The sequence below is a fragment of the Macrobrachium rosenbergii genome, chromosome 50 (assembly GCF_040412425.1).
Source record: "Macrobrachium rosenbergii isolate ZJJX-2024 chromosome 50, ASM4041242v1, whole genome shotgun sequence".
NCBI lineage: Eukaryota > Metazoa > Arthropoda > Malacostraca > Decapoda > Palaemonidae > Macrobrachium > Macrobrachium rosenbergii.
The window spans coordinates 27,355,613-27,461,587 of NC_089790.1; the positions used below are offsets into that span (position 1 = coordinate 27,355,613).

The 105,975-nt window shown below is 37.6% G+C and overlaps 4 protein-coding genes across 7 annotated transcripts in view; 1 reads left to right on the forward strand and 3 right to left on the reverse strand.

The window, feature by feature from the left end:
- Nucleotides 1-23,655, reverse strand: part of Asap (ArfGAP domain of ASAP) — a 289,381-nt gene extending 265,726 nt beyond the window's left edge. For 3 of the 4 annotated variants that reach the window (XM_067094341.1, XM_067094338.1, XM_067094337.1), the window contains exon 1: nt 23,099-23,341. In XM_067094341.1, coding sequence (XP_066950442.1) covers nt 23,099-23,224 — 126 coding nt within the window. In that variant the 5' untranslated portion in view covers nt 23,225-23,341. Of the gene's footprint in view, nt 1-23,098 lie in introns of all 4 variants that reach the window. The other variant, XM_067094340.1, reaches the window with a different exon arrangement.
- Nucleotides 23,656-33,170: 9,515 nt separating this feature from the next.
- On the reverse strand, nt 33,171-51,102 carry MED10 (mediator complex subunit 10). Its single transcript, XM_067094342.1, has 4 exons — nt 50,865-51,102; nt 38,058-38,141; nt 37,382-37,457; nt 33,171-33,465 (listed from the first exon to the last, which is right to left on the reverse strand). The coding sequence occupies exons 1-4, from the start codon at nt 50,984-50,986 to the stop codon at nt 33,352-33,354; spliced, it is 396 nt and encodes a 131-aa protein (XP_066950443.1). The 5' UTR covers nt 50,987-51,102; the 3' UTR covers nt 33,171-33,351.
- Nucleotides 51,103-54,562: 3,460 nt separating this feature from the next.
- On the forward strand, nt 54,563-76,404 carry LOC136832790 (mitochondrial tRNA-specific 2-thiouridylase 1). The gene is made up of 8 exons (XM_067094343.1): nt 54,563-55,324; nt 59,155-59,320; nt 60,691-60,875; nt 61,953-62,051; nt 63,926-64,053; nt 64,834-65,001; nt 71,251-71,502; nt 75,740-76,404. The coding sequence occupies exons 1-8, from the start codon at nt 55,234-55,236 to the stop codon at nt 75,929-75,931; spliced, it is 1,281 nt and encodes a 426-aa protein (XP_066950444.1). The 5' UTR covers nt 54,563-55,233; the 3' UTR covers nt 75,932-76,404.
- Nucleotides 76,405-79,421: 3,017 nt separating this feature from the next.
- On the reverse strand, nt 79,422-91,837 carry LOC136832791 (modifier of protein aggregation 4). The gene is made up of 3 exons (XM_067094344.1): nt 91,699-91,837; nt 87,888-87,970; nt 79,422-80,728 (listed from the first exon to the last, which is right to left on the reverse strand). Exons 1-3 carry the CDS (start codon nt 91,703-91,705, stop codon nt 80,615-80,617), a joined length of 204 nt encoding a protein of 67 aa, XP_066950445.1. The 5' UTR covers nt 91,706-91,837; the 3' UTR covers nt 79,422-80,614.
- Nucleotides 91,838-105,975: the final 14,138 nt, after the last annotated feature.

Genomic DNA, 105,975 nt, shown 5'->3' on the forward strand with positions numbered 1-105,975 from the left:
ACTTGTTTCTTTTAGGACGGGCATCTGAAAAGCTCATCTACGCAATGTTCAATGTATATAATAAACTGGAGTTAACTCAATGACAAAACTAGAAGCAAGTGACTATGGTATTAAGGAACGTAATTCTGTAGGACAAAATTGAACTGAAGCATGACGAGAATTTATCAAACAGGACGAGAATTTACTGAGCAGGAAGAGAATTTATGAAGCACAAAGAGAATTTATCGAGTAGGAAGAAAATTTATCAAACAGGAAGAGAATTTACCAAGAGAGAAGAGAATTTACAGAGCATCAAGAAAATTTATCAAGCAGGAAGAGAATATACAAAGCAGGGAGAGAATTTATCCAGCAAGAAGAGAATTATCAAAGAGAATTTACCAAGCAGGAAGAGAATTTATCGAGCAGGAAGAGAATTTACCAAGCAAAGGATAATTTGCCAAACAGGAAGAGAATTTATCCGGCAAAAACAGAATATACCAAGCAGGTGGAGAATTTACCACATTAAAGCAGAGAAAAAATGCCACTGAACAGATAATTCGCTGAATGCTGAAGTCGTCTGCATGGCACTTGTAAGATGTCCTGGCCAGACAGAGATTAATATCTCATCTGCAAAAGCTTCAAGAACTGTAATGAGGAAATAATGTTTTATATATAAAGCATCAACGTCATAAAAGCTGACTCAACCATTGACACTTAGGTACTGTCTACCAAACAAATATGAAGTAATATAAATAGAAAGATGACTTCCATCTAGGTAGAAACTTTATTTCTTATCTTGGTCACTACACCACGACGAACAAAAAACCCGAAGAATGAATAAACTTCTTTCATAAATGTAAATATTACCTCAGTTCTCTGGACTTGAAACACTTGTCAACAACTAATAAATTGCTCCTTGTCTAAAGCAAACTTTCCTGATAAACTCCAAGAAGAAATTTCGTAAAGTTTATGCAATGAGAGAGAGAGAGAGAGAGAGAGAGAGAGAGAGAGAGAGAGAGAGAGAGAGAGAGAGAGAGAGAGAGAGCTTTAGCACTACGGAAGCAATGTATTACACCCAAATGGTGGACCTTGACCCAAAAATAATACCAAAAAAACAAGCCACTATCCCAAAACTTTCCCCCACTCTACCATCACATCAAAACCAAAGCCACCTTTCAAAATAAATAAAGAAATCGTTCCCTACTCTCCATTTTACCTAATCCTCTTCCGGGAGTAAAGAAAGTTAAAAAAAAAAAAAAAAAAGCATCCGCGAAACCATGAATAACATGTATCCAGTTCACCATATCTCGAGGCATGGCTGTTTGTCATGTCTCATACCAAAAACACGGGTACGAAAATGAAGAATCTCCAGAGCAGGAAAATTAGGATCCAAACAGGAGAAAGAAACCTAGAAAAAAAAGTAAGGGGGAGGATGGGTAAGGGGGTTGGGGGAAAGAGATGAAAGGAAGAAGGCGGGTGGGGGTACAGGGAAATGGGGAGCTGGGAAATGATGGTGGGGGGGGAGAGACTATGGATTTTTCCTTGGCATACGAGTACACAGTAAGAGCGCAGCAGCTGGCCATCCGCACACAAGGATGGAGGAAGAGCACGGTCTCTTTTTGGCTCATGAGGAGGAGGAGGAGGAGGAGGAGGAGGAGGAGGAGGAGGAGGAGGAGGAGGAGGAGGAGGAGGAGGAGGGAATAGTTCCCTTCTGGTTCATCACGAGAATGGGGAGGTTGATAATCCTTTTATGGCTCATGGGGAGGAGAATAGTCGCTCCCTTCTATATAGTATTGCGGAGGAAAATGATCATCACCATAAAGCAACAGCTGATTCTGTATTCCTGTATTCTATAGGAAGGCAAAATCATACTAGCAAAGGATAGGAAGGGAAATGGAAATAATAAAAATAATAATAATAATAATAATAATAATAATAATAATAATAATAATAATAATAATAATAATAATAATAATATCCACAGTTATGTATATGTACATATATTTAAAGATAAATATGTACATATACTTAACTGGATTTGCTTCTTCATTTTAAGACTCATGCTACTATGAGTATTTTTTAATAATAATAATAATAATAATAATAATAATAATAATAATAATAATAATAATAATAATAATAATAATACCAAACTTAGATTCAAAATTAAATCTATTAACCAAAGCCATTACATGACCAACCTCCCGTTTAATAAAATCAAAACAAACTCGGGATATTTTTCGGGGGGCAATATTACCTTTTTGTGCTTCGCGTAACCTGAGACTAGAAAAAAAAAATAAACTGAGCATCAGGACACATTCCATTATTAGAATATTTCGCACCCATTAACACAATCCACGAGCTTGAAAGTCTTTCATATGCTATAGACCACAAACGCTTTTAAAAGCTTATGTAAGCCACGAATGTAACGAAATTATCAGTACCTATAGTTAAGTTTTTGCTAATGATGTCCCTATTATTATTATTATTATTATTATTATTATTATTATTATTATTATTATTATTATTATAAAAACTTACTACACCAATCTCCGTGAGCTACTTCATTTTTCTTTACAAATCCCTTTCCCTTCCAACTCATACAGTGATGATATTTGGGACCCCTTCAAGTAAGTGCCGGTATGCGTGACTACAAATACGCGTACCTACGGAATTGCCTGTATAACAGCTACGCCCCTCTAGGGAGGGGATTACCTGGTGAGGGCGCACCCCTGGGCTGTGTGGATTCGATTAGAACTTAACCGGTCATTCAGTCACGATAACACCTCTGAATTCGAACTAAATTGATATGTGTGATGAATGCTCTCTCGCGTGCCAGTATGTATTTCGATACTAAATCTCCACCCTAAGTGATATATAGATACTGTAACCGACAATCAAATGAAATAGGCTATTTACTGTTAAGTACATGGTGACAGTAATAACAACAGCATGGTATTTAGGATCATTAGGATGTTCCTTTTCGAGGGCGCGGGATATCATAAAAATGAATCTTTTTTCCTATTTAACTGTCAATTACAATATCTATCAATCATGAGTAAAACCGATTTTATAATGAGAAACATACAATCTTGTGGGAGAATATTTAGTGCAACGGAAGCTGCCTGGAACAGACGAACTCAGTGACCTTCGTCTAGATACTAAATCTGATTCAGTAAACCTAGTTTGGAGAATTCTCGATAGCCAAGGAAGCATTTCCATCGCTTAATTCCTACCAATAATTATTATTATTATTATTATTATTATTATTATTATTATTATGTACAGGTAGATGGCTAAAAAAAAGATAGCGCTTTTGTGGGAGTCTTCTAAACAAGGGGTTAAACCACGAGTCACTGGATGAAGCATATGTGGCAATGACCACTGCTTTTTTTATCTCTCTTTCTCTGGGTCCCATCTCTCTCAGAAGTAGTTGGGTATTGTTAAAAGACATAAAGATCTGGTTCCATTACCTGTCAAGATAACGGATTAAAAATCGTTCCGTTTTTTAATGGTTAATGATTCAGATGAACTAAGCACTGCATTAGGTACCAGGTAGTTTGTCAACGGCAGTGACCGCCGGCCAGATCACACAAAGTGGAGATGGGTAAGGGGCTAGTGGTATTTTCGAGGCAATATGCAGATGCACACCCAAAAAAACGAGAAAATTCTGGAAATGTTTCTGAAGTACTGCTCATGGACGGAAACTAACGAAATTTTAAGTTATGTTTTTCGTGCATTCAGTTTAAAGGCTATCTTTCAAAATGCCCTTCATTAAGAATGTAAATCTAAATGCCGCACCAGTTTTAGTAGCGAAAGGTGGAACGTTTATTGGCGTGCCTCACTTAAATAAACACATCTGGGAGAACCCAATTTATCTAATATAATGGCACCCTTGCAAACCCTTTTATATATGCGCTCTCATCAGGGAAAGCAAACCTTCATCACGTGTTCTATCTCAGGAATCACAGTTTTCAAACTGGAGGACGCGTTCTTCATTAAGTTCCACCTTCCCCTCCTTGTGGTGACATAAAAGTTTATATCGACCATATTTTAACGATTTATTGGAACCTAGAGATATTTGATACGTCTGTTCACGAGATGATAATTTGAATTGAAAAATAAAATCTCAGAGCTATGAAAAATATTATAAGGTATCTGCTTGATTATCGCTGTCTCTCTTCTTGGATGAAAAACTCTCTTCAGTTACAGCGACTATTCCGTGGGGCTTCTACGTCATAATGCTCTGAAAGACTGCTACAGTCTATGGCGGTGGGCTCAGTCTCTGAACTCCTGGAGGTTCTACCAAACATCTGCATCTCTTTGGGCTTCTCTTCTGTGCTACAATTGCGTTTCCATACTCCTAGAAACTAGTTAAAAATATACCACAAAACCTTACATGAAAATTATTACCTGCTGGGATGAACATTACGATCCACATATTTATTCATATTTTCATCTACGTATTTATTTATTTATTAATACAATTTATAATTTTTTTCTAGTCTGGTCTCTTCTTTCTCCATTTCTTATTATCTTCTGTAACTTCTTTCAAATGAACATTATATTTTTTTTTGAAAGTTTGAATTTCAAGTCAATGGCCCCTGTAGGCTTTTTCCATATGAATATAGGTTATCTTCTGAATAACAATAATGGAACTGATTACGAGCTTTCAACTTGAAACACCAGTTTTCTAATATACTGTACGTGTCCTAAAACTGTCTGTTCCCAGTAGCTACAAAGAACGACCACGCACGCTTCAAGAGTCAAGAACTCAACCGAAACCATTTAGGCATAATTTATCCGCCATCCGCTTCTATGTAAAATCACCAGCGTTTAGTAAATACACCTGGTTCTGATAACTGGCAATTTTCTAAAATAATTTTTCTGTAATATCTCACAAAACTCCAGATACAAAACAGGACTAAAATGAATGTCTTAGCCTACGATTCTGACAATATAAAGACTATTCTCCTCTAAGTCTGACTGCCTTTTCAATCAATGTTTAGAATGATTTCCTATCAAGTAAGCTTCTTACACACCATACCAAGACTGAACCAAGTGAAATTCACCAGTCAATGACAATGCGATCAGTTTTTCCCACGTAATACTTGGCTCATTAATCTGTTCGGCGAAATGATAAATTACTTCTTATCCTTGCGATGGCTGAGTAACGCCAACCGCGAGACTTCCTCTCCGATTTCTTATGCCGATGTCAACAATTCTCGGAAGGGTCGAGGTGGGGTGGAGGGGGAGGGAAGAGAGAGATCTAACCTTTCACAACTATTAAGGAATATAGGCTATATCATTCTCTACTTACTTTCTTTGATACCTGCAACGTTCCATCTTTTGAAAGTCAGATCTAACTCTTCCTTCTAACCCTGTCTGGCACTTGATACTATGTATAAATGGTGAGCGTATAGATTTTCGCAAGCTTTTATTTTACGCATTCCATGGTGCTACAAAAAATCTACCCAAATTTGCAGTGACAATTTGCCTTGATTCTAAAGAAGTAACCATAGCCTAATTCAAATGTATTTCAGATGTTTCACACAAAACTCGAGTAGGATTTTCATGTGTTGTCCAAACGTCAAAGTGACTATAATCCTACTTGTACCATTCTCGATGCTGTTAATTAAAATTGATCAACAAGGCGTATTTCAATAAGCAGTTATACCGTCAATTCGTGCTTTCCCTTATTTTTAAAAATATCTCTTCCCTTCAAGGTCGAAATTAAATCATTATCAGCATACAGTGTATACAAGTATACCTAACATTTAGAAGTTTCAATCACATCAATACAGCCTACATCTATACATGCAACAGCAAAATCTACAGGTGAATGGAAACCTCTCAGTGTAACATACGGCACATTAGACAGCCTGAAACGGGTCTTGTCAACCTTAAAAGTACATACAACTGAACAAAGGAAAGAGTGATTTAACCTTACAAGTACATACAACTGAACAAAGGAAAGAATGATTTAAGTCAAGTAGTGTTCTGAATACAAAAATAGAAATATAATGTCCACCACATTTCAAGGAGAGTGGTCGGACTTTCTACTGTCGTGTCCAGAGGGATGCACGAGACCCAGAATCAGAGTATGAGATCGGAAGTAATACAGATATATTTATATAGAGTTTACCATAATACGAAAATTAAGAATACTTTACAAAAAAACCATAGATATACTAATAATTTAACACAAATAAAAATTGCGAGCGAATAACCCCAAACAATGAACAAGATTCCCAAATGAACTCAACGTACACCCAAACCGTGAAAGGCGGCCGCCACAGAGCGCGACGTCTTCAAAAAAGGGAACGAAGAGGCACCGTGACATGGATTCGTACGAACACTCAAAACACACTACAGGAACACCTAAATGAAACGACACGAGTAGGGCCAAAGTGACCTTCAACTCCTCCAGAGAGAGAGAGAGAGAGAGAGAGAGAGAGAGAGAGAGAGGGCTTCCCATTACCGCACCCGACGATTCCTTCCAAAGACGCAACCACTCCCTTGTTGATCCTCAGGCTCAGACGCACTTCCTCTTCGGGCCCTCGCCCTCCCTTCCTCCATCCACCCAGAAACCCCCTCCCCCTTCCACGTCCAACCCCACCCCACCCCCAAAGCGATCCCTCCCGTCGCTCACCCCATCAACCTCGTACGTATATAGACTGCACCTTTACGGTCGCCATATCAAAGCCGTGGCTTGCTTTGGTTTAGTTGGTTCTAGGATAGACAAAGACCGTCGTCCATATGAGGATAACGCAGCGTAAAAGAAATGACAAAAAAAAGGAATACCCAGTCCGTGGCGGAAGTAATGGATCATTCTCTCTCTCTCTCTCTCTCTCTCTCTCTCTCTCTCTCTCTCTTATGACCACTAAGGTCCTTCCTTTTTTTCGTAGGTGTGCGTTTCGTCTCCTTCCTGGTGTACATCCTTTCTCAATTTGTAGAACCGTTCGCTTTACATCAATTCTCAAATTGTGATTCATCCCCATTGTTTTTGTTAGACTGATCCTAGTTTTAATGGAAGGTATTATATTTTGTTACATACACTGAACTATGTTACTCACTAGCAGACACGAACATAAGACATGAACTTTATTACGCTTTATTAGGTGACGGATGTCAAAAAATGATGACATATACAGGAATTCAAATGTACATAAAGTTACAATGCCAGCACATACATTCATGCAATATTACGATGACAATCACATCGAATAATGCCACGTGCTCGAGAGAACATAGCCCTACAGAGGGAAGCCCCTAACCAATATTTTGCTAATAGTCCCATACGAACAATACCCTCTGCCAGGAGATTCAAAGGGCTTAAAAATAAATCGAGAGGTCATTGTCTAAAGCAAAGACTTAAAAGTGTCAAAGGAGATCATAAGAAATTTTTTAAAATACCGAAATACAAGGAAATTTGCAAGGAAACTATTTACAGTCGTAAAATTTTTACAAAGCATTACGAAACAAATAGAATATTTCCCTCAGCAAATAAACACAGCCATCAAACCCACTTTTCCCATTCTCCTAATAAGGCCGGCATGAGATGGCAAACTATGCCTTTATCCAGATCTCATAAGAATGAAGGGGGGAAACGAGTTGCTGATTGATAAAGCGGGCCCTGACCACAAAGATCCAATTCATCGCTTCTTAGAATCAGAAAGGGCATATGAATCGGTTTTCCCTGCTTACACAAGACTCCATTAGTTGCAAGGTGAATGAAGCAGACTTGATGTATCTGATATTCTACAAACATTAACAAAGGGATTTTTACTGTTCTTGGAAACCATACCGGCAACTCATGAAAAATCGATGAAACATCATCTGAACTTCGTTTTATTCTCATACACTCACCCCTTCAAACCCATTTACTTACGGTTAGGGCGAACAGATCAATAATAAAACATGAGCCTGAACTGAAATTCCAAAGCGGAACGTCCTCTTGCTGAGCGGTCGACAAGTTAACAGGTTCGGACTAACGCTTACAAATGTAAAGACTACCCGCTGTTGAAGAGACTGCAAGAATTACGAACATAATCTGAACGCTATGCAATCGAGGTAAAAACAAAAAAAAGGCAAATCCACGTCATAACCCCCATACATTACCAGCACATTATCTGGGTATGGGTACGGGATTACAGGGAATGGTAAGATAACCAGAACTCGAAGAGTTGAATGACCTTGGCTAGATATGAGAACACTTCAGCAATTCGAAAAATTAATGTTTCTAATCAGGATGGAAGAGAAAAGGAATATAAATTGCAATTATTGAAGCCTTATCGATAAAATAACCTTTTATAGTGGGAACTCAGAACATAAACTGACCTATTACGATAGGAAACGTTTTAATTCGAATTCAAGAGGCAGGGCCATTCTAGTGTTTAAAAAAAAGGGGCATAAGAACTGACAGGAGGCCGACAGTATGACCAATGCACAGTTCCTCCATATGGATGGCTGAAGGGTATGTAGCAGGGAAGGAAGTTTTAAAGAGAGAACCAATTTGTGATTCCTCGATTTAACAATTTGGACAAGAATCTCCAGTTAGCGAGACTCTTACCTGAGGGAGCAAATGACCCCCTACTCACTTCATTGAAACTGAGAATAAAACCTTAATTGACGCCCAACTGGGAACGTCAAAGGTTACTGAAAACCGTGTTAAGGGTACACCTGGCTGCAAGTATTAAATATCCCTCTCAACACCTATAAGCAAAATAAATAGATACATAAATAAAAATAAAAAAAACTAAATGGAATTGTTAAAACATTTGGAACGCATTCAAAACTAAGTAACGACCATGACTCAAATACCAATTATCCACTTCAAAATAATCATTATTCTAAGAAAAATGCCACAAATAAACATTTGGGTCAAGTCTTCGCCTAACGTAACCTTTCATATTCAAAGGGGAGATTCTGTTGTTGTTCCATTAAGCTAGTGTGAGCGGCCTCTTGCTCGGTGAACCACGAACCCAAAAGGGAAATGGACAAAATACTGATTTTACTACAAAAACAACACTTCCAGACAAAACACTTTTAACAATTCCCTTTCAATAATCTTTCTTGTTTTAATAAAATATATTACATACTGGTAAGGTTAATTTCATTTACAAAACCAAACGTGGCAAGTGTGAATGGAAATACTGGTGCAATAGACGATGGAAAGAAAACACTGATCAGTATCAATTAGTGGAACATGAAAAAGGAAAACCCACTAATTTTTTTCACTGGCAAGACCAATTTTCTAAATTGCCAGAGATGTTCTCTGAGTTTTTACTGTTGTTACTTAATCATTATTAAGTGGTTATTCTCTTTTCCTCTCAAATACAAGGGTGACAGGAGATGCGAATGATATTTTGAAGCATACATTAAATTTTATTCTAGAAAATTTAGATTCATTTATCATCTTCAAACTAGCTAGAACGTACGATAATACAACCTCAATATAGAAATGTTGTTTCTTCTCTATCCTGAATTACAATCTAAATATAAAAATGTTATTTCGTCTCTATCCTGAATTACAACAACCTCTGTATATTAACGTTACTGCTTCTCTACCCTAAATAGTAGGCATTCAACTGAATGTATAGCATATAGGTTAACACTGGAAGTGTTAAAATATAAACATTTAAGCGGAAAATAAAAGTATATTTCTAAGCCACTCCCTTATTGGAAGAATTATTATTTCTCGTAAACTGTTTTAGCTTCCAGCCTCATCAGCATTAAGTATCCAAGGTTAACCTCAGTCTCACTGTCATAAAAATCTACCATAGTTCAACCTCAGCAACACCATACGTGCTAAGGACCAACCTTAGCCTCATTAAAAACTACCAAGGATAAACCTCAACCTCTCTAGCGCCGGTCGACCTCAGTGGTAATTATTCAGCAGTAAAAGCGAAGAGACACACGAGGAATTAAAAAAAAAGTGTCACCTCAATCTTTAATCACAGAACTTTACGTAAAAAGATACGCTCATTAATTAGGCATGACAGCTAATCTTATCTTCAATACTCCAGCACCACGGAAGTTTTTGGCGCTGACATTCTGACTTAACGTGACAAACTGTAATTTTTTTTTACTCGACTTACGAGTACCATAAGGAATTTTGATTACAATTCGGTAACAGTCTGTTAAGTACCTAACAAAATTACACCCTTCACCGCCTGAGATCCAATACGCAACATGATACCGAGAGGTTATAGAGGTTTTGCCACCACCAATACTACTCGTAAATTTCAACGTGAAAACAAGGAAAGTGCCATTTCCACGGTATTACAAAATTAACTTACATGCACAAACGCAAGCAAAAATAGTCATATATATAGTGGATTTCATAGGTACCTGAAGAACTCAAATACCAATCATTAGGCTATGTGAAATTCATTAATCAATAAACCATCCGTGGAAAATTAAAGGTATTTCAACACAATGAGGCTGGAAGATTCCGTCGCTGTTGCAGTCCTTCCACAAATAGCCTAATACCCTTGGAAGAGACGAAAAACTTAAGGTCGTAATGGGGCGTCAGAATTCACGAGTCAATCCCCGACACAAGCAGACGCCGCCTATAAACAATAGCCCGTTCCTATTTCACGAGCTCAACTTTCACCACAAGGAACCGAAAAGCAGCTACAAATGATACTTTTACAATAGTGAACCGCATAATTCACTATATATGGGCTCCTTAAGAGGCTTCCAGAATGTTTCATAAAAACAATGAAAATATGTGAAATGTACCTGGCAATTGTTTCTGGCGAACTGGGTCACAAAGGCCCTCCCCAATGTGGATTCAGTTACACCGGACAGACCACTGAAATTCCTACACCTCACGATTCTACTTAGGATCTGGTTATGATGTTCAAAATTGAGTTGGTATCACTGCAGAAATGACAACTAATGTTACTCTGCGATTCATCACGGAAAAATAGTTACGCGTTTCATACTAAGGTAGAAAATATCGCTTCACACCAGAGTTCCAATCGCCTGATTGCGGGATTACCACGTGGAGACTCTCCATAATTGGAATTAATCTCTATTTCAAGTTGTCAATGAAAGTTACGATGTTATATATAACACTGGAACTAGATATTACGTGCCCGACAGCATTGATTGCCTTCCTGTTTTAGGATCAAAGACCGACCAGCAGCATTATTAAAAATGTGTACTGGCTGAATTGAGGACACTTCATCTGGTTATGATGGTTTAAATGAGAGGGGAGATCTCTAACGCCAGGCCTAGGACTGTAGTGGAACTGAGAGAGAGAGAGAGAGAGAGAGAGAGAGATTACTCCGTCTAAAAAGTATTTGAGCTAAAATTAAACAAGTTGAATATTGAAAGTCATGGCTTTTGCTTTTCGGTGACGCAGATTGACCAAAAACGAGAGAGAGAGAGAGAGAGAGAGAGAGAGAGAGAGAGAGAGAGAGAGAGAGAGAGAGAGAGAGAGCAGCCCCAACGTAGGGAGACAAAAACGAGAGAGAGAGTAAAAAAATTTTTCTTTAGCTAAAATTTAAAAGTTGATACTGAAAGTCGTGTCTACTTTTAAGTTAAGCAGACTGGCCAGACCCAAAATAAGAAGAATGAACCACAGAACAAGAGAGAGAGAGAGAGAGAGAGAGAGAGAGAGAGAGAGAGAGAGAGAGAGAGAGAGAGAGAGAGATATCACTCCGTCTAAAAAGTATTTGAGCTAAAATTAAAAAAGTTAAACATTGAAAGTTATGGCGCTTGCTCTTGAGTGAAGCAGACTGACAAGTCCCAATATGGACAAACTCCAGGAACCTATGTCATTCAGGAGAATATTTCTAGAGAATTCTGATAATAAAAAAACCGGTGTATAGCCTACATCTGATAGGGCAGTTTCAAAAGAAACCTTGTGCTTTCACTCTATGGCAAGCAAACAGTTTCAAAAGAAACCCAGCCTTTTCACTTCATCCCCAATGCACTGACAAATCTAATAATAGTTATGCGAGTGTTAACGGTAATGGAATGACGTCACCTCCACACCGATTAACCCTACGGTCTATACATAAAGGACAGAACTTTGATCCGCCTACGAACGCTTAACAGAGGACACACGGGAATAAAATCTGCTTGGTCACTTTCGCTTATAATTTACATGACAAATCACATTCGTTCATCCATCCCAACAGATTCAAGATGTGGCATTTCCAATATTTTCTTTGCCACGAGCGTTTTTGTGTATACGTGTATGTATGTAAGTGTATATACATACATACATATCAATACACACATACATACATATGTATATGTATTATATACACTTACATACATACACGTATACACAAAAACGCTCGTGGAAAAGAAAATACATACATATCAATACACACACACATACATATGTACATGTATGTATGTATGTAATTACAGAACTCCCCTTTTTTTCAATATCGTAAAATCTGGACAAATTAATTCTGCCTTTCGAAGCCCTAAGTGCTTCTTTCTCTTTTCAGTTTTCAATTAGAAACACTTTCTTTCCACCAGTACAACTTCGAGATCTTGAAGTTCTCACCCATTTCATCTTTTACTGTTAAGAATGGACTGAAAATGTCTCATTATATTTAAAATATGAAATAACAGCAAAGGACAAAGATAATATCCAGTATAAATCTATGTTAACGGACAAAAGAAAAACAGGTGTAGACTATATGCAAAGTAAATCTCTTGGAAAGATCCAGAATGAGAACCGATGATCAAAAGGATGAGAGAGAGAGAGAGAGAGAGAGAGAGAGAGAGAGAGAGAGAGAGAGAGAGAGAGAGAGAGAGAGAGAGAGAGAGAGCTCTGTATAGAGAACATCGACTATTGTGTTTTAATTTGCAACACAAAAATATTTCCAAATAGGCTATTTCATATCTTACAACTTTAGCTCTGATACACAATATCTGCTCCGCTGGAGTCTCTCTTTCTGCAATATACTACTTAGGCTGTAATCGGTGGTGATCATTAATGACAATGTACGAGCTGCTCTGATACAATGTTGTGGTCATCCACCCCTTTGACGCATGTGTATTGATTTAGCATTTAGTTATTTTTGGGTCAGTTCGACATCAGGAGGGCTTCACAACTTCCTCGAATCATAGTGAATTTTTTTTTTTAAATTACTTTCTCACACATGCATGGTTAAACGAGCTCCTCATCAATTCAGATGGCTACTGAACAACGACGAAGATTATAACGTATGGGGCAAAACAACGATGTATAACAAAGTAATTAAATGGGAAAATAAAGTATGTATGTATATTGTTATATACAGGAAGCTTTCGCCAACTTGAAAAGTTGGCCTCTTCAAGGCTGAAGAGGCCAACTAATCAAATTGGCGAAAGCTTCCTGTATTTCGCAATATAGGCTACACACGTACCGGTACTACTGAGGACTGTACTTTTCTATTTAAGATCACGAGAAAGTGGTGATATCAAAGTTATTAATCACGTTCCTCAAAGGAAATTTTGCTTAACAAAAGAATGACAGTAATTTATCTCGTCCAAGGAAAATTTTTGTGTAACAAAGGATGAACAGTAATTAATCTTAATCCTCAGTCTACGAAAATATACATTTTAAAAAATGGCAGTAATCTCCTAAACTACAGTTGCTAAATGTCGTACATGCTCCTTCAGTGCTAATCAGCTATCACAGAAATTTCATGCAAACCAAGAAATAACTATCAGCCAATTTAGCAATTCTACCAAGGAACATCATCCAAACTCGATTTTTCACAAGTGTCCAACTGGAAAGCCAAGAGATGACATCCATAATTTAATGACAAAACCAAATAGTGGCCGAATCCTTCTGGGGGAACACAGACAAAGCAATACTCTCCAATACACCCAGAACTATTCCTCTCTCTCTCTCTCTCTCTGGCCTTGAGGCGTAATTCTCAGCGTGTTCAGCTCACGACCGATTGACCAGCGTTCGAACAGTCCAGTAAGCCCCACCGACTCAATTAGTTATATATTTAACTAGTTGTCAGTCAAGTGCTACGTGTCACAGCTGGGGTAAAATGAGACACAGGATAAGTAACCTGACCGGTGTCAAAATAAATATCATCTTTCTGTACTTCACAGATAATAATTTTTCTCGTAAACGCACATCCGGCACCCCATCGTAGCCTTGAGGAACATCAACACTCGGGTATCAGGTAGCTAGGCTGAAAATTAGAAGTAACGTAATAACACAAGAAAATTACGCAGCGCCCAATATAGATATAAACATAAGCATGCAAACGTTATACATAATTGACCCACATTACCAACACACACACACAATTATATATATATATATATATATATATATATATATATATATATATATATATATATATATATATGATGCTAACCTTCAATTTCTCAGTATTTCTGATCTCCAACCACATAACGTTCCACTGCAGTCAACTCGCTACCAAATACCATATTCACTGCTAGGGTCAACAGAGACTCAGTGGGTTTTAACTGAACACGCCCATTTCGCCCTACCCACGCTGGGGGGCAAAAAATAACTTTTAAGCACACTCGGCATATCTGAATGCAGGTAAAAAAAAAAAAAAAACTTAATGCATCTCGACAGAATTCCTCGACGAGAGCCTCTTCGGTAACCTGCAGGGCTCGTGGAGACATTACTAGTTGTCTACTTCCGCTTCATGCATTTGCCTACAAGATGCCCACTTACTGTTTAACAAGCTTTCTGTAGAGCCTGAACGAGTGCTGTCAGTAAGCTTGTTGGTATGCTGTTAATACACTATACGGTCTTCAGTTGCCTTTCTTTACCCCTAAGAAAATTTGATCCGGCGTTATTCAGTCTCATGAGCACTACATTGATTATGAACTAGACGAAATCATCATTAACGCAACATAACTTACTATTTTCATGTTCTTAACATCATCTTTGTAAAGAAACACCTCCAACTAAACTGCAATTACATGTTCCATGTAGCCTACAAGAGAAAAAGAAAGCAAACTCCCCATTCACCTCAAAAAAACAAACCCATCAAAACACCATAAGTAAATCACACGCCTCATTTCCTCGCAAGAGGACGGAAAGGAAAGGAAAGGGACTCTCTCTCTCTCTCTCTCTCTCTCTCTCTCTCTCTCTCTCTCTCTCTCTCTCTCTCTCTCTCTCTCCACCAATTCTGAAAAGCAACGTTGAGATATTTCCCCTCGGATGCCATCGCTTTTAGAGTATGGGCCTCTACGTCAACCCTCCCTTCACAGTCATCCCTCTCAAGGATCGATATTTGATTTGTTCTATTAAATGAAAGAGGAGACGAAGTCGGGGAGGAAAGGGGGAAAAGAGGATATCAAATGACACGAAATGTTACAACTTTGTCTACTGCAGAATAAAAAGATGATTCCAAGGCCTTACAAGGGAACTCCCAAATCAATGAAAATGATCCTTGAAAACCATGGATGGAGAGAGAGAGAGAGAGAGAGAGAGAGAGAGAGAGAGAGAGAGAGAGAGAGAGAGAGAGAGAGAGAGAGAGATTTAAAAACCAAGTTTCCTAACTCTAAGAAATTTGAATTGTGCGTTGTTGTGGCAGGAAGCAGACTAAACACGCACACACAAAGACCCAGATTATCAGCAGGAAAAGAGAGAGAATAATCCCTAAGCCTGGAAATTGTATCATACCTGAGCCAAAAGACAATTTACACCCAAGAAACAGCAACTTCAATAGGCGGAATAGCATTTACAGCCAGGGTATCCTTCAGTACCCTAAAAGGAACATATCTAAAGAACGTTATGAAAACTAATTTCTACACGAAATATTGGAATATACTAATAAAATCATTCTAATCGAGAATACAAGAATGCACGTAGCCTACATCTTAGGCTAACTGTTTTAAATCTAGGAAAATATACATTGCCCTGAAGAACCCAATTTCCCATTAAGCTTCCCTGATTACAAACAAAAAAAGGCATCATATGACAGTACGGTTTGATCTGGGATTCTCGTTCACATTCCGATCCACTCGGTTTTTTTTTTTTTCTGAAAATGTTTTCACTCAATAAGTCACAAAAATTCTAAGAGACTGATAAAGATTCCCTTTTACAACCAACAGTGCTTGCTTTAAATTCTTTTATTCTTCAGAAAATGTATTCACGCCGCAAGATAAATAACAAGCATACCTTGGGACATTAATCTTAAGTCCTACGACGAGAATGGCTTCATTAACGTGTTGGTACAAAGCTGGACTCTCTATTATTCTTTCCATAGCTGGCGCAATGAATGAAGAAAGATTTCCCACGCTAAATATTCTGCATTTGAAAAGGAATAAACAAAATATGAGCGATTTACCTAAAATCGGATATCAAATTTAAGTTTCTTAAGAAAATAAAAAAGAACTACTTACTGTTCATCGATAAGAGAGCTCACGTCTCTGGCGCACAAGTCTGTGTCTCGCCTAATCAACGTCATCAATCATTTATTGATAGTTTTTCTTAAAGCTCTCAGCGCCAATGGTGACAACCAACGCGTCTGCTTTAATCTGTCTGTAGCAGCTGACCATGTTCATACGTCGGGGATGACAGCTTCCATGTCTTTGATTTACGAATTCATTGTAAAGACGTTTTTACCCAGTTTAATATATATTTACATATATATTTAATATATATAGGCCTACATATACACGTATGTGTATATATACATGTGTATATACACATGTGTAAGTGCAATAAAAAGAAGAGAAAGACATATGAAAGCTAAGAAGGGTAATCATTTATTCGTTAAGGTCATATTGGTGATGGGAATTTAATAAACCGTTAAGGAAAGATTCGAAAACAAGTATGTAATGGTCTGACAATAATCAAGTATATAGGCTATGCTAAGAAATATTGCTTACACTGTAATGGTAGTTCCTGAAAACTAAAATGACGAATATCTGTGAAAAGGCTCCAGATCGCATGGGTGAGGGACTGTCTCGTCAAGAGGATTAGGACATTACTTGAACTGGTCTTTGAAAAAAGCGGTTCAAGTTTTTACTTTGGAACTAGATATGATAAGAAAGAACTCGCTTATCTCATTGTTGGAGGCTTTAAAGTTTTAGATCCAAGTTAAATAACAGACTGGGACCTTCAACTACGCATTAAAATGCTGTCGTTAGCAGGTGACTTCAAAAGGTCTACATACGTACACCTTATGTACAATCATGAAGAACGCAACGTAAATCACCAAAGGAACCCCCATTGCGAGCATAGTCCCCAGTACAGCAGATACGCTATAGCCGTTGTCACATGCGGGGAATCGCATCTACCTTTCCCACGCAGCGGTGTAGCATTACACAGACGCAACGGCCGGAACAGAGCAAGATGACAGCACACAGTAAAGACGGCTCGAGGAGGAGGAGGAGGTGGAGGAAAGGGAAGCGAATAGGAGGAGGAGGAGGAGGAGGAGGGCGTCGGTTATAAGTTGTTCCCTTACCTCATTACCTCAACCCTTAGACCATGACAACCCCCGGCGAATAACAATTTGTTCCCATTCCTATTCATGGTTGGTCTATTGCTGCCAAACAACACCCGAGCACCATCTTTCGTCACCTGAATCTTTTCCCGAATGCTCTCTCAAACATAATAACGGTCGGTGAATCTCTCTCTCTCTCGCTCTCTCTCTCTCAAATTCACATACAACACTGACACGTTTGTTATGCCGTTGGTCATTCGATAAGTCAAGTAACGTGGGGCCTAGTCAGTGGTTGGATGAATGACCTGACCTGACATCTGTGGCTCAAGGCACAGGCCAATAACCTCATCCCAAAGAAACCCGCTGGAAACCTGAAGGGTAAAACTTGGTGCCACCCACTTTAGGGGAAACAGGTCATATAGCTAGCACGAGGTAACCGGGTGGAGAGTTGAATCATATGTAACTTAAAAGTCCTACAATCCGCATAAATTCACAGAAGTTCATTTTCTAGGCCCCACCTCCAGTAACAGCAGAGATGAGCCCATGTCAATAGGTGTTTTCGAAAGTCACCTTAAGCTAAGGTACCCTAGTTCGCGAAACTGAGAAGCCATGCCAGTACCAAAGTCCTCTGTCACTGAGGTCTGCTTAGGCGTCAATCTTAAGTAACTACTTTTCGGAGAAATTTTTACCCAACCTACAACTCGAATTAATCAACAGAAATCGTAACATTTCTGAGTTCCACGTGAATTAGAAATCAAATTATTAATCATCGAATCTCTAACAGCATTCATTGCGAAAGAAGCCAGTTACCAAGAGGTATGTAAGGATACACTTTTATCGGACTGAGATTAATTCCATGAAGTAATTTATGCTTTACATAATTACTGCTGGACACCATCTTTATAAAAAGACACAAGATACTTCCGACGACATATGCCAAGAAAATTCGCGGACCATGAGACAGAATGATTGGGGTTAAAGATTAGGTGCAAGGTGGGGGAAATTTGTAAAAAAGAAAAAAAAATACAAAAGGACAAACACGAGACGAAATACTATTGACGAAATACTATTAAGTCTAAATCAAATTGCATTCGATTGGTTTCCTTTTGGTCATTTAAGAAATTCGGTTTAGTTCGTAAGAATTTCCTCGTTACAAATCACTAAATAAAGCTGGTGGTTAAACTACCGCGTAACAGGTGACCCTTTTCAAAATATATTTATTGTTTGGAAATTCAAGTCTGCTGTAACTTTGCTCACACGCTGTGTGCGTCATGTCAATTGCCGAATGTAAGATTATGAACATGCAGTGATTATATATAATATATAGTGTATAATAACTGTATTTGTGTGTGTGTGTGTGTGTGTGTTATGTGCACAAGGCTAGATTAACCTCAAAATACCTTCATTCGTGGGTACAGAAATGAAGAGAAAATCTTAGCATCACACAACTGCCACCAAATCACCACGACCACAACTTGGAAAGAGTCAAGCAAACTTTACGATTTCAACTACCCATGGCTACCACACGACAGTTGGGGGGGTGCGGGTAAATACATTCAATATGGACTGACTAGGTTCCCAATTGGATCATCAAAAGGCTTGACTATCATTCTCAAACATGAAGTTATACACGTACCGTTGCCTGATGTGTTAGGTAGCATGCACTGCTAGATAAAGATGAATTTCAAACTCCAGACTTTGCCACGAAAAGGGTGTTTTTCCATGGTAGGAAAAGCAATTCAAGGTATAGGCTATGAAGAGGCAAACATGACAACTTTCCCGTCTTCTGAAGTTACAAAAAACCACTAACAACAATAGCAGTACAGTAACTACTAAGTTTCTCGTAAAGGGAAGGAAACATGGGCACACAACTTCACCCTCTGAAGTAAAGGAAGTTCTTACAAAAATGACAAAAGTACTGCATAAAATGAGAGAATCGGATGGTTAAAGGCACATTCAATATTAGACTACTAGGAAAAAGAATGATATATAAGAAAACAGAACACACACACATGCTGTACACAAACAACTTCAGTACGGACGAAATGGATGGAGCAAGAAGTCTTGACGTAGAACATGGTTGTATTAAGAAGAGTTGCATGCAACATATGCTGCATGACATATCTTTTAGAAAATGTAAATGTAAAGAATCAGGCATAGGGAGATGCGAGAACAGTAACCTCTCCAACTTCCTTGGAATCATATTCAACCCTGAATAACCGAGTAACTAATCTGACATAATTGTGAGAAATCTACCTGAATACAGTATTCCCGATTTTTGGGGTGCCTAATAGTTGTCATCATCCCGCATTTTTTTTTTTTTTTAGAATATAGCACATATTTTCTCTTAAGTAATGTTGACAACCATAAATCAATGCACCATACATATCTCTGATATTAAGACACACACTGTGTAAACGCTGTCTATGACAGTAGTTACTGCAGCAAGTTAGGCTTCATAAAACAGCTGATTTCTTTTTATGGGTTTACATGTATTTAGCAATGGCCTATTCATGGTGACAAACGCTGGCATAGCAAGTCACTTTCTTTGATCAACGGTGGTCCTCAGAAGTGAAGATTTTATTCTAAAAATGTCATTGTGAGCTGTTGTTAAGTAATCACGCCCCAAAGATCTTATCTAACAGATGTGAACTGATAGATAAGCTGATAGTTACACAGATCCTCTCCAAAATGAGAGATGCAAACATCAGCTGCTTAAGGCATCTCTAGATGTCATGGTATCCTTTGACTCTGATACTGTCATATGAAAACTGAACTGGGCCACATATGACACATTACGGTAAATGAAAACTTCCATGCAATGGCAAATTATTGTTAAGGTATAATACCAAAACCGCCTTCAAAAGTAACCACTCATTCAAGCGCTTTTTAGATTTACTAGCAACCTGGCTCCCAGAATCTCTTGGATATGCATTTAAAAACTGCTGACAAGAACTCAAGGCTGAAAAAACCGATATTCAATCAAATTTATGAGTATTTCAAAAGAATATAATTAATAAATAATTCCAAACATTCATTATTCCTGTTTCTTGCTAGTCTAGTAACCTCTTGCACACGATCATTCAATTACAGTAAATATATCTAGACCAACAAAAACATACTTGTGTTGTCCAAATCAGTCTTGATTAAGCAGACCATATGCAAGCACAGAGTCTTGCCCCTGGGGGACCCATAATGCTGTCAAACAACTGATGATACCTGTAGCTCATAGAACTGGCAGTATACATTAGTTACTCTGTTTCAATTCAGTCAAAGAAAAGTGAGAGAATTTAATTAGAACTTTTCCAAAAGAAACAGACCAAACACATATGTAAAATATCTAATGTTGTTTTGCAACGTAAGTCACATCCTTGCCTTTAGATCAGGTGTGCATTCTATTACTCAAGAGAGATTTTGTTTCTTGTTGCCTGGAACTACAGGTTTCAGCATGACTTAATTTGAAGCTAAAACAATAGTAGCATCAAGTTCGGCCATAATGTGCTCACAGAAACGGTAAGCAGATAGTGGCTGCTTTCGTGACAGTAATGTCCGGTTGACATAGTTTTTAACTGTTGCTCATTGTAAAAGGCTTACAAAATCGCACCTTGAGACAGCAGATAACTAGCTATGGAATTTGTTTGGTAACATAGCCTGTATCTACATCTGTAAAAAAAAAAAAAAAAATTACTAGCGTAAGATAATTCCCCAGACGAGCCTCGATGATAAGATCAGGAAAACACTGAAAGAATGATATATTCTCTAGGTGGACACTCAAACGAAAGGTAAATGTGTAAGATAAAAGCTAGCAGTTTGTAATTAAGTCTTATGTTGCACAGCCCAAGGCAACACTTAAAAGTTGCCCAACAATAAGACATTTTTCTTTTACAATCCCATTGAGTGAGGCATTACTCTATGCTATGCTAAATAGGGCTGTCAATGAGCAATACCATCACCCTACAAATACCTGTACTGTTAAGCCTATAAACGGATAAATGGATAATGTTGTTAGTAAGGGGTGACAAAAAGTGAAACCAAACCTGATTTCTGTTCGAGTTCTGTCGAATTTCGCCATGATTAGTCTATTATAAAAAAAATATACCATCATGACTGACCAAGATTAACTACGATCCACGTAGTTTACCACTCAATCCATACACCATTCTTAGACCACATAATTTAATAACCATTACCTTTTTACTACAATTTAAATTGGTTATGTTTTCGGCACAGTTATAAGTCACAATAGTTAAATTGCCTTCTTTATGTTAATATTTAACCAAAGGAAGGCAAATACTCCCATTCTAGTTGTCGTGAATAAAAAAAAAGCCTCTGCAAACTCACCTACTAAATTCTGAACAGCCTACTGCTGTGACTGTGTTGCTATGTAGTCCTTCCTTTACATGAAAATATCAAGTTTATCGAAAACTGCTGAAAACTAAGATCCTACATTAATTAACCTTCTAAGATTGGATGAACTCTACAAAGTAGGCCTATTCCTTTGAATCAATGATGTCTACACCACATTAATGCTGAGGATTTTATTTTCAACTTGTTTCAGTCATCTGCCATAAACCTAACAAGAATTTTATCACACGGTTAAATGAACAAAAAAAAAAAAATCTACTCTGCTTTTCCCTTATCATATCTTCAAAGGATAAAAAAAATATCAAAGCTGTAACACTTATTCCGCTATCCAAGTAAAGGCATCGCAACCAAATCTCTCTCTCTCTCTCTCTCTCTCTCAGCTTCAACAACAAACAGCAACGGCAGTAAACTCATAAGAAATGCATATTAATACAAGTAATACCAGAAGCAGTAACCTAATAGTCGACTTGTAGCCCCTAAGGCAACTCAAGACAAATTATGTCTCCCTTAACGGCTAACGTATTAATATTGCACACAAAAACGTTACTTACCATAGCACACTGGGACAGACAGCGCTTGGATGTGTATTAGCGCAGAGATGTTTTGTCATAAACAGATCCTTAGTAAAACTTCGTTCACCTATGAAACATGTCCCATAAATCTGATATCGGAATGCTTGCGACTACTGCACTGAAAAAATACACAAGCCATCTAAAAGATAAAATGTACTTACAACGTTACTAGGCAGAATTGACCCCAACTTACGGTTATATGGAGAACTTCCAGCTTAAAACCTAAACCGTATCAGTAGAACTACTGGTCAACGGTTAAGCCTGTTGTTACTCAAGTGCATGAAAACTAACAAAATTATTCGAGACAGACAAAAGGAAAAAAAATAAAAACTTTGAGAGCAGCCTACCTTTCTACTAGGAAATATTTCATCAACTGGGTCTTACTATGGGGAAATTTTATGTTATTCAGCTTTAATAGTAAGTCTAGAATTTTAACAAAGGCCTTACCCTAGGCTGTGAGTCATTATAGCTGTTAATTTGGCGACTGTCATCTGACATAAGTATCATGAAATACTATTAAATGCTTGGTGCGAAGATCATTGCTATACCACCTGAAGATCAAATCCACCTTGTCCTGGAAGATCTGAGAGAGCAGCATCGGGAAGATGGCAAAAATGAAGAACCTCGAACTAATAGCATACTATATTATAACAAGATGACAAAGACAACATTACCTGTCTTAGCCCTGAAATCTTAACCATCAAAATCGAAGCTGATTACGACAGTAAACTGGTAAGACTAAACAAGCTATCTTGCAGCATCAATACAAACCTCCTCCAGATCGTTGACAGTCTGCCTACAAAGAGGCATTTTGGAGACGAAATTGCTCGTTGGTGGAGATGAAATGTCATCTTTCACCTCGTTGATGTAGTCGTTTACACTAATATACTCCGGCATGGTGTCTGCCACTGGCAAACAGCCGCTTTTCACAGGATAGGAATCAATTTCCACTAAATGCACTGACACACTTCTACCTTCAATCACGTCCGCACGAATACTGGTGTTGTGACGCAGATGGCAGCACGTGCAATCTATCTGCCTCCTCCCGGCGCCCGGGTGGTGGCAACACCCTTCAGCGCATGCGCATAGGTTTTGCGCTCATAAAACAAAATATCATTGAGCGTCCCTTACCTCACACAAATCCAATACTGTATGCATTAATTAACGAATTGTGCAACACAACATTCGAGAGTATCTCCAAATACAACATGATGCTAAAGGAGACGGGGATCACCTTTTGCAGAAGACATCTTTCATTTCAGTTAGTGATGCTGCTCCTTCTCACATAGACTGATTTTGCTTGCCAGAATCAGACATCCTGTAATACTGGGCGGCGTTCGGTTATGCCAGCACAATAATCGAATGAAAAAAGTAAGAAATGTGGTTCGCACCTTTGACATTACTAGAGTCAACCCATCTACCATAAAGATTTTAATCGTTAAAACTTTAAATCGAGAGAAGTTCTGAACACAATATGAATTCTGATTAATAACAAGATATTTCTTCATCAGTTCTAAAAGCCATGACGCAATGACTGCGTAGGGGTGATGCTAATGTATGGATTGTATGCTGATACCGCTTCCACGTTCATAATACGTAAGATTTTCATCCCTGTGCGGTGTGATACTGACCTCAAGCAATACGAAGTCTCCGCTGATGCTATCTTCATCTCGTAGCATTTCAGAGGTACTTTGAAACGTTCCCTTTAACACTGCGAGTGATTTATGAAGTGCTCGTAAAGCTTCTTATATCCATTGGTTATATTTACAGAGATGACATCAATGCTGCATACTTTTGCTTATCCTTGACGTTATAGTTACTCGTGTCTGGATGCGGTAGCATCCAGGAACCTCCAAGTTCTAATCAGAAGAGTTCAAAGTAGTCTGATCATCTTAAACTTATTTCCACTGATAAAACTGTGCCTTGAGTTGCATCAGTGTACCTTGGCAGCCTTGCAAAGTTTGTAGTGTTAGCATCAAACTTCTGTGACGTGTCACGACGCTACATTGTCCACCTCGCTGTAAAATTTCTCTGTTCCAGAGGTCCTTCATTCCTCACACTGTTGGACTGTAGAACAGCCTCCCAGAGGATGTCTTGCAATTGTAACCAGAAGTTCAAGCGAAAATGCAATGGCTCATTACCCTGATACTATGCTTCTTGCATTCTAATACTTTTTTATCTATTTATATTTTCTTTTTTAATAGGTGGGATCTCTTCTTTCTATATTTCACTTTACTTCCTCTTAATTCTTCCTGATGAACACCATATTCTTTGAAACGTTGAATTTCAAGTCAATGGCCCCTGTGAGCTTGTTCCATACGAATAGGTTTCATCTACTGAATAATAATAATAATAATAATAATAATAATAATAATAATAATAATAATAATAATAATAATATACACATTAGAAAAAGTTAAGTTCTAACAGTTCTTTACGTAACTGTGTCTCTCCTAATTCGCTCTCCGAATTACTGTTGCACACTGTGCTTTCTACTGAAGTCCTATTAATATTTCCGAGAAATTCTTTAGCTAACAATAAATACAAAAATCGGATCACATCATTCGGGGTACCTGCTTTTTTACTTTGGCCTCTCGTGAACAGCCGTCTTGTTACCGCCTGATATGAGGCATCGACCTACAAAGTTTCTGCAAGTCGGGTATCTTCCCAGCCCTTCCGTGTCTTCACTCACCTGAGCGTATTGCATCTGTCACCTGTCGTCAAATCGGACGACTCACATCGTGAACTCCGACCTAGATATCGTTCTGAGGTTATTTTAAAACACTGATTTCTATCTCACGTTTCATTTCAAATAAAATTCTTAGTTAATATTAAGTTGCATGTCTAGTTTTGTAATCAGCCTCTCTAAACTCGCTAGAAAATAAAATTGCAATACTGAATTAATGCTAGTATTCTAATTTTCACCTTCAGCAAATTATTAGTGTTATGTGTTCTTAAAGAGTTATCCATGGGCTGTTTTTGTTATGTTTTTCCTTCTTCAATTAAAAAAAATCATAGAAACTGCGTTTGTAATCAGATATTACAATCGGTAACCGATGTTGCTAGTCAAACCATTCCAGTTTACTTGTTAGTTCGGCACGAAGCAGTCTCTTGGTGATGTAGATCGTTGTTTTATCTCTCCCCCTTTCTCGTTAATGATTTTCCGATACTTGAATATAGCTGAATTTGTCTTTCCCAGTTACTGGAGAAATTAAACAGTGTATAATTCGAGTATCAGAATTAATATATTTAGCAACAACTTAAAAATCTCAGTCAATGTAAGACATATCAGAGAAGAGGTGAGGTTGTTTGTAATAGTATAATTGATAAGTCCTAATGTTGTTGGCACACTCACAAGACTCCTAAGGGCACTGAAGCAGTTCCTTGGGCTGTAGAAGGAAGTGAATCCGCTGGCCAAGTCTCTTATGCCCACATCCCTCTTGGAAGTTCCAGGGGTTCAGGGGTTTGGTGTGTGAACCAGTTTCACCTCAACTAAATTATTCTTTCCACATGAGCAAACCACCTCAGGACACATGCATCCTCTCCCCTATGCTAACTTTTAATGGTTCATCTTTATACCTCTATATTTTTAACCGTTTCATCATTTCTTACTCCCCATATAGACTACTATAATAACTTGCCCTGCAATTGCTTCATAAGATACAATCCTCTTCCATGACTGAACCCATAATAGCCTTTCCCTATTAATCCCTCTGTTACCTGTTTTACTTTGAAAGTCAGCATCATATCATATACTTCCCAGATCTGTGTCAAAACATTATCACCTATAATTCTCATATGGATCTCTCACCTTTAGAACCTTTTGCTTTTGCTCCTCCATACATGCCTTACACACAACATGAGCAACTACTCGGTCACACTTTTGGACCTTTCTACAGCACTTTAACTGCTCTCCACAGCAGGTACCTCTACAACTATTCTCAAATATACCCTAACCTCCTCCACTCTTGCACTACCGAGATCAGCCTCTCAACTATCCTTCACATTCAACAACTCTTAAAAATACTCACTCCATTATTGCAATCTTTCAAGACATCATCTGTCCATTTTCAGATTTTATTCTAAGACCCACTTGCTCCCTAAAATTTTGTTTTTTTGTTTACCTGCCTACAGAAAAAATCTTTTTCTCCCAAAAACTTGCTAAGATTCACTTTTGTATTTTCACTATTTCCTTTCTTTTTCACTTTTTTTTCTTGGCTACTTTATCTCTCATATACCTATACACCATCTCATCTCTCATGCAACTGGACCTCGAATAATCCCCATTTCCTTCACTATAATTTCATCTTATCCCAACAATTATTGCTTTTATTCTTTTTTTTTCTGTGCCTATTACCCACAAACATTCCTTGATCCAGTGGCCTCATCCATGGAATTTTTTACTTCTCATTAATTCCTTTCACTATGGCACCCTTTATGCTAACCCAGTTTCCATTTGTCTTCTACTTATACACATTCTCACTTCCTGCTTTTCAAACCTACTCGCCCTAATTACTTTTATAGGTACTGTACATTATGAATCATTGGTATCTGAAACCACCTATTTTGTCTTTCATTTGTACCAATATTGGTCAGATGTACCTCCAGCTATACACTGTATACTAACCCTTAACCTAAACCTTCACTTCCCCAAGTATACAAATCTTTTTAACCATTTGTCTCCAATAACTGACCATCTCTCATAACCTCATTCCCATAAAGTGCTCTCAATTTTCATTCACTCCAGACTTGCCAACGACACCTTCCCTTTCTTGATCTTCAAACCCAGCCATATACATATTGGCTCTCTCAGAAACTATCTCTTGTACTCTTACTTTTCCACATTCCTGAACAAATATCCATAATCCTCTCACCATGCTTAACTTACCAGCACAGTTCTTGGATTGAAAATTTTAAACTCTGTCTCCCATCCCTACAGACTTCATGACTAAAAGTTAACTATACCACCTCTTGGCCTGCATCTCTCGGCAACGCCTGGCACACTGCCATTTGGAATTGGAATATAAGATTTAGGCCTGATGCCAAACGCTGGGACCTATGAGGTCATTCAGCACTGAAAGGAAAATTGAGAGTAAATTGTTAGGAGAGTGTGGGAAGCAAAATGGAAGAAAGAGGATATGAACGGAGGTACAGTAATAGGAATGAAAGGAGTTGCAGCTAGGGGCCAAAGGCACGCTGCAAGGAACCTTAAGTAGTGACTATAGTGCACTGCGTGAGGTGCACTGATGGCACTAACCCCCAACGGGGACTCTTGCCATTTGAGCAAGAGCAGCCAGAAAATCATCCAAATCACGAAAAATTTGGAGGTCAGGTTGATGTCTTTCCTTTACTCATTAAAGCACCGTATCCTGAAGGTTATTCCACAAGGATTCCAGACTTGTACTGCTAAAATTCTCAGATATGCTACAATTGCTAAGTTGTCTGACGTGACATCTTTCGTAATGTATACAGCAATATCTCCAGGTGTTGGAGTTTCATCTTTTCTCCTAGGAATTCCAGATATATATATATATATATATATATATATATATATATATATATATATATATATATATATATATATATATATATATATATATATATATATATATATATATATATATATATATATATATATATATATATATATATATAATATATACATGACCTCTGATTCACTGATACTGTATTGGTCTTGGGCATACATTTCAAAATTGTAGCCCTTCAGCTCTATCTCATCCATCTCCCACTGGCTAAGAACCAGTCTAGAGTTGTGGCTGAACTGTTTTGAAGGGTCTCAAAATTTGCTGATCACAAAGACTGTCCCCTAGCCAGTTGGATGTCGTCGCCAGACCAGCAAGGAGTAAACAAGCAAACTCTGCTGAGTGATCCTAAAAGGTGGAACAGGTCCTCATGGACTTGTGTTGAGTAATGATGATGCCCACGTCCTAAGTGCTTAGAAGTCAAAGGCTTTGGTTACACCATTAAATACTTATAAGCATGACATCCACAGCTGGTGTTATCTTGGAGAATGAATAATTGTATGCTCTACTCTTTCAGTTATAACAAGGAAAATGGCTAGGTGCCTCAAAAGGACTTTGCTAATTCCTTTGATTACCCAATACTGATCTCACATGGGTTCCGACATCATGGTAGATCAGACATTGTTTTGTCTATTGATGTTTCTCCCATGGTTTTGTCTTCTAGTGTCTCTCCCATGGTATGGTTTGCTGTTGTTTCTCCCATGAAATTGTCTGCTGATGTGTCTCCTATGGTCTTGTCTTTGGATGATTTTCCTAAGACCTTGCTTGTTGATGTTTTTCTCATGGTCTGGTCTGTTGATGTTGTTCCCAGTCTTGTCAGCTGACATTTTACTGTTCTGTAGGTTTCTTCCACGATCTAAACTGTTGTAGTTTCTCCTATGGTCTTGTCTGTTGATGTTACTTTCATGACTTTGTATGTTAATGCTTTTCCAATGATTTTTTTAGTTGATGTCTTGTCTACTGGTTTCTCCCATGGTCTTGTCTGTTGTTTCTTTCATGGCCTTGTCTGTTGATTATTCTTTATGGCATGGTATTTTGATGCTTGTCTCAAGGTTTGGTCTGTTGATGATTCTCACATGGCCTTGTCAGATTTTTTCTCCCCTCGTCTTGGTCAGTTTCTCAAGCTATGTAAGGTAAAGATTGTTGGGCTTCCTGATCCATTTCTGCACCTCTGTGAAGGAGAACATATCCTTAAAAAAATCAGGGATATTCAGATTGCTGTGAAACTCTCTGGGAGACATATGGATTCTTTCCACTAGGTCCTTTCTGGCATGTGTGTATGTGTGGAAGCTTACTAGAACAATAGGTCTGTTTCCCACTGGGGGTGGGTTGTTGTCTTTTCTTCCTCAACAGTAGCAATGAAGAATGTGAAATGCCTGCCATTCCTTTCATGTAACCTTGTCAGGACCTCAGTTGTTTTCAACTCTTTTCACAAGGCCTTTTATAAGATAGGCAAAAATGGGACTGTGTCCTTTTGGGATTAGGTTGCAGGATGATGAAAGATGATTATCTGCAGTCACTGTCCAGTGTCCTGGAACTCCTTGGTTTATCTTGCTTGAAGCAGACATAGTGTCCTTGTGAATTTGACTGAGAAGATTGTCAGTACCCCTTGACAGGGACTTTTGCAGAACAACCTACATCATGAGAGTGATGGCATTCACTTGTCGAGTTGTTTTCTCATGGTCACCTGCATGATATCTTGGTCAAAGATGTCTGTGATGTGATACCCAAAAATTCACAAAGTCCCTAGAAGTACCATGGTTATCTGATGAACTTCAAAAATCCAGTGGTTCACAACAGTCCTGTGTACCATATCTTCCTTACGATTAATGGTAACCTGATGTCATTTCCAATTGTTCAGACTCGATGCACTGTCCAATTGTTTATCTCTTCTGCCTTTAACTGATCTTGGTGGCAGCTGCTCTGCCTCAGTGTACCATCTCTCAGCCACTGAACTTTCTTTGGAAAACATGTACCTCTGCTGTAGTCACAACTCTTACAATCTCACTAACATTTCATACACTACATTTCTCTTGCCCTTTACAAGCAAAACTTTAAAGGAAGAATAATTAAACAATAATAGTTGGTATTAAAAGCTCTTTCAATTTCTCAGTCACCAGGGTAGAGAAGTTGGAAGTGCCAGGTATTACACGCCCAACTTCTCTTACTTACAGCGGCAGGAATAAAATACTCTCAGAAATTATAGTGCTATTCCTTTCTTCCTCTTTTGAATACATGCTCCTGTGCTCATACCTACCTCAGGTTATCTTGGATCAAGGGTAGTAATATAAATGCATGTATAATACAATTATTGTCCCTAAATTGATAAGAGAGACAGCGAGGGTCTATCCCCACGAAAATCCTTAACTTGTTACATGGATTCCCCTCAAAACCAGACCAGATATGCAGCAATTTACATTTGATGGTAAATGGAGGAAAATATGAACAAGAGGGTGAGCTGAGGAATCACCAGCCAGAAATCAGGCACTTCTATTAAAAAACAACTTTGTAAATATTTCCTCATTCCTAGTTTACAAGAGAAATATAACACTGGCATTAGAGCAAAACCTACCTTAGTTACAAAACCATAATCATCTGCTAAACTGGACAAGCCATTAACACCTGCCCATAGGGTGTTACATTATTAACTGCTCTACAGCAAAACATTATAATGTGTGCCTGAGGTTAAAGACCAACAACTGCAGGATATAATACTCTCTAATATCTAATTCTTGGGCTTAAATGTTTCTAGGAACATTTACTCAATATCACCCATCATACACAATGAAAAACATCATAATGGCTACAAAAACCAGATAGGTATGCAATACAGTGAGACTGGAAAAATACACATACTAGAGAAAATTATATGCCTATTTAGTTGTGAGCTAACTTAACATGTTTGATCAAGTAGTAAAAATCGGGGGTCTTCATGGGTTTGGATGCTCAACTTCAAGATAGTGATTTCTTCTTCTCCAAATCTTAAACAACAGTCAGACAGTTAACGATTTGCACAAGTCGGTCAAGTTTTTTATGCGAACACCTAAAGTTAGAGTTTGTACCATTCTTCTTCTCAAGCCATTTATGTAGGTTCTTGAATCAAAACTACTCACTTTCAGCTCCTCCTTCCTTGATGGTCATATTCATTCTCTCTTACAAAATGTTTCAGTATAACAGATAATGGAGATCTTTGGATCTTTCATTATGATATTGGCCAGATGACATATTTAGGTGAATCAAGGTTCCATAATAGGAATATCTATGGTAAGATATATGTTTTGATTGATTGATTTACAGATTTTAGGCAAACACGCCAAGCACTGGGGCAACTAAGGCTGTTCAGCGCTGAAAACTGAAATTGAGTGTAAAAGTTTGAAAGGTGCAACAGGAGGAAAACCTCACAGTTGCACTATGAATCAATTGTTACGAGACGGTGAACAGTAAGATGAAGAAAGAGAATATGAATGGAGGTACAGTAAAAGGAATGAAAGCAGTTGCAGCTAGGGGCTGAAGGGACGCTGCAAAGACCCTTAAGTAATGACTACATTGCACAGCGTGAGGTGCACTGACAGCACTAACCCCCTACGGGGAAGATATATGTTTTGATAGCATGTTTATATACATATCAATTTTTCACTGAAGTGCCCTAGCTATGCAGGGCTTTTCACTGGTATGACATACTTTTCACTTGTAGCATCTATTACATTAAGCAGAGCTGATATAATGGAAAAAGCAATGTTTTTGTCAACACTGCCATTCTTTTACTTGAAGTATACTTCTTATAGTTGGATTGGCAAGACAAAGTAATACATTGGAAAATTATGCAGTACAGAACTGGTCACTGAGGAATTGTTGTTCCAAACCAACCGCAAAGATCAAATAACTGATAGCCCAGAACTTTTTACAATTCACTTTATCATTTCTTCCTTGTCTTCCATCATCAACAAGGGACAGGGCAGGCTTTACTTACAGAAAATCAGTTACCGTAGTGTACTGTTCTCCTGGAGAAAGACCTCCTTATGGCACATTTCTCTTGAGCAATGGAAGAAAAATAGTCTTAAACCTTAAACTCATCTTGGTAGAACAAGTTTCTTGAAACTTATATTAATATGATAGCTGGCCAAGTAAAACAGTTTAAAAGTGAGTCACAGGTTTTGAGCAATTTCTACTGTTAATTTTTGACACAGTCAGGCTTGTGGTCATGACAAGCCATGTTCCTTGAGTGAGAGGAGGTTGTGAACTGCTCATTCCCATCCTCACTCATCACTCCTACCACATCTCAAGATACAAGCTTGTAATTTCACACTCCTTACATTCCAAGGGACTTGACTGGAACATATAGGCTTCCAAAAGCATTACGGGACATTCAGAATCTTGGCTTCTTACCTAAAGAGAGGTTAAGGCATATAAATAGATATTATAGTATGCCTTATTTTTACACTGCAAAACAAGTTTTTCATACAAACCCATTAATCACATAATGAGTGCCCTCCTTCTGGACTCGGATCTTGGTACCTTGCATGACGTTTCTATGAAAAGTGAGATTACTGGTAAAAACATACCCGAGGGTTCAGAGGCTGCATACCCAATAGCCCTGCTTTATCTTTCTTCTATCTGACAAACTAAAGACTTGCGTTTCTTAAAACATCAAGGAACCATTATACCACACAGAAGACTAATGGAATTGTACGAAAAAATGTGTTTTACATCATCAAAACAGTCTTTAGCCTTATGAGTTTTTAAGTTTTGTGTGAGACTTGCTCTCTGTTTGAATTAATTCTAAGTGATGTGGTTGGAGATTAATCCAGCACGGTATTGTGGAATTGTTACCAGGAAGCATGAGTGCTGCCATTCAATTTGTGACATGAATCCACAGTAGGAGACATATCAACTTTTCTATTTGGTCTTGTTCCACTGATTGCACTTACAGTATATGAATATGATACATCTAACACATTTTGGGTTATGAATTTATCATGATCATGCTTTGCACTACTGACTGAGCATAACAAAAATTATACCTCACTCATCCAACCTTCTTCTAATCACAAGTATGACCAACAGCATCATCACAGAGTAATCTGCTCTGGAGAGAACTGAAAACTAGAAAAAGAAAATATTGCAGTTGGACAATCAGCTGGGAGAGCACTGAGGGGAAAAAATGAAACTCAAGAATATTTTAAAAAGACTAAAACAGTTTCAAATCAGTTAATGAGCCCGATAATGAATACTTTATAATGACTGTAAATATTATATACTGTATACTGAACAGGCATCAGAGAATAGTAAAAGGAAACAAGTATACAAAAGGTTTATATTTTTCCTTCATGCAAATCATAATACATAAAAATGCAATGTAAGTGTCGTACGATAAATGAAGAGTTTACAAGTACAGTCTCTTAAGAAGTACTCTATTATAGAAATCTGAAGTGCTTTTAGCTTTCCTTAAAATATTCCACAATTTTCTAGCTGAATCGACTTTCAACTTTCCTCTCTCACAGCACGATAGCGCGTCATCTCATTTGGGAAGACGTGTGACAGTTCAACTAATAACATAGCTTTAAATCTCTTGTAAGAATCGATGCGACCATTGACCTGAAAAAAAAATAGCTATGCATTAGTAAGTCAAGTCAGCTTAAGTGATTAAATAAAATACACTACAATAAGCTCATTCACTCTGTTGTGGGAACTCAGTACATGCCTAACCCAAGAAAGGGAAAAACAGAAACAGTGATGATGAGTGTTCCTTGTCCCACAGTATCATCTGCTACCTTTCATCAAAGAACTTTAAAATTGCAAATGAAATTACATATCAAAAAAGGAAATGGATGTCTTTACAATTAAAAGTTGAAAGAAGTCTGAACTGACTTTAAATCATGATCATAAAAACTGTTCAGGATGAGAGCTATTGTAAGTCAATTCACCACATTACCCTACACCAAAAAGATAGTGATTTTGAAAAAAAAAAATATTATATAGGCTAAAGTTATACCTAAACTCTAGCTTTGCATTCTAACATCAGTGAGACCTCTGCTTATTATGCAGTCAGTGCAAAAAAGGTGGGGAGATTATATGTATCTTTGAACCTAATTCCTACTTTTGCATCATCATTACTCCTCAAAATGGTACAGAAGGAACTCAAAAAAGATATAAATAATAGCACGGATTATGACGATTTGCCATCTTGGAAACAAGCTCTAATGTCACTTAATGGCATTTGGAGAAAATGGTATACATTATGGAATTTGAATTAAGAGATATTTATTTTGTAGCTGCAAATTCCCCTCACACTCCTTTCCCATCAGCAGTACTGTGCATGGGCTTTGGGGATCCTCAGGTGCCCAGCAGTTTAAAGTCTCTTTTTGAGTAGTCAGGCCAATACTTGTAAACTGTGAAGGATCAGCAGGGTTTGGGAGAGGGCACTTCAAATAAAACTTATGGGTTTGAGTAAAACATTATCTTTTTTTATTTCATTTGTTTCACAAAAAAATTTTCATAATTTAGCCCAAACACCAAATTAGGAGGGAAATTTGTGCTGTTTACAACCCTAGAATTTACTGACTGGAATGAAGGATCCATCTAAGGTCTCGTGGGATTGAGATAAGCAATCAACCCATGGCCCTAAAGGAAAACAATGAGTACAGTACACATACAGCTGAAACCCAGGAAATATACAAAATCAAGAGGTTTGGAGCTGGAAAGCCCATGTCTTGAAAGATGCTTTAGTGAAAAAGAAGGGAGGACTGAGTTAATAAATGAAAAAAACTTGCCACCCATCACAGGAGTACATATCACAAATCCCCCAGCTAACAGTGGCCACAACGTTAAGTGTCCAGGCCATTTGTATGTCACATCCAACACAACCGCCAGAAAACACCGCTCATATAAAACTTTCACATAAGAACATAAGAAAGAACTTTGAAGAGGTGGATAAGTGTTAAACTTTTGCATTACTGCCATTCCTATCTTACCTTGTGAACTCAGTATCTTTCCTACATTCCTTGGTTCCTTAAAGATAAAGATGCATAACACTGGTAAGGCAATGAAAGTCCTCTTGCCTTGGCATGAATAGAAAAACAATAAAATAAAGGGAGCATCAGCTTAATCTAAACTACTTGGAGCTGTGTCCTCATTACAAAGTCAATTATAAATGACATATCCACTTAATCTCATCCTTTGAGAAGGGTTATTGGGTTGAATGCATTAGTTTACTGATCAGCCAATGAGACATCTGATTCAAAGGTTTGCCCAGTCTGTACTTATCAACAACTTAAAGGAGAGCACACTAAAATCTAATTATTGCAATAGTAACTTCCCTCACTCCTCCTGTCTCTTTATTTACATGAAAAATGTAAAGACCAAAATGACTGATACTGTACATCAATCTCATCTTTGCAGATTCTATATAATATGAAAATAGTGTCTGGCTACTTGAAGGTTTCTAGCTTAACTCAGACGTACTGACCTTTTAGCAGAGGCAGCAATGTTATTGTCCACCCAGCAGTTTTGATTTTTTTATTCCAAGCAGAGGACACTTCTATTTGATGTCATCTCTTGCACAGTATTTTCATAATTGCCTCTTATCCACTTGGGGATTTTTCGACTTTTGTAGTGGGTACCACTTATAGTGTGACTAGTAAGGTACACTAGAAAAGAAACTAAAGGTTCTTTGCAGCATACATTTGACCAGCTGTACTGCCAGCTATATTTCCCTTTTTATCTGTGTCTTTGGTTTCTCCTGACCTAGCTGTCTAGCTTTCAGTTCTACACTGCCCCTATTTTATGCTATTCTTATTTAATAAACCATCCTTTGGACAAGCCTTACGAGTCACACAATGTGGCTTATTGGTCTCAAACTATTATTTTGTAGTTATAATAATTAACTTTTTTTTCCATGAGATGTAAGCCTTTGTAATTGGACTCATGTCTGCCTTTCAGATCATCAGGGTGTATATACTTGTATGTTCCTTAGGGAGCTTGAAAGGTCATGTCATCCTGTGAAGATCAGATCCTTCATTAGTCCTGATGGATAATGCAAGTCTACATTGAAAACTCTGATTAAGGTTTATCGTTGGATCTTGTCCTACAAACAGTCTTTCTCTGATGTGAACATTTTAAGGACAATGCAACAGCTTCATTACTCGATATCAGAACTTATCAAAAAGAGGAATTCATGGGTTTGTCCTTTACCATGAGGACACAGCTAGAGAATCAATTAAATCATTCATTTTCTGAGATGAGAATCTTTGCCCAGACTGAGCAGTGCATCCCTGTCCTCAAGGAACTAAGGACTGCAGTGAAGTTATGTCCAAAGATTTTTTTTCTACAGACATTCCAAGAAGTAATGACAGAAAATTGTTTCTCATTGGCATACATTAAGGTATCAGGTGACAGTACTGTACAAAGTTAGTTGCTTGCACACTGAATCATATCTCATTCTACTTCTGCTCTTTTAGCAAAATCATGTCAATTTCTTGTTCTAAATCTGTTCTTTTGGTGAAATTATCATGTCAACTCTCTTTTTCACAGATGCAATTATGTGTCAGACATTCAGGAACCTAGTACTTTAATGGGTAGTATCTACTTCAGCTGATAATCAGCACATTCATTATCTTCATCGCCTTTGACACCTCTCAGGACGTAAAAAAAAAAAAAAGTATACCTTAGTTTAACCAGACCACTGAGCTGATTAACAGCTCTCCTAGGGCTGGCCTGAAGGATTAGATTTATTTTACGCAGCTAAGAACCAACTGGTTACCTAGCAACGGGACCTACAGCTTATTGTGGAATCCGAACCACATTATAATGAGAAATTAATTTCTATCACCAGAAATAAATTCCTCTAATTCTTCATTGGCCGGTCGGAGAATCGAACAAAGAACCAGCAGAGTGCTAGCTGAAAACAATACCCACCCATCCAATGAGGAACTCTCAGGACGTAAGTTCAGCTGTTTGTTCCCTCTTTATGCCGATGAGTATTTACTGACAGCACTCTCTGTTTCCCTAAAGCCTTGGGTTCCATTACTAATCTCTATCCAATGAGCTCCAAGTTTGGCCTAATTGTGACTGATTGTGTCATATACAAATGACTGTTGTAAAATTAAATCAATTCTCTTCATAAATACCCATTACTTATATTATAAACAAAGTTCCTGCCTCCCAACTTTACAGTTTTCATTACAGCAAAATGTATTGACTTCACAAACAGTGAAGTTCTTTGCTGCCCTGGACTACAAGCACAGTGTTGCTGGAACTGGAATGGAGTGTCTAGGATTTGTGGAGACCATGAATGTGAGTTAATTAAAAGTAATAGATTTGTGAATTTACAGTATTTGTTTAAAGAAATTTTATAACCAAAAACATAATCTTTAAAACAGTATACAAAAAAGCAGAGTTCTATATATCAACAACTTAATTTTTCAACCTTAATAAAAAATAAATGAAGAGATTTAAGCAAAAAACAACCAGAGTATGGAAGTAAATATAGGTTAACTAATCAATGAAACCATACCTGCTCATTCTTAGCGAGAGCTTTCTCCATGCAATCTTTGGTGTATAGCTGAGGATTGCGGCCTCCATCAATGTACCTGAAGCCAAAGGAATTAATTAAAATTTGAGTAGACTGTTGTCTTTCAACAGAACAAAACTGTACTGTAGAATTCCGAAGTTTCACCAGAATAGATTTACAATAACAAAAACCCTAATGTTTATTTTTAACACTTAATATTGGCAATGTTACAACTATAGGCTACAGGTAAATAAGCTCTTATGTTGAGCAAATATAAAGATAGTACACAAAGACTCATTCAATATTCCTTCAGGCAATATATGCTCTGTAAGGACATTAGGTTCTGGGAGAGAGATCCACCTCTGGAGGGCAAACACTAAGTTCACTTTTAATATGGATGGAGTATGAAAGGCCATCCTATGAATGTTGTACTACACATTCTATGAAGGGAGAAAAATAACGGATGATCATGAATGGCACAGTACTCTTTGCAAAAATACCTTCTAACAACATAAGGATCTGGACTACTTTCATAATCTTGAATCATTAGGCTAGGTTCAGTTTCCCTAAGAAATTTGTTACATGTAATTTTTATGCCAATAACTGAAGGTTTAATACAGACCAAGGTACACAAAAATGAGAAATTGCAAATGACTTAAAAACTTGAAAATGTACTTACTCAAATACCTCGAGTGGAACTAGAACATCTTGTACAGCAGAACGTAACTTATCAATATCTTGCATGTTTGTGATCATGTTTTGCCTGTAAGGTCAAAGTAATAAATATTTTAACTATTACACATGGTAATTAAAAGTACACTGCAAGGCTTAATAAATATATCTTTTATTCATTACATCCTAACAATTTTTATTTTGATCTGATCTACTTATATTGATGCTTATATGAATACACCTAGGTCTATCTGCTTTTCTAATCACAATACAAATACTATGTTTTTAAAAAACAAAATGACAGTTTTCTTCATAAAACTTTTATTGGTTCCATATATACCAAATATCACTGTTACAATGTTCCCATAATAAGAAGTACCCTGTTTGTCAGAAAAGGAAGGTAGCCTCACCAAATATGTTGCCCTCTAAGCCCTTAGGTGTGTATTAGTAAACTAATAACCTCACTCTTCATAGACTTAAATGAGGCAACAAGGTTGTGAGGCTGGGAAGAAGGCACTCATCAATAGATTAATGGGTCTGTATAAAAAACTTTTTGTTATAAAAACAAAACTGCTTGTTTAATCACAACAACTGATCGTATGTATGTATAAATAGCTATTTACAGTAAACTCCCCATATTCGCGTTCTCACGATTCGCAGACTCGAGTATTCACAGATTTCTCTTTGGAATGTATCTACCCATTATTTGCGGAAAATTCGCCCATTCGCGGTATTTTTCACTGAGAAATATTCACTAAATACTGTATTTTCATCTCATTTTCATGACTAAATGCACTTTTGTGATAAAACTATTAAAATACTCAGGTAATGCTTGAGTTACGATAATTCACCTTACGACAATTCGATTTTGCAATGGGGTAAGCAATTAATACCGATACAACAATATTATTTATAAAATATTTTTAAATTTTGCGCGGGCGCAGGCAGCAGTGTAATCAGGCAGTGGGAGAGACCAAATTACAATAGACAACTTTTCCTCCATCTCTTTATCCCATCTTCTAGTTAAAAAAGTAAAAAGAGTATGATAAAAGTATTGTTAGTAACGTTATACTCTTGCATAAATGTGTACAGCCATAAACAACCAACTGAGAAACTGTTGTTTTGCTTATAACCAAATCGGATAACAACAGCCGTTTACCTGGTATTTCAACCACCGTATGGTAATAAACATTTACCGTAGGTTATGACACAAATGATGTTAAGTAGAATAGGACTGATGTATTTTTACATCATACCCTTATTCGGTATGGATAAAAGATTGTCAAGGAAATATACTGCTAAATTTACGCTGCAAGTTGTAGCTAAAGCTGAGAAAACAATGTTCAAGCTGCTAATGACTATACTGTAAATTATCGTGCATCTGCAACATGGATGAAACTCGATCATAATTAAAATGGGAGAGAAAGTATTTTAATCAAAACTACTGGGCATGGAAGAAAACATTACTGTTATTTTTACGCCGAAAAACAAAAAATACATAAAGCTCGTATTGTGCTGAAATCAAGTGAAAATAGCGAACAGAATCTTGAATTTTTTTACACAAACAAACTCCCCCAAACGGCCATCGTCAATTGTCACCTATTATTAATGAAAATAATAGATAAATTCATTTCACAACGAGACGTATTTTAGTCATATTTCGACTTAAAAACACTTCGTATAACAAAAAATAGCTTGCCCCTTATAAATAAAGTATCTAGACTCTAGAGATTCATTTACGCTAACTAGAAGCAAGAAAAGTGCTCTGAACTGAGTTAAATGCGGCGAAATAAACACTGCATAAACATTTCCAAACCAAAACACTGATCGCTATGAATGCAATTTTTAATACAAAGCAATATAAGAATATATACAATATTACTGGATACAGTGAATTAAGGCATAACATTTTAAAAGGTCCATGGAAAAGATGCATATTCGTTATGTTGACGTTTGTATAATACAATATGCAAATACAGAGTACAGTATAATGTAGGCTACGCTACCATGTATATATACAATATACCATAGTGTAGGCTAAGCTAATTCTTGTTTGTTATTCAAGTTCTCTTTGTATTGAATTATCATTAGTCACTTTGCATGAGCCTCCAGAATTAGCAGACATTAATAATTACTATACCGTGTATGTAAAGAATATACAGTATTTTATAGTGTGGGCTAAGCTACCATATATGTATACAGTACATGGTACCGAATACCCTAGTGTAGGCTAGGCTATGTTTGAGATACGTTTTGGTATTTCTTACGTTTTTTCCAACAAACGATGGTTTTTTTGGAACCTAGCCCCATTGTAAGTAGGATAATACTGGTATAAACATTTTTAGTTTGTTTTGTGTTCACACACATTTAGTGTGTGAATCATAAATCACTTTTGTTAGTCTAGTCTTACAACCCTCAATGCAATACCGAGTGCTTGCAGAGCTGGAGTCTGACATACTGAACTATCTTTAGAGAAAAGTTAACTATCGCTAACAATATAACTAAGAATCAGAGCCACCACAAAAAAAGTGAATACGTCACCAAAAATACAGGACAAAATTCCAAAAAGATGAGGCAACAGACTACACAAAACTACCGATGTTAATCGGGAGCCAGCAGAAAACAAATTGAAGCTCTCTGCTCAGTTGTACCTATCAGTCCCGAATGTGGGCAAGGCCGCGTCACCTACACAAGTGAAGGTAGCGCCATGGAGAAAATTTGAATTTTGTAGACTGCCGTGTAAGAAGCTAGTAGCTATGTAATTGCTTGGTAACTCACTTATATCGGTTCCAGATGTTGCTAGAAGATTTATCCTAATGTTAAGACCCCATGTTTGTTCCGTGTATGAACAAATGTTTTTTCTCATTAGAGAATGAGAAATCTAGGTTGGTAAATACTGGTATTGATGATAATACTCTACACCAACCCTCCTCCCTTGTTAAAGAGAGGACAGAATGTTCTTTCTTTAACAAGGGATAACACTTGAAACATGTCCTCCTCCCTTGTTAGAGAGGAAAAAAAAAAGTCCTGTCTTTAACAAGGGATAACACACTAAACCTGCCCTCCTCCCTTGTTAAAGAGAGGACAAAGAGTCCACATCATCAGACCAGTCCTTGGATAGGTGCTCAGTTGTGTAGCTCACCTGCATCTGTCCAACCAGTGCAAATATGTACAGTTTAAGCCTCTGTGATCACGAAGAATGTGACAGGGCGGAAGTGACCAGATATCCCAAGTGTCACTTCTTCAACCTAAGTCTAACTGTGAAACTTGCTTGAATGCTTATTCATCCTGTTGGAAAACGGAAAGTTACATCAATGGCTGAGCACAACTACAAGGCCAAGGGACATGAGACAGGGGCCTATGGGTCTCCTCTTTGCAAAAAATGAGGAAGAAAGTCAGCAGGACAGATCTTTCCTCACACTTTACCAGAGTTACATCTGAACAGGCACTGCAACACTGAACCCTGTGAATGAAACATGAGAGTAAAAACCAGGTCCTCATTTGCTTAAAGAGCCCTAGAGTTTGCTCTACGATGCTGGGTGAGAAGAGGTGATGCCAAGCTCCCGTTCTAGTTAACAACTGCTCCCAAGAAAGTGGTAAGCATAACAATCTTATGGTAGTACCTGAGGAGAAGCACGAAAAATTTTTTTCCTGTTATTCTCATGAGTGACACTCAAGGAACTCTGAGACTTTTTACCAGCAATGAAACAGGTAGCTGCGTGGGTAATATCAGGTGAGGCCTTGTAAAGGGTTCTATGAATAATAAGCAAGGTATCTCCTCTTTCTTCCTGAGTGTGTTCTGAAAAAAATACCCTAAAGGCTAGAGAGGAACTGCATCTATTGTAGTGGTGTTGGTTCCTCTAAAAGAATGCTTGTTAAGAATGATGGAACTACTCACGAGAATCACAGTCACACAGAGCAACCTAGTTGCTCTCAGTTTTGTATGGGAAAATGGAAAGATGAATTTTCCCCTTCCCAGAGACCTGTTGCCTAAGGAAATAGCTGATGAAACAGCATTCCTCGAGCTACAATATGTAAGAGAGAGAGGTTGAGGCTACTGGAGAGAACATATAGCTTACAAATGCTTCTTCCGTTAGTCAATAAAGATTGGGTACCAGTCAAATGGATGTAGCAGAGGTGAGTGGAGCTGTGCCTCTGCATTTACTTCTTGATATCAAATAGATAACATGAGAGTGAGGACTGGATCCCTGGAATGTTATCCCAAAGGTTGAGTGGCTCGTTCACATTTCAGACACTACACCATCACCTATCCATGGGTCAAGTTGACCAGTCCTGGATTAACTGTAGATCAATGTGGGTAGATATATGGTAGAAGGCAAGAAGCTCATAGGTTGACAAAAAGGAAGCTCTGGCAGAGGAAGTATCCGCGTAAGAATCTCTCCTACTCCATGAACAGCAACCTTACCCTTCCCTTCTACCACTCATGTCAGAGCCAACACTTGAAATGCAGAGTGAGGTATCTGGCAGGAAACCATGATCCTCCATGGGAAAAATGAAATCCTGATTATTGAAGATGGCAACCTGGTCATATGGAACATACTATACTCAAAAGGATGATCATGGCAAGACCAGGAATACCCTAACACTAAGATGGAAAAAAACCATAAAGCAGTGGAGTGAGAAGTAGACCTTCCATACTGATACAACCACAGATCAGTTTGGGGAAAAGAAGTAGAAGGGGAAGCCAATTCTCTGTTGCCAATGACTACCTGAGAAACCTTTGTCTTTTAGAGGATCAGGTTCTGGTTCCATGATTGTGAAGAAAAGCTCAGGTCCTGATACCTGGTCCTATTAGGAACCAATTAGAGAAAAAGACTCCTCTCAAAACAATTAACACTTAGGTAGTGTCTGTTTGAAGGATTGCTCCAGGAATGTTCCAGAGGTAAGGAATGCAAATAAGACCTGAGTGCAGAGGGAGGAAGAGGCTGCTACAGATAGGGAAGAGAACCAACGTGGGGAGGGGGGATCAAGAGGGGAAATCAAGGGTACTGTGTGGGAACTGGGATTTCCACTGACTTGGTTTCTAAAAGAAAAAAATTGTGGAAGGGATTTGGGGATAAGAGGGGCTCAAGTGGTTATGAAGATTTGGCCCATAAGGCCTTGAGGAATTATGCTTTATTTAAAAACTCAAATTTATGCTGGAGAAATCTACTTCAGGGAGTAGACTTGTCCCCAGAGTCTGTTGTTTGTAGTTTTGCATTGCTATTCTTCATAATTATTTTTATATAAGTAACTTACCCAGATTTTCCATAGCTATTAGTTTCACTCGTTTGGCAGCTTAAAATTTTGAAATTTGTGGGTCGCACTAGTTTGTTTTGGGGTAGGTAACATGGCCCGCCCACTTTTGGGGGAAAGAGAGGAACAACTTAGCGAAGAGCTCAATTTCTTTCTGCCATCTGATGGCTGAAGTCCAGTGGTTGGCAGCAACTTGAATTTTGGAGTTCTTACTTTGCTGGTTATTCTTGAAACATCAATTGGTGAAGCATTCTTTTGCTAGCCTTACGGCATATTTAGTTAGTGATAGGTGAGACATTATCATCAGATTACGACCTTTTTTCCCGCTTCTTGGACTTGCTTTTTGGATTTTCATAATGTCTGACACTAGTGTTTCTAGCTTTAGGTATTGCAGGAAAGGCTGCAATACACGACTGACAAAGGAATCGTATGACTCATACGATGCGTAATGAGTACAGTGTAAGGGACAGACGTTCTGTTGACTTGAGGTGCTCAGAATGTGCCGATTGGGACTTGAAAAAATGGAAAACCTTAGATTCCCCTTTAACCCTTAGTGGACAGATCGAGCTTCAGTGTGAAGTAAAACAGGTTTGGGGAGGTGGACGGATTGAGCTTCAGTGTGAAGCAGAATTACGCACCACTGTTATTATGGTAATAATGATTCGAAAGAAAGGTGCCAATGCCTCTATATGCTATAAATTCACTAATGGCAACTTTTATACAGACGTGAGAGTTAGGCCAGTATCAGTAATGCTTGTGACTTCATGAGGGAAGGTACTGCATCTCTCTTTCTCACAAGTCTTTTTGTAAATTTGCTTGTAAATATACAAAGGGGTTGCTGTTGTTTTTTGTTTTTGTCTTTTACGATAATATGTCAGTTGTAAATGTAATTTTACAAAGAAAATTGCAAAGAAATATTAGAAAAAGCATGTAAAAGTAAAACAAAAAGTGACTGAATCTTCCTTCTCGTAAATTTACGTGAATATTTTACAACAAATATGCAAAAAATTTGTTACTGCTTTTATTTATCTGTTTTGATATTATGTGAGCAGTAATAATAATTTTACAAAATCAAAAAAACTTATTTATTAGAAAAAACATATATGTCGGTAAAATTTATGATTGTCTTGTAAATGAGGCCCAACAAGGGGTTGTAAATAGGGATTTTCAACTTCTCTTGGAAAGTAGGGAAAATTTTTTATAATTTTTTTATTTATAGTGTCAATGTACGTGTCATTCTCTTTCCATTGATGTGATTTTTTTTTATTTTGCCAACCTCAAAGTTTCCCCGGTCTGGGGTGCTGCACATTGATAAATTATGCCATCCCTTAAGGGTTAAAGAAATTGCTAGGGGCAAGAAAAGGAAAGCAACCGCTAGGAAACTTAATAAGTCACTAGCTAGTCAGGATTCGTCTGCTAAATCAGATACGAATGCAGGCAGTCCCTGGTTATCGGCGGGGGTTCTGTTCTGAGGGTGTGATGATAACCGAAAATCGCCGATAACTGAAAATTGGCAATTTTCGGAGCTTTTTCTGCGATTTCCAGGCTTATCGGCACCGAAAAGCGCCGATTTTCGGTTATTGGTGCCTCTGTTAGGTAGGTATCGGCGCCAATACCCAATTATCAGTGCTGATAAGAGAAAATCAGCGATTTTCGGCGCCGAAAATTGCCGATTTTCGTCACTAGACAAGCACCGTAAAACCAGATCGCCGTTAACTGAGGACTTCCTGTATTCCTGTAATTTCTATGAATCCTGTCCCACACCCTCTACCTGTTCAAATCCCTCCTTTACCCGGCTCTCACGTTTCTTATCTCAATCCCACAGCCAGCCTCGAGTCGAAGATCAACATGAGATATGAATTAATTGTTGAACTGATTGCGCAATTAGCTTCTTCAGTTAAAGTCCTCATGGATAATAAAGGTGATTCAGAGTGCCCGGTGGCGCCCAGTGCAAGTGCAGTGTTAGCGGAGGAGGTGGCTGTTTGGCGCACCAATTCTCCTATGCCAAGGTCACTGGCATACTTCCCAGCACCTGGGAGGAGTCAAACTGGTAGCCTAAGGGAGGTCAGTGGGGTCTGCCCATGAGCAGTCGCTCCCTCAGTTCAGTCTATTGACGTATCCCAGACTGCAACCAAGGGCCACTGGAAAGGCCTTAAAGTGGATGTACATTGTGTCTTCTAGTTCTGAGGATCTAAGTCCCAGGTGCCAATGGCGTTTTTCGGACAAGTCACGACCGCTGAAAAGGCGTGCAGTGGATGTTGTGAACTCTTCTCCTGTATCTTGCAAAAAGAGTAAGGATCCCGAGCTCGCCTCCTGTAGTCACTGGGGCAGCCCGGAACGTTTTCCATCAGGTGACCTCTCGGCTGAGGATTGTATTTCGGTGCCGAAGCGTCAAGTATCTCGGAGCTCTTCATCGTCTAGAAGAACCTCTTCCAAGGACAGTGTCGGAGCTTCCTGCAAACATTGTGCACCCAATAGCTTCAGTGCATCAATTAGCCCCCTAGTGCCCAGCAGCTCCCGTACGTGAATTGGCGCCCAAACTCCCTACTGTTCCATCGCTGGCGCCCATCTTTCCTGTGATTTCAGAGCAGCTATTGGTGCCTGCAAGTTTACCTACACATCACACTGCTTCTTCAGCAGCTCCTGCAATCAGAATTTTGTCTTTTCCGCATCCTGATTTGTTACCCGCAAAGGCTCCTGTTAGCACTCAGGCTTTCTCATCAGGTACTCCGGCTCCCGCAGCCACCAATCCGATTCAGAGTAAACTTGACAGCATATTGAGTCTGCTCAAGAAGGCTCCTCCGGCTGCCCAGGCCCCTGCGGATTTATCTTTGTCACCTGTTTCTTCAGAGGAAGAAGTTGTGGTGGAACAGGACACTCCTTCGACAGTATATGCCTTCTTGCTGAGGTTCCTTCGGGCCACCTTTCCTAGCTTCTTTTCACCAGCAACTCCCTCTTCCCCTGCTTCAGTGTTTTTTATGGAACCTCAGACGGCTGGCTCCACCAAGTTACTTAAGTTGGTTCTCTCTTCCTCAACAATGAAGGCGCCACAGGGGAAGCTCCTTCCCTGGGAGTTTCTGCCTCCTCCCAGGGGGACTTCTCCGGGCTAATAGGTTCGGCCCGGAGATCTGCCTTCACTTCAACTAAGATCATGTTCTCTGCCATGGAGTTAGCACATCTTTTAAAGAATATCTTTAAAGTATTTGAAGTGATGAGCTTTTTAGACTGGGCTGTGGGTGCTCTAACACACAAAATTACAGATTGTGCAGTTTTACCTCAAGATTCCTCATCTGACTGGCTGGGAATTCTTTCTTGTATTGACAGAGGAATAAGAGATAGCTCACAGGAACTAGCTGGTCTTTACACCATGGGTGTTTTAAAGAAAAGGGAACTTTGTTGTTCCTTTACATCTAAGGGAGTAACTCCCTCTCAGAGGTCAGCGCTCCTCTTCGCCACATTGAATCGGACACACCTTTTCCCCCCAAACTACAGTACAGTATTGGATATAGCTTCTGACCTTCAGAAAAACAGCACACAGGACCTCCTCTCTCAATCTTCAAGACACTCTAAGGAGTCTCCTGCTTTTACTCCTAGACCTTCGACGCCCCTGCAGACACATCTCTTTCAGAGTGGCAGAACCAGACTGTTCGTTAGACAGAACTAGGGCCCATTTTCCACAATGCGCCTCAAGAAATCTTCCCCCTAAGCCTTCCTCTAAGAAGTGAGGACATACCATAGTCCTCTGTACACAAGTAGGAGCAAGACTCCTCTTCTGGGAACACTGGGAGCAAAGGGAAGCAGAACCCTGGATAGTATGTCCTGAGGGAGGGCTACACTATTCCCTTTATGAACAAACCTCCTTTAGCCAACATGCCTGCCGCATTGACAGCCTACTTGCCAAGCTCTAGGAGGTTTGCAGCCCTCTTGCAAGAAGTTGAGTCTCTCCTTCTGAAAGAGGCCACAGAAGTAGCAGAGGATATCTATTCTCCAGGATTCTACAATCATCTGTTCGTAGTACCCAAGTTGTCAGGAGACTGGAGACCTGTATTGGATGTCAGTGCCCTGAATGTCTTTGTACAAAAGACAGCTTTCAAGATGGAAACAAACCAGAAAGTTCTAGCATCCATTCGCCAGGGAGAATGGATGGCGCTCATCGACATGCAGAACATGTACTTTCACATACTGATAGTCTGTTGACTTTGTCCAGAAGGGTTTTCAGTTGACGATTTAAAAGAAAGAAAGATGAAAGGAATTTAAGGGGACCAAGTGGCTGCATAACAATGGTTGGTAGATATGAACTTGCAACTGAGAATAAGAAAAAGTAGATAAGAAAAAAATGCATGGGCTAAAGAAAATCATGTGGTTCAAACTAAAAAAGCCTGACCTTGGGTGGATGGCTGTTTAAAAGATGGGTACTGGAAGACATTTTGCAAGAGCCGATATACATAACTCCAATGAATGGTTGGACCAGTCAGTGGAGAACACAAACACAAAGGTAAGATATAAGGAAACTTGGTGTTTTACTGAGGAAGTACACTATGCAACAAATAGAAAGAAGAGAGGAAAGTTATGCAAAGAATGAAAATGCACAGCAAAATCCAAGACTAGAAAAATCGTGAGCTATGCTTCTTAACAGCTAGTATCTTGTAAAAAATTAAAAAGCTAGGCTAGGCTATATCATAAAATTACCAGTAATCATCCTATGACCATTGTTGTTACCATACGATACTGGACTCAGTCTTGAAGTTGGAGGAAAATCAAAGGAGCCTGTGAATGACCGCAGGACCCCACTTTTGGTGCCAAAAATTCGCTATAGAAAACGCGCCGAAAAAAATTGCTCCCTCTGTGCTTCATAATGGTAATGAAAACCGTGCTTTTGTCGGTGTTGCCAACAGAAAAAGCAACTGGAAAACTAATAAACGGTAAGGGGGACCCTGTTGGGAACCAGGGTTTTGGATGGGGGAAAGCAAAAGTCAGGTTTCCTGCCAGCCCTAACGTACAAAATTTGCTAGTTTCTGACTCGCTAGTCTGCATACAAAAGGTTGTCCCGCTAGGCTACATACGTAAGGCTGACCTGCTAAACTACATACGTGATGCTGATCCGCCAAACTACATACTTGATGCTGACCCGCTAAACTACATGCATGAGGCTGACCTGCTACACAATATACGTGTGGCTGACCCGGTACTCTGCACACAAAATGTTGTTCCGCCACTCTCCTTACAGTCGGCCCTGATGAACCTACGGAAACCGCTAGCCTAGAGTACTTGTAGCTTATAACAACCATGGTTAGGCTATTCCCTACCTACATTAGGGCGGACGCAAACCGCTAGCCTGGGCTACTTGCAGCCTACATAAGAAACATCGGTTAGGCTATTCCCTACCTCCCTACCTACATTAGAACAGGCGTTAATTTTGTAACTGTGATTTTTTTAAGATATCTCCTTTCAGTTCGGGGTAGCGGAACGGTGCTTCTCACCTTATCCGCATTTTGAAAGATTCTTGGCAAGCTCGTATGCTCTGGCAAGAGGTAATTATCTGTATTCAGTGTAGCCACAGGTTACAAAAAACGAAAAACTGCACACTAGGGTCCTTTCCAAAACATAACCTAACCTAGCAACAGAACAAATGTAAAAAGGCAGGTAAATGCTCTGCTTACCTTTTTCAAAGTCGCTGGGTAAAACTACAGTTTCGGTCACATTTGCATTTCCGATGTAAAAATATATCTTCTCTGGTGTAAATGGTGTGTTTTCGACGAATTTGACCTTTATTTCCTCCGCAAATGATCAAATTTAGAGATACAGGGCCCCCCCCTTAATAACTACAATAATGGGGTTCCACAGTGGGAAATCAGGATTTTTGGGTGGGGGAATAAGGAAAACGAGTAAAATAAGAGCTGTCTAACCTATGATAGCGGGTGAAGATCCGCCAATAATAAAACCACATGTAGACTGCATTTAAGCCAAGGATCTTTTGTTAGTAAGGTGGTGGCAGAACGGCGCTGCATGCCTTTTCTGCGGAAATAAAGATTCTTGGCAAGCACATTTATTCTGGCAAGTGAGTATTGTTGCGCTGCACGCGCCCACCACAGGTCTAGCATGGATGTACATGTTACCAACCACTTTACTTACTTTAAATAGAATCAGAAGTTGCAGACGTGGAAGGCTGGGGATCAATCTATTCTGAATCATTTTTACCCACAATACAGTGACAAAAAACAAAACACCATCGGGAGAAAAACTAACATGGCAGCATAAACTTATCCTTGGGATAACAATAAGGAACAAAATTCATCGGCAAATATCTCCGTAACCATTAATTTGCACAAGATTCGAGTAAATTTTTCGTATGAAAATCATCTAAAAAATGAATGATAAGTAAAAAAATAATATGCGCAAGACTCGAGTAATTTTTTGTATGAAAATCATCTAAAAATTGAATGATAACAAGTAAAAAAATGATACATATCCGAATTTGACCGAAACTGTAATAATACCCGACCATGTAGGTAACAGTTTCGGCTTCGTAGGTCCTACTATCCTGGGCTTCTTTGCAACTGCTGGCTGCCGAACAGGTGAGTGGGAATTACTCGGTCCGGGTCTTATTGTAGATGGTTGGGAAAGTAAATCAGAGATAGAGGGAGTCGGGCGGCTCTTGAGCAGACAGACACGCTTAACTAAATCTAGAAACGCCCAAAATGGACACGGAACACCTTCTAGGTATCGCTTTTGGGAACAAAATCAAGTCATGACTTTCCATCGCGCCAGTTCGAGAAAGAAAGAACTCATGATTCTGGTGTTGGCCTAGGCCTACAAATTATATCGATAGAACACATAGTGACTGGTTTGAAGTATTTAATCCGCAAGCCCTTAGGAATGACCTGGGTCAGCCTGAGATACGATTGGACGGAATTAAATTTCCCGCAGTCAGGTCGGGGTTGAGAGGAGCGCCGCACTTCGGCCATCTTAAGAACTACAGGAGAGTGGTGCTGCGTGACACCGTTCACATCAACTTGGTACTTAGAAAAAGTTATGCTCCGCTGAAAAAATTGTCGTTCGGGAAAATCAAGGAAATTGGTCAAGTAAATTACTTTTCGGGTAGAATCTGGCAAGCTGAGCAACATTTATTCTAAGCAATTTTTCATTTAGAGTCGTTGTTAATGAGTTATGGGCGCGTCGCTCGGTCGCCCACACTAACACAGGATGTGCCTACATAAGCTAATAATTTGAAGGCTAGGTTATAGCCAAACTTTTATCACGCAAATCACTACTGTTAAGACAGGCTAGCAGACTGAATGCGGATTAAGGGGTCACAAAATACTTAGAGGGGTTCAGGTTTGGAAACGTGTCCAGGGTTGGCCTAGGTTACGTAAAGATAGCCTAAGCCTCTAGTAGCCCACACCCCCTACCCTGCATTCACTCTGCTAGGATAGCCAAAATAGGCAGGCCTACTGCAGCCTACAATAATGCTTTCCCAAACTATAGATTTCTTTTATTTCACGCCTACAGGAAGAAGTTTCCTTTCACTCAGTCAAGCAGGGTCTCAAATTTAACTCACAGTTTCTGGTTAAGAACTTGTTGTCCTTGTGGCTGGAAATCGCTTACTAATATTCCAATTTGACGAACATTTTCAATAAAGGTTTCGAGTTGGTTTTCCAGTTGCTCTAGTGAAGAAGACATCTTTATCGTAATGGGTGATAGAGCCTGGACAATGAAGCTCCTCGACAGCCAATATGTCAGAAAGAAGCTTCTTGGTGATTAGTAGTAGTACTAATAGAGGTAGTTGGGATTTGCATACGTTGGGTGAGTCTTTACAAAGCACTCGCGTAACGGATCGGTGTGCACCCTTTTCTTCTGGGGTATATCATATGTGAATCATGCAAGGAATAAATAGTTACTGTTGTTATTTTATTAAGAATTCATGCTCGACACATATATCTATTTTCTCACACCTTAAGTAATTTCATATGCAGTATTTCTTTCAAGGTAGTGTTCCGTTTCCAGCTTTAAATTAAGCAATCAGACCTCGTGCAGCCAAGTCCTATTTTCATTACTAATCGTGCCTATTGCAAGATCAAAAACAGGTATAAAATACACAAAATATAGTTAAATATACGCCGACTATGGTTTTATTAAGCATATTGTCCTTTGATGAATACATACGTAACCCGTAAGGAAGTGAATTCCATAAACCATGAAAACTTGTCAAAGGACAGGTCGTGGTAAAATAAACAGCATGCAACGACAAGGAAAGGAAATTGTGACATGTGAAGTCAAATATATGCAAGGGGCAAAACGTCGAATGTGGTTTGGTGATGCCTGAAAGAACAAAAGGACAGTAAAATTAAGGAACTTCCTCGAAAGGCAAAGGTTATGCAGATTGATAACCACTGAAGATATGAGTGGGTTCTGTTACTCAGGAGGAATGTACAGTTTATACGAACCTGTGGGGATGGCGTTTTTCATAGGCTAGCTTCTAATGATAGAGAAAGAAAAAAAATTAAAATATCAATGATAAAACAGCCTTACTTAGTAGTTTCTCAATATAAATTTAGTGTCAGTCCTTATCGTAGTTGTGACCCAAGAAACTTACAGTCAATCAAGCCAAATTCAAGGATAAATAAATCTGATAACTGAGTTCAAACTACGATGTAGCAGTTAGGCAATAATAAAAAAAAGTTTATGAAGAAACTCTTCAAAACGCTGATCATGTAGAAGATTGCCTGCAGAAATTCGACTCATTCCGGAAAGAAGCGATAAGTCATCCTAATATTCGTAAATTGTTAAATCCTATTAATTTAGTAAAAATGATGCAGCCTTTAGTATTCAAGTAACCAGTATAAATCACAAGGCAATTATATAGTAGATAATGTGTAAAACACACTAAAACAAAACACTTAGAACTATGACATATTATGCTAATGGTATGTACAATATACATTATGGCAGTAGTAAATGGTAAATGACTGCAGTAGAGCCAAGGGATGAACTACAATTATCTGGCGAATAAAATGAAAGAACGTCGATAAAACCACACACTTTCAATAAATTGCAATCCTATCACATACGTAAGATCTTTATTACTGAATGATGCAGAGGTATGAGGTGATTTGTGAAAGAGAGATTCCGTTTTAAAATCCAAACTTAACCGAAAGTGTAGCTAACCGTATATATGCAAATAAATAAACATTAATATCCGCATTAATGTATTCCATTAAGAATAAAGCCTAACATGTTCCATAAAAACCGGGAACAAGACAACTGCACTGTTTACTGTTTACTCCTTTTTTCCTAGGGTCCCACTCTGCCGAAGGCACTCTGCGTGACCTTCAAACTCAACTTGTCTTATACATAATAATGCAGACATATTCTGAGTTTTTTTTTTACATATGGCGTATTCCATATCAGTTGTCAAATCTACACTTTAATAGCACTTAGAAAAAAGGAAAGTCTTCGTTTTTCTTGAGGCACTTGATATTTTCAGTCCTCCTGTGGGTAGGACTTGTCTGTGAAGTGCCCTGTGGAAAGTGCCTGACTTGCGCGATTTTTAAAGTGAATATGAGGAAGAGGAAGGAAAAAGAAAAAATAAATACTGTAGAAATTAACTCAAGTAAAGGGAAGATCAAACTATCATACGAACATTATCTCATAATTATCGAAACAGTACGTAAAGATGGAATACTAAATAAAATACTAGAGAAGGCTGAGTCAGCCCATATCGAGAGAGAGTCAGCACCCTGCGGACATTGCTCTGAGGAAGTTGATGAGGAAGGAACTTGCTGTGAAATGTGTGATGTATGGTTCCATTATGAATGTTCAGGCATCAAGGTCAGATACACACCCATACTTCGTAGTGATAACATATTGTACATCTGTAATAACTGCAAGAGGCCTGAACAAAGAACACACAAAAAACTCATTGAAGATAAGCTTGAAGAAATAAAAGAAAACAGATATATTAACAAAGTTGATTCAGGATTCGGCTCAGAAAACTAGTGATGTAATGATCAACATAGATGAAATCCAAAACAAAATTGATAATGTTGATAAAGATGTAAAGACCATGACAAACATGGACCAAACTTATGCTGAATCACTAAAGACAAAAGAAGTGCTTCTGATCAAATCTACAAACGAAGAGAGCACAGCATCTAATGAAAAGCGACAAATTATGAATAAAATAACTGCGCCATTTGAACAGGTTAAAACAACAAGCGATGGACACTTATTTGTAAGATTTCCAGACAGGAAAAACTTAGAAAAGGCAAACATGGAGATTCAGAATATCAACAATATATCAGTAAATGAGAAGGGTAAACTTAAACCAAAAATAAAAGTAGTCTATCTCCCGAAGGGCGATGACATTGTCGATAACATTGTAAAGAAAAATCCATGGATAGGTAGCCTCATTTCTGAAAATGACGACCTGAAAATTGTAAAGGAAATGATAGCCAAAGATGACCAATATAAACGCTGAATCATCAAATACACACCACAGATACGAAAGGCTATCTATGATAGAGGTGACAAATTGTGTACATTGTATAGCCGTTGCAAAGTATTCGACTGTTACATGCCTTATCAATGCTATAAATGTCAAGAATTTGGTCACAGCGCAGCAAATTGAAGAAATGACCAAGCTTGCCCTTGTGTAAAGAAAGGTCATGGTGATACTAAACATAAAACATATGATGGCAATAAGTGCACAGTATATATAAAGAATATGTGTCAAAGGTGAAAAATAATAAGGATCATGGCTTTGCAATTTAATAAGAAGAAAGCAAATTTAAAAAAAAGAACTAAAGATTCTCCTATCCTGCAGGAGCTACGATACTGACGAGAAAACACTTAAAGACAAGTATAAAATATAAGTACCTCATTTTGAAAACGTACAAGGGCCGCCAGAGAGGGAATTATCCCTGTGGAAGGCTGTACGTAAAACCAAACAAAATGAAGTCTTGGAGCAGCAGATTTAAAGGCTCTAAAACCTACATTCGAATTGCATCTTGGCTCAAATAATTCGAAGTCAGCTGTAGCTATGCTTGTGTTAACTGGAGTGCTTATGATTAAAAAAGAAATGAACTCATTTTCATTCAGACACATGGCATAAGAACTTAAGAACAAGACGAGAGTATATTTTTATTGATTAAATTAATTAAAGAAGCCAAAGGGTGCAGAAATTAGCAGATCAAATAGTCGAGGAACAAAGGATGAGATGGCCAAAAGCAAAAGAAAGCCCAGCATCAGGACCAACATACATTTGCGCAAGAGTCATTGCAGAGGTTACTCCTTTTATTTACTACTACTAATGATACTCTGTCGTCGTCTTCCAACGAATCTCAACATCGGCCCTCCACCTTTTGCCGCTACCTGACAACGTTTATAGACTAAAGTGAAACCATTTTTAAGCATACAAATTAGATCGAAGTTACTTTGGCATAACTTATATAACTGTTGAATACGCTAACCAAGTCTTGGAACATATCATGCATCGACCATTCATACTTTTTCTTTCTGATGACGAGTCCACTCTTATTCAATCCATTATGGAGGAGAAACTACCATTAAGATTACGTAATTCTTAACAGACATAACGTGGCCACAGTCTAGTGCTGAAAAGCATAGTCTATCCTGTAAGAAGACAGACGTGTACTTAGTGGACGTAATCAAGTGTCCCGGTTCTAGCATAGGCTAGCAGGTTATACTTTGCCACAGTCTACCTTTAAAGTTCTTGTCAAGCATCATAGGCCAGGCCTAACGCAAGTGGGAGACCCACAAGAACTAGTGTACAGTAATGTAAAGGTTAGGCCCAGCCTGGGTCTAGCCTAATAGGGCTTTCCAAAGGTTACATTTTTTAGAAAAGCCAACAATTAAAGCGATATCAACTTGATATTTGCCTAACAACCACCAGGAGTGTAGCCTAAGCAATGGCACGTATGTTGAGGTTTCAGCGTGTTGTCCTTGGTATTTCGGGTGGCGTGGATAGCGCAGTGTCTGCATTATTGCTTAAGAGGAAAGGTAGGCATAATTATTTTCTTTCCCAGTTGGGGAAATGGCCTTTTATTTAATTAAACTATTCATAGGCTAGGGTGCTGTAGGTTGATTGAGTAATATAACCTAGTCTTACAAACTGGCCTCTTATGCAGAAATCTTGCAGGAAACTTTATTGGCAGGCCAGTTATTTAACTGGTGTTGGGTTTTTGAATCAGTGATGACTAGCCTGTACAGTAATGGTAAATTTGCTTTTGTTCCTACAAGGGTACAGACCCTGCACCTTTATATAGATAATCCTTTAGCAAAACCTACTGAATATAGATAAACCTTTAGCAAAAGTAATTTCATTTGTTGGGACTTGGTAACAAGGTAGTCAACTAGCAACAAGTGATTAATGGGGTTGGGACTCAGCCACACAGTTATATAGATTTCTCCACTCTGCTAGATGCAACTATAGGTGCTGTAGTTGAACTGTATTCTTCTGACTTTCTGTCAATGATTTTTGGCTGTCTTTGGTAATGTCTATGACCTTGATTTTAATGATGGTGCTTGATGTTTCTTCTGTGAAGAAGTAAGATCAAATATAGGAAGGGTGTGACATTGTGCATGTGGACACTTCATGTCACTCCTGAACATTGACCCTCATTTTGTGTTCCTTTTGCAGATTATACACCACTTGTGAACTGCTGTGTAGTGTCTTTCTAATATCACCTGTCTACTGGGAGAGGTACATATTCAATAGGAAGATGTTGAAGAAGGCCCCTTCTGTTTTTGAGAACAGCAAACCTTCATCCTCCCCACCTTGCCTTCAGAGATGATCCCCTGAAGTAACCCTTGTGTCTGCTGCTAGGATATTCTCTGTCCATTCTCTCCTTGTTCAGTCTAAGGAGGGAACACTCGTCTATCCCTCATTATCTTCCTGGAGCACTTGGATATGGCCAATAAATGAATATCCACCTTGGTTTTGGCAGACACCTCTGCTTTACAAGTAGTCTCTCCATCTGAGACCTTCACTGTTCTTAATGTTCCAGTTGTTCCTGTTGCTGCTTCAGCAGATTCCACTGCAACTCCTGTTGTTTAGTGATGCCTGTTTTGACACTTCCCTTGGTAGGCAAAGGAGAGGTTGGAGAGGCCCATGTTTGTAAGAAATTAAAAAGTGCAGGCAAACTTTGTCCTCAGCATGGGGCCAGTAATGTGCGCCTCTGTTCAGAGATTGGTTAGTGGGGTAGTCTGGCTGGTTCTGTTTTTGGTTCTATACCCAAAAGTTCAAATGGGGATTGTGCCTGGTCTCCTTTGACACTTGGGATCTTGACTCAGTGTATGGGGCTCACTCTAGACACTTGTTGCAGTCCTTTGAGTAGGCAAAGCATCTGGCTAGTGCCTTTTCTCCCTATGTTCAGTTGAGGGTTCTTCCTTCTTGGTCTGCAGCGGATCTTGTTGGGCCTTAGGACCCTTGCCTATAGTCATTGCATTCCGAGTTGGAGAGGCACTCAAAGAGGTCTTAGGGCTCATCTGTGAGCACAGTGTCCTCAGGGAAGCAACCAGGATACCTCTTCAGTATCCCCTTATAAGGGTAGTGCCATCAGTGGACCTCATGCAGTGTACTATAGGCATTATTAAAGGGTGTTTGCATCATCCCTTTGGCCCCTAGCTGCACCCACTTTTTAGCCTTTTACTTTACCTCCTCCTTTTTTCAGTCTTGCTGTCCAACATCCCAAACGATTACCTCTTAGTGCAATTGTGGGTTTTCTTGCAGTTTTATATTGAAACCCTTGTGCTTAATCTCATTTATTTTCTAGGTCTCTATCTTGAAGTCCAATCACTTCAGCTCCCTCTTTCCACTTTCTTTAGCACTGAATGGCTGAAGTTTTCCCAGTGCTTGGCTTTTCAGCTAAACTCCATGAATCCCTACCTCCTTAATACCTGGTGTCCCCTGTAGAGCCCACGTTTGGCTTTGTTGCAGGCTTCACTGCAGTTTCAGCTGCTGTTCTCCACTTTTGAGTGGAATATTGGAGAAGGTGGACTTCGATTCTCTAGCTCAAGGAACTCTCTTTCCTCCAGCCATTATTATGTTCCCAGTGATAGAATGTGTTCTTAAGGCACATGGTTTTATTTAGAATATTTATCCTATGCTGAAGCAATCTCTTTCTCTCTCATTATTACTCCAGCCTCTTCCATACTTTAACAGCTTTTTTCCATCTTGCTACCCAACCTTTCTAGCTGATACCTCATTGTTCAGCTATGGTGTTTTCCTTAAGTTTCATCGTTACATCCTTGTACATTATCTCCTAGTCAAGAGGTATCAGTATGCCAGTCATATTGATGTCTTAAGGGTGGAACTGCCTAGTGAATTTCCCATGAATTCCAGGGATGTGCTGTTTCTCTTGGCACGAATACATTCTTTCCAGTTGGGGATAATTGTATTCTTGTAATACCTGTATTTCTAGCAAGTGGGTTAACTTACACTGTGGCTTCTCTAATTTTTTTGATGCGTTCCCTTCCGGGTTGATTTGGGAGTCAAGTCAACTTTTACTGGTTTCATTGTCAGGGAATGACCTTTGTGAAAGGTATGCAGTTTCATATCAGTGTTTTCAGGCATTGTTGTTAATTTTTTTGTTCAATATTTTATAACAGTTAGGCCTCATATTACCCCCAGTTTACTACCCATGGACCTATTGACAGCTCCCAGGCACAGATAATGACCTCTGGAGATAATATATACATATACATCCTGTGTGATACCTGGATGGGATTTCCATGGATAAAGGAAATATGGCAAAAGAGAATGCAAGCATTTGCAAAATCGGGATACGAGCAAATACAGGTAATACAATCAGATCCTCTAGAGACTGATTATTCCTACACAAAAGTTGATAGTTTGTATCCCCTTATGAACAAATAAGTTGTGGAGTAGGATGAAGGAAACACTTATGCTCTACAATAGAGCACATAACAGATCACATAGAAAATATTAAGGTACAGTGCCTTATCAGTATTGCCCGTATGATTGTTACCAATGTTAAGGCAAATTAACATAATATTTTTGCTAGAACATGAGGCCAGTTCTAAACTTCTAATAAAAATGATGTGCACCAAACACACAGAAATGCCTAAAACTAATATTCTTATAGAATAAACTAGTAACATACTGCACTGTCCAAAGACTTTGGGAGACAATATTCACACAAACGCTCTTAAATACAGTACAGTACAGAACTATATAAGCAAAGCGAAACAAGGTCATTGAACTAAGTAAAAAAACAATGACACTTAATTTTAATCCCATAATTAGACTTATACCCCACACTGAAGTATATAATTCAAGCAAAATAAAAATGAAACATGATTTACCAACTTACTGTACTCTGAAATACTCCAAAAGAAGTTGTCAATAATAAAGCTTAGTGTTTATTGAAGAAAAGCGGTTTACATAAGGTTAGCATGTTATTACAAGACAAATAAGATATACATTATTTATGGAATTTGGGAGAATTATTTACAACCCCTGAACACAGGATTACTGCTAAACTCCCCATAGAAACATGGATGAAGCAAGAAGAAATATGGAGAAGTGAGAATGCAAAATTAATGAATTTTGGGAGCAAAGGAGTCAAGTTGTGCTTGTTTGATGGGCACACAGGGAATGACCTAGCTACCACTACTGTATTACATGAGAGCCACTGCTGAGAGACATACCTGGGCAAGTGAGGATTTTTCCTTTTGTGTGTTTCAGGAACTGCTGGCTACAGAATTAGGCATACTGTATGTAAATTAATGAAGATAGGTTAAACAGATTTAATATTGAACGTCCATAATTGCATTGAATTTATAATTGTAAAATAACACATTTGCAGGATATGAGGTCATTGGTGTTTTCATGCGTAACTGGGATATCAAAGATGAAAAAGGTCACTGCCAGAATGATGTAGATGCTGAGGATGCTGAGTGGATATGTCGTCGTCTTGATATTCCATTTCAAGAAGTAAATTTTGTTAAAGAATATTGGAATGATGTATTTACGTAAGTATTTATCATTTAATTATAAGTATTTTTAAAAGCAATGCATTTAGAAAGCTTAATTCTCTTTTTGTTTTTCTGTAAAAATCCCTTTTCTTATAAATATTAAGTCTCTCACTTAAACTTTGAGTTTTAATATTTTTGTAGATGGTGAAGAAAACTATCCAAAAGAAAAATATGGAGAGCTATTTGTTTTAAAGGGGATTCATTATTAGTTTTGGTTAATGGCAGAACTGTCTTGATAAAAATGTAATTTTTTAAAAACCAAAACTGATTCTGTACAAACTCACTACTTTACACAAGCAGTGTGTGTGTTGCATAAACTTCTGGACACTCCACAGAAGTAAAATCCAAGTTTCTACTGACATTGCATGTATGTGAATTCCACTGGCCTTCTAATGGCAGTATGAGTCATTAGTTGTGTGTTCTAGACCAGTTGCAAGTAACAGAGTGGCTGAAAAGGGCCAAATTTCTGTCAAGCATTACCAGAAAGCATTACCATCCCAAAGTAAGCCCATTTATTAATTGGTCTGACCCAAAAGACTATGCCATTGGATATGGACAATAAGAGATCCTCTTCAAAATATAAATCTTCCCAATACAGTAACTAATACTTCAGACTTGGTACAACACAAGTAATTACAACAGATGATCAAGATTGAGGCAGAAAATGAATAGACTGCCTCAGACATAAAACTTGGGGCATAAGACGGTTTAATACTGTACTCAGTCTTTACAGCTGGTTTTCTAAAGAATCATGTCTTACCAAGGCATAAATTTTAGCTACTTCAATGTTCCAATACTAAGGCAAGGTCCCAACAAGGTGGCTTGATAGTTTTAAGGAAAAGGCCTTCCATAAATTTTTTAATATTGCACTTTCTAGTGAAAAACTCAAGTCTGTGCTCTTCATCTGAAGCAAGGCAGGTCTTTTGTGTTCAGCACCTGACACAGACACATTACTTGTGCAATGTATGAACAGTAAAAGTGAGCTGCTTGTGGTATAGAGGTTCGGAGTTGATCAGTGCCTGTCCATTATACCAGTTATTACAGATTGACACTGACTCTCCTCCTTTCTGTCACCTGTTTTATTTTCTCAGTCAAAATCCTCCCACAACCACAAGGAGGGTAGCGCAGTAAAGGGGTGTTTGCAGTGTCCCTTTGACCTGTAGTTGCACCTACATTTTAGTCTAATACTCTACCTCCATTCCCACTTCCTGTCTTCCATCTTGCTGTCCAACCACTCCAGCTCCCCCAATGCTTGGCTTTATTGCCAAATTTTCATAAATCAAATCAAAATCTTACCAAACCTTCCTCAGTATAGTAAGTAATTCTTCATAAAAAATTTTTTTCCAATTGGAATTTTTACCCCTTAGGTACATGGTTGAAGAGTATAAGGCAGGTTTTACACCAAATCCTGATATATTATGCAACAAGAACATGAAGTTCTCTACATTTCTTCAGTATGCACAAGATGTACACTCTACAGAAGTTATAGCAACTGGACATTATGCTCGAAACTCATTTGGAGAAGATCTGGAGTATTATGACCCAAATACTGGTAAGAATTAAAAGTCTTGTAACTTATTGATTATAATTTCAGTAATGATAAGAATCATAATTTGGTGAAAATGTCCTTTGAAGAAAGCTTTATAGGGAAAACTTTTTTTTGATTCATTGGCAATTAAACATTTGTATTTTTTACATGGTTTCTGTATCTTATGTGTTACTGCAAGTTACAACCCCCTATTACTTATGTCATTATAGGCACAAACCTAAGCTAGTTTTGGTCAAAACAAGTGTCGTGCCAGGAGATACTAGCTGAGGTCACCTTGCAAGGGAAATCCAAGAGCACACCAGTCAGTTATAAGGACACCCTTATGCAGACATAGATCTTAACACACATTATCAGTTAACTATAGCAGATATGCTTGCAAATCAGGGAACTGCACTGGTACCATGTTATTATAGGTAAACTCACAGATATCCATGATGTACCAGGGAACTCTCATCGTGCATAGTCAGACAACTGTGAGGAAACCACAGATACCCATGATACATCATACACCTGAGGAGGTATCTGTCTCATCAGGCAACAGTACACTCAGCTGTGATATAGTTATTAACTTCTAACACAAGATGTTTTGGCACGTTGGGCAAATATATGAGTACCACATGTTGGCAAATATATGAGTACCACATGTACATCAGGTGACTACAGCCACTTGTGACACCAACACATAGGGGACACTTGGGACTCAGAAGCACATGTTAAAAAGACCACAGTCTCCTATGAAACCACATTGTCGGTCACGGAAGAAGACAGTCTTGTTTGTAAATAGTGTAAAGCTGACTTGTTCACCTGTGGTGTAATGGACTTCATTTATAAGATAGTTTTAAATGGTCAGGTAACAGACACTCCTTAAGAGACTGTTATGCTGTAAAGGCAGACAACATTTGGAATGATTTTACTGCCATTAGGAATACTTTGGAGCCTGACTGTAAAGATGACAAAGTGGGAACTCTCCTCTGGTTTTGGATTGTGTCTGGGGAACAAGCTGTTGCACAATTAAGACTACCATAAAGTGTTGCTTGACATACAAAATGATAAGTATTTTATTTTTCTTTTTTCTCTCAGGTGCAAGGTTACTTCAAGGAATAGACAGGTGGAAAGATCAAACTTTTTACCTAAGTCAGATACCACAAAAATCACTTCAACAAACTATGTTTCCTTTAGGTAAGTAAATTATTTCTACCTATTTTCTCAAGCTCTGAATAGAGCGATTAAAGATAACAAAGCTGTGTGATGCTTGAATTTCATGTAAGATTATGGTACATGTGTTTAAACTCTGTGAAGCTTCTCACATGAATTTTTCATGAATATGTTACAAGCTCCTATGTGCCCTCACAAAGCTTTTCTTTGTATTATGTGAAATGTGTTTTATCATGTGAAATGTGTTTTAAGTCACATTGTGAATTCAGTATCTGTTAAAATTTTGTAGTGAAGAAAGTACTTATAGCTAAGACTGTTGTTTATATTTAGAGCTAATTAGGATATAGTGTATCTAATTTTACTCGCCACTTGGAAGGCTGTATAAGCTAAGAATTTTGGACCACTATGGAAAAATCCATGACAAGACTACTTACTGCTCCCCCTCAGTTATTCACTTGGGCAGTTATGAATATGTAGCCATCTGAGGAGGAGGTAGGCGGTATGTTGTCTGACAGAAATCAGGGATACTGTGTCAAACTCTAATTTGAATCCATTTGCTGTCTTCCTGATTATGGCATTGCTTCAGACTTTTTGATAATTAAAATTTGGATTAATGAGCCTTTATTGTAATGTAGTTTAAATCTTTTAAGTATTATTGGCAGTTCACTGAAAGAAAAGTTTTTTCTCCTATATTTTAATGGTTTTTTATAGAGTTGTAAAGTATTACTATTTTGTCTGCATGGCATGCATTGTGCGCTGTTTGCAAGCTGGGTTTACCTATAATTGATAGCTGTAAAGGTGTATTTAGCCATGCACATCAATAGACAACAAAATTCATGAGTTGCTCTTGTAGGTAGGTTTTTCCCACCATAAGGGGGAGTCCCTCTCTATTTATTTCTGTGACTGCTATGGTGAGAGGTGGATTTTTTTGGTAGCAGCTCTGGTCCCTCTGAATGGCCCTTTAGCTTGCAGTAAATCTGTCTTTTTTTTTTTTCAAACAAAATGTACAGCTGCGTTACTAGTGTACTTTATTACCTTTTCTTTTTGTTTATTTCTCATACAGTCATGTATTAATTTGATTTTACTTGGTACAAAGACAGGTTTTTTAATGAAATGATATTGATGGCCTTACTTTGGCAGTACTGTACTGTAATTCTTCTTCTTGCCCTGTTAGGTAATCATGGTTTTATTTTTTGTTTTCCTGATTATTCTTAGCTAAAGCTGGGATAATTAGTGTAGCATCATGTTTAAGATATGTTTTTGAATTAGATGACATATTGGTGGCCTTACTTGGGGCAAAAGTTTCATTCCTCTTGTATTGTTATATAACAGTGCTTTTACTTTTTGTTTTGGTTGTGTTCATATTTTTTATTCATGGCTGAAACTGGGATAAATGGTTTAGCACCATGATTAAGGGACATAATTTAAGTCTTGCTGATTGCTGTTCATGCAGTGAGCTTATGGCTGCCATTTATTGACAAAAGATTTGGTTCATTGAGTGATGGTATAGACCCTCATTGATAAGGCCATTGATCCTAATGTTACAAAAAGTTCCTTACAGTATATTTGCTTTTAAGCTGTAACATCACTTTGTCTATGTTTATGATATTGGTGGTTTGCCTAGATGATTATTAATGCTTCTGAAATCTCTGTTGACACCTAGTAGAGCAAAATCATCCTGTTTCAATAATGTGGATATGCTGTTGCCATTTTGAGCAGAAGCCTTAAGTTATCTTAGGCAGTGGTTTGTTTGTATGCAAAGTTAACTACTGAACATAGAAATTTAAAAACAGTTTAAAATTATAGTTTACATATAGTGCAGTATGAATACACGTCTTACCTTAAGTAAATCATATTAGACTTTTATCAAGTTTTGATTTGTTTTGTTGGAATAACAGGCGATTACACGAAAGATGTTGTTCGGAAGATTGCTGAAAATGCTAGGCTTGATCGAGTTGCTCACAAAAAGGATTCTACCGGCATCTGCTTTATTGGCACAAGAAATTTCCAAGATTTCATATCTGAGGTTTGTTTGTTTTGTCTTTCTGTTATTTTGCAATGGAAGCTATTTCTTAGTATCCTATTATTCAGTTATAACTAGTTACCAAGAATGCACACAGTTGATAAACTAGTGCCATTCAGATTACACTTTTCCTGCACTGAAACACCATGATCCATTTTTCCAGCAATTCTACCTTTTATTGTAGTGATGTGGCGTGTTTATATCAACATCCCTTCTGACTTGTGTTAAATGTATTTAAAATTCTTAATATTTACAAAATATCTTGGATAACCACCAACTTGCAGGATAAACAATTAAATGGATGCAGGCAACAATCAGTGCTGCTCGTGGCCACCCAGTAAATTAATTTGGTAGCTTCAGGGGATTTAAGTGTGATCTTATGATATTTTCACTGATTAAGAGAGGTGTTGAACCAATCTTTTCCGAAAAATTTATATATCTGCATAAGATTTATAAAAATAACTATTAGTTGTCTATGTGTTGCACGTAAACAATTAGTACCATGAAGTATTAGGTAGAAAATATCAAAACTTTGGTGTAGCTATATATGTATATTAATAATAATAGTTGTAAAGAAGAATGTTCTTTGTATGAAAATATAAGTACCTGTAATATTATGTATCATGAAATGTAACTTCTGGAAATAAGTTAGCTCACAAAGAACTTTATAGAAAACATTCAGCCCTTTGTTGTTAATAACTTTATTTGCAAGATAGAATCTTTTTCCATGAAGCTCTTATTTATAAGATGGATAGTGAGTATGTGATTATCTTATACTTCCAGTATATAGAAGATAAACCGGGTGACTTTATAGACCTCGATACAAGGGAGGTAGTTGGGCATCATCAGGGTATTCATCAGTGGACATTAGGTCAACGATGCCTTATCCCAGGCATGAAGCAAGCCTACTATGTTGCAGAAAAAGATAAGGATTCTGGTCATATATTTGTTGTAAGTAGCATAGTAATTCCATTTACAAATAAATATAGTTGCTGTGGTAATGAGAAACATTTTATATTTTCCAAAGTACAGACAATTACTTTACTAGAGCCTATACTTTGATATGAAGAATTAATCAAATCTTGATCTTTCAACCTGTGAGAAATGCTGTCAGGTGAGATAAACTTCATCTTCTTAAACCAGGTAGTGGTTAAACCTTTAATCTGTGATTGCCATTTATACTTATATTCTTTATTCATCAAAAATTTGTTCATTTCTTGATCATTCTTACTCTTCACCTGCTGTTTTGATACTCAAGGATGCTTTCATATCATCCATGTTTGTTTTGATAGTGCCTACATTTCTGTGGTTTATTGCAGTCTGGGATCATATAATTTTTGCCTAGAACCATGCTGTAAGCAATATGCATGGAAATGTAGGCTGGGCTAATCTACTACTAATGTAGTAGTTTTAAATCTGCTTTTCATGGTTGTCTTTTTCCATAATACTGTCCTGTATTAGTGTGGCCTGTTGATATTTCTGGCATACCTGTATTCTGATGTCTTGTCCCTACGGGAGAAATGCATGGCCTACAGAGACCTAATACACAGGATGTTCATGCCTTTCCATTAAGACAGGTCATCATGAAGTTTGTTCTGGTGTGAGGACAGTACAAGTATGTTAAGCAATTTCCAAATACTGTACTGTATCTTGTTTGCCAGTCATGTTATGAGCCCCAGAAATTAAAATTTGTGTTCCCCTTTTTTCCCATTACACATTAAATTTTGATGCTTTGACTGATATTAGAATCAAATTTTCTTCCCTGCTTAGTTATTTGGAGGGTTTGGAAGACAGGCTTGCATCTCTCATAGCTTCCAACCTTGCAAAACAAATTTGCTGCTCATGTCAGACATTTGCTTCTGAGTTTTCACAAGCTTCAGCATAAAAACTATCACTTAAGATTAGCTATATCTGTGGCAGCAGCTGTCTTCAGACACATCCCTGGAGAGGAGTGCTTTTTGCCCAATCCAAGTATTCATGCAGGACCCAGGACACTCTTGATAGTGACATTGAGTCAGTCTCTCTCTCAGCCTGTTGATGGTTCCACCACAAAAATCAGTCCCCAGAATTCTCATTATGAATCAATAAATCATTACTTCATTTAATCCCTCGACTCATTTTTCACTTTTTCTCCATTCCTAGGTGTGTGTGTGTGTGTGTGTGGATATATTTGCCAGCTGAGACTTATCTGTTGGTAGTCAGTGTTAGTTGCTGTATTAGATTCTCGGTGAGGTCGATGTTGGAGAAATTGGTAAGAAGGTGACTGCAGACACTGAGGGCTTCTGCAGCAACATCTTCATAATCCCCAAAGCCTTGGGGCCAAAGACCCATCATTAACCGTGTTCCTTGTCAACCAGTACCTACTTTTGACTCCCTTCTGGTTATAGAGAAAGTAGTCTTGGTACATCGCTGCACTCAAAAAGACAGTGTCTTAGTGATTCTTATCAACTTAAATTCTAGATTTCTTTTCTTTGTTCTTTCCAGTTCTGGGCTCATTGTTTTGACTTAGCAAAAGCCCCTCAAGTTTTTACTTAAGTTTTGGCCTTATTGGCTATCTAGGCTCAAAGGTGTGGCATCACATTGGTGAGGTATTTAGGTGACTTGATGGTAATGGCCTCATCAGCTGCAGTTTTAGGAGCACCTTTCAAGCCTCACCAACCTGTGTTACCAGCCTCATCTAGTCAAGTTAGCCACATCAGACTTCCTTCCAAGACAACTGTCTAATTAGATAGCCCCACTTTAGGAGTTACCACTGGAATATGCAGCTCCTTCAAGATAATTCATGGAGATAACCAGGGAATGTTTCCATGAGAGATGTTTTTCTCAGAGCCTCTCAGAGGCACTGTTTCCATAGTGGCTCACTTTCTGTTATATTAGGAGAGTAAGAAAGTTGCCATTATCAGCCATCAAAGGCTATTTTTGTTCTTTTCAACAAGTTTTTTTTATTGTAGAAGCATTAATTTTTGGTTGTCTATGAGGTATGTTACATTTGCCAGTAGTTAAAGAGTGAGGGTCCTTTAAGATCCTTGAAGCTTCCAGCATGGGATTTGCACTTATTAACCAGTTGCAGTGTGTTGAACCATTTTTTTGCATCGCTAGAGACTGTCACTTTGAAGGCTTATTAATTTTATTCAAGCTTCTGCTTGCAGACTAAGCAAGCGCACATGCTTGAGCCAAATATTCCACTCTAAGAACTTGTACAGCTTTGTAACAAGGAAATTTTGCCTTATGCCCTGTTAGAACCATAAGGTGTTACCACAGGAGAATTACCTTGAAAAAGGACAGTTCTCACTAGATTTATCTGTCGATGTGACATGCTGCAAAGTTACAATTACTATATCCCTTTGGATTGCAATGGTTATTCTGTCTTCTTATCCTTCCATTTCTGAGTATTAGGTATCCATATTAAAAGTCAAAGTTCATGAGGTCATTGCCATAAAAACTTTGCTTTAAAATGAGTACAAATGTAAATTTGTTCTTGCTGTGGCTACATGAAAGTCTACCTCTACTTGCATCAAATTTATATAAGAGATATAACTCATTATTTTTAGGTACTTATTCAGTTAACCATTTGGTGGCAGCGGTCTTGACCTGTCATGCATCATCAGACCCTTGAAGCATGTTAACTGTTGAGAATGTCTGTGCATGACGTTGCGCTTCGCGCTGGTCATTTGTTTATGTTATGTTGAGTTTATGTTTATGTTGTGAGGCTGCCTGAGTGAAGCGTCACGATGTAGGCACTTGGTAGGTTGGATCTCTGAGGTAAGTAAAGTAAGTTTTTATGTCTGCCTTTGATTTCTCCTGCCGCCAGCCTTTGATTTCACCTGCCTCAGTGGTCTATACAACCAATAAAGCATTGATGCCTAGGGTATCTGCTACCACTCCATATAAAAATGGTAAGCATCTTTCAGTTGTTGTTATACCTTGTGGCAGTGGGAGTAAAACCTATAGCTTTAATAACATGCACCAGACTATATTGTGACCCGTTGTTAGTCTCAGGATGACTATTGAGTCAACTGTCTTTTTATCCAGTGAAGCAAATCTGATTTTTTAAATGGAAATTTAATCTTTTCCCATACAAACCCATTAGTTTACTTAATAACAAATGGGCCTCTTCCCTATCCCCCCAAGCTGCATCTTATTCAAAGTGCAAAGAATGACCGGTTTTCACCACTTGGATGTTCAGGGGCTTGGTTGAATATTCAGAAAAATTGAAAGAAAGGCTAATATTTCTGGGACTTGTCTGGAGATGACTGCAGATAAGGGAATGTAAAGTACTGTAATGAGTTTGTGTGTGAAAAAATTAATTCAAGTTTAAACAAAAATTTACTCTTGAATTTCAGGTGGAATTCCTGTTTATTTGGGATGAATCTTAGCTGTTGTTGAAGATAGCTTAAATCTTTGCGCTGGTCAGGTGCGGACAGCACGAAAAAGAATGTTTTGCTGACCTGGATGAACTACCCAGGTTCATGAGGTGGGTTACAAATGTTTTAGTTCTTGCCAGAATTCTTCTTGCTGTTGTAGTGATTAGTGCTCCTAAGCATTCAGGATTTTGGCTGTTGCTCTGTTTTCACAGTGGATGATCATTTTTGCTTTGTTGGATAAGATGCCCTCAACTGGAACCAATAAGCTTAAGAACTAGGTTCTACTGTGACAACTTTTTTGCAAACAGGATGTATTGGGCAGAAATAGACAGAAACTATTTGTGCCAGATATAGAGATTGGGATGGTCTAACGTAATGATGAAGAAATTCTTTAGCTGTAGGAAGAAAGGGAAGCAGATAAGTGATAAGTTTAGAAGGCACCTGGTTATAGCTGGACATAAGCTGGTTATTTCCATTCCAGCTTCCTTACCTCTGCCTTTTTTCTCTCCTAACACACGTTGCCCTCCTCTCCTTCTTCCGTCAGTTCTGCTTCCTGTTACGCCTATTGTAGATCTGTTTTCTGCTCTCCTATGGTTCAGGAAAAATGACTGGATAAGTTAGAAAAGGATGTTAGAATGATTTTGGAGGTCATTTAAACCTTTCTTTTATGACTTCTGAACAGTTACATCCGTGGGAAGTGGCAGTGACTCGAGCAGTATGTGCAAAAATGTTTATACCTTTTTTTGTTCAAAGACACATAGCTCTGACAATTTTCTAATTAGACCACTTAATTTTGTTTAATTTTGCAGCTGAATGATTTTTCTATACAATGGCATAAAAAATCCCCCCAAAATAACTTTTATGTAGGTGGAATAATGAGTAGAAATTACTAGATATGAGAAAATTTTGCACTTTCCTCCCAAAAAATTAAACATAAAAAACTATTTGTGATAGTCTTTTTTTATCCATAGCACACCCAGATAAATTGCCAAGTTATTTCTGTGCAAAAAGTTATAATTATAGCATTGAGATTAGGAAAAAAAAGTAACAGTCCCCCATGCAATATGTGCAAAAAACTGTTTACAACTTCTTTGTTCAAAGATACGTATCTCCAACAATTTTCAAGGTAGACTGCTCAATTTTATTTCATTTGGCTGAATGATCACTTTAGACAATGGCATAAAAAAGTCCCCAAAATAAGTTTTATGTAGGTGAATTAGGGCACATTATATTTCATGAGATATGGGAAGATTTTGCATTTTCGCCCCCAAAACAATTTGCAAAAAAAAACTTTGTGATAAATTCTTCGAGTTACCTACTTATTGCAATGCAAAATTTGTAATTATTCAAAGGAAAATATGAAAAAATGAATGACAAAGTAGTGTCACTTTTCCGTAAATTAAGTGACATTCAGTCAAGTGTTCGTTCCTCTCTCTCTCTCTCTCTCTCTGAAAAAAGATAAATGCTGTAATTATAGAAGAAAAACCTGAAACTATACAAAACATACCTACACGTTACATATGCATAAAAAAATATTTCCTGTCTCTCTCTCTCTCTCTCTCTCTCACAGAAAAAAAGATAAATGATGTAATTATAGAATAAAAAACTAAAACTATACAAAACAAATAAACATACATGTTACATATGTATAACAAAAATATTTCCTCTTTCTCTTTCGCAGAAAAAAGATAAATGATGTAATAGTGGAATAAAAATCTAAACCTATACAACAAAAATAACATACATGATACATATGTATAAAAAATAGCAGGAACACTCACCAAAAATGATCCTCATTGTGTCTGTGGGTTTATGCACTTTTTTTCTGACATTTGCTTATGCATGAAAGCACAAGGGAATTAAATTTTAATGACATCTATATCAGTCATCGGTAAGTGAAAAGGTCAAAGGTTCACCTGCATTTGTGTTGGGTGAAGAAGCTGGTTTCCCTAATGGTGTGTCCCCCCCCCCTTTTTTTTTTTTTGCATTCTTTCCTGAGAGAAAAGTTGTTGTTGGACTCATCCATCAGTAGCTTGAAATTAGCACTGATCTGTGCAAGTAGGAAGCCTTAACTGCTGGGGAACTTTATTGTCTCTTAGGGCGAGATTTTTTTGTACCCCCGACACCTTTCTCTCCTTCATCACTGACTTCTGATGTAAGCTAATGCACCAGTTATCACCTTTACCATTGTCAGTTTCTAATAGGAGTGATGTAACTTTAGATACAAGGTTAATATTTTGTCTGCTGTGAAGTCTGATGCTTCTTTGTGGGAATCAGTTATCTTTAACAGTAGGTACTTATCTACTGTTAAAATAGTTCCTACCCAGCCTTCCTCAATTTAGTGACTTGTCAAGAATAATTCTGACAAGAACTAAAATATTCAAAACCCCCTTGGTGGGGAATAGGTGAACTAGACAGTCCACCCAGGTCAGCCAAAGGTTCTCTTTTTAATGCTGACCACACCTAGCAGTCACAAAGATGTAAGCTATTTTTAACAGTAGGTATTCAAATACAGTAATAAATTTTACCATCAAAATTTATATATTTACCATATGAAAATAGTCTCTGTTTTCTCATACTTCATTAATTGTTGCTTTAATCTTTAGTACAGTATCACCTAGATTTTTGCATACAGAATTGCTTTTAATAAACCTCTGTGCAAGTATGGAGTTAGTTTTTTCAAGAAGGCATACTGTATGTATATGAATGTTTCTTAATGCAAACAGTAATAATACTAGATGTTCAAATATCTTGTGGACACCATATAAATTTCATGCATATAACTACTTAATGTTGTAAGACATGTATTGTACGTTGCTTCATGTTCATGTTTCAGGTTGCAGGGGCTGACCATCCAGCTTTGTATTCTTCAACACTTTTTACTGAACCCTTTTATTGGATTTGTGGTCCACCAACCCAGCTCTTTACAGAGGGGCAGTTTGAATGCATGTTTAGATTTCAACATACACATCCTCTTGTCCCTTGTGTAATCACAACGCATACAAACAACCCATGGCATCGTTCGCCAACTTCGAATAACATGGTGATAAGTTTGGCAGAACCGTTACGTGCTATAACTCCAGGGCAGGTGTGTTCAGTTTTTTGTTTCATTGTTATTTTTGAGGATACTAGAGAGTTTCAGGGCTCCCTCGACTTCTCCAGTCATAATGTGATCTAAAGATAGTCAGGGCAAAATTCTTCTTATCACAGAGGAAAAGTTTAATTTAGAATGGATTAAGTCTGGATCTGCATATGCATTATATTTTACTTTGCATTTGCAAATGTACACTTTTCAACTCTTCCATATATTTTGGTACTAAAACCCATCAGTTTACAACTGCTTTCAGCTTCCTTTCCAGATATGCATGAAAAATTAGAATCCATTCTGCCTCTGCATGTCCAGTAAGTTTCTGTAACAAAAGGATTTTGACAGAGGAAAAATCTATTTCTGGGGAGGGGCCCGTGTCACCCGGTGAAATAATCCATTCAGCACTTATTTCTAGGTAATTCCGTTGCTAGATACCAGAGAAAAGCTAAATGTAAAGCTGGGGTTACTACCCCCAGAGCGAGCTCCAAGAAATGGAGTCGTATATGGTAAAGGGTGAGTGTCACAATCACGGGACCCTGCCCTATAAAGATTCCCAATGTCATAAGTCCCAACGAGAGAGGTGCCGATACAAGCCCATGCACCACTCGCGGACTGTACACAAGGCAACACTAATCTCATTCCATGTTAGCACCCACCCCACTAGAATGATGTTTACCATGGGAGGGAGAGAATGAAAAAACAGTGGAGGGTCACCGGGTGACACGGGCCCCTCCCCAGAAATAGATTTTTCCTTTGTCAAAACCCTTTTTCTGGATCGGGGTCCCGTGTCAGCCGGTGGAATAATAACAGAGAAATAAATATTATTCTTATGCTATTAAAGACTTTAAATAGAGATGTTGAAAACTAGGGGGGAATTCCACCCTGATCATTAGAAAGAGAATTCCACCCTAAACATTAGTAAGGTCCTCTAAATTCATGTAATGAAAATAATGTAAGTGGCCACCGTCTAAGATCATGAGCTTTAGAATTGAATCTGAATAGGCTTGTATTAAGAAAATACTTTCTGCCTAATAGCAGACACAATGACAGTACCCCCCCTTTTTAAATAAAGAGAGGACCTGACAAAATTGCGAGGTCCTGTCTGAAAAAACCTGCAAGGAGAAAACTGGGCACAGAGACAGACCTTGTGAAAGGGGAGTACTTTCCAAGGTGACCACTGAGGAATTCGCAACACTACCCCTGATGAGGGGAAACCAAAATGATTGGTTCCGCTAGACAGGGCAGAGTACATGAAAACTAGCACTAGAAGCTAAGCTGATTAAAAATTTGGGTCTTCCCCCAACAAGGAAAGGTAAGAACAAGATGATTGTTGGTTACCGAAGCTAACTCCGATACATTACTCAAAGACCAGGAAACTGAATGTGGACGGAGTACTGGTCTCAGACAAACACAGACCTTAGGGATGAAAGTTAAGGGCCTGTGAGTCTGGTTCCAACAAAACACTTTCCCCGGGGCCAATGCAGCCGCAACATTGCTGTAGCTTCAAAAACTATGTGAAGAGTGCTAGTTACTTAACTGCAGAGCCATACTGCAGTAGAGTAGGATCCCTTGACTGAATTTAGGAAAACAGTAATAACAGGATCAATATCAGTTTCCTCCCAAACTGTAAAATTCACAAAGACCACAAAGCCAGGGCACCAGAACTTTGAGGAGGCTGTGCTTTTTACAAGGCAGGGGCAGTAACCCTACACTCAACCTTCCTCTTTTACCTGGGCTTGGGACCGGCATGTTAAGTAATACTCCCATGCAGCTCTCAACAGGGGAACGTGGAGAGGTCTGGTGCAAGCGGCCATGGGCCACCAAGAGGCCTGAGAGCCCCCGGAGTAGTAGAATAGAATAGAGTACTCTGCATGTCCAGACTCCAAAGTCCTTGTAATGGCAGAAAATGGTTGTATAATGTGTCAGCTAGTGTGAACAGACATTTTTACTTTACTCCCTAGAATTTGACCAGTTCATGCTTTTCCTTTTTGCCATTTAACCCATTATTCTTAATTTCCTTATTCTGGTATTAGTTTTGCTTTATTAAAATCTGGGTCTCTTGGACTTTAAGTAAGTTCATTAAGTGCCATTATGTGTTTGCTGCTCAATGTGCTTTCTTTGGTTTATTTTGAACACCCAGTCTGTTTGCCTGTTGATCATTATTTAGGAATAAGTCCTTCATATACTAAATTCAGCTTGATATTTAAATTGAAATGATCATGGATAACTTGGCAGCTCATCCATGCCTTGCTCAGAGAAGTTCACTGCCCACTGGTATGTTTAGCACACTTTTTATTTCTTACAATGATCACGAGTTAATTGCAGACAAAATTAACTGTCTTGCATATAAATACTGTTTAGATTTTCCATACTTGGTGTAACTCATTGCTAGTTATGGTCATTGTTAGGCATGGTCCATGTTCTCAGCTTGTTACTGTAATGATTTCATAACGGATATATTAATATTACAAGGGATTTTCTTAGCTACTTAAATCTTTATTGAATTTTGTTACAAAATTATGATACTTGTACTGAGTTTCAAGGTCTCTTAAAATGATCTGTTAAGACAATTTTTTAATAACTAATTTTTTATATCTATTTTTCACAATTGTTTTCCTTAGAAGCAACAGCACCTGTTGTAAGCATCACAATATTTTCATGTGAAGTTTTTATCCCAGGTGTGCCTGGCAAAGTATGCAAGGACTCATTATCCTCTGCTTCAGATGTAACTTTAACCACATCTGTTTCCATCTACCTCACCGAGGCCTACTGATCTAGTTCTTGCAGCCTCTAATGGCCTGTCCACACTAGCGGGCATGCTCGTCGGGCACTTCCAGCTGTTTATATTTTCTCACGCTTTTGAAGTAGTGTTACCAGACAATCGCATTGTTCTGGCTCCATACTTGGTTGGTCAGTATAGTGGAACGGGTTATGGGAACAGTGTTTGCCCATCAGGCAGTGCCCGCTAGTATGGACATGGCTGAAGACCTCCAGAATGGGGAAGTTGAAAAACTACCCTTTTGCTTCGTTCAAAAGCAAATAGAATTGAATTGAGGTTGCATTAGCTTTTGGAAAACCTACCTGACGGTTTGTCTTCCCTTCCAAAAGAAATGATCGCTCTTAGCAACCCCATCTTCTTAGATACCACCAACCCATGGAGTTGTTTGCACTTTATAAGTGGAGATCATTCATCAGCTCCTGCTAGAGACTTCTTTTGCATGGTTTCACTTGATGTGCCTGCTGCCATCCACAAGTCCACAAAAAATTTACTTTTCTATTAGTTGTCCTTTCTTAATATAGAGAACAGCAACTATTCAGGTTTGAAATAAGAACAAAATCAGTTTCTCATTGACTGGTCAAAAAAATTATCATAAAGTATTTTTCAGTTCCCATATCCTTGCAAATCAAGAATAAAAATTTTTTGTTTTTCGTTTAGCTATGCCGTGCTGTAACATGGATAATGCAATAACTGTATGTTATTCAAAAGGCAGTCTCAGTTTCATGGCAATGACAAATTGCACATCTACATTACCTTATTTTTGTGAATATTTATATGGCTAGCTACAGAAATTTATCATCAGCAGACTTCAGTTCAACAGTGTGACAAGTTTTTTCATTCTTTGAACAAACTATGATAGATTACTTCTACTCAGCTTTGAAAAGAATCTAAAAAAAAAAACATGATAGCAAGCGCACTGTTGAAATTCTAAAACTTTTGTTGTCATTTTCATTCGGCTGCACAACAGCTAGCATAAATACCAAGGCAGTTTACTGTAGTTTTTAATGGTTTAAAAATTATACAACTGCATTACATTCTCTTTGGCAAATAATTTTTATAGTGAACAATGGAAATGCCTATTACAGCTAAATATGTGAAGTTTTTTCATTCTTCCTTTTTGAAAAACTAAAAATGTGTCTTTCAGTAAACAGATTTGTTTATTATAAGTAAAATTATTCATTCTTGAAATGTCCGTAATACTGTATCAGTTTTATACCGTGAAAAATAACTTGGACCAACTAAAGGAAATTACCAAATGAAAATGCAGTCAGGAAAAAATTGCCTGTGAAAGATGTTAATCTAATGCTAAAATTTCATAGGGTTAACATTTCTGAAATTTCTTTGCTACCCAGCATTCTCTTTTTTCTTGTAGGTAACTTAAATTTATTATTTATAAATAATCAGATTTCATACCCATTTTGTCAGGTTTGTAAGATATTCCATTTTCTTTCTTTACAGTTTGCAGTCCTTTATAGTGGTGACGAATGCTTGGGGTCATCTCGCATCATAAGGGCAGGCCCATCTCTATACACTCTTAACATTAATGATTGCAGAACACGTATATTAAAAGAAAGGGAAGAGACAAAGTCTTTGGTCTGTACTCAAAAATTAAAAGTAAACACTAAAAGGCCAGAAAGCTCAGATGAATGACTGAATTGGAGATCGAAGGTGATTTTACAAAAATTAAGTTATTTCATTGTATAACTTTCAGCTTTTATTTAAAATGATTACTCTACTATAAAGTAACAGCAATTTACTTAATTTTAAATACCTAACCAGGTTTTTGCATGAAAAAAGGAATTTGAACTGAATAGATTCTCATTAAAGGATCTTACATAGCAGTCTAATTTTGTATGAATCAGTTCAGCAAACAAATTTCTTCATTGTTAAGAATTTCTTACAAGTGACATGAAATTGTAGCAATGTTTGTATAGTAATAAGCGTTACGCTATTCAGTGTTAGTTTTGCTTGATAAAAAATTATTTGCTAATATATTATTTTATTTACTTGGTCATATTATTTTAAATAGTTTTTTTCCTTTTTGGTATACTGACTTTTGTAGGTATAGTTTAAGGAGCACTGTATAATTGATGGGATTGTATGAATAAACTTAAATTTTTTCATCACAATTCTATCAATCACTGTATATGCCTGAATTAGTGTAGGAAAAGATGCTACATGCCCCAAAAAGCTTGCATTTATCAGTAGGATTGAGGAAAGCTCTTGGACTGTTACCAAGGCACTCAGAAGACAGTTCCAAATTATATTCGATAGCAAGAGGTGTACAAAGGGCTCAAACTTGGAATGACTTATCTTTTCCAATTAAGTGTTCTTTAAAACTTCCATTGCCTTGTACAAATGAATAATCTGGAGTTTTACCTCCATGGGTAAAGCTTCATATCCCTCTTAATTACTGACCAAGGAAGACTAGGACAATAAGGCATAAGGTACTGTGGCAAAATAAAGAGTTTGGTCTTCACCACAAGTCTAGTGCAAGCAAGTTTCACGGACAACCAAACACTACCATGTGTGACCTTCCCAGACAGTCTGTGAATCTTGCTAACTCATCTTGAAGATGCAAACAGCAGTAGAAAAACTATGTTCCTTGGGCAGTTCATATTGGTCTCATAAGGCTCCTGAGGACCAGGGAGAAATCCCATTAATGAGGTTTGAGTGTACCAAAGGAATTTTTTTCTAAATGCAGGATGTCCCTTCAACTCTACTGAAGAACCCATGTCAAGCCCACATGTTCAATTTACCCTCAAGAGAGCATATCTAAAACCATGATGGCAGAGACAGAAAGCTTCTTGGAATGACATGAGAAGGAAGGCAGCAATTAATGGGATAGTGGAATTAACTGAACAGATCAGTGATTATTTCACTGCACTAGCTACTTAATTGGGTTCAGTTATCCTGGTATAGGCTGTTGGCTGTAAAAGTCCTGTGATGGATGTGGCTACCTCCTCAAAAACACGCCTTTAGGGATGTAAAATGCTTGAGATTAGCTCATACCTAAGGTTCAGCCCATAAAGGTTGCGAGGGCAAACACACAAATGCTTAATCAAGGTCCTTGTGCCTGGTAAGGCTTTTCTGGAATTGCATAGATTTTCCTTACTGTTTGTACCAGATGTAGATGCTACTAGCCTGGCAGTCTACATTTCTAATTTGCCTCACCCCATGAAACTATAACAAAAGATATAAGGATCAACAGTCAGTGCACCAAAACAACCTCTTACCTAGGAATGTCATGCAATTTTAACACACTTGCCTTCCATCTATGAACAATTGCCTATCATACACTCATGAACAATCCAAATGAATACAGGTATTTCCCCATTTACAATGGGGTTAAGCTACAAAAAAAAAACATCGTTTCTTGAAGAAACAATTTTGAAATTCCCCTAGCCTACACTAGGGTAAACAGTACAATCATACATATACATAGCTTAGCCTACACTATAGTACAGTATATACTTACATATACATACTGTATAATTATTATCAGCTAATTCTGGAGGTTTAATACATATCAATCATCATTCTACTGATTCTCTTTTGTTATTCAATTTTTCCTGTTTGTACTGAATTATCGATGTCTATCTGCATTGAACCTCCAGAATTAGCTGATATTAATAATTATATCATATATGCATAGAGTATACTGTAGGCTAGGCTACCATATATTATAGATTGTACGTACTGTATACCCTAGTGTAGGCTAGGTAAATTGAGGAACCCTATATACGTCTAATTCTTGGCATACTTGAATGCTCGCCTTTATAGTGCCCATTATCCAGTTCGGCCTTAATCCTTCAACACCTAGCTGCAACTCCTTTAATTTCTTTTACTGTACCTTCTTTCATATTCTCTTCCATCTTACTTTCCACCCTCTCCTAACAATTGATTCATAGTGCAACTGTAAAGTTTTCCTCCTGTTACACCTTTCAAACCTTTTACTGTCAATTTCTGTTTCAATGCTGAATGAACTCATAGGTCCCAGTGCTCCTTTGGCTTAACTTCTATATTCAATTCTTGTCCTTAATGATGGTGGATACTGTCGACTGCAATAAACCCATCACGAGCAATCACCATGACTGCCTTTCCAGCAGCATGCTGGTTGAAAATTTTCATTTTCTGCTCAAAAGTAATGGAATGCCTTGTCTTCCTGGCTACCAGCTGGAGACTTACTTGGACATTTGGCAGACATACTGGTATACAATAATTTCAGTTTTAAAAGTTTATATGTATAGTCAAAACGCACAAAAATCACACGAACACTGAACTAATTTTACTTTGTAGACGGCGAGCTCGAGAGAGGTCGAGTTAGGGGAAAAGATACCCACCTCCCGGCTTCTCAGGCCAACATACCTTACACTGTACGTTGCGGCCTGTGCCCCTTGCATGCGAAATTTGAAAATATTTTCAAAATGTTGTACCAGTATCAAACCGTAATTACAGAACCATCGGAACTGCTAAACCCATCCCAAACTCGATTTATCGTAAAATGAGACACCACAAACGGGGAAATACCTGTATAATAAAAACAGGGTGGATACTGTTAGTCGATGAAAATGGCAGCTTTACAAACAAACTTCAGTAGTAAGTTCAACAGTAACGTAGGTGCCGTGACCAGACAACACGCAAAGAACAAGTGATGCCAGCAATTAGGTAATCTCCTAATCTCGCCCACCAGCCACCACTTAATTACCTTGTTAAAGTCTTCAACAACAAAACCAGATGACGCCATGCATGCTCCTGTATAAATGAAAGATAAATTTCTGTAGTATTCTTGTAGGAGCACAGTTAAAACTTTACAGCTTCACATTTGGTGTTCTAGTCATATATACTTTTAGGTGTTAAAGACATGCATCACACTTTGCTACCGAGCATGAAATTCAAGTTACTTTCATTTAAAGTAAGGGGAAATTTCACTTTTATAAAAAGAATAAATTAGTCCTTTCTTATGCACCTTTTTAAATTGTTTCAAAATACACTAACCAGTTCGAAGTCATGTTCCTTCAGTTCCAATTTATGTTCCATTTTGTTCCAACAGCATGTTTCAAAGCTAAAATTCAAAGAAAGGATATGGAAACATTCCTGTGTATATCACTTTACTTAAAAAAGTAATGAAATAATAACAGTAGGATACTCAAATTTTATTTGGAAATGTATCTTAAGCTAATGTAGACCATTATCGTCATACTGCCAGATTATAATTGCATTGTCCACTAGTAGTGTGCAATATTACCAAATACAAATGCAAAATATGTGTTGGCTAAAACAGGAATATGAGCATGGGCAACAATAATAGGGCAGTGATTTATCCTCTTGCTAAGACTGTATTACTGCTATCGAGTTAAAAAAAAAAAAAAAGATTTTTTAAAATCTCTTGTCAAACTCCTCAACATGACAACACTGGAAGGCATCTTAAGTATAACTAAGGGTATGGGCAACACCACTGAAAAACCACGAATTTTAAATGCACATCATTTCGCATTTTGATGTACACAGCTAGCTAAAATAAATCAACATGCTATTAACAAAAAGCTGAGCACATAAAACACTGCCAATGCTAACCACTTTAGGGTAAAATGTGTTACTAGCCTCTTTTTCAACCAATGAAACTTGGAAAAAGATAAGATTTACAATCGAATAGAGTGAATTATACTAAATTTTTTATTTATTTTTTCTTTCAGCAAGGTCAAATGGTTGATTTGTTTAAAATACAGATAAAATCAAGAACCAGCATCTAGTAATTTACATGACTTCCAAATGATTTACTCAAACATTATCTATACCACTATCTTATATTTGCATGTCACAAAAAGAAAAACAAAAGCAATGCATTTCCAAGTAATATCAAAAGATTTATACTACAGTATATTCAAGTACAAAATAGAAACTCGTTATGTATTTCCACAAATACTGTATTTCCATTAAGCTCAAAGGATTCACTGCATTTTCTGGTGTACATCCATCAATAAACAAGTAAAACTGACCACTACTAAACTACTGCATACCAGCTTAGTACCAAGCTGTCAGATAATCAATAATCCAGCTCCCAGTGGCAAAGGAAACTAAGTATTTCAAGAAATCCCAAAGGTGTTGCACAGCTGCCCTTGCCCATCTAACGAGAGTCAGCTTTGCTAACTGTGAGCCCTCCACAGAATCCATGTCAATGAGTAAGTTTTTGTATTAGGCCTCTATAGAGAGTACTCCTTGCTTACATTAAGTCAGAAAATGTTAAGTATCATTATTTAAAATACTGAACCAAACATTTCACTATGTATTCAGATTTCAAGAAACTATATAGCAAGTATATTCTAGTCGAAGCTAATTTGCCGACGGAGCTCCTCCATCCTTCTTTGCAGCTTTTTGTTGCTTTAATCTCATCATTTCAGCATCACGGTGTTTACGAGCTTCAAGTGTCATTCCCTTGTTTCCGTCCTTAAAAAAATGAAGTTAGTTAGTACTGAAATCAGGAGTAATTAATAGTAGCACATATTTCTCATGACAAAATCTTTGGAATTAAGGTGGCAGATTACCAATTTATTCACTTGGAACACAGCACAATTATTAATCAATGTGCTGTACAAAGGATATGAAGACATGAAATATGTTTTTATACTTAAATACTATTATCATCAGTCTGTAAGACATACACTTAAATGAGTGAACTCGTCCCCTAGGACGTACTGTGCCACCTTGACAATTTCTTTAGACAGATGGCTGCTCATGCAGCCTGTTTATATCTAAAATTATACATTCAAACCTAGTAAAAAGTAGGTAAAATACTGAAAAGAACAATTCAGACCAGTTTGTTACAAGTCCACTTGACATACTGTTCTGGAATAATGATGTGAATACCTAATACGGCTAATGTTACCTTAATGAAGATAGTTTCATCAGATCCCTACCAATCAACTTTTACAATTGTGGAAATCTATCTTATCATTACCTCTTTACCAGAGAAGCCTCTGCTGCATATGCTACACCATATAATTCCTTCTCACTTTGCATATGACTGTCACTGAGTCAACACTGCTGACCTTCCCAAGAATGCCGTTTTCTGTTACCATAAAGCCTTCATCCTTTCCACTAGGTTTTTAATTTGTTTTACTACTTTTTTTATGCCTCTGTTCTTGTTTTTTATTTTGTCAGTAACGTTTTCTTGCTTCATGTAACTGTGTAAATGGTTAGTGCTGGCTTATGCTGCTGCCTCCCTTCCCCATGGGTTACTGTATTTCTCATTTTTTTTTTTTTTTTGCCTACTTTTTTATCACAATAGCACCCAAACTTACCAACAGTTCAGGGGTCAAGGCTACTGAAATGAAATCCACTACATAACGAAGACCCAAGACTCAACGGAATAGACTTACACAATACCCCAAAGCCTGTGTAGCAATGGTGTAAAATTGTCTCATTCTTTCTTCCTCTCTTGTTATGCAGTATTGTTTCATTGCAAGTTTAGATGAGGGTCTTGTTAAGCTGGTAAATTCAGTAATGCATGCCACAATACAGGTAGGAGACAAATCAAAGTACCATAAGCACTGCATGTGCATTTGTCTGTTGCCAATATACTAAGCAATAGCTATTGTTTTGTACTGCATTTTGGTACATTCACATTAATAAAGAATATTTCACCCAAATCTTCATGTGGATGCATGCCTTATTAGACATGTTACATCACAAATTTTAGAAATTTGTATTTTTCATAACTAACAAATCTGTGGTCTTAGCATTAGGATAAATCTTCTAGCGCCAGCTGAAACCAGTAAAAAATTCCGTAGAATTGTATATGCAAGGAACTGGTGATATCTGTCCTCTGTCACAAGCTAGGTAGGACAACCACCGAGCCAAGCTGGAACTCGTGACGTCTCAGTCATTCTTCCTACCCAGGTTAAACTGTCAAGAGGGGTAGTCAGAGGTGGGCCTTAAATGTTAAGACTGCAGGTTTGTTAGTTATGAAAAATACAAATTTTAAAAATTTGTGATTTCTTCATACACAGAACAAACCTGGGGTCTTAACATTAGGATAGACTTAACTCTTGGTGGGAGGTAAGTATCATTAACTGCCTGGAGGTTTGCCACACCTGGTCATTCTTCTTGTGTAAGAGAAACCTAAGAAGACCTACACCTCTGAACCTTAGATATGTGAATAACTTAGGTTCAGACTTCTGGGTTTCAACAGAATCCAAAGTTCAATGAATAAGCGGAAGATGAAGTGCTATCTGTTCAAATAACAAACCAATGTAGCCACCTAAGTAGGTTTGTTATTGTCCCTCTCTCTCTTTGCTAAAGAGAAGAATATTCTGCTACTGAAAAGTAACATCATTCTTTAATGATTACTCCAACAGCATGGCCACTGCACTCACCTGTATCATGCCCGTTCCAGCTCATGATGGAACAATCTTCATACTGCCCATAGGTAAAGTAGAAGACAGAAAGGAGAAAAGAAGAGAGACCAGCTATCTCATTCATTTCACTTTCATACCATCATCTCAGGCTAGATACAAACTGTCCCGCCAGGGTCACTGGATGAGATACACAACTTGCTGAGCAGCCACCACGGGACCCAAGGGAAAAAGTGTTCAAGGACCTATGGGCAATGTCCTTCACATAGAAGGAAGTGCGTGTGGTTTGGCGACGTCATGAACCAGCATTCAAAATTCTATGAACACATAAATTCTTCTTGAATGTGAAAGGGGAACTCAGTCATCTAACGTCAAGCACTTTTGCATGTACGATACTGGCCGAAGCAACTGCTGATGATGAATATGCATTCATGATCGTTTCTCGTAGCCAGAATGAGATCGTATTCTTGGACATTTCTTTCTTGACTCGGCCTGTGTTAACAAAAAGTCTTTGACATCCTGGTCTGAGATGTTGAGTCCTTTTTTAGATAAGCACACAGTGTTCTGACAGGACTCAGCAACATTTTGTCAGGGTCACTGTCAACAAAGTCTCCCAAAGAAGGTACAGAAAAGGAGATGAATCTATCATCATGAACTGAGGGATTCTGAGTCTTAGCAATGAATTCTGGGACAAATTTGAAAACTACTGACCTCCAACCCCTGGTATGTTGACATCATAAGACAGACCATGCAACTTGACTACCCATTTTGATGATGCTAATGCAAACACAAAAAGAATGCTTTCAGGGTCAAATGTCTATCTGAAGCCTGCCTCAACAGTTAATAGGGGGCTCGAGTAAGGCTAGTCAATACAAGTCAAATCCCAACGAGGGACTTGAGCTCTCTAGGTGAACAGGACTGCTCAAAGCTCCTAATCAGCAAAGATAACTCTCAAGATGTAGTTATATCCACGTCCTTCATATGTAGAACTAAAGCCAAAGCAGCTCTGTAGTCCTTTATGGCAGACATAGAAAGAAGTTTTTCTGTTCTGAGAAAGACTAAGAAATCAGCTATCTGTTGAATAGAGGTTCCGAGTGGAGAGGAACCCCGTCTATGACACCAATCACAGCAGACGGAACACTTTCCCTTGTACACGGGTGTTGAGAACTTTCTGATATAACCTGACATCTGAGATGCTGTTCTAGAAAAGCCTCTCGCTTGCAGGAGATACTTGACAGTCTCCATCCGTGAGAGATAGGGACGCTATCGACGGATGATACCTCTCCACATGAGGTTGACACAGCAGATTGTGCCAGGGAGGTATCTCTCTCTGGCAGCAGAGAAAGCAGATCCAAATGTGGGGGGTGCAAATGCATGCACGAGAAATTTGCCTCTCAGGGGAGAATAGACTCACTGACTAAGCTTTTTATTTTTCCCAAGCCTGGATAGGGAGAAATAGTTAAGAAGCACACACTTCTGTAAAGATTTGCTAAAACAAATTATGAAATAAGCCATTCAGTAAGGGCTGGAAGCACCTGGAAAAGGCTCTTCAAAAAAAAGTAAACGTAACTAGGGATTATGCCGAGATGATGGCATTGTGACATCCTGGATTAAAGGGATTATGTTGTCATAATGATGCCTGGGATAAAGTCCTTGGACACAGCTCAGAGTGACAATTAAAACTGTTCAGGTTGCACAAGCTTAATGATAAAGTACCACCACTACGATACACAACAGGGCATCACCACCTCTGACCGTGGAATGCTCAATCCCAAAAACCTGACCAACTCAAGGTAGTGGAATTGTGTGTTCCAGTTACAAACTATTCATACAACTTTTTCAAACAAGCCAACTGGACATCATATTGATATTTACACCAAAATGAAGGCCCCCAGAAACATTAAGAGGTGTAACATTGGCGCTCACGCTACAATGAGGACCAGACCCAGAAGAATTTCAGGAGCTGTAGATACCTTGAGACACAGCCATAACTAGTAGAAAGAAACCAGTAAGTGGCCCTCAACTTCTATAAACACCAAAATTCCTCCATAGGTTAGAGAAATATATATACTTTCCATCCTGGTCTAGAGCTTGTGTCAGCATGGAATTCACTACGTGGCCCTGGGCATGCCACTTCTCTTCCAGAGAAGGAGGGCCTTTCAAGAACCTGAGTCTGTACCTTTTCATCTAGACCTTCACAACCAAGAGCTTGCTGCACACCCTTCTCTGTGATGTCTTTTGAGCCCTCGTGGGCCAAAAGCATTTTGGACATAAACATAAGTCAAATTTAAAAGACAAACTAGTTTTTCATTATCACTACCAGCAGTGCAAGTCCACTCATTCCCCTCATTATTCATGTACGTACCTGTCTGATTAGAGGTGGGGTAACAGTGACCTGGGGAAAGGATCCAACGTATCAAGCAATTAATTGGTTATCATTCCATGTCTCAAAGGCATATCAGAATGTAGACTAGTCTCAAAGTGGTTCACTGAGCTTAGCAAAACTGGCTAGAGAACAATCTGAGGAAATAAACTGATTCCCCCTACTGGAGACAGTTTGCTATTACTTTGTTCCTTGAGGGACAAACCTAAAAACTGTTTTGACATCACTGTCTTTTGCACAGGTGACAGACTTGATTAATTCTGACATGAGAGAAATCTCTCAATTCTGTCTTCTGAGGGATGAACACTGTTAACATCCATGGCAAGTTAGATTTCCCCTATAGATAGTTTGAGGTTTGACTTGTCTCAGCTGACCCAAGGGTATAAGTCCTGACATAACTAAAGAATATACAAGGGTGCTGCAATATCAAAGAATATACAAGGGTGCTGCAATTTCTCTAGAGTTCAAATGCATTACAAGCCTGCTGTCAAGTACCTCCATTCTTACTCCACTGTGGGCCTAGGCAGCTTGTAGATAATTTGAGGTTTGACTTCTCTCAGTTGATCTTAAGGCCTAAGTCTTGACATAGCTAGAGAAGTATATAGAAGAGGTATTGCAAGTTCTTTTGAGTTCAAGGGCACCACAAACCAGTTGTCAAATACCTCCAGTCTGATTCCATTCTGTGGGCCAAAGAATGAACTTCCAATAGGTGGGGTGTATCAGATTATGAATATAACACAACCTTTGGCCACAGAAGTCAGGAAATCTTTTTTTCAAGACAGAACAACACAACCAAGCTATGAGTGGAGGTTGATGATGGCTGCCACATTTGTTGTCTTGGGCATGACGAACACGACTGAATGACCATAAAATACTGAAGTAAACCACCCATCTCTTTTTATTTTGCTTTGACCTCACATCATTAGACAAAGTTTGCAAGTTCTCTATTTTCTTAGGATAAGATGTGATGGTAACAAGTCCAGCTGTCAAGAACTTAACTCCAGATAAAGGAAGACACCCGCTGCTGCAGTACATCTGGTAAAGTTCAATCTTATGAGATTGTAACTTTTGCTCCAACTTTTCCCCTCCATCCTTTCTTTCACATCTACAACAGTATCCGCTGTTGCATGAGATGGGAAGCTCCCAATATGGGAGGACTTGACTTGGGGTTGGCTACTGTGGTGTTCCTTTTCTAGTTTATGACCCTAATAAAAAGTAAATTTACATACTTAATCCAGCACTTGTCTGAAGTTACCTACACTGAAGAAATGGGGTGTTTGGCAAAAACCTGCAAAGTAGCTCCACCAAACTTTGATCCATCATGTTAAGCTTGGGTATGATTTGTCACTGACATTTGACCTTCAAGCAACAGAGACTTTCTTTTCTGGAGCTGGTATCAAACAGCCTTGGCAAGAGCTGTCTTTTGCTAACAGTTGTCGGTGTGTAGCCAGAGAAGCCATCAAATGCCCAATTCTGTATAATCAGCATCAGAAAGTCCTGGAGTAGCAACTGATGGAAACTTAGCCTAGAGAAGTGCAAGAGCAAACCTGGTTGCAAAGTCCTACACAAGCTGTGGCTTAAGGCAGCACACTGACTTGGCAATTAGATATTCATACAAGGAGGATCCTCAGTAACAGAGGATAAGGGTTGAAGAGTCAAATGAAATTAAGTAGAAGAATCATATGCATAAAAGAACTGAAATCTAAGGAAGTCCTGCCAGTGTATTAACCCTTACAGGACGGGCTAAATGTATATTAATAACACCCCTAGACTGGGCTAAAAACATCAATGGTAAGAGGAAGATATTCATATGCACATGGTATAAAAAGAAAAATTCTAAAAAATTTTCTGTACCTTCCACATTAAGTTGAAAGTGAATATTTCCAACTCTGTGCAAGGCCTCTTTTCCAAAAGACATAAAAATATACTAATTTTACCAAGTTATAAATGTTTTTTCAAATTATATTTTTTTTTGTAAAATTATAATTATAGCTCACACAATATCATAACAGAGAGAACTAAAATCAATAACAAATTCTAAGTATATTTATTGTAAAATATTTGAGATGTCCTGGGATGGGGAGGTGCAGTGCATTCCCCCATGAAATCTCAAGTCAGACTATCTGCCTGTATCCAGAACTGAATTGCTACTAGCGTTGCTGTTAAGTCATTTATGGCCCATTGAAGTGATCTGCACATTTTTCCCACAATGTTCGTTCAAACTGTATGGCGCAAAATACTGATCATCAGGGGATGTAACCCGGACATAACCCTAAAGCTATAAATAGAAGTCAAGTGAAGTTGGCAAAAAAAAAAAAAAAAAAAAAAAAAAAAAAAACACACACACACACACACACACACACTCGCCAATCCAAAAAACATCATTATGCTTAATTCTGGGCACTCTTACATTTAGACTTTTATTTAGCTAAACAGTTATATAATAATCTCTCTAAAATACATTGGGTAAATAGATGAACCGGTAACACAGCAGATATATTACTTGATGTTACTTTACAATGTATCCATAGATGACCTTGAATTGTTGAGGAGAATAACATATTTGACATTAATTCAATACATCCCAGAATTCTGGAAGTTCCAAAACTAATAATGACCCTTACAAAAAAACAAAAAAACAAAAAAAAAATACATTTGTTACAAGCAATATTATTCCAGAATTAAAAATACATCTAGAATAGGTAAACCATTTTAACAATTATTGTAAAACCTTGCAAAACATGTGTTTTTTAAAATAAGCTTTAACAACTTACATTAAAAGGGTCTTTCGTGGTATTTAATACTTGAAAAACTTCAATGCTAATTACTACTTCAACTCTAGGTGCTAAGGTCTCAAGTAAATACTTACTTTTTGAGATGATGACTGTCCTTTTTTATTTTCTTGTTGCTTTTTTGCATTCTTAGCTCTTGCCAATTCCCGCTGATTTCCACCTGTGGACAAAATGCCAAAATTTAGTCACACGTCAAATGCATAACCCTCATTCTACAGTACTCAAGCCTTACAGAACTCAAAACTTTAGTTTCAGTAAATTACACAGTATCTTGATTAGTCCCAGATTCCAACAGGTGTTCTTATCCTATCTCTTTCAATTTAGGTGGGACCCCATAGTAAAACAGGGTCTTCTGAGCCTTTGACAATCTGGTAAATACCACATAACCATTCTGCTATCAAGTCAAGGTTTATTTGGGGAGTTCTGAAGTTACAGGTCACCAAATTTTAAAGAAAGACTTTCACCACTTTAAAGGGTTAACAAACCACTTCTGATGAAAGTGTATCACAGCACTACACAATCACAAACTATCAAAAAGCATATCTAAAAGATTTACAATAGTATGTTGAACTGTAGGAGTAGTATTTAGGTCATAAGGACAAACAATTTTTCAATTATAGCACATGCAATCCACACTTTTGTTTCAGTGGTTAGCAAATTGTCTGTTGTCTGAAGTACAATTCAATAAAAATAATGTCCAGGAGCACCTCCCTACGAAATTCCAATTCCCATCGTATCCATTCAGTGAAAGTTCCACACGCAAAGTGGGGGAGTAGGTGCAATTATTTAGTAAGTGGTAATTTTAAAAAATCACACAGCATGAAAACTGGTTTTGTTTGCTAATCAGTGGTTAAGTGCTGGGACCTCCACCCTGTAATTACATATTTCAAGATTTCCTCAAAAACTACTGTACACCATAGGTGCTTAAGTTAAAGAGGTGACTGAATACACTTCTGCTATTGAAGAAACTATTGGTGGCCCAGTTACTATTGTTGAAAGACCACTGTAACTGCATACTGGTCATCATAAATTTCCCAATACCTTCTGTTACTTCTTTCGAATGAACACCATATTCTTTGGAAAATAATAATAATAATAATAATAATAATAATAATAATAATAATAATAATAATAATAATATGAAACAATTGTTAGGAGAAGGTGTAAAGTAATATGGAATTAAGAATATGAAAGGAGGTATAGAAAATGGGGTTGTAGCTAAGGGCCAAAGGAAAACTCTATAAAGTAGAAAGTAGAGAAAGAATCTGTAAATCTTCCAATATGGTAATCCAAACTGTACTTATATATATTAAGGATGGGTCAGAAACATGTAGTTATTAGCCTAAGTCAGTAATGTGTAGGCCTGCGGGGATTTTCACATATCGAGAAGTGCAGCCATGGCCGTTCTTAGATACAAAATCCAATGACTTACACATGCTAGCCTACGATATCTTTTGTAATGACTTACATATGATAGTCTAGGGTGCATCTTGTAAAACATAGGCTAAAAGAATGATCCAGTAAACAACTGAAGACTATTAATTCAGACTGGTTACTGTCAGTCGGTAGCCGAAATATCTGCCGATCTTTGTTTTTATTTCTATGATATTTAACATCTCTTCTTTATGTTTTTACGTTCATCCCCAAGGGGTTGGTACTGTAAATGCCACCTGTTTTGCATATAATCTGGTAGTTACTGAACCAGAAACATACTGCGATAACGAGAAATTTACTCTCTTTTGTTTATGTTTTTACTTTCATCCACTAGAGCTTGTACAAACATGGCACCCTGAGGAGCTTCCGCCATGTTTAGTACCAGCCCCTTTAAGGATGCACACAGACTAAAAATATATATGAAAGAAAGTAAATTTCTAACTAGCCTACCTCTGTACATTTTGCATTTTATCTCATCTGTATTGTATTATATACACCATTTCTATATTTAGTCGGTAATTCTAAGCCATAGTTCCTCGGTGAGCTCAACTATGGCAATTGACGTTTTTCTGTTATTTTACTTGCTTTACAAGAATTTAAAGTAATATTTTGTCAGCCAGCTGTAACTAAACTGTTAATTGACTTTTGAAGACTACAAGACGGGGTAGATCTAAGCCAGCATTCCGCGGCAAGGCCCCCAACCCCCTCCACAGCTAATATGGCAAAATTGTAACCAGTAAACACCCCTAAAAATATCAACCTAACGTACCCTATGGGTGTTTACTGGTTATAATTTTACCGTACCAGCTATGGAGGGGGGTGGGGGGCTCGCCGTGGAATGCTGGCTTAAATCTACCCTGTCGTGTAGTCTCCAAAGGTCAATTATAGTTTAGTTACAGCCGCCAGACAAAATACTCCTTCAAATTCTTGTAAAGCAAGTAACATAACATAGGAAAACGTCAATTGCCATAGTCTAGCTCACCACAGAGCTATGGCTTGGAATTGCAATTTAGTCAATATATATATTTACAACTGACATCTAGGGTAGAATGTAGAATAGGGGATCACAAACTAGGCTACTTGGGGGTCCACAAGTTGGGTTAGGTTACATAAAGGCGTCTAGGCTAGTTAGGTTACATTCCCTCTGTAATGCCTACAACAAAATGCAAAGCCTAGCCTACTTGGATGTGCCTACAGTAGCCCTGTCCCCCTACTCTCCATTCACTCTGATAGGCTATCTTTGTGCAGCTGTCTCCTTTACATTTACAGTCTTCTGGGTAATCCTAAGCCGTAGTTCCGTGGTGAGCTAGACTCTGGCAATTGACATTTTCCTAAGTTATTTTACTTGCTTTACAAGAATTTAAAGTAATATTTTGTCGGCTGGCTGTAACTAAACTGTAATTGACCTTTGAAGACTACACTACCCTATAGTTCTACCTAGATCTCAGCCGGCATTCTGCGGCGAGCCCCCCACCACCCTCCATAGCTAATACGGCAAAATTGTAACCAGTAAACACCCCTAAAAATACCAACCTAACGTTCCCTAGGGGTGTTTACTGGTTACAATTTTGCCATACTAGCTATGGAGGGGGTAGGGGGCTCGCCGCGGAATGCCGGCTTAGATCTACCCCGTCGTGTAGTCTTCAAAGGTCAATTACAGTTTAGTTACAGTCGGCCAACAAAATTTTACTTTGAATTCTTGTAAAGCAAGTAAAATAACATAGGAAAACGTCAACTGCCATAGTCTAGCTCACCGCGGAACTACGGCGTAGAATTACCGTCTTCCGTTTTACCCGAACAGGCCTATCGTATTTTCATGACTTCAAAAGATTTTTTGCAACCAAAAATCCCGTCCAACCAAATTAGGTTGGCACAAACAGTAGATGTTTTAACACAACTTACCTAGGGCTTAGTCAAGTTACCTTGGCAGGTAAACACTTGCATGCTCTTGGTGCTTTACTGGATAGCCTAGATTATTCGCCTTAGGCTATCTCAGGCTAACATGGCCTATTAGGGCCTAGGCAGACCTATCCGTTTTAGCTTGCCGTTTGTTATGGCACACTCGAAGACGGCACCGGTAGGGCCAAACAAACATCTGCCTTAAGCCTACGGGGGGAGGGGGGGGGGACTTACACCGAATGACTGGGGTGAACGGAAATGAACCCTACGGTACGCGAATAAAAAAAAAATAAAACAAGGCCTAAACGGACTTTAACCCCACCAATTCTTTGACAAAACAGACCACAAACAAAAAATGAAATCCGTCAGGACTTCACTACAGACATGCTGCAAAAAATGGGAAACTAGAGAAAGTAGGCCAACAATAGCCAACGACGAAGCCAGGGGACTCAACCTACGCTACGAGTAGACAAGCAGATTGCTCTGCCTCATATTTTGATGGCCTTGACAATATTTCGTACGTGATTGATATAAGATTAATCTACAAACACTTACGGGTCATTTTTAACGTACTACGCAGTCCCGAAGGAGCTATGGGCCCTCAATTGACGGAACAATAAAAATTGCCTGCGTGTTCGACGACAACACCCATACACAAATTGAAAATTGAGATGAGATGGCGAGCAGGCCTTAGAGAGCCCGAACGCGGCATTAGAATAACAAAATTCACGTACATAAACCGGTTATATACAAAATCAGATTTTTTGATTACTAATAAAATAATATTAAAAATAAATATAAAAAATTTTCCTAAAAATATCTAGTTTTACAATGATGAAAACTGATTATTACTGGAACTATATCTTTTAAAAGCCTACCAGGATATGGTGTAGGAAATTTCTAGTAAATTGTCATCGCACGACATAGTTACGGCAATACCGAGCTGTAATTGTTTTTTCAAAGACCTATATTGCATCTATTTTATTACTCAGATTTTGAATATTACGAAATTAAATAAATTACGCATTAGCTTTTTTTTATTTAATGGACGCTTTAACGCTTCAGATGTAGGTTAGCAGAAGATTTAGAATACTTATCTTTGTATCGGCACTTCTCACAAAGAATTGCAGATGGTGAAGAAAAGTTAATCGATATATATGAGATATATACACTTACACACAAGTAACATATTATATATGTATGTATGTATGTACGTATGTATGTATGTACTGTATGTATGTATGTATCGCATATAAACGCATGACTATACGATATACAAGCTAATTTAAAACCAATTTAATAAATATACCTATATATGTAAATAAACACACACACACACACACACACACACACACACACATATATATATATATATATATATATATATATATATATATATATATATATATATATATATATATATATATAGAATGTATATCTACAACTGATGAATATATAAATAAGTAAATAAATATATAATGAGCAAAAATATAGAATAAACAAAAAAGTAAATATACAAATAAGAGTGAATTATTGTATATCTAAGTGCAGTAAATAAATAAGCGTACAACAAATATACGTAAATAAATAAATAAATAAATACACGCATGTACACCCACCCCCACACACATACACACACACACACACACACACACACACACACACACACACACACATATATATATATATATATATATATATATATATATATATACATATATATATATATAAGCGAATCCACAGGAAAATAACAGGCAAAAGTTCTGTACCAAGCGCTTTCACGTTTATTAATGCATCGCCTGGGCACATATATACAGTATATATATATATATATATATATATATATATATATATATATATATATATATATATATATATATAATATATACAGTATATATATATATAATATATACATATATATAGATATATGTGTGTGTGCGTGTGTGTGCGCGTTTATATGTATGTATGCATGTATGCAAATACTTAAGAATGTACGAATATTTATTATATAGACATATAAATGCACACACACACACACACACACACATATATATATATATATATATATATATATATATATATGTGTGTGTGTGTGTGTGTGTGTGTGTGTATGTGTGTGCGTGTGTGGAAATAAAACAAATGAAAAATACCTATAAGAATAGAAAATTATATCATAAAGATTTAAAATATAAATCTTTGTGATAAATAAATAGGAAATATAACTAAATATATAATAAATGTATATATTTGCCATAAATAAGTAAAAAGTGTTAGTAACGAAATATAAAACGAATAAATAAACAAATTTGGACAAGTAAAAATCCAATAAGTCAATAATTATATGGATAAATAAATCTACATACAAATAAATATATATTAAATAATTAGACAAATGAATAAATCATATATAAATCAATAAATAATAAAAAATTAACAAATGCCACTTTAAAAATAATTTGAAATTTGTATCGCCAGTAACCTCTGCATGAACAGAAAAGCTCGCGTCACTCGATAGATCTTGAGTGTGACATCGAGTACTTGTTCACTCATCGCGAATAAACTCATGAATATTTGATAATGTATCGATATCCACCGGTACTTCCAGAAGAAATGCCAGACCACAATTAATCGTGAGGCCTCAACCAAGAAAGTCGATGACAAACTCTGTTGGTGTCGTGTTAATGTTATTTATATTTACCTTATGTTACTACTGTGCTCTAGTATTTTTCCTTCTCTGATTTTTAGCTCATGTAAATTGTGTTACAAGTAAACCCTGACTGGGGGTTGTAATCTAACATATATTTGTAATATATCAGTGGAGTAGGAACGTGGAGAAAAACAATAGGCATTTAAAGCAAGTACCTTTTTTATATATTAAACGCACTGACCCATCTGAACTTGTTTCCAAGATCCGCTGAAAGATACACAGTATCAAACGCTGATGCAAAGTATATGCATGTGTTGATAGTTAGTGCTTAGCCAAGAACAAGAAGGATGTAAAAGTGATGCCGTGCATGTTATTGATTTTTTTCTTCCCATTCTTACGCGTGAACGGAACTGATGATAACTTTTAATTTTCTATTACTTCAGATGTAAGGTAATTTTTTAGATGGCAGAAATTACCTCACAAAAGCATCTATAATACCATGGTTTCATATACTCCACTTGACGAACCTCGTTATATCTAGTTACCCACTGAAACATTTTCTACCCTTCATATTCATGGGCATTGCTAAATGAATTGTGGGCGGTCTTATCATTCTCCCCGTGCCACTACCTTATCTCTCTCTCTCTCTCTCTCTCTCTCTCTCTCTCTCTCTCTCTCTCTCTCCAGTTCCTCGTTGGACGAGTCGGTAGAGTTCTCAGCTAGCACTCTGCTAGGCCCGAGTTCGAGTCTCCGACCGGCCAATGAAGAATTATTAGAGGAATTTATTTCTGGTGATAGAAATTCATTTCTCAGTATAATGTGGTTCGGATTCCACAATAAGCTGTAGGTCCCCAACTGGTTCTTAGCCACGTAAAATAAGTCTAATCCTTCGGGCCAGCCCTAGGAGAGCTGTTAATCAGCTCAGTGGTCTGGTTAAACTAAGGTATACTTAATGTTTTCTCTCTCTCTCTCTTATACTTTACCTGTATATCTTCCCCTCTTGCTGGTCAGTGTCCCAAAAGCCCTTTGCCCTTTAATGTAGTCGTGTGATGTTTCCCCACCTACAGTTTCTTTATCATCATCATCATCCAGGTGCCATATCCCCAAGGACGTCGGCAATCATGGCTCGCCACTCCTCTCTATATCCAGCTCTCTGCAGCAACTGAGCTGCAGACATTCTTCCTCCAGTCATTCTCACCCATCTTTATCACGTGCATCTAATTCGTGTAGAACAATGTAAAAAAAAATATTACAGTATTTTTCTGAAAAGATATTTTTTTTCTGTGACTGGGGACTCATACTGCATGACGACTGTGAGAGCTGTTATAATCATCTCCCTCCTGGCATTAATCATCATCAAAATGTCTCAGTTATGTTTCCCTATGAGGAATAAACACTGCATACACATCCTGTCAAATCCTGCTGTGCCTCTGTTGACCTAAGTAGTGAATTATACACCTGGTAGCATGTCGACTGTGGTGAGTCATAATGAGGATGGAGAAGGGAATGTGGTTAGCAATCTCACCGCCACTCGTAAGGGTTCGCTAAGAACCTGAAGGCTGACACCTTCCATAGCCACCTCCTCTGAGGGATAATGGTGTAGGGGACTAATAATAATAATAATAATAATAATAATAATAATAATAATAATAATAATAATAATAATAATAATAATAATAATGTTTTGTTGAACATAATGGCAGCCTTGGTTGCCATCATATTCAACAAAACATGTCTGAAAGAGGGCATATACCCAAAGAATAATAATAATAATAATAATAATAATAATAATAATAATAATAATAATAATAATAATAATAATAATAATAATAATATTTCAAAAATACTCATAGTAGCATGAGCCTTCAAATGGAGAAACAAATCTGCAGTTACGTAAATGTACATATATTTAAAGATATAAATATGTGCAGATAGCTTTCAGGAATCTGTTCGATTCTCCTTGTCAATCTCGAAGGGGAATCGAACAGATTCCCGAAAGCTATCTGAATAGATCTATCTTTAAATATATGTACATTTACATAACTGTGGAGTTGTTTCTCAGTAAATAATAATAATAATAATAATAATAATAATAATAATAATAATAATAATAATAATAATAATAATAACTCTGAAGAAGTTTGAACCAGCGCTGAGCAAGAGGGTCATTAGGCCAATAGACTAAGAAGAAATTTCGGAGGTGTCTTTGACAGGTGATATCACATGACGGCACCTTTGATGTGTGTACTCATCTTGCCCTACCTAGCCTCAGCAATATGGAAGCTCGATTATTGGTGCGTTATGAAGATGACATGAAAGCCCTGGGCCCAACCTCATTAGTCCGGATTAGCGGCGCTGTCAACCTCCTCCTCCTGCGTATTATTTTTTTTTATTTATTTATGTAGGCCTAGAAGAGAGGTAATATGACTCTTTTATTACTGAATTATCTAACCTCTTTATTCTAAATTAACCAGAAATAGTCATGAGCTATACGCAAATTTTAAGGGCTATACATTTTCCAATGATGTATTTAACCACGAGTCACTCACTCTTTGTAAATTAAGGGAGGTAGGTAGGTAGGAAGGCAGAGAGAGAGAGAGAGAGAGAGAGAGAGAGAGAGAGAGAGAGAGAGAGAGAGAGAGAGAGAGACTAATTATGGTAAGCGTCGTGAGATTGGGGGTGAACTGAAGTTAAAGAATTTGTACCATGCCTGTCCGCCTTTGCGTAATGTTCGAATGCCAGCTACAGTACTTTATGCAAAAAATGTACTATATCTTATCGTAATGTAATAATTGAGCATGTGTGCGGGTTCGCATCACCAGAGTTGACAAACTTTCTTAGTTAATAGGGTAATCCTGACTTTGTTTTAAAGATCCATAAAATGCCGAGATTGTACTTTATTTGAAATCATTCGTGGTCAACATGCAAAACACCTGATCTAAATTATTATTTGCGAACACTGGTGGTCCAGAGCACATAGGCCAAGAATTGTCAGGGGTGGGGTTGGGGGGATGGGAAAGTGGGAGAGGGGGGGAGTGTGGAAGGTTGAGCCTACAGATGAAGACTCGAGGTAACATAGCTAACCTCTCCTAGCATGCAGATAATAGTTCAGAAAGAAGGAACAACGAAAAAAATAGAGGAGTATGGAAACTTTCACATCTAATCAACTACATTAGATGCCAAACTCCAGGAAAATGCAGTCAACCTTACACTATTGTTTGTAGCCTTCCTGGCACCTTAAGCTGTTCAAATGAAATTAGCGAGGAGAAAAATAACGACACCATTTTGTATCCACCAAGAAACTACAGGTAATGTATTGAAAAAAAAAGGATATTTTATAATGGAAGTTTATTTGAGCTGATTGTTGTACGTGTATCTGGTAACTTTTTAATAATGTGATTGTGTGTATTTATGATAGATTGCTGTACTGGGAATAGATACTACATTATAGCAGATGATTAACCGCATTACTCATGTTACAATCATACTTCTGTGCTGGCTTACGAACACCAAGGGTCGTACTTGAAGGCGAGGTTTTAACCTTGCAACCGTTATCGTGTGTTCTAGTCGCTAGAGCTTCTTGATGTTGCACACTTCAGTTCTTACACTAAGAATATTCTGAGTATTTTCAACACAAGGTCGATTCTGACCAAAATTCTGGCAAATTAGTTTTTTCTGGCTGTTTATAAAAGGAAAGGGATTTGTCAAACTATAGAAATTAAACCACAGGAGCGTTGTCCTTTTTGAATAATAGTATTCAGTGTTTGGTGCAAAGAACTGTACTCTGTAATGTTCGAAGGCCTGACTCATCATGAACTGCGCTCTGATGAGACTGAAGTGATAATAATGTAATAATTACTTGATAACAGAGATTGATAACCCATTTTCAGTCATAAAAATTTTTTTGTGAAAGCTTTTTGATTCTTTTATTAATGTTTAGAAAACTTTTTTTTAAAATATAGTTTAGTTATTATCAAATGGCCAGATGAGCTGAAACAACCAAAAATTTGACTCCACACACACACATATATAAAATATACACACACACACACACACACACACACACACACATATATATATATATATATATATATATATATATATATATATATATATAGGTAGATAGATAGATAGATAGATAGATAGATAGATAGATAGACAGATAGATAGATACATACATATAATTACGCAATTCCAGATTCATGGTCAACGCCAGGTAGCTTAAGGAAGGAATCATCCGCTAATGCGTCCTTTATATCTCCTATAAATTGAATTCATCTGAACAGAGATTAATACGCAAGCCTGCTTATCTCTTTCATGAAACTTACGCTTACACCTTTTCGTAAGTAGGAAAAGAAAAGGAAAGAAAAGAGAGAAGAAAAGTGAAGGGCGATCGAGTTCTTTTTGCCGAAGACTTCATCAAAACAGCCTTGAAACGTCTTCCCATTACGAGAGGGAAATTTTTCTTTCATCATGTAAATTGGCTCATTAAAACTATAACCAGCAAACACGGACTATGAGCCGGATATTACCATACATTTTTATTGAAGCCATAAAGGAAATCGGAAGTTATCCCAAGGCTGAAGACACGTGCGCCTTGTGTAAGCGAGAAGTTACTGATAACTCACATCTACTCACGATTTTTTTTCCCCCGTTGTTACGCTGACTACTGTCGTAATAACATTTTATTTTAGGTACGAAAGGTTTTATTTGGATAAGGTACGCGGAATCTTTGTTAAGCTGTGAGCTAAGATCTAATTACTCGTTTGTATTTTGACTTTGTTTGAGTGAGGCACTTGGATAGACTGTACTTAAATGTTTTGTTTATTTTGCAAGCTGAAAACTACGTTCAAGTTTTAGGAATATAACACATTAGCAAAATTTTTATTTTACCTCTCTCTCTCTCTCTCTCTCTCTCTCTCTCTCTCTCTCTCTCTCTCTCTCTCTCTCTCTCTCTCTCTCTCCTCCTTCTTTTAGTGTTAATGTCATTCTGTACATCACTAGATACAACTATAATGACTTATGCGGCGCCTTAATTTTAACTGTCGTGTAATGTAGGTCTAATTATACTTAGATTGAGATATCTTACGGATTATTTTCTTGATTATATCATGTACCATTGACCAATGAGATATATAATTATTATAATTATATTAGACTTACTCTAAGCATTTTTCAGCAGCTGCGAATTCATAAAATTCAGTAGTTTTAGCGACCAAATTTGCTGAATAGCAGTACCAACACGCAGTAAACGTGCCTCACATTGTTGGACTGTTCAAGCGAAAATTTACTGTCCTAAATAATCCATTTTTTGTCTTACCAATTTATTTATACTTCAGTCTATTTATTATTAATTTAGTAGTTTAGTTTTTCCTCTTCTAATAACTTATCTCATCTTTCTGACCTTCCTATTCCATATTCTTTGGAAACTTGTATTTCAAGTCAGTGGTTCCTGTAGGCTTATTCCATATGAGGAAGGGTTTATCTTCTGTATAATAATAATAATAATAATAATAATAATAATAATAATAATAATAATAATAATAATAATAATAATAATAATAATAATAATAATATAGTAAACATCAAGTCTCCTCATGGGTGAGGGCAAGAGGGCTGAGGGAAGCGAAGCAAAAAAAATCCATGTTTTGCCACATTTTCATTTTTCCTTTCACATGTTTCTGCCTCCACTTTTATTCCTATCGCTCTTTTCCCGTTTGTATCTCACTTTTACAACACCTGAATATTTGCCTGCTTGTCGATTCTGACAAGCTCACAAGCAGAATAATGAAAAAAAAAATTATATTTATGATACTGCAGATGTTTCAAAACTCATTTCCCGAGTAAAATCCGTCAACTGTCACGATAAACTTATACTTAGGAACATATAGGAAAATTTGGATCGCCATTTTATTAAACAAGTAAATAAATAAATTTAAAAAACGATTATCTGACTACTTGACCATCTTGGCTTAGACATAAGCATTTCTTTCAAACTTTATTTTTTTAAAAATTTTCCATATAAATCGATTTTTAAATTTTCCATATAAATCGATATCATCTTTGATTGAATGGAAAGAAATGAATGACTCCCAGATATACGAAACGATATCCTGTGGATTGAAACAAAAAGAAAAGAGGCATTTACATCTGTATCGTTGCAAAGGAGAAATTTCTAAATTTCAAAAGTCTTTTAAATGTATTAGAAGAGAGCACCGACGCTTGCATTTGTTTATTTTTATTTATTTAGGAAGAGTGTCATTGGCTAATGGAAGGTCTCCGATCTCTGGCCTCGCTTTACGGGAAATAAATGAAGTACCTTATACCTTATATTTGATTTTACAGTTGATAAAGATCCAAAAAAGAAGAACGAATTCATCCGCAAGAGAGGAACAGACCGAAGTAAACATGCGTCCGAAAACGTGTTTTATGCTAACAGCCTTTTCAGGGAATGCAGACAAGATGACTGGGCATAACTACGTCACATCCTACTTTGCATTTTAATTTATGAGACCCAGAGGCAGCCATAAACCGGCGGGAAGGAGGGGCCACCTTTTCTCCTGTTATTCACGGGGGAGCCATGCGCTCTCTCCAATGGTCCATGTCATCCGTGGGGGAGGGAGATGAGACGAGGCGAATTTTTGTCCTTTCAAGGGAGAAAGGATGAAGTATTGTGTTGTTTTGCCGCAAATTACTTATATCAGGATCCTGAGGCACGACGTGCAAATGAACAAAAATCTTTGTTCCTCGGGTTAATGTGTAAATATGGCGCATTCAGACCTTCTCCAACACATTGCTAAAACGCGTCTATGTATACACACACACACTCTCTCTCTCTCTCTCTCTCTCTCTCTCTCTCTCTCCTGGGAGAAGTAGAGCGGGTGGACACACTTCGTTATAATGCCCAGAGAAATGAGTTAGGTAGCTGGTAGTGAGATGCCCAAGGTGGTTGCAGCCTGAGTTAAGAATGGTATGGGGCCAGCAACCTTATCCCAAAAGATCTTGCAAAGAACTGGGAAACTAACCTCTCTTTCACTTCACCTCATATATATATATATATATATATATATATATATATATATATATATACATATATATATATATATATATATATATATATATATATATATATATATATATATACACACACATACACACACATATTATATATATATATATATATATATATATATATATATATATATATATATATATATATATAAATGAGTGGATAGCTCCATCCAACACTACTGAGTATGGCGTGCGTGCAACTTGGTCTTATCAGCAAAATAAGTTGATTGCTATGATAGTATGTCATTTCCAAGCCGACGATTATTTCTGATAAGACTGAACACCGCGATTAGAGCAGTCCATGTCACAAATGGAAATGCTCAACGTCCTTTCCTCTCATTTAGGTTTTGCTTAATTGATCGGAACATCTGTGCTGCTACTTGGGGATGCTGGCGGAACCACATAACCAATGTTGCTGTCTCAGTACCGTCGCTTTCCATTCGTGGGTTCGACTTTCCCTGCTTGAGGGTTAGCCTACACTCAAACACAATCTCCTTAACCTCTTTGTTTATTTTTTGTTTGATTGTTACTTAATATTTTCGTTTATATATATATATATATATATATATATATATATATATATATATATATATATATATATATATATATATATATATATAGAGAGAGAGAGAGAGAGAGAGAGAGAGAGAGAGATTTTTTATCATACGGCTTCTTCTTTGCAAAACTGAAGCCAGAAGGACACAGCCTTTTGGTTTCTCAACAAGTCTGTCGGGTTCAGCAGATGGTGATGCCCATTTACAGCTGGGTAGATTGGTTGGCAGTAGTGCAGGGGTGATCCACCGACCTCGTTAACGTCAGTCGATCGCAGTACCGCTAAGCCAAGGTGCCCACTTTAGCTGACTGCACCTTCCAAAGATAGAGATTTGGTTCGCCGCCTACGCTAAACTTTTTACTACTCCTAGCTATGTGCAGATTTTTCATTTTAACAGATTCCACCGTTTTTATTCTCTTAGTGCATACGGCACCAACATTTTTCTTCTATAAAAGAGGGTTGGTTCAAAAATCCCTGATACAGTTCCACCTTGATTTCACTAGTCTATGCACGTCACTTCCCAGTCCTCTACATACACACACACACACACACTGTGCTAACTTTCTTCTTTCTCCTACTCTGTGAATCACCTCCTCTCTCATCGTACCATTATCCGTCATATTGACACCAAGATACTGATACAAACTAAAGGATTTCATCCTTTAATCTTGTATATCAACATTCATTACTCAATATTTCTGGTTTTTATTTACTCTCATGGCCCTGTTCTCGCTCACTTATGCTCCTAACTTTCTCCTCTTACAATTACTTGTAGCTTCAACTGTTTCTCTGCAGTCTTTTTATAATTTTTCATTTTCGTTTTATTTTATTCTGTAGAAGAAACCTATTCATATCGAACAAGCACACCAAAGGGGCCATTGCCATGAATGTCAAGCTTCCAAAGAATGTTGGTTTCAACCTCCCGCCGCAGACCCCACACTGCAGCAGTAACTGATCATGATACAGAGCCAGTGATTTTCCATTGCCCTAGGGGAGACGTGAACCCGTGACACTATACAAGCGGACCAGCTGCTCTCAGGATTAACAAGCACTGAGTTGCTAAAGCATTTTTCCTATCGTTGTTCTCATAATTTTCCCTCTCTCCGGAAAAAAAAGTTTTTTACAAAATCCTATCTGTTTCTCGGAGAAAAGAAAGGTTACATTTCTTGCATTTTATGAGTATACCCCTGCGTTTTGGTTATAATAATTCTGTGGTTTTATTCTTGCATGTGTTAGTCCTAATGGTGTTGAAATGGATCACGAATTCACAGTTTTCATCCTTTAGGATACTGGGTGTTCCTGAAACCTTGTTATGCAAAGGGAATTTTTGCCATAGTTTTCTTTTTAGTACTCCATGCACTTATTTCCATGTGAGCGTAAATTGTGCTGTCTTTCTTGAATACACCGTTTATGAAACACGGTAACCTGACTATTTGCCGAAAGACAACTGGTCGAAATATGTTTGGCCAACTGATAACCAGTCGAAATACAAACAGGTCGAATGACCATTTGATGGGAAGGAGAATTGGTCGAAAAAGGCTAATTTTTTTTTCAGCTGCTCGTTAGCTTTATACATTATCATGATATTTCTATAATAAGCATTTTCATAGTTTAGCACGATTTAGTTTAAAAAACTTGAAAAAATTCAAAGTTTTAAATTCAAAACCATATCCCCTCAGTACAATGGAGTTCATCAAGACAGAAAGAGGTGCAAGAAAACTCCGCTACAAAGGATTTGCATACTTGGTTGATAAAACGCAAGACAGCAAGGCTTATTGGAAATGCGAAAAACGCAAGGAGTGTAATGCGATAATGAAGACGATTGATGATGTGATTAATGGTTAGCCTTCTCCGCGCTCTCATCCACCCAACGATTCGCGTAATACGGCTTTGCAAGCAATTGATCAAATAAAACAACGGGCTTATGAAACTGAAGAAGTTACTAGTTGCATATTAATAGATAATGCTACAAGTGCTTACCTCTAAGCGTTGCAGGAGCACTGCCAAAATAGCCTTCTCTTTTACGCACACTTAATAGGACGAGGGCTAAGCAAGAAGATGAGGATTTAAATTTCTCGACACGAGGTGAAAATTTTAGTCTTCGCGAAGGCGACAAAGTGAGAATTTATGGCACCGATAGAATTTAGATCTCTCAGCTCAGAACTGCGCTTGGTTTTGTGACGGCACATTTGATTGCTCATTGGTAGGCGATAATAAAACATTACCGTTGATATACTGCGTGACAAACCAGGAGGACGAAGAGACGTATGATATAATATTCAGCTTTACAAAACAAGCTAAGTGTGTTTCCTCCATTCATGTCGATTTTGAACTGGCAGCTACGAAGAGCATTAAGAAATTTTCTCAGAAGTTAGTACCCCTTGTTGTTTCTTCCATTGCGGCCAGTGTCTTTGGCAGAAAATTCAGTCATATGGTCTCCAAACATGGTACAGAGATATTAACTCTTTTCTAATCAAACAACTACAAGCTCTCGCATTTGCACCCCCCTCAAGACGTGTGTTCTTTGTTCAATGATTTCGTTGCGTCTCTAGATGCAGAGGCTGACGGAACGTTAGGTGAATTCTTAGTGGCTCAGAGAGGCAGACGAAGATCAATTGTTTATAATGTAGATATGTGGTCAGTTTACAGTAGAGTACAATACAATTTTCCAAGACCAAACAACTCTGTCTTAAATTTACTTGAAAGCAGCTTTGTTTTTTGTATTATTAAAATGAAAGAAATTCATAAAACAAATTTATTTTGCTTTAAGCATTTTTCTTTGTATTATCAAAATGAAAGAAATTAGTAATAAAAAAAATTCCAATCTATTTGTTTTTATTATAAGCATATTCAATAGTTTTTCGACGAATTGTCGTTATACCCTGTCAGTTCGCCCAGTAGGTCATTCGACTAATTCTTTTCGAGGAATTGTCTTTCGACTAGTTGTCTTTCGGCGAACTGTCTCCTTCTTTCTATTCTTCATTAACTGTCGGTTTCCCTTCTGCTAGAATTTTACTTCTTTCCATAGACCTGCTCTTCATTGTACCCATCTTTTATTTTATTTTCAAATATTCTTTTTCCATTTTTTAAAAATTCAAGTGTCCAGCACTTCCTTTGCATCAAAAGTGTGGCTTTCTCTTCGCAACCATTATTCGTTTATTTTCTTTTCTTTGTCTATGTAAGTTCTCTTTCTCCTCCACGGGAGTTTCTACTTCCTTCCACAAACCACAGATTATTCTTTCCTAATAAATATTTCCCTGACTTCTTAGTCTCCTTCGCTAGACCTTCATATTTTATTTTCATACGGCTGATCTTCAAGCTTCTCGTGATGTTTTCTTACTCTGGACCTCGTGTATTGTACTCTTTCTCTTTCATTTGTTCTCAAAGTCATCCCATACCCTTTTCAAGATCGTTTATTTAGTCTTCCCTTGGAATTCTGTTATTCTCAGTTTATTGTAGAACGTCATTCAAATTCTTTTCGTTTTCGAGAGTTTCAATTTTCTTGTCATTTCAGATATATTCCCATACTTCTTGGCCTCGTTTTCTATCCATTGATATTCTTTCTTCAAATTTCTCTCGTTTATCTTTATCTTCAAGTGTGTCTAGATTTATTTTCAGTTCATGTATCATTCAGTCTCTTCGTTTTTCTTGACTAACCTTTCAAAGTCTTTTTGTCATCATTCTATCTCTAAATCTTTCTAGGTATTTTCTTTACGTTGTATCCTCCTTTCTTCGTCCCCTTTTCCTTTTTCAAACCATTATCCTCAACTTCACTAGTAATGAGTCATTTCCTTACCCTTGGAATTTAGAGCCAGTGGAGCGCTTTCTACTCTCTGGACTTATGTCTTATATATACAGTAATTTTATCGTCGCCTAATTTTATCGGTAATGGATAGGTTGCTGTTATGCTTTGCATTTTAATGGATAATGGATAGTCTTTATTTTTAAATGCAATGTCACGGGTAAAAGATATTTGAGCTCTCCTGTTTGAGTGCCATTGGATATATCTTTGCACACTGCATGCCATCCAGTTGTATTGTAAGGGATAATTTTTTGCTATCCAGCTGAATGAGCAATGGATGATTCTTTTTGACATCCAATTTCATGAGAAGGTAACAGTTTTAAATGATAGTTTTCATTCCATATGACTGCAAAATTAATAAACAATTTTTTTTGCATAAATAATTCATAGGTAACAGATGGTTTGGTTTCCTCATTATTCGACCTACATTATTGATACAATGTTTCCTTGCATCCTAGTTTTATAGAGTTTGGAGTTCTGTTTTAAGATTAATGGTATTTTTTTTCTCCAGCCAACTTGACAGTTAACAACTCTGTCATTAATATTTTCTTGTTAAAAGGCTTTGTAATTTAACTTGATATGATGGCGCAGTCAGCAATTCCACAGTGCTATTCAAGCAGGCAAGTTTCTTCCAGGCATTGCTCTGGAAAGTATTAAATGAATTTTGTGTTCGCCGCTTTCTCTAGATGCGTTAAAGAAAGACCTATTTTGCCGAATGGTTTAGAATTCACTTTGAAAGCTCAAACAGCTCTATAAACC

Excerpts from the sequence above, each read along its gene's own strand:
- MED10 (XM_067094342.1), bottom strand. The coding sequence starts at position 50,986 with ATGTCTTCTTCACTAGAGCAACTGGAAAACCAACTCGAAACCTTTATT. Across the intron at positions 37,458-38,057 it reads GTTCCACTCGAGGTATTTGA|GTACATTGATGGAGGCCGCA; the intron begins GTAAGTACATTT and ends CTTTGGCTTCAG. Across the intron at positions 33,466-37,381 it reads CTCTCGCTAAGAATGAGCAG|GTCAATGGTCGCATCGATTC; the intron begins GTATGGTTTCAT and ends TTTTTTTTTCAG.
- LOC136832790 (XM_067094343.1), top strand. The coding sequence starts at position 55,234 with ATGGCACGTATGTTGAGGTTTCAGCGTGTTGTCCTTGGTATTTCGGGT. Across the intron at positions 62,052-63,925 it reads ACAAACTATGTTTCCTTTAG|GCGATTACACGAAAGATGTT; the intron begins GTAAGTAAATTA and ends TTGGAATAACAG. Across the intron at positions 71,503-75,739 it reads GTGCTATAACTCCAGGGCAG|TTTGCAGTCCTTTATAGTGG; the intron begins GTGTGTTCAGTT and ends CTTTCTTTACAG.
- LOC136832791 (XM_067094344.1), bottom strand. Across the intron at positions 80,729-87,887 it reads GACAGTCATCATCTCAAAAA|GACGGAAACAAGGGAATGAC; the intron begins GTAAGTATTTAC and ends CATTTTTTTAAG.